This window comes from Pogoniulus pusillus, chromosome 8 (genome assembly GCF_015220805.1).
Source record: "Pogoniulus pusillus isolate bPogPus1 chromosome 8, bPogPus1.pri, whole genome shotgun sequence".
Lineage (NCBI taxonomy): Eukaryota > Metazoa > Chordata > Aves > Piciformes > Lybiidae > Pogoniulus > Pogoniulus pusillus.
The window spans coordinates 32,237,152-32,380,272 of NC_087271.1; the positions used below are offsets into that span (position 1 = coordinate 32,237,152).

A 143,121-nucleotide genomic window follows, 5' to 3' on the forward strand; every position below is an offset into this window, starting at 1 on the left:
CCCCCTTTAAATACTTCATTTGAAAATGCAACTGGCCAGTAGGCACTAGCACCGTTGTTCTGGCCAATGAATTCAAGCTTCATGCCTCATTTGACCACACAGGCATGTTGAGGGCAGCACAAGACACCTGACATGTGGTGCTAAGCTCCCTGGTCCTCAAACTTTTCCTGGGGCCAAACCCTTATTGTTTGCTCATCTGATTCCACTCCCAGACCCCACAAAACAGGAGGAGGAGAGCAATCCAGCCTAGCAGGATTTATGCCCTACTGGCACAGTAGGCTCCAAATGTAAGTTGGTTAAAAGTATGTTAGGTCCCTCTGCATCAGATCCCTCTGTTGGCACAGGATGCTTCCTCCCTCTTCATCTTTGGCTAGCAGGATTTATGCCCTACCAGCACAGTAGGCTCCAAATGTAGGTTGGTTAAAAGTATGTTAGGTCCCTCTGCCTCATATCCCTCAGTTGGCACAGGATGCTTCCTCCCTCTTCATCTTTGGCTAGAGGTGGAAGGTGAACAGTAACAAGAAACTGATGCTCTATCTCAAGTAGCCAGAAAGAGGTGAGAAGAGCCCTACCCAAATGACTTACAGCCAGGTACCACAGTCCCTGAGTGTTCATGGGTGCCTGATCATAGAATCATAGAATCAACCAGGTTGGAAGAGACCTCCAAGATCATCCAGTCCAACCTAGCACCCAGCCCTATCCAGTCAACTAGACCATGGCACTAAGTGCCTCAGACAGTCTTTTCTTCAACACTTCTAGGGATGGTGCCTCCACCACCTCCTTGGGCAGCCCATCATAGAGTCATAGAATCATAGTGGTTGATCCCAGTGGTTGGGTGTAGCTCTCTACACAGCAAAGGCAATTGCAGCCAGGATTTTGGTATGGACTGAGATGGTATCCAAACAAAAGTGAGCAATGTGCCCCCCAGTCAGTCATTAATAATGTGTGTGTGTGTGTATGTTTTCCTGTGATGACAGCAGAGACAAGCCTTGGCCTTATCTAAATCTCATTTACCCAGCTTTCCAAGAAAGTGTTTTTTATAATTGACTGGAAACTGTACTGAAATCCATCCATTTGAGCTGTGATTTCATCCAGCACTTGTTTAGAAGAAGTTATGCCCGAGAGATCTGCCTAATGCATGAGCATGTTTTCCTTACACATTGCCTGCCTTGACAGTTTTCCATTGGAGATCACTCAGCTGTTGAGGATCTGTGATAATGATTATTTAAAAACAAAGCCAGCAAGGAATTCAGACAGAGTACAAACAAATGGCCCAAAGCTGCCTCCACCCCAAGCATATTTAGCTGCCTCCACCCCCAGCATATTTCCATTTTTCACACCCTTTTCCCTCTGCAGCTCAGAAAGCTCATAACCCTCCATAAGCACACGTTGACAGCTGTTTCAGGCCTCCAAGGGCATCCAGTATTAAACCATCTCTCATTATAGATGAGATGTTTCCAGTTTTAGGAGCCTTCAAAGTGAATTCTTTTAATGTGGCACTTCTACTAGTCCTGCAGCTCTCTCACTGGGTTTGGATCCCATCCTTACTTGTGCCTTGAATGTTTTGGTTGCCTTCCAAGACAGCGAGACTGGTTCCATTTTTTAATAACCTGGTGTCCCTGAGCACTGTGTTTTCACAGTATCACAGTATCACCAAGGTTGGAAGAGACCTCACAGATCATCAAGTCCAACCCTTTACCACAGAGCTCAAGGCTAGACCATGGCACCAAGTGCCACGTCCAACCTTGCCTTGAACTGCCTCAGGGACGGCGACTCCACCACCTCCCCGGGCAGCCCATTCCAGTGTCCAATGACTCTCTCAGTGAAGAACTTTCTCCTCACCTCCAGCCTAAATTTCCCCTGGCGTAGCTTGAGGCTGTGTCCTCTTGTTCTGGTGCTGGCCACCTGAGAGAAGAGAGCAACCTCCTCCTGGCCACAACCACCCCTCAGGTAGTCGTAGACAGCAATAAGGTCTCCCCTGAGCCTCCTCTTCTCCAGGCTTCAGGTGTTTAATGTATTATTTGCCATAGGTGCAGAGATAATGCAATAGAAGGCAGATTTATTGCTCCTTCTGGAGATTCCCTGATTTTTTTAACTCGTTGCAGTCTACACAAAGTAGTTTGTTTATTCTGCAGAACTTCTAAGCCTTCACATTTAAATATTTTGCTTTCCCATTTATGGCTCTGGGAAAGAGAGGTGAGACCTCAGAGTCTTTCAGAGTCACCAATGAGCAGTAGATATTATGGAGATAGGGGAGAAACTGAGGACACACCAAGCAACATCTTAAGGATACAGGGCAGGGGCTGAGGGGCTGAGATGAGGAGCATGCTGAGCAGTGCTGCTGTGGAGACAGCAGGAGCCAAGAGACCTCAGCCCTCGTGCAGTTCTGGTTTGTGTGGCAGAGGATGGATGATAGTCCCTTTCTGGACTGTGGCCATTTCTGGGGTGAAAAAAGCAGAATTCAGTAAAGATGATGCTGGGGGTTGGCTAAGTAACTCACAGGGCACACACTGAACACGATTCCAGCTGTTGCCCCAGGAGGAGGCTTGTGTTTAACCATATGTGGGACACCTGTGCCAGCAGGGATGCCTGTGCCAGCAGGGATGCCTGTGCCAGCCTCTGCTAGGGCTCAAGCTACACACTAAAGTCAGAAATTGATACCCAGCATCTCACTCACTGCATCTTAGAAGACTTGCCAGGAAATCTCTCTCACAACTCCATGTGCAGTACTGCAGAGGTGTATGCAGCCAACAGTGTTCTTAAGGGATTCTGTCCAGTTCTGGGCCCCTCAATTCAAGAGAGATGTTGAGACACTGGAACATGTTTAGAGAAGGGCAACAAAGCTGGTGAGGGGCCTGGAACACAGCCCTGTGAGGAGAGGCTGAGGGAGCTGGGGGTGTGCAGCCTGGAGAAGAGGAGGCTCAGGGGTGACCTCCTTGCTGTCTACAACTACCTGAAGGGAGGTTGTAGCCAGGTGGGGGTTGGTCTCTTCTCCCAGGCAACCAGCAACAGAACAAGGGGACACAGTCTCAAGTTGTGCTGGAGGGGGTCTAGGCTGAATGTTAGGAGGAAGTTGTTGCCAGAGAGAGTAATTGGCATTGGAATGGGCTGCCCAGGGAGGTGGTGGAGTCGCTGTCCCTGGAGGTGTTGAAGAAAAGCCTGGCTGAGGCACTTAGTGCCATGGTCTAGTTGATTGGCTAGGGCTGGGTGCTAGGTTGGCCTAGATGATCTTGGAGGTCTCTTCCAACCTGGTTGATTCTGTGATTCTTCCACTTTCCATGTGTAATGAATGCTGATTTGGTCCAGGTGACAGCTCCATATACACCAGACAGTAAGCAATCTGGTGAGTCGAGGCAGGAAATGTAGTTCTATCTGTGGTGTAAAGATAATCTCTGATCCTTCTCTACTTCTTTACACATTACTTCCAGCACACACCCCTAGATGTGTCGGCACTGCGGTAGCTCATCGCACTCATGTACAATAGGCTGTCTCAGCTCTCCTGGCTGAGCAGGGGCTGGGTTCACCCACTAAGTCCCTCCAGGGGATCTGCAGCTGGGTGAAGTCCCAGAGCAGCCAGGCTCTGAAAGGAGCTTGCAGAGGCTGAGTAAAGCTGGGAGGTGGCACAGCACCACAGGAGCCCTTTGCAGCATAGACGCACCCTGTGTCAGCAACATACCAGTTTGGTTTGCTCAGTTTTGGGCTCACCTCTTCTTCCCTCAGCTTCTGCTGTTCAAAACCTGGCTGTGCTCATGCCTCAGCTCACTCTGCCCACCTCTGCACTGCCCCGCGGAGCTGTGAGGCTGTGACCAGAGCTCACGGAGTGGAAGGGCAGCAGACAGTGGGGTCACAGAAAGCAGAGCAGGGCTGTGCGGTTTTCTGGGGCAGACAGCCAGGCTCCCACCCCTTAAGTTGTCCCTGGCTGACTATGGGGAAAAGAGCAACTCCAGCCCAGGGGTGTGTGCCAGAGAGGGCTGCAGAGATCCATCTGCACATGTCAGCGCTGAAAGCCGGATTAGGAGAGTAGGGAAGTTTTCACGTTCTCGGTTTCTGTTCTTCCTTCATAATTCAAATCTGATAGATATCTAGGAGTAGTTCTTATCCTTTATATAGTTCCTCTTAAACATTTCTCTCTTTCTCCTCCCACTGTGACAAAAGAGGAGGTTTTTTATTTCCTTGTCTGTTTCCCAAAGCTTCTCCTGCTTCCCTGTTTCTGAGTGGGGAAAAAGGTCCCTAAACCAAAACCAGCCAGGAGGAATTAAATAACTAACCCTGACTTACAGGAAAAGCTCAGTTATTTTTGAACTTCCTCTCCCTAACTTTAATTCTGGCTCCTTCATTGCCCATGGTGTCTGCTGCCACCCACCTCTGGGCTTGGGTGTGTTCACAGGCAAAGGTGAAAAGGTGCAGAGTGGGGTCCTGCTGGGACCCCCCTGTGGTGCAGTGACCTTGCTACATCCTTGACTGGACAAGATCCTTCCCCCAGGGAGCAGGGAAGGGACATCTTTGCAGCTGTTAAAAAGCAAAGCAAGTAGCTTCACTAGCCAGGATACTCTCATATGAGCAGGGTACATAAGTAGAACTCCAAATGCTCAACACAGCAGAGTACCCAAAAAGCAGCCCTATATCACAGCACCTTAGTGAGTGTGCTGGATTCATGGGCTGGTGACTTAAAAGAGAGCAATTATCAGGTCAGACGAGGGAATACTGTATTTTTCTCTTTCTTAGTGCTGGCCTACATGGTTCTTTCCCCTACTTTTAGCTTCTTTTTCCTGCTAAACCATTTTTCAGACAGAACTCTCATGGCTGTGTTGGTGAGTGCCTCCCCACGGTCTGCTTTCTGCAGCTCTTTCACATTGAGATCCTCTGTTAATAAACAGTCACTTCCTTTCACCTCCCTGTGGGACTGTGAGGGAGCCTGCGGGCAAAGGGTTTTGAAGGCATCATCTTTCCTTTGCTGTTGAGCTGGAAATCCCATGGGATACAGTGCCTGTAGGAAACTTGGCTCAGATAAGGCCGGGCATAGCACAGGGACCAGGGGCATAGGTGGTTGCCAGGGGAGGAGTGCACTGTGAGGACGACTTCTCCTCCCAGAGATGCTGGAAACCTCTCACGGATAACTCCTGCTTCGTGCACAGAGAGGAAGAAACCTCTACCAGCTGCCAGAAGTGACTCATGTAGAAGGAAGAAGGTGGATCTAAAAAGCAAACTATGCATCAAGGCTGAAGAATTGCACTTTCCTCATCTTCTACTACGCAGGAAGAACACCAGAATTAAAAGGCAGCTTATTTTTCATTAAACAAATTGCAAATAACTGGAGGGCCTCAAGTGTCTGACTGATGGATAATAAACCAGTGAAAGGCTTTGCTTGTTTTTCTAACACTTAATAAAATCTCTGGCAAACAGAAGTGATAAACCCACTTGTGTTAAAAATGTTATGTTTTCACTTCTTCAGTAAGTTTTTAGCTGTGGGCTCTGCTCACCCTGGGAGTTCATCAAGGGAGCCTGGAAATCTGGAGAGTTGAAAAATAAAGAGACAAACAAAAACTCTGAACAAATATTTCATGCCTTATCCCTTGTTATTAAAAGGCAACATCCCCAGTTCTCCCGAGATAATTTCACATGACTTTAACAAGGACTTAAAGAAAGGGATAGGTCTCTAAGAACTGCCAATCCTCTTCCACTTCAGTCAGCTGAGCTGCTGCCAGTGGACTTTCTATGAAGAAGCCTTGAAACAAGATGAAACTCTGCTTGGGGAAGGAAAAAGTATCTAATGAACTTCTATATTCACAGAAGCCTGTAAACCATTTCAGAGCATATTTCATAGAATAAGCTGAGTTGCAATCATAGAATCAACCAGGTTGGAAGAGACCTCCAAGATCATCCAGGCCAACCTAGCATCCAGCCCTATCCAGTCAACCAGACCATGGCACTAAGTGCCTCATCCAGGCTTTTCTTGAAGACCCCCAGGGATGGTGCCTCCACCACCTCCCTGGGCAGCCCATTCCAATGCAAATCACTCTCTCTGTGAAGAACTTCTTCCTAACATCCAGCCTATACCTACCCTGGCACAACTTGAGACTGTGTCCCCTTGTTCTATTGCTGGTTGCCTGGGAGAAGAGGCCACCCCCCACCTGGCTACAATGCCCCTTCAGGTAGTTGTAGACAGTAATAAGATCACCCCTGAGCCTCCTCTTCTCCAGGCTAAACAGGCCCAGCTCCCTCAACCTCTCCTCATAGGATTTGTGCTCCAGGCCCCTCACCAGCTTCATTGCCCTTCTCTGGACACGTTCCAGCACCTCAACATCTCTCTTGAAGCAAGGAGCTCAGAACTGGACACAGGACTCAAGGTGTGGCCTGACCAGTGCTGAGTACAGGGGCAGAATAACCTCCCTTGTCCTACTGGCCACACTGTTCCTGATGCAGGCCAGGATGCCATTGGCTCTCTTGGCCACCTGGGCACACTGCTGGCTCATTTGAACAAGGCTAGGAAGAGGAAGGTGCAGAGAATGGTGTAGGCAGCACATTCCTCTTGATATTTATTCTCCAAGGCCTTCTGTAGTACAGTGAAAACAAAGCTGAGGGTATGTGAGAGGTCCAAAAAGGCTGGTGGCATGGATGTGCAAGATCCAAAAGGCAGAGCCTTGGTTTGCAGGCAGTTGGCAAGCAGCGGGGCAGCTGCCACCGCTTGATTTTCTTTTGTCAGCCTTGGGTCCTGCTCTAGGCAGCAGGAGGGTAAGGAGCTGGGTTTGCTACAGCAGATAGCTCAGACAAAATGGGACCTGGGAGAAAAAAGGCATACATTTATTTATTTGCATATTTACATGTATTTGAAATGTAGGCAGAACATCAGGGCTCAGAAACAAGAAAATGAATGAGAAGGGGGTTGAAAAGCCCTGTTTTTACCACACACATGAGTTGTGCACGTGTTTTTCTTCTCACATACTCCACAAGGCTCATAAAGAATGAAGGACTCTGCTTCGAAGGTGCTGAAGGCAGTGCTGTTGCTCTCTGCTCTGGAAGGAGATGCAAGGCCAGCTGTATTGATGCAGGTTAAATCAGAAAGCCAAAGTGGCAGGTGCAGGGCTTTGGCCTAGGATCAGTGCTGTGCTTAAATGGCTTCACTGCAGCTGGGTACCAAGCAATCTGGGCTGCGTGGTATGGTGCAGTCTATGCAGATGGGATCCTCTGTGCTGGTGAGTATTTGCTGTGGAGGAGGTAGATTTGCACTCAGGATGAGTTCTGGATCTCTGTCTTGCTCTGGAGAAGGGTGTACCACACCCCTGCTGTTGGACACCTCTGTCTGTGAATGCCATCTCCTGCCCACAGGCTCCTTCCCACAGCCTTGCATTGCTCCCTGCAGCTCCTGAGTCCCTGTCACCACATGCCTTGAATTGAAGGGCTTGGACGCTCATTTGATTTTCCATAGGAAGCCAGAGAAGAAAATGGAGCTTGTGGTGCTGTTGATGGGGAGAATTAACATTTCCTGGGCTCTGAGTGCTTTGTGTGTGTGTATGTGCTGCAGTGCTGCAGTGCTGCAGGCGCTAATGAATGAAGGTTGGTGTAACTGAGAGTGAATAGGCTGGAGGACAGACAGAGTATCTTACTGAGAAGGTGAAAGGGAATGATAGTGTGTGGGGGAGTGTTTTTTGTCGCTGCTGCTCACCTGATGCTTAGGATGGTCTTTGCTGCTGCTCTTCCTTCGGTCACTGGTTCCACACTATTCAACATTCTTCTAATGCAAACGAGCTCCTTTTCAATGTCTTGCTTTAACTGCACAACACTTGGGAAGCTCTGAGAAATGGTCATGCCCTAAGGGCAGGGAATTTTCCAAGCCCCCCGAGGAAGGAGCTAATGATCAAATCCTGGCAAGCTGTTTGTCTGTGTCCTGGTTTCTCTCATTCACCTGACATTTACCCACACTCTCTCTTGGTATTGTAGTGGCTGGAAGTGGCATCTGGTCTGTGTCAGCTTTTATCTGCCTTTTTTGTTCCTATTGTGCCTCATTATGTGTGCTCGGTAATTCAATTCAGAGTTGAGAGGAAATATATGAGAAATTAACTGGCAAGGCATCAGCAGCCCCAGGAACTTGATGAGAGAACAAATCCATGAAGTAATGGAGTTAGTGGTAATGCAAAACCTAAACATAACTGTGAATTACTTCAGCAGATGCAAGTCTGAAAACAGGGAGAGGATTCAAGAAGCTGGAAAGGACTCAGGAGAAAAATATCTGACTGTCAAGTGGCATTTCTCTTGCTCCTCTCAGGTAGACTCAGAGCAGAGTAAGGCAACTTGCAGAGCAGACAGTGGCAGGAAGACAACAGCAGTTGCAATACTCAGTAATTCAGTGGCAAAGGACATTGAGACTCATTCTCAGTATGGTATGGAAACTGTCACAAGAACCAAGGGTATGGTGCCAGCCATGTCCCTGATCCCTGAGAGTGTCCAGGGCTGAGTTTCAAGTGTCTGCACTCTCCAGAACCACTTGTGCCTGGGCTGTAGAGCAGTGATGTGGCTGTGAGGAGCTTGCCATGGCCATCCTCAGCCTGGCCTCGGTGGAACAGAGGGGTCCAAGTAATTGCACACTTTAGGCAGCCTTACTATAGATATTGAGACAGCTCCAAAAGAGCATTTTGCCTAATTACAGATTTGGGTGGTTGATGTCAGGATTAAAACCACAGCTGCTTCCCCTGGTAGATCCATGAGGTGTCTGTGATGCCTACCATAGTTTGTAAGAGTACTCAGCACCAGGGGGTTGGTTCCCATTACTTCTCTTCTGGTTGGCTTGTGGGTTGTTGGTTTGTTTGTTTGTTGCTTTTTGGGGGGGGAGAGGAGACACACAACGACAAGTGACATAAATGTTCCTTAGCACTGGAGAGCCACAGAGCTATGCCTGTTTAAGACCAGACATTTCTTACCTAAGCACTTAGGGCAGCTTCCTAACAGCTATTGGGCAGAGGCCAATGGGATGAGATTTAACAAGGCCAAGTGCAGGGTCCCTCACTTTGGCCACAACAACCCCAAGCAGCACTACAGGTTGGGGACAGAGTGGCTGGAGAGCTGGAATGTGTCCAGAGAAGGGCAACAAAGCTGGTGAGGGGCCTGGAACACAGCCCTGTGAGGAGAGGCTGAGGGAGCTGGGGGTGTGCAGCCTGGAGAAGAGGAGGCTCAGGGGTGACCTCATTGTTCTCTACAACTACCTGAAGGGAGGCTGTAGCCAGGTGGGGGTTGGTCTCTTCTGCCAGGCAACCAGGAACAGAACAAGGGGACACAGTCTCAGGTTGTGCTGGGGGAGGTCTAGGCTGAATATTAGGAGGAAGGTCTTCACACAGTGATTGGCATTGGAATGGGCTGCCCAGGGAGGTAGTGGGGTCACTGTCCCTGGAGGTGTTGAAGAAAAGCCTGGATGGGGCACTTAGTGCCATGGTCTAGTTGATTGGCTAGGGCTGGGTGCTAGGTTGGACTGGATGACCTTGGAGGTCTCTTCCAACCTGGTTGCTTCTATGATTCTATGCTTACACAGACTTGTTGCTACCAACTAGGACTCCTAGGCTTCTCTCAAGCCACAGGACAGACTGGGGACATCCCACAGAGAGCTGCCAGGGAGAGGGATATCAGGCACAGCCTGCGTGACAGCAGCCAGCACACAGAAAGCCCATAGCTTTATTGAACTGCTCAGAGTCACAGTCCCTGTGCTGCAGTTCTGTACAACATGTCACCAGCCAGGAGAATGCTGCTTTCTTTACCTGAGGTTTGGCTAACATGGAAACCCCAGGTGCCTGCAGGCCAGTAGGGTATGGTTACACTGCCCAGAACCACTGTACAAAGCACTGGCAGCACGAGATAAAGAGGCTTTTAAAATAGTCTGTCTGAAAAGTAGCTCTAGATCAGCAATTCCTACAGTATCCCTGCACTGTAATGCCATTGGGAACTGTCATCATGCCAACTATAAAAGTGACAGCAAAGGTTTCCTTGCTGCGTTCTTGTTGCGGGGAGGGGAAATCAATTGATGCGAGATGATATTTTCCAACATCAGTATTGTTTGTTAATTTTGCTGTTCAGAACTCTTGCCACCTCTCACCACTCATCTTAATAATATTTCAGTTCTTCCACGGTCATGGATACTTTCCATGGATAACATCTAGATCTAGGAATAACCAGCAAAATACATAAACATGAATTGAACTGGAAGAGAAGCTTCTGCGGTCAAATGCCGCTTGCAGTCAGTATGCTGCTTGCCCAGTCAGTATGCCACTTGCCCAGTAGCTGGGCTCAAGCTCTTTCTGCTCTATGGCAGAAGACAGTAGAGAATTACAAAGAGACATTTAAGCATTTACTCATAAATTATTGTTACCCACTCGTGGGGGCTAGCCCCAGTCCAGACAGTGCCCAAATGCTTTCAGGGGACTCTGTCTTGTTGGACGTTGAGGCTTGAACCTTCCTGGCTTCTGGGGAAAGGATGCAGACAATCTCTGACCTTGTCTCCTGGCTTCTTCTGGATGATCTGTGTATATGTCCAGGAATTCTAAGCAGGACTTCAGGTGCAGCAGGCAGATGTTGTGCAGTCTCAACATGATGTCACACTGGCCACACAGGCTGATCACATGCAGGTATCCAGGGTCCGCTCCTGGTAACTCATGGCAGTGGAGTTTACCAGGCAAGCAATAAGGCAGTGTGCAATAGCAGCATGGCTGGGCACAGCAGAGAGACCATGGCAAAGAGCAGGGAAGCCAAAGCAGGTTGTTCACCTGCCTATCTCCTTTTATCAATATGGGCTGAGATTAATTGCCCTTTGGACACAGAACAGCCAATCAGGATGGCAGTTAGCCAAACCTTACCAGATTAGGCAAAGCCATAGGCTCGCTGTTCCCTAATTTGGGCAAAGCAGCATGGGCCTTGCACTGGGCAGGCACAAGCTAAGTGTGTGTACCTTACACCACAGGACCCTGGGCAGGCCAGACTCAGTGGCTCCAGGTTCTTTTGTGTCCGTTTCTCTCGCTTGCCTCTCTGGTGGAGCAGAAAAACATGCCTAGGCAAGGCAGGACATGTATAAGCCTATTTTGAGCCTATCAGTCCTACCACAACATTTATGTTTGCTTTTTTTCTTTGAAGAAAAATAGATGGACCAGTGCTCTGCAGGCTCTTGGGAGATAAGTAGATCTCCTTGGCCACAAAATGCAGTCTCTTCTGTCTTCTTTCTGGTCTCTTTTCCTGAGGCACTTGCCCAACTCATCTGGCAAAGCTGAGTACTATATGCCATGCTCACTGGGAGGTAGTCAGGATTAAGCATGAGGAAACTCTTTTTCTCCTGAGCAAGTCTTTAACATACTTGAATGGGAGTCTGACATGGAAGCTGTCATGGCATGAGAACTACAGCCCCTGGAAACTGGCTGTCCTCTTGAGCTGCAGTATAAAGCCACCAGCTGCAGAGTCTGCAGGCTGTAGTCATGGTCCAAGTGCCATCCAGGACAGCTCTACAGTTCCTCTCCCTGCAGACAGAGACTGTTTTATTGATCCAAGTGTCATGGGTAATCCCAGACAATATCAGCTGCTGTCTCAAGAATAAAGGAAGCTGCATATATATATACATATATATATAATAAATAATATATTCAATTATTATATTTAAATAAAACATTTAAATATCTTTATATGTGTGTATATATATAAATATTTTTTAAAGCTACAGTGCCATCCTCACTCTTCCTTTCCCCCTGTACACTGGATTTGCTCATGGTACAACAAAGGGTGCCCAAGAACCAGGTGCTGTAGCACCAGTGTTGACTTAGGGCTGCTAAAGGACATCAATAGGCTGGCCCCAGGCTCTGGGAAGGAGCCTTCAGATTGAGAAAATGTCATGGGCTTTGGGCACTCGGTAGGGAAACAGGAGTGACATGGCTTGAGGGGCTGAACTCCTGCAGGCAAGAGTAAACCAGGTTTGGTGACAGGAGCCAGAGCAAGATATTCAGTAAGTTGCTCCATTTACAGGTTTGTTTTGCTTTATGAATGTCAAATGTGGGTTTGTTGTTTGGATTTGTTCCTTTTCTGTGTTGCTGTTGGACATTGCCTCTGAGAATTACTTTGTTCAGGCCTGTCAAGTTGCCTAGGTGTAAGGACAGACATCTCCATATAATGAAATTTTCCAGCACACTAAAGGATTTTTTCTCCCTTGTAGAAAATGGCCAAGCAGAATCATATTCTTACGTAAGAGGAAAAAAAAAGAGGGTATTAGGAACTGAATGTAAGTGCTAGGAAATAAGGTCTAATGGAGAGTGTTGTTTTCTCAGGTGCACTACTGCAAATCTTTAGTACCAAAAGCAGAGGGAAAAGGGGATGCCAGCAGTGTGCAGTTATTTGCATCTATAAAAAAAGGTCTCAGATGCTTTTAATGGGACCAAAGAACAGAGGTCAGTCCTGTATTGCAGTGACTTTGGACTATCCAGAGGGGAAAAGGTTTGGACTGCAGACATCAATAAAGGATTATAGATAACACAGCAGAAGCAAAGAAGAGATGTCCAGGAGTCTTTAAATAATAGAAACAGGAATTTAAAAGAGAGTCCTTGGAATGCAATTTGAAAAACAGGCAAGTGGAGGAGGGGGGAAGGAAAGAGAAATGCAAATATTTCCAGTTCAGGTATGTGATGAGTAGCTACTTCCTCTGAAAAGCAGCAAAATATTAAATCAAAGGAAAAGCAGAATGTATGTACATATGCATGCACTTTGAAAGCCTCCTGCTGAATTATGAATACCTTTGAATCACAAAATCTAGAGCCTGTCAGGGGCTTCTATTGAAGCTGCACCATGCAATTTCACTTGTTCACAGCACAGCCTCTGTGTGCTATCACGTTAAAACCACAGGGATGTAAGAAAGACACAGAAACACCTGTAGGTAAGGAACTCCCCACCTCGCCCCCCCCCCCCCCCCCAACCCAACTGACAGACTGAGTAATTATTCATGGGAATCTCAGCGTAGATAGGTCTGTGGAGCAGACTCCTCTAGGAACTGGCTTTTATCAGCAGTCAATAGATGAATTACAAGAGGTAAGGCTTTTCTTTCCAATGGAAATGTAGGGAGGTGGAAAATGTGGAGACAGATCTATACAAGCCAGCAGCTGTCCTGTTGCAGCACAGATGCTGTGGTGGAACACTGCTACTATTCTGGCAGAAACAGTGGTTTGCATGACAAAGAGAAGTGATGGAAATAGAATCACAGAATCATAGAATCAACCAGGTTGGAAGAGACCTCCAAGATCATCCAGTCCAACCTAGCACCCAGCCCTAACCAATCAACTAGACCATGGCACTAAGTGCCTCATCCAGGCTTTTCTTGAAGACCCCCAGGGACGGTGCCTCCACCACCTCCCTGGGCAGCCCATTCCAATGGGAAATCACTCTCTCTGTGAGAGCTTATACTTGAAGCTATAATGGGATTGGGTGCATCTGACCCTGAACAATGATGTGCTGGAGACTGGCAAAACACATGAAATCAAATCTTGATGTCTGGGAGCAGGCAGCCCCTCCAGTACTTCCTGCATACTACTGGGCTGCTGTCTGTAGCTGGGGGAAGGATGCACCAGCATGGACTCTTACAGCTGTGGCGTTGGGGAGGTCAATGGAGTTGAAGGGTGTGGGCCTTGTGAGCAGCTGGGAGCTACAGGTAGGAAAGCAAGTGGGGCCATGTGGGCCATGATGCCAGGAGGGTACAGCCAGGCTGGCGATGTCGTGGCTCCCAGGGCTGGTGGCAGCAGTAGACTCTGCCCGTCCTGGCCAGTCAGTCCTCCATCTAGGCCAGTGAGCTAGGACTGGCTTGGGACACACCTAGATCCAGCCTCAACTACAATGGGATCATGCCAAGCCTGGGAGCTTCCCAAAATGGAACTGCTGGGCCATGGGCAGGGATGCAAGTCTTGAGGATTCCAGTGTCAGTCAGGTCTCTGGGTGCACCACAAACCTTAACACAAGCATGAGGAAAGAGGACACAAAGTCCTGGTCTGTTGTGTGGAGCGCATGTGAACGAATGAGACGCATTGGATGGTTTTTCACATCCATGCACAAAGCTTGTCAGCAGCTGCTGTTACTTTAGGGACCCTTGAAGAGTGTTGAGTCTCAAAAACTCCAGGCATCAAAGCAATATTTCTGGCAGGAATTGTGCAATTGATTGTTGCCACTAATTCAAGGAGGAAAGCCATAAGTGGAGCTGGAGACGTTGTGTACAGAGGAGGAGGGAGGTACCCCATCTGCAGGCACAGCCTGAGGAGCATAGAGGTCTGCCCAGGAAGGAAGAAGATCTGTAAGCAGCTCAGCAAAGGTGGAGGAGGAAGCAGCTCTGACGGAAATGGTGACCTGGATTCTTGGATCACTGAATTGCAGGAAGCCTTGGAGTCTAACTGAGCAGATGGGGGCGGGGTGGGGGGGAAATAAAGGCCAACACAGTAAAATGCCAAATTAGAGCCTGATAAGAACCTGGAAGTCCTTCACCCAGCAGCACAGCTTCCTGGAAGGAGAAAAAGGATGGCACTTTCTGTCAAAACAGCTTTGAGGCCGAGACAGAAAATAGCAGAGGCTTTCCAAAGCACTGGGAAAGGAATCTAGCTGAATCATAGAATTGTAGAAACAACCAGGTTGGAAGAGACCTCCAAGATCATCTGGTCCAACCTATCCCCCAGCCCTAGCCAATCAACTAGACCATGGCACTAAGTGTCTCATCCAGGCTCTTCTTCAACGCCTCCAGGGACGGTGACTCCACCACCTGCCTGGGCAGCCCATTCCAATGAACTAACAGAAGGTTTCTCAGGTTTATGGAAGTAAACCTCAATGCATGGCCAAGGCAGGCAGAGAGTTGCACTGCCCTGAAAATGCAAGGGACAAAGCAATTGTGCTCTAACTCTGTGGACAGTCGTACATTACTGAGGCTGTGAAGCCTTGATAAGTGGAAACTGGGTCGGTCAGTGACCATGTATCATGATTGTGTGTAATTATATCATATGGGCATCTTTTATTGATTTGCATTGCTGCTAAAAAGGAAGTAGTGTGAGGTGAAGCCATTAACACAGGGAGATGTATGGAGCAGCCACACATGGAGATCTGAAAAACCTTCCTGCTCTGGAGAGTGAAAATATACATCCATGATGCAGAAATGTCTCGAGACAAGGTGTCTGAATGAATGGGAAGTCCACAGGGGAGGCTCATGATGCAGCACATCTTCAAATCCCTATAATTTACTGGTACAAATAACCCTCATGTGGATTAATTTGCATTGACTGGAGAGTCTTCCACTTTCTTAATCTGTCTTCAGGAGGGTAAAGAGTAAGTTAAACCCAGTTAACGGTGTCTGAATTCAACACACACCAGAGTGTGATGTTTTAAAGAAGTACCCTGAGGCCAGAATTCTTGCCTCTTCTGCCAGCAGGATGTGCTGCTCAGAGCAAAGGTCTTTGAATAGCTGTGCTGCCATTGGCCTCTTGGTGGTTAACCTGCAAGCTGCCTTCTTTGTACCACTCACATTTCTTGCAGAGAGGTAATTCCTGTTACCCCATCCAGTGTTCAGGACAGGCTGTGCTTGTACACTGCTGGAGCCTGCTTGGAACTTGCTGTGTGTGGTAGGTACCCTTCTGCCCTATCCCTGCACAGCATCATCCCTTCCACACCTGCCTATGCACAGCTGACAAGCTCATGTGAATTTGGTGTGATCTGGGGTTCATTTCCCCAGAGTGGAATACTGAGCCTAGAGCAACCCAAAGGAAGACATTCAGAGGTACTGGGTGATCCAGCAGCTTCCATCAAGAAACAAAGCTGAGATGGGTGACAGGCACAGGCAGACTGGGGGAGACCAGGCCAGCAACATAGAGTGCTGTTTAAAAATAATAGCAAAAAGTCAAAGATATGTAGCATTCTATCCTGTAATCTCTTGCTAGGTAGATGAGTGCTGTCTCCAATCTCTCATGCAGCACCTGAGGGGATAACACTGTCCTGTTCAGTCACAGCTAACCTGCCTTTGATAGCACAGAGTGGCACCCAGTTGTCACCTGTCACTTTGGAAGGCATCAGAATGGAGAGCTCCTAAAGAGAGAAAACAGATGATCTAGGACTTGTAGCTAACTCAGAGACAATCACTAGCACTTGCTCATGGTTTTCTTTTCCTCTCCTTTTTGCTGGCTCTCTGAATTAACCATCCCTTATGCTCCACTCCCACCTTTAGGACTGCAGATCTCAAGTACTTCCTTAGGTGCCTTCTCTGCTCTCCAGATGCTGCTTCTGCATGGACCAGTCTCCGGAGACTAGCAGCTCTGTGCAGAAACTTGTCTCAGAAACTTTGGTGTCTCAGAAGTAGCAGGTGGGCAAATCATGCTCTGTTTTTCTGCAGCTATACTACCAGCCTCTCCTCCATTTCCTGTGGGCCCTTCCTCTCCTCTGGTTTCCACGCAGGTTTCAGTGGCATATCGAGAAGCTGCACATGATCTTCAGGTGTTTCAGTAGAGTTGTGGCTGCTGGCAAAGTCCACATTATAGCTGTATTCACTGCAGCAGTGAAGCAAGTGTGGAGGGCTGGTGATTTTGGGTATCTGCCTTGCAGAGCTTACTGATGACACTGAATAAGAATCTCCTCCCTTTCCTTGAGAGGAAAGAGCTGGAAGAAAAATTATCAACCAGCAAATTGTGTTCATAGGAGAAAGAAAGTCATTTGTTTGTGGACTCAGCTGCTCAGCATAAGCCATATTCATTGTTGGCAGGTAAGGGCACTACATGACGTCTGTTTAGGTATGTGGTTTAGTGGTAGTGGCTTAGCAGCAGTGGTGGGGTTGCAAGCTCTAGGCAAGAGACTTGACCTTTGTGATGGTTTGGGTGTCCCCCACCCCCCCACACTTTAGAGATCACCCAGACTAGACTCAGCCGTCTCTGGGAATATAAATGAAGCTATTTATTTACAGCTGGCACAATATACAAGCAGATATTTACAGTATAGACAGTTATAGACAGAAATAGACAAGGTAAATGTAATACAGAAACACAACAGCCCTCCCAGAAACCTGAGTCCCCAGGAGGGGCTCTCAACCACCCCTGCACCTTCCCCCTGCCCCTCTCAACCTTAGCCCAGTCCCAAGGAAGAATAGAGGTTCAGCCAAGAGGTCAAGAAGCAAAGATGAGTGGAAGGTGAGGTTAGGGAGATGCAGCTCAGTCAGAAGCCCAGCCAGAAAGTGAGACAAAATGGCAAGAGTGTTATCTAATGTTTTCATTTCTTCTTCAGCAAGACTCTGAGGGGAGTAGACATCACCACTGTTTTCCTTTCACAGCCTATGATCTAGTTCTTCTCACCAAAACATTCTACCCTGCTTCAAACTAGCACAACCTTAGAGGTCTCTTCCAGCCTCAACAGTGCTATGGTTCTTCACTTCCCCCCATCATCTAGCCCTTCCAGGTTGTGATGGTTTGGGTGTTACCCACCCCTCCACACTTTGGAAAATCACCCAGGCTAGACTCAGTGGCTCTGGAAATTGAATGGAGCTTTATATTTACAGCTTAGCAGAATATACAAGCAAATATTTACAATATATACAGCTATAGACAGAAATATACAAGTTAAAAAGGTAATACAGAAATGCAACAGCCCTCCCAGAAACCTGACTCCCCAGGAGGGGCTCCCATCCACCCTTCCACCCTCTTCCTATCCCTCAACCTTACCCAAGATCTTGCCTTATGTTTCAGGTAGTAGAGAGGGTCAGCTGAAGTGGGGGGGGTGGGGGGTGGGGGGTGGTGTGGTTAGGAAGGAGATGGATTAGTCACACAGATGGCAGGTTAGGTTAGAGAGAGAGAGAATTTCAGCCCAAAGCCCAGACAGTGACTGTGTTATCTATGTTTGTGTTCTTGTTCTTATACATCTCAGCAAGCCTATGAGTGAAGTAGACATCACCATTGTTTCCCTTTCACAGCCTGTAATCTAGTTCTTCCCACCAAAACATTCTAGCTAGCTTCAGACTAGCACACAGGTGAGTGAGGGCAGAGGTGTAAATAGGACAGGTCCTGGAGAGGCTCTATCCACTTAAAATTCCATGAGCTGAGAAGTCTTTGTGACTTCCTCCATCCCTAGTGATAGAATAAATCCATTAACTGTATGTAGGCTGGGATTTTCCTGTGCCTGCCTTTCTCCCTTCTGACCCTGGTAGTATCTTTTAAATATTTAGGTGTGCAATGCTTTCCTGACCACGAAAGTTAATTGGAAAGAAAATAGGCGCTAAACACCTGATGCCAGTCTGAAGTTCATTCACAGTGTAGGTATACACCAGACACAGCTTTAACAAAGCACACTTTGTCCTGTGGCTGCCTTTCCTACTGGTCCCAGTATCACAGTATCATCAGGGTTGGAAGAGACCTCACAGATCACCAAGTCCAACTCTTTACCACAGAGCTCAAGGCTAGACCATGGCACCAAGTGCCACGTCCAACCTTGCCTTGAACAGCTCCAGGGACGGCGACTCCACCACCTCCCCGGGCAGCCCATTCCAGTGTCCAATGACTCTCTCAGTGAAGAACTTTCTCCTCACCTCCAGCCTAAATTTCCCCTGGCGCAGCTTGAGGCTGTGTCCTCTTGTTCTGGTGCTGGCCGCCTGAGAGAAGAGGCAACCTCCTCCTGGCCACAACCACCCCTCAGGTAGTTGTAGACAGCAATAAGGTCTCCCCTGAGCCTCCTCTTCTCCAGGCTAACCAATCCCAGCTCCCTCAGCCTCTCCTCGTAGGGCTGTGCTCAAGGCCTCTCCCCAGCCTCGTCACCCTTCTCTGGACACGCTCAAGCATCTCAATGTCCCTCCTAAACTGGGGGGCCCAGAACTGAAGACAGGACTCAAGGTGTGGTCTAACCAGTGCAGAGTACAGGGGCAGAATGACCTCCCTGCTCCTGCTGACCACACCATTCCTGATGGTCATGGCAACAGGAAACTGTTGCCCTGTCCCAGAGCGTTATCACGAACCCTTGGGTAGCAGTGATGCTCCCGGAGCGCAGCGCAGAGCGATCTGTAAAGGTCTAAAGCCCGCGATGAAAAGAGGCAGTGCTCTGAGTGGTGTCTGTGCCGACGGCAGGGTCTAACCTCAAGATCAAGCTTAAGCTTGAGCTTCCCTGAGCTGACCTGTCAGTATCAGCCCCTTGACGTCCTCTGCCATGGTTACCTGCACTAGAGCAAAGCCGGAATGGTCCGAGGGGCGCCAGCGGTGGGCTCAGCTCTGAACGCGGCAGGCTTTGCCGGTACCGAGCTGGGGGACTTTCGCCGCGCGGCAGCACCGGCCCCTTCCACTCGGCATCTTCACCTCGCACATGGCCCGGGCGCCTCCTACCGACCGACCGACCGACCGCTCGGCCTTCAGCCAGCGTTTCCGTGGGGCCACTGCCACGCCGGAGCTGGTGGCCGCGGTGTGCCAGCTCCCCGCCCCAGCGTACAGCACCCCGCGCAGGTGCCGCACGCCCATCCGCGACCCGCAGCGGCGCCACCCAGCAGCCCTGCTCTGACAGACCATTTGCCGGCGACCAGGGACAATTCATGTCGCTCGGCCCAGCAAACGCTGGTAGGGTTTAGGTTGGACTGAGAAGCTCATTCCTTCGTTTCAGTGGGAGTCTGGCTTGCCTGAGAATCTGAGCCATCATTTGAAGAGGCTGCAGAAATACCTTCCCACACAGGCTCCCTGGACGGCTTGCAGCAACCTCTTAGTATGATTTGCCCTGACCCAGATCAGAGAACAGTTGTAGCTGGAGAAGAGTTTACTTCCAAAGCCTAATCATCTTTTGAGTGTCTTTGTAGTAATAAAGTAAAAACTGCAAAGGTGAAATGTTTCTGCTGGTTGTGCTGCAAGAGTGGCCTCATGGAAACAAGAACTCTCCCAGAGCTAGAACAAAGCAGCTATTTTATAAGACTTATTGGGAGATATTAGTCAAAGACTGCAGTCATCTCCTGATCCATGATGGAGCACCACAGAAAAGCTGTTATCTGGAAGGACAAAGGGACCAGTGAGTTATTTACAGCTGGGGTTCCCACCACTCACTCTAGGTCCTGAACCATCTTAGGTTCCCTGCTCCCTCTGATGGTGGCCAGCCCCACCTGTTGTACTACAGCTGTGGTTGGGTTGTTCAATGATTTCTCTTCTGTTTTCCTTCACAGAGCTGTTGGAACCAGCAGATGGTGTCAGGTAAGTAGAACAAGACTGGGAATGCTAAATGTGACATGCTCAAAGCTAGATGTGCAAAGCATCAAGGCACTTGCTTACTCTTTCACCCTGAAAACAGCCCATCAACAGAATTGATAGATGGAGAGGAGGATATGCAGGGGCTAAAGCGTGCTGGGGAGCCTGAGAAAGGCTGAGTGCCTCTGGATGGATCAACTTACTGCCTTGCAGTGGTTGGCCTACCTCTGTCCTCATCTCCCACAAGGAAAGGCTGGATGCTGGGTAAGCATGCCAGGGAGAAGAAGAGCATCTTAATGGGCATCTTCCCAAGATAGATTCCATTTGCTTTCAAGATCTGTTCTCCCTTTTCTGTCAGGGCATGTGGAAATCAACTGCATTGTGTCCTGAAGCCATGCGGATGTTGATTTTTCTGATGTAACTAAGAATGTAACAGTCTGTAGCTGGCTATAATGTGGTCTGATAGGACAGCTTCAATTTACCACTGCAGACAAGGGGTTTTGATTGTTTGGAGGTTTTTTTTTGGTGTTGTTTTTGCTTGGTTATTTGTTTGTTTTTCAATTGCTTTGTGATTAGGGCAAGTGGAAACATATTCCAAACACAGTGATGGGCAGAAAGGGATGCCTACATGTCCCTTCAGCATTTCTTTTGTGATCTATCTGGATGTACTGGGTCTGGCTGAGATGGAGTTAATTTTTCTTATAATGGCTGTGCTTGGTATTGGTAGCTAGAAAGGTGACTGATTCTATGATTACCTAATTAGGAAGTGTGGGTACCTGTCAATCACTTTCTAACCAGGGAGTTTATTTTGCAGAGGAACACATACAGGGAAGGTTTGCATGGCTGGTTTTGAAGAGAAAAGAGAGAATCATAGAATCATAGAATCAACCAGGTTGGAAGAGACCTCCAAGATCATCCAGTCCAACCTATCACCCAGCCCTAACCAAACAACTAGACCATGGCACTAAGTGCCTCATCCAGGCTTTGCTTGAAGACTCCCAGGGACGGTGCCTCCACCACCTCCCCGGGCAGCCCATTCCAATGGGAAATCACTCTCTCTGTGAAGAACTTCTTCCTAATATCCAGCCTATAACTACTCTGGCACAACTTGAGACTGTGTCCCCTTGTTCTATTGCTGGTTGCCTGGCAGAAGAGGCCACCCCCCACCTGGCTACAATGCCCCTTCAGGTAGTTGTAGACAGTAATAAGATCACCCCTGAGCCTCCTCTTCTCCAGGCTAAACTGTTGAAGAGAGAACGACAAAGGCATCAACACTCTAGAAAGAGCATGCAAAAAGATTTTGATGTTAGGGGCTGGAAGGGACTTGAAAGTAGGTTCAGCAGCAGATTTTCAGATATGAAGAAGAAATTCTACAGTAAGCCCAGCTACAATGAGCTGTTCCATGTAGGAAAAAAAATCTAAGGGGAAAAAAAAAAGAGAGGATTGAGAGTAACAGTACACAAGGAAGAATTTTTCCAGAGATTTGAAACTAAAGGAGAGGAAACTCCATGGGGATATAGGGCTGTCAGTGTCCTCCAGGCCAGCATCACCATAAAATGCCATTTAGAAATGAAACAGATACCAGAAGCTTTCCCAAATACTGGAAATCAGGGAAGAGATGTTCACAAGGCTATTTTCAAATGTATCCAGGATGCTGCTGAAGCGCGCTATGAGGATGGAGATGGATAACTGGAGTGCAAATACATGAATCATAGGACAATGCAATGTACCAAAACCAAACCAAACCTAAAAGAACACTGGAAAAATGCTGAAAAAATACATGGCAATGTACTGATCTCAGGGTCCAGAGGTGTCACTACAAATAATGAAGTGCTGTCACACTTTTACTGACTTGAGAACGCACATGAAAATTACCCCAGGCTCTATTAGCAAGCACATGTGGACCTGAGACTACAACAAGGTTTAATATGTGCCAAGCCAGCAGCCAAATGGAGGCTCAAAAGTTTGATGGGGTACAGGATGATTCTGGGACACAATAAGCTATGGGACCTCCTTGTTCTATAAAGATGAGCAAAACTGGGAGGCACAAGAAAACTGCTAGCATTTTGTTGAGTTCTCAGATCTAAGCCTGGTAAATGAAATGTTTTTAGTAAAATAACAAGATTTTATGATAGTTTTCCAAGTAGTCATTTGACAGCTTTCCACAGATGGTCTGAAGTATGTAAGAAAATACAAGACAAGTAAAAAATTCCTATTCTAACCTCACAGCATCCTTAGGTGCTCTCTCTCAGATGTACATCTTCTGCATGTCCTGCAGCAACAGTCTAAATGTTATGACTTCGTGACCACTAGGAGTTTTGAGGTGGTGAGATGAGGCTGGAGAATTGAAAGCAGAAGAAACCTAGCAAGAAAGAGCAATGTTCCCAGTAGGAAAACAGACTGTGGAAATGCAAGGCCTTGCAAGGAAAAGAGAGGAGTAGTGCAGGTGATATTAGCAGCTCTCAAGTGTACCCAGGAGAAGGTAGAGGTTGTCTGAGATGCAAGATGGAGATACACCCATTAAGAGTTGGGGTCAGCACAATTGTAGGTGCTAGCTAAAGCCTCTAGGCAGATGAAGTGGTCTTCATAAGGCACCCCAGGGGACATCTGTGTCCTTTACATGGGAGGAAGGAGAGGGCAGGAGTTCCAGAGGCTCACAGACAGAGAAAGCAGGGCACAGGTGGTAGCAAAGAAGGATGAATAATGTGCCTCAGGTGGAGATGCAGGGAGGACACTGGGGCACCTGATCCAAAGGGGTGTGTGGAAACAGAGGAGGTCACAAGAGGAAAAGTGATTCTGAGAGTCAGGAGAGAATATGACTTCAGAGGAAATTTGCAGTCAGTGACACCAAAAGCCAGATGTATGGGGACAGAGGAGTGAGAAGGTGGGAAAGACGATGGTGCAAGCCCTGGAATAAAGGTACAGAATCAGGGCTGTTGAGCTGAGTGGAGTTGGCTGTGGCACTGGATGGAATTTCCCATTCAGAGAGCAAGGAAGAAGAAAGGTCATAGTGAGATTTGAGGCCAGTGTGAGATTATAACATGCTTTCCTTGGAGACACTAATGAAGAAGACTGGAGGAAAGTAAGGATTTTGAGAGGTAAAGGCTAGAGTAAGACTCGAAGTACAAGCTATCAGGAGGTGGGAAAAGTAGTTTCTGAGGTATCTGAAGAGACAAGAGCAGCAAATAAGAAATGTTGACCATGTAAGAGCCAGGGAGAGTACAGGAGTGGAGTAAGGCTGCCTCAGTTTTGGGAGAAGCTGAAAGTGTCCTGCACAGGGTTAGAATAAAGAGGAGGACTGTATGAAGGAGTAGCCTGAGGTGGTAGGCATGGTGTCTAAGAGAAGGGAAACTGGAGAAGGCCTGGAGAAGGGATGGAGGAGACATGCTAGGTAAGATCACAGAAGCTGTGAGAAATAGGGAGGTGAAGAGGAAGGAAACAGTACAGCAAGACTTCGTGTGCTTGAGGACTGCAAGAGAAAAGGGAATGGGAGTCAAAAAGCAGATCTAGTGTGAAGGTGGAAAGGGTGGAGGGATGGAAATATTCCAAGGTAGGAGGAAGGGGGGAAGATGAATAGACAAATTATAGCTAATACAGTAATTAGCTGCTACATCAGTTATCTGATTGTTGTCCAAAAAAAAGAGGATGAGGCAAGGAACTCATGAGCAGCACAAGGACCACATGATGAAGCCAGCAGAGCAGGCAGGCAGAGGAGCATTGGTGGGCCAAGCTCACCTTGGCTCAGAGGCAGCAGCAGATCCTGGGGCTCTGGTTCCTATGGTACCATATTCAGGCAAATGAAACAAGTGTGCAAATGCAGTAGTGTTAGCAGGGGACAGCTTGGTATGTTTTCCTGTCATGCTGCCCAGGGTGGGAGCAGACCCATGCACCACCCTTGGGTATCAGGGCTGCAGGACACTGCCTCTGTCAAAACCAGCACAAGTTACCAGCAAATTTTAAGGCTGAGCCTCCTCACTGCTGAGAAACAGATTTCTTGTTCTCTTTCTCCTCACCCTATGCATCCCAAAACCCAGCAGAACAAGAGCTGCTGAGCATCTTGTCAGCAGCAAGGTATGTGCATGCTACACAGAGAGGAGGCAGCTCTGCAGCACACTCTGGACTGAGCAATGGGAGAATGAGCATTCCTCCCTCCAGTCCCTCATGCCCATGCACCATGGGGCTGGGGTCTCAAATCTCCGGTGCCCTGACTCAGCCAGGTCTGCTTCAGCTGGTACATACCTCCAGACACCTGCAGTGTGTCAGTGCCTTCCAAAGAGGCTGTCACAGTGCAGGGCCAGTCTGCCTACAGCAGGCAGGAATAGCACACATTTTCCACAGGCTGGGCCCTTATTCTTCACTCAATAATTTTGGGCATAATTCTCCCTTCATCTCCTATTGCATCGCCTGTAACTAACTAGCACTTTGGGTGTGCAGCTACTCCACAGCATTCCTCTAATGCCCTACACTAAGCAGCTGGAGGCATAGCACAAAGGCCATTTTTCTTCTGTTCCAAGGAGCAGTGTTTCCTAATCTACTGACTCCCAGCAGGAATGATAGCCCTAATGGGTGCTTGGCAAGGATGCTGCATGGCAAGGATGCTGCTCGGCAAGGATGCTGCTCCGTTTGTCTTCGAGAGGCACCCTGGTGGCAGAGGAGAGATTTGGTGGGAGGAGGCCAACCCAGCCAGGCAATGTTATCCCGGCTACTCCCTCTCACCTCAGAGCAGCCTTGCTCCTGCATGAGTTGCATCAGCCCTGCAAAGCGCTCGGGGTTTCCGTGGGTTACACAGGTCACGCCGAAGTGCGGCGGCATCGGACAGCAGAGGGAGCTCGGGGAGAGGAAGAAAAGCAGGCGAAGCCTGGCAGCAGCTGCCCCAGGAGAGGAGCGAGGGGTTTCGCACTGCTATCTGCGGGGGCTCTGCTGCACCCAGGTAAGGGAGCTTTTAAACAACACAAAGGGATGTGAAAGAAAGGGGCCCGAGAGAGGGAGAAGCGGCTGAAAAGCACCCACCATGGAAACGCAATGCCAGAAGAGCTCTAGCTATAAAAAGATAGAGGAAGGCAAGCAAAAGAAGTGTCTGAGTGCTTTTTCTGTTGGAAGATTTAAGACTTAGGCTAACTTCAGGGTGTTCAGTGCTAAATAGCTCAAAGCGGGAGGAGGGTATCTTAGTTACTCAGGGAGTGCTTTCTCTGTATTTAAATGTTAAAAAGCTCTGGCTACAATTCCCCCCCGCCCCCCAGTGCTCTTGTGTATGGAGCACTGTTCTCAAGTCAAATTTCAGAACGTTTCAGAGACATTTTGAGACACTCTGGTGCCAGGAATTCACACCAGGATCAAAGCAAAGCAGTGAACATGCCTTTGTGGCTGTGTAAATGCATCTACTGGAAAATGATGGCCATTTCTGATGCACATGGGATAATAGCAATACCAACCAGCCACATAACGTCACTTGCAAAGCCAGAATGTGGACATGATTCTCTAGCCACAGAGACCTGAGCAGGAAAATAAATATCCTAGTCTTTCCATCCCTTGTTCCCCATAATCCTGGGGTACAGCAGAAGAGCAGACATGATTCATCTTACAGTCTTTGGGCATCTCAGGGGAAAACCACCCACTAATTTCAGTTTCTGATGTCAGGGTATATAATTAACCTGACAAAGCAAAATGTTATTTTGGGTTAAGGCGTGATCAGACCTTCTTTATCCCACGACCTTTTCCCAAGTGGTGATAAAGTAAGCTGGAGGTGCTTGGGGGCAGGGGAGATACATGTTTAGCTGTTTTATGGTGACTATACAATGTTGGCAGTGAATTCACTGCTGTGTAATACATAGTAGTATCTCCAGTGCTTTCTCCAACTTATTTCCTACATAGTAGTATCTCCAGTGCTTTCTCCAACTTATTTCCTACATAGTAGTATCTCCAGTGCTTTCTCCAACTAATTTCCTACATAGTAGTATCTCCAGTGCTTTCTCCAGTTGATTTCCTACATAGTAGTATCTCCAGTGCTTTCTCCAGTTGATTTCATACGTAGTAGTATCTCCAGTGCTTTCTCCAGTTGATTTCCTACATAGTAGTATCTCCAGTGCTTTCTCCAGTTGATTTCCTACATAGTAGTATCTCCAGTGCTTTCTCCAGTTGATTTCCTACATAGTAGTATCTCCAGTGCTTTCTCCAGTTAATTTCCTACACAGTAGTATCTCCAGTGCTTTCTCCAACTAATTTCCTACATAGTAGTATCACCAGTGCTTTCTCCAGTTAATTTCCTACATAGTAGTATCTCCAGTGCTTTCTCCAGTTAATTTCCTACACAGTAGTATCTCCAGTGCTTTCTCCAGTTGATTTCCTACATAGTAGTATCTCCAGTGCTTTCTCCAACTAATTTCCTACATAGTAGTATCTCCAGTGCTTTCTCCAGTTGATTTCCTACATAGTAGTATCTCCAGTGCTTTCTCCAGTTGATTTCCTACATAGTAGTATCTCCAGTGCTTTCTCCAGTTAATTTCCTACACAGTAGTATCTCCAGTGCTTTCTCCAACTAATTTCCATTCAAAGTAAACAGAGAGAAGGGAGAATGATTTGTAGATTACAGTAACCTGTTTCCCTGTCACTGCACATATGTGGAATACTCCTTCTTTATCTTTGAGCAGGAGATGAAGCAGGTTTTAAATGAGCATGCTGGTTGCCACAGCAGCTGTGGATAGGAGGCACAGGAATACTTGGAATCTTGAAGGTGTTTTGTATTGGAGTGATGCTGAATGGAGAGTGGCTAATTGCAGAACCACAGAATTGTTTGAGTTGGAAAAGACTTCTGAGGTCATCCTGGTTGATTCTATGATTCTATAATCACAGTTTCAGCAAATGGCATATTTGGGTTTGCTCTCATGGTACTTGAAAAAGCATTGGGAAGAGGATTAGAGAGGTAGAATTACATGTTGTTGATATGTCTTCCCTTGGATAGAGTCTCCAGAATGGAGCAATTGATTTTGTTTGATCTGTAACATGTACACACAGCCAGCAGAAACTGCCATGGCTGAAGTGAAAAGATGATCTTGGAGGTCTCTTCCAACCTGGTTGATTCTATGATTCTGATTCTATGATTCAGTGAGTGTAGCCATGTGCTGGAGTTTAAGACTAGTGTCTCAACTGTAAATTGCAAATAAAAGTTTCTGAGAGAATTTCAGAGCCATGTCCCAAAAGGGGCTGAACAGAAGAGATATATTTATCTCATTTCACTGGTTTATGATTTTCCTATATAATCTGAGGTTGAAAGTCTTCTTTCTCTTTTGCTTGCTTTTCCCACTGTCTCTTCCTCTGGCCTTACCTGCTCTGTGCTGATTGTTGTTTAGGCTATGGTAAGAAAAGAGAGATAATACTGTGTCAGTCTGGGCTTTGTCTGGGGAGGATAGCTGGGTTATTGTCTAGCTGTATATGTATTTGTATTTTTTTTTTTGTGGGGGTTTTTGATTGGTTGGTTTTAGGTGTCTTTATTTGTTTGGGGTAGGGGACGGGGTGTGTGTGTGTGTGTGTGTGTTGTTTAATATATTTAGCCTACTGTGATGGTTTGGGAGTTACCTGCCCCTCCACTCTTAGGAAATCACCCTGACTAGACTCAGCCAAGCTGAAAATTAGATTGAAGCTTTATATTTACAGCTTAGCACAATATACGAGCAGGTATTTACAATCTATACAGAAATATACAAGCTAAAAAGTAATACAGAAACACAACAGCCCTCCCAGAAACCAGAGTCCCCAGGAAGAGCTTCCAGCCACCCTACCACCTCCCTTCCACCTTTCTACCTTATCCCAGACTTTGCCTTACATTCAAGGTGAGTTTGGAGAATTGGCATGGGGGATTAGGAAGCAGAGGGATTAGTTACACAGACAGCAGGTTAGAGAGAGAAGGGAGGCAACCAGAGACAGAGAGCAACTGTGTAATCTGTATTTATGTTCTTGTTTTTAATCCATCTCAGCAAGCCTATGAGTGAAGTAGACATCACCACTGTTTCCTTTTCACTGCCCACAATCTAATTCCTCTTACCAAAATATTCCAGCTGGCTTCAAACTAGCACAGCTACTTCTGTAAATAATAACTTTGTTTTACTTCCAAATTCTGGGTAGTGTAATTTACCTTTTGGGGGGTAAATTCCAAACTCTAAGTGATGTAAACCCCTCACACCATTTCAAGCAAAATCAGCTTCTCCTAATGCTACGTTGGCAAGCCTGGGTTCTGCAGCCTCCCAGACACAAACACAGCAGCCCTGCTGCAGCTGGTGAAGTGGGAAAAGAGCTCCAAGTCCCTGCTTAAGGATTCCCATTGTTAAATAAGCTTCCTCCACTCTCCTACAGAATGATTGGTGGTTTCTTTGCTCCACGGGAGAATAGGAAGCTACAGAGAAGGTGAAGCATGTAAGAAATTAGTTCTATATTATTCCCTTACCATTTTTCCCCCTGTTCCTTTTGTCTGGTTTTCCTCAACTGTTCTAGTGTGAGGTTTGTGGGTTTTTTTGTTTGTTTGGTTGGTTGGTTTGGTTTTGTTTTCGTTTGTCTGTTTTTCTATTTGCTTTTCAATGGTCCGGCTGAGTGGATCCTTAATCTACAGCCATTTGAACGACTGGAGATCTGCCACTTGCAGGACCTAAGAGTCTTGGTGCCACTATGTTCTTTTTGCCTTCCTCCTGCTGCTCAGAAAGCTGTGCCCAGCTGTGCACCTCATTATACCCTTGTGGCTAAGCTATTTCAAGAAAACTTCTACTAAAGAAATAACAAAACCAGCAGGCGCTTAACTACTGTAACTGTAGGACTGGGGAAGCAAAGGTTAAGTGCTAGCAGAGGTACAGATCAGCACGGCCAAATGGCTGAGAAAGCCAATCAAGCTCTGAAGAAAAGGTTTTCAGCCATGATTTGAAGAAAGAAATAACAGACTAAAATGGCCTGGGCAGGTAAATTGTTCCAGCTGGGATGCACAAGCTGTGAAAGCTGAAAGTCTGGGGGTTTTTTTTCAGTCTTACCCTGCTAATTATGGTTATGATAGAATAATAGAATCATTTCAGCTGGAAAAAGACCTCTAAGATCATCAAGTCCAACTGTCAACCCAACACCACTATGCCCACTAAATCACATCCTGAAGTGCCATGTCTACATGTGATTTTTTTAACAGCACCAGAGATAGTGCCCTGAGCAGCCTGTTTCAATGCATGGTCATTCTTCTAGTAAATAAATTTTCCCTTATACCCAGTTTAAACCTCCTCTGGGGAAACCTGAGGCTACTTCCTCTTGTCCTATCCAATAACCATATCACTACAACCTCCTTTCAGGTAGAAGAATAAGGTCTCCCCTCAGCCTCCTCTTCTTCAGATTTAACTACCCCACTTTAATCCCAGGATTTTAATTTTCATTTCCTATTCAGACTCCATGCTTAGCACTTTGTATTTGTGGAAAATAGAGTAAGCTGAAGAGGTAAAGATTGTAGAAGTAGTTAAGTGCAAAATCAACAAAATAGGGAGAGCTGAGCAGATGAAATGGACCAATGTAGTCACAGACCAACCTCCTATCACTTTGAGGATGGAAGAGTACTGGAACAGGCTGCTCAAAGAGGTTGTGAAGTGTGTCTCTGGAGGTGTTCATCACCTGCCTGGATGTGTTCCTGGGTGATTTACTCTGAGTGATCCTGTTCTAGCAGCATGGTTGGACTAGATGGTCCTACCCCAACCATTCTGTGACTCAGTGGCTTTGTGTTATTGCAAATGAAATAGAAGAACTGGGAGCACAATGTGGAGTCCTGGATGCAATTAGAAGGGGGAAGAAAACTTTTTTTTATCTAAAACAGTTGTTCTGGTGTTGTAAGACAAAGACACTCTTCCTTTTTTCAGCAGAAAGACAAGGCAAGGAGAGAGTGCCATCTTCTAGCCAGGAAGTTCAGAAGCTGGGACAGAGTCATGGCTCTGGAAGCTCTGGCCTAGCAAGGTCTCCAAGTCACAGTGCTTTTGGCATAGAGGTTACTGTGCCAGGCGTTTGAAAACAAGCATAATGGTGAAGTGTCTTCAGAAAAGTGGTAATGTGAGTCTGGATGACTGTTTAAGAGGGAGTTATAGCAAAGAAAATTGGATAGCACAAATTTAGAAAAACAAAAAATGATGGAATTATAAATGAACATGATAGGGACAATGTTGTTTTGCAGTGCTTTTTGTTGTGGAAAACCAGGCTGCTTTGGTTCTCTTGGTGTCTTTGGGATTGTCAGTCAAGGTAGCTAATGGAGAATTGTCTGACATAATTAGACTTTCCAAAAGCTTTGTCATTGCATGCTCATGACGAGACACACTGAGCTGCAGCAGCCTTGCAGTACAGAAGTGCAGTACAGAAGTGCAGCCCTTGGGTGAGAGGGCTCCCTCTCCACGCTGGAAGAGCAGAGACTCCGAGTCCTTGGCTGGGCCTCCACACAGCAGCCTCTCCACTCCCAGCTGCAAGCACAAGCAAGGCAGACCTCTGCCAAAATCACCCGACCTTGGGGCAATAAAAAGGCTGCCAACACATTCTCTAGTTTTGCCTGGAAAATTAGCTGCACTGCTGCTGTGGGAGGGCACGGAGGTGGCATTAATGGCTGACTGGGGGGCAAGTGGCAGATCGGGGCTGAGAAGTGTAACTGCATCCCCAGCCCCATCTTCCTGCCTATGTTGTCTGGATGAGCACCGTGGGCTGAACAGTTCAGCACTCAGAAATCCTTTTTCTTGGCACAGATGACCAGTATGCAAGTAATGTGACTCACACACTTCCTCCTCCTTATTTAAACTGGAGTATTCCCCTTCAAGCTTTGTCCGTTCCATGAAGCTGAATTGCTGTGTTTCTGGAGAGAAGAAAACCAGTCCCCCACCTGTATCTTCCTTCTGTGTTGCCATCTGTACTTCTTCCCAAGTAACTACTTCCTTTACCTCTTAGTATTTCCCTTCATCTTAAATTTGCATGGCAGAAAAATGTGTCAGTCCACTCAAAGCTAGGACTGCATTATTTCTCAGTTTCCTCACTGTTCTTGGAGGAACTGCTGGCACACATTATTTTTGGCACCATTTCTTCCTTATGTTCACCTTCTGCTGGTGTCCCTCTTGCACTTGGCTCCCTTGGACTGAGCTTGGACACCCACTAGGCAATGTCAAGCATATCTGAGATGCACAGGATGGCTGTCTGAAAGAAGGAAAGGAAGGACTGGAAAACAGATCAAAATGAATTATTAGCTTTTCAACATCATCAAGGATGGTGGACCTATATACTCTAAAAAGTTTTAATGATACAAAAATGAGGATAATGCTAATGTGGAAATATCTGACTTTTTCTTTGGCTAGGAAAGGTTAAAGCATTTGAACAATTGAAATCAAAATGCAGTTTTAAAAACAAACAGGGTAAATTTATCCTGTGAGGCATCTGGCTGTGTCATTATTGCTTGTTAACACAATCATTAACTCAGTCCTCTGAGCCACAGATGAAAATAACAATATGATTTTAATAGTAAAAGGGCTAACATCAAAACTGTGCAAGTGGAAAGAAGTCATTTTCCCTCCACTGTCTCTGTTTTTCTGGCACCTCTCTTAACACATGATGAAAAGGGGAGCTGATATGTACTTCTGCTGAAATAGCTCTATAGCAAGATAACAGAACAGCTGGGACACATATTTGCCCCAAACAGAGCTCTTCCATCATTTTAACTCTCCTCCTCTCTCTTCTATCCCACCCCAGCATATTCCAGACAGCCAGACCCAGGAAAACCATCTGGAAAGAGCTGCCCAAAAGCATTGAGGCTTGAGCCTCATATTGAGGAAAAAAACCACCCCAAAACCAAGCAACCCAGCACATGTTCTTAGGAGGTAAGTCTTTCACCCTTGTAACTGCCCCATCAGAAAGGAACCCTAATTTGATCTGAATCTACCTAGTTCCAGGTGTCTTCCGCCTCAGGTCCCTAGAGCTATTTGCTTGATTTGCTGGTGTGCCTTAGCCTAGCACAGTGCCTTGATTGCCAAGTGAATGCGGATTCAGCTAGCTCTGACCAGCTCTGCCGTTTGAAAAAAAGCCTTTTTCTTCCGCTTGAATCTCTCTGCCAGCTGCCTGCGACTCAGGATTTCCCAGCCAACAGCTCTCCTTAGTATCCCTTTTCACTTGCCTTGATGTTTACCAGATTGGACGACTTCTGTCTGTGTTAACCCTACATCACTGTGGATCTACGCTACACGCAGCTTGGGCACCATGTCAGAGCAAAAAAACCCAAACAAATAAACAGGTAATAAATTCACCTTAAGGAGGAAGCAGCAAGATCTAACATGCTAGCCAAAAATAATGCAAGCCTTGATGATCTCACAGAAGAGAGTAACTAAGGGCCAAGCGAAGGTATTAAAAAAATCAAAGCTTAAAATAATTGACAGCTAAATATGAACTCCACTAAAGTTCTCCACCAGATGAAAATGCTGCTATGAAAATAGTGATGAACAGCTGAGAGCAGGACAAGCTGGCCTGGTTTTCTCTGCTCTCAGAAGCTGAATTGTTGCTAAGAAGTGCTTTCATTTGCAACCCTAGGTAACTTTTACAGTCAGTTAGATCAGAAGGTCTGATTAAAAATGCTTCTAAAGGGGAGATTCTCAACCTTTAGAACGCCATAAAACTTTGGATGAGCACCTAATGGCCATTTTCCATCTCCAAAGTGAAGGAAACGTTGGAAGAATATTAGTATTGTTTTAATAATTCAGTTTGTGATCAAATTCAATATAGGTTCAAGAGCGATAGGTTACATCCAGTTACAATCCTCGCCGGGTCTGGTTACTTGTCAAGTCAATGTTCAGCAACGACTTCAGGATATTTTGCCATTTCACTTAAATGAAGGATAAGTTTCTAATGATTTTGGGGTGCCAGTTTGACTCCTTCTGCAGTGTGCTGGGTTCAGTCTCCGGGGCTGCAGTGGAGGAATTGGTCCCTGCGACCCAAACAGCTGTTGGCTCTCTCCTCCTCCCCCCAGACTAAAGCTGCCTTGGACTTTCTGCTTCCCTACGGCTCGAAACAGATTCAAGAAAAGAATTCCTCTCCTCGGTAACATTTTATTAATTAAAAACTGAGTTTAACTTGTCACTGGTTTAGTTACCTCGCGTAGCACACTCCATTTACCGGCACAAGGAGAATAATGCGATTCTAGAAGCCATCGGTTTTGCCACAGACGCCTTGCTTGTCACTGCTACCGCTCCAAGACGTGCCTCGCAGACAGTGCTCGGCATCCCGGCGCAAAGCTCCGCATAGGGACTTGCTCGGGCCGCGCTTAACACGCCCCCAGCTCCCCCGCGCCCATGCGCCTGCAACCCCGAGCCCCCGTGGGCACCTGAGCTGGGCAGCTGCGCGGGGGGCGAGCGGGCGGGCTCGCCTGGGCTCTCACATGCGCGACGCCGCGGGAGCCATTGGCCGCCGCTGGGCCGCGGGCGGCGCTCTCGGGTGCGGGGCCGGCCCCCGCTGCCGGTGCTGTCCGTGCGCCGGCCCATGCTGGTGTGTGTTGCATGCGGAGAGCGCGCTGCGGAGCGCTGCTAGGAGCCGAGCCGAGCCGACGCTGCTGCGCCCGTCTCCGCGGCTCGCATGGCAGCTCCGCGGGAGTGAGCGCCCCGGAAAAGGTCTGTGTCCCTACGGCGCGAACCACGCGGCACGGCCGGCCGGCTCTCCGGGTGCCCCAGCCCGTGGGGCCGTCCCTGAGGTGAGACGCGTGTGGGGCTGGCGGGAGGCGGTAGGGCAGGCATCAGAGAGGCTGCTGAGAAGAAAGAAGAGAGGGTGGCATCGGCACTGGCACCGTACCTGCCGCTGCTTCCTCCACGCGCTTTCCGTCGTACTTGCCTTCCTCTTTTTATCTGCGTTCCAAACGGCCTGGAAGGGTGTGCTGGTGTTGTTGCCAGCGCCGGTGTGTCTCGGGGGCTTCTCGGCCCTTTACAGCAGCCACCAGTGGGACCCCGAGGAGCGCTGTGGCGCGGCGCAGTGTCTCGCCATGGGTGCGCATCCACGCTGGACGTGCCCGCATGTGCGGGGGGCCAGCGGGGCCCGAGCTCTGGCGTGCCGGGCGGCGGCGGTAGTGCGCTCAGCCCCCCCTCCGCGTCCACAAAATGCCGCTGGAAAAAAGCGAGCCCCCTTTTGAGACCCGTGGCGTTTACTCCATGCGGGGACCACCAGCTGTGGGTCTTTTGTATGGTGTCAACTGTTCTCCGTGCCGCACCACACGCAGATTAAAGAGGCCTAAGCCAGTCAGTAAAACATATCTCGAGGACAAAACCAGCCCTTGTCAACATCAGCCGTGTTTTTTTCGAGGCATGCCTCCTCCCTTCCCCCAGCTGCCCGGTACGTGGCAATATCGACTCTTGCTCCGTGAGGATCCCTGAGCCTAGCACAGCAGCTCCTCTGTCTTGCAACCTCCATTTCCCCCCCGTCCTCGTTATCAGTGCTGCCACTGCTGTTACACACGAATTCGAGCACACAAAGCTTGTGGCTTGCCCAGCATCCTTTAGGGAAGCTGGTCTGCGGTCGGTGGGGGGGGATGCGGGCTGTGCATTTGCAGCCCGTGCCAGTTTCTCTTCTGGACGTTCCCAGTGTGTAAAAACCATGAGGTAGGTTGCTCAGACTTGAAAATGGAGGACGGTAGTGGTAACCAGCCTGTTGTTTGGTGGAGTAAGTCTCAGCAGTACTTCCTGTAATGGTGGTGCTGAAAGTGAGCTTTTACTTGGTTTAGTTGCTGGTGCTGGAATGAAACCTCTTCAGTGATAGCTTTGGGATACTAGCTACTCATAAGCAGTGTTGGAGCTTCGGGACTTAAAAAAAAAAAAAGGGAAAAAGAGAACCATTTTGTATTTTTTTTTATTAAATATTATGCCTGTCAGCTGTGCTAGGAAGGGATCCTATTTTCTGCCTCTTAAAACTGAAGGTAGGGAATGAGAGAGGATGTTAGGATGTGAGAAATTTGCAGGAACGGAACAGAGACTGATGAGCTCTCAAAAAACAGCACTCTCATCCCAGGCGGTATAACTAAATTCCTGTCTGTGTGTCTTTTAGAGTTCTTTTTTTTTAACCTCCCTCTGCCCTTTCCTCAAACTTTGGTTGAGGATTGGTAATATAGAAGGTTAGTGTGGTTTGCTCTTGGTTGCTGTCTTAAATTAATCCCCAACTCTTGGTGAGAGACCAGGTTCGTGTTCGTTCTTTGTGATTTAGAAATCCCCCCCAAACCATCCTGAACGATGAATATGCTCTTCAGGCTATCTATTCTGTACACCATTTTCCTGATGTTTCTGAGCAAGCACTGCCTATTAAGTAAATTTCATTTGGTGCTTTGCCTGTGTTTTGCTTAGTGTGAAAAACACTTGTGTGTTATGTCTGCTCTGTTTTCTTACACCTAATGAGCAATACAAAGTTTACAAAGGCTGTGGTAACGTGGGGAAGGGAGCAGCATTAAGCAGTAATTTATTTTCTGAGATTCAGATATGCACAATGCCAGTCTTGGCATCCTTGGTGGGGGGGACAGTAAATCTGTCCAGCGTGTTCAGATCTAAAACGGCAGCACTGACAGCAGAGAAAGTCTGTGTGTTGCTGTCACAGGAAGGTGGTAATTATTAATAGAACCAACCTCTGTAGTAACAATGCAAAGAGTGAAAGCGCTTAGGTGCTTACTGAGGAAGGATTAACTAGTGTGTGTTGCAGTGATACAGCCAAACATGAAACACAGTTCTTGTATTCCAGCTTCCTTGGTCTTGTGTTCGTGTTGCCTCAGATAAGCCTCTCTCTTCTGTAGCAGAAGGTAGGTGGTGGGGTGGAGGTACCACAACTGCACGTTTTGTGTGTGGACACAAAGCTTTCTTGACTTTCTTGCATGCTAAGAGACAATAAGAAAAAAGCCGATGCTGCTGGTGATGCACTTGCAGTAGGTCCTGCCAGTGACAGGAGGGTAAGGGTGAACGCTAGTGGAAAAAATGATACATACATCCCTGTGGTCAAAAGTGTTTGTAGCCATGTGTGTGGTGGCTTGCTGCAATTTTTATGAGAAGTGATTGTACTGAAATTTCCCACTCTGACATTCTTTCAATTTCTCCTGGTCCTCTTGTTCCTTCTGTGTGTTGAGGTCCCAATTCAAAGTCTGTTGAAGCAGCAGGACTAAGTGGATTTTGAATCTGGTCCTCCATCACTAGGCTGAACATCTTTCCTCCGCCTTGTGCTCTCTGAAGGCACTGGCTGCTTTGCTAGTTCCTCTTGCTGCACACCAGTGGGCTGGCTTGGGATGTCTGGCTGGCAGAGTGCTGACTCAGCACTTCAGCCAAGAGTCACCCTTTGCTTTCTTCTGCACCACTGAGAGCCAGAAAGAAGTGGTATAGGTACACAGGCACTATCACCACTGTAGGATGAATTAGTGTTCTGATGCTTAAAGTGTTTAATCAGTGTGGGGCTGGTAAGGGCTGTTGTGCTGAGATGTAGCTTGAGTCACAATTGATGTCATGGGGAAGCCCAGTAAGCCAGTTTCTCAATGGGATGCAAGAAGTAGAGAGTTTTAGAGTTAGCTTTTTGCCAAATAATGAATTCTGAAGGTTTTAAATTTATTAAAAGAAAATAAAAATTGTAAAATTGCTATAGAACTGTGAACCTCACTTAGTAGTATTCGTGTTGTGCTCAAATGTCTATAAAGTAGAAAGAGCAAAACATGCTATTTCATTTTCTCTTTCTTGCTATCATTGAAACCAGATTACATAGCTCTTCTTTTTCTTCTTGTTCTAGTCTTGTTTTCCTTACATTTTGCCTCTTGGGGGTGGGAAGTTTATATCCTATTTAAAATAATGTTGCCAATGTATTGAGGAAAATCATAGAATCAATCAGGTTGGAAGAGACCTCCAAGATCATCCACTCCAACCTCTCACCCAGCCCTAGACAGTCAACTAGACCATGACACTAAGTGCCTCATCTAGTCTTTTTTGAACACCTCAAGGGATGGCAACTCCACCACCTCCCTGAGCAGCCCATTCCAATGGCAATCACTCTCTCTGGCAACAACTTCCTCCTAACATCCAGCCTAGACCTCCCCCGGCAAAACGTGAGACTGTGTCCCCTTGTTCTGTTGCTGGTTGCCTGGCAGAAGAGACCAACCCCCACCTGGCTACAGCCTCCCTTCAGGTAGTTGTAGACAGCAATGAGGTCACCCCTGAGCCCCTCCTCTTCTCCAGGCTAAACACCCCCAACTCCCTCAGCCTCTCCTCACAAGGCCCCTCAGAAACTTTACATTTAGATCAAGGCTTGTCTGTGCTTTAGCATAACCATCATTTTAACATGGTGAGTTTTCTGGGGGTGGACTGCTTTTATATACCAAGCAGTGAAGAGTCTGGAGACTTCACTCTAGAAAGACTTGTGCATGTGATTAACTTTCCACACACATACAGTCTCATGAGCATGCATGCATGCATAAGGCTCTTCTGGTGTCTTGGTAAAGGTGCTTGATCTCTTGAAAGTGTTTGTTACTGGCTGGGATGTTGAAATGCAGAGAATAATGTTTGTGAAATACAGCTTTCTAGCAGGTACCAGCATTGTATTTGTAAAGGTGATTCTAATTACTGTTTCAAAACTGTTTTGAACCTCTTACCTTGAGAGTACTTTCAGACACGTTTTACCAAAGTTTAACTTGCTTGTGCTGGGGATGGGTTTGGCTCAACATCTTTTGGCCTAATCAAATAGAGTGCAATTTTTTTTTTCAACCATATAACAAAGAATAGGTACTGATTGCTTGCCAAACAATTTTTCCCATCAGAGGTTCCAAACAAATTTAGGGAAGAGCAAAGCCAGTATTTCTAGTGTTTAACTTCTTGAGAATCATCTTGGGTTTTGGCATGATAAAGTTGGTGCGTCACAAGTCAAATTGGCACTTTCTCATATAATCAGTGATACTCTTTCTGTATCATTAGTTTCAACTGACACTGTTTCAGTATTTGTTTCACCACAGATTTCGTTCATTAAAAGAATTGAAGCTCTTCTTGCTTATTTCTGTATTCTCTTCAGCTGTATTCTTCCAGTCTTGAAAGAGCAGGTTCCTGTCCCCCTTTAGGATAAGGAAAGGAAGAGAAGCTTAAAGACCTTCATGTAGCAGTTGCCAGAACGTCCAGGGAGATATCCTTGGAAGGAGTGAGATATATCCTTGGAAGGAGGAAGCTTGTTTTCCTGGAATCAAACCAGCATAAAGCCACTTTAGCCCAACACTTGGAGGTGAGCAGTAGTATGGGAAGAGAGTATGGTTGCACCAGGGACCTGTTTGTTGGCACTGTTTGGAAAAAGACTTTCTTTTTGATTCTTCCTCTTCAGGTATAAACCAGGGTATGAAAACATATTCCTGTAGTCTCAAATCTGTTGCTACCTGTAATTTTCCTTGTTTCTGCTTGATCTCTTTCCTCAGGAAAAAAAAAATCACTTTTGAGATTGAAGTAGTTGTGATATTCAAGACTTCAGGAACAATCATAGTGTAAAATGGAGCCTTCCCTTAAGGAAGGAGGAAAGTTATTGCTCAGTTTGTGTTTTTTTTCACAGATCCCTTTTTTTGGTGAGGGTAGCTCTGATGGAGCAGCAGGTAAAATAAGCAAGCTGAATGCATGTGGCAGCCAACAGATAAGGCTAGCAATCACCTCTATTCACCACGGTCCTACATTTTGTATTGTGTGATCAACAGAAGGAATGGTTTAGTTCTTGTCACCTGTCTTGATCCTCATTAGTGTTAAAAAAAGAACTATCTTTATATGGTCTTTTTGTTAAGAGTTAGGCATCTTAGGTGTTCTCTCTTATCACAGAATTAGCCAGGTTGGAAAAAAACCTCTAAGATCAAGTCCAACATATCACCTAACCCTTCTAATTAACTAAACCCATGGCACTAAGTGCCTCAGTCAGCCTCCTCTCAAACACCTCCAGGGATGGTGACTCCACCACCTCCCTGGGCAGCCCATTCTCATGGCCAGTTGCTCTGTGAAGAACCTCTTCTTAACACCCAGCCTAAACCTGCCCTGGCATAGCTTGGGGCTGTGTCCTCTTGTTCTGTCTCTGGGTGCCTGGTAGAAGAGACCAACCCCTGCCTGGCTACAGCCTCCTTTCAGGTAGTTGTAGAGAGCAACAAGGTCTCCCCTGAGCCTCCTCTCTTCCAGGCTGAACAAGCCCAACTCCCTCAGCTGCTCCTTGTAGGGCTTGTGCTCCAGCCCCCTCACCAGCCTTGTTGCCCTCCTCTGAACACATTCAGGCACCTTAACATCTTTCTTAAATTGAGAACTGGACACAGTACCCAAGGTGTGGCCTAACCAGCACTGAGTACAGGGGCAGAATGACCTCCCTGATCTTGCTGGTCACACTGTTCCTGATACAGGCCAGGATGCCATTGGCCTTCTTGGTCACCTGGGCACACTGCTGGCTCGTGTTCAGAAGGTCCTCTTTGAGGGAAAATGCAGGAAAAGGCAATGAAAGAATTCTCAGACCTAAGGGGTGGGCTTAACAGGTAGTTAAATGTTTTCACTACCTATTCCTGTCAAACATCTCTTCAAACCATTTGCTGTGCATTTAAATTAGAAAAAGAAATGACACATTTTCCAAACTGGGGTTTTAAAATCCCTCTAATATTCACTTGCTCTCAGGACTTTTTTTCTCCAGGCCATGTCTCCTGATCATTTCCTTTGTATGTTGAGATCAGGGATGGGGACATCTAAATAGAGATGTCTCATCTATGACATTCAACATCGAGCTGAGAAATGCAGTGAGACTCACAGCAGGTGTACTGGAGCATCTGCTTCATGGACCCTTTCCCTGAATTAATGATGTAAAAATACAGACAGACAGGAATAAAGTGAACATGAAGGCTTGTTGTAGCCCAGCAATGAAGCAGCAGTGCAGGCTTCTACCTACCCCCGTGGAACTTAATGGCTACTATGCCACAGCCAAGATGCAGGATTTTGGTGTTGTGTTGTTTTTTCTTGTGGCGTTTTGTTCTCTCATTTGGACTTCATTCTTTATAAGTTAAAAATGAGAAACTTATCTATAAAAGGTGTTGATGAGTGCTGTTGGGTTCTACAGAAGCCATAGCTGATGCACCTCCTGTGTTTTCACGCCTGATCAATGCTGCAGGTACCACCATGCCCACTAAAAGCAGCCCTGCTTTGTTGGGTGGACTTTCTTTAAAGCGCTTTATTCCTGCTGTAGTGATTATAGCATGAGATTAGAGCTCTAACAGTTCTATAGGAGAAAACAAGTTCATAGTAAGTATGTATGAATATGATGTCTAAGTATCTCTGTTCATCAGCCATCCAAGGATGGGAAGAAAAGCAAACACACACTTCCAACTGATATGAGAACTTGTATGAAGAACACCTGAAATAAGTCTAGTGCAGACTTGAAGAGACTGATTTGCTAGAGATTGATGCAGTTCTATAATCTTGCAGTACTTTAAAGGCAAAAGAGAAGTTGGAAAAAATCTCCCTGGAGTTACCTGTACCTTGATGTGTGCCCATGCAAAGTTGATTTTGTCAAAATATAGTTCATTGTCTGTCTCAAATGTACTGCTTATACAAGACCCAGGCTTATACAACCATGATTTGCTAGTCATTGAAAATAACTTCTCCCAGGGGAAGTTTTTTTAACTGAATATTAATGTTTTATAGACAAGTATTATGTAATTGACATTTTGTCACCATTGCAGCCCAGCATGGAGGAACATGTTGAGCTGATGTCGTCTGGATTGTTCAGTAAGAATTTGTCCACTAAACCAAGGAATGATTAAAAAGAGTCCATCTTGGTTATTTGTACATAGTCCTTTCTGTACAGATCATGGAAGGAGAGGAAAAGAGTTACTCTATTCTGGCAGTCTCTGCAGTAAAACTTAGAAGTGTGAAAGGCAGTGCACTGGCTTGCTTTGTTTTCAAGTGCCACTATGGTTACAAACACTTTCCACATGCATTAGCAATTGCCTTCATGAAGATGCACGGAGGAAACAGACTTCGTGCTTAATCTGGCTGCTGTTTAGAAGTACGAACCCAGTAAGTCTACATACAGGGTTCCTCTCAATGGCTGCCATCCAGAAACTTTCATGTACTCGCTTTCTGCCTAATTAAATTAAGAAATAAATCCCGAACTATCTAGCTTAGAAAAGGAACTGACAAAGGGGAAATGGAAGTTCTCATGCACAAGTACTTTAAAGTAACATTTGCTGTTTTCTAAGCTGTACTAAATCTCTTCACTTGGCATCGTTGGCAGACACAAAAGCAAAACTGGCTTCATAATTGTGCTCCTCTCCTGGTATCCCTCTGACAACAAATGCATTAGCTCTTGAAACCAGGAGATGGAGGAGAGTAGATACGCAAATGCTTGTTGGTGCTGCAGAGACTGTGAGTTTGGTCAGTGGTAGTGCCTTGATGGAAAGTGTGTCTAATGTGAATAATGGGAGAAGAGTAATTCTTGGAAAGAAAATAAAGGTGGACTGGAAATTTGACAGAGGTATACTAATAATAAATCAGGGAAGTGAAAAATACAGTGGTATGGACAAGACTGTACCTGCTGTGCTTAAAATTTGTGGTTGTGTTGTGTTTCATTTTTAGTGTAATTTGATATAGGATGTACCTACTTTGAAAGATGAATTTAAGAGCATCCTTATTAGCATTAATTAGTTTAACTGAGATTTTTTTTTTAAACAATGAAGCTGCTGGGGCCAGTGTTACAGGAGCACAAAAATAGTAAAGCACGTAGTAAAGCCAGAAAATGAGGCGTGTGAATGTGCAAAACAAAATAGTGGCAGTGTGACAAAGGAAAAGAGATAGCAAAATTGTTAAGTGTGAGTAAATATAAGGTTTTAAAGGATGAAATTGTATGTACTGCTTGGCACTCGACAAGTGTATGGAACCTGTTTGTTTGAGGGAGTCTTGCCTCTGGAATCAGGGCTTCCATGCTTGCAGCTGAATGGCCAGGCTCTGCCAGCTTGCACACATCTTGGGGGCTTGTTGCCAAGTCATGCAGAGCCCTGTGCGGACACACGTATTAATGATGGTATATTTATTGGGTGGCTGTAATCTTACAGGTTGAATTGGTACAAGCCTAGTTTCAGCTGAATAGTTTTGCACCTGCCTAGTTTGTGTTGTGAAATTGCAGTCGATGCAGAGAGGTCCGGAGCAGCCTGATCGTGACTAGTATGCAGCTGGTGAGTGCAAGGAGCACAGAGTGCTGCTCCTCTGCTGTTTTGTTTCGTGAATCAAGAGAGGGTGGTGGCTCTTTGTGCTCTGAGAGCTTCTGCTTTCTGTCAGCCCAGCCATGTTAAGGCTTTTTCAGTATCTAATTATTTATCTGCTTGCTGTCTGAAGTTGTAAGATCATAGACCTGGTTTGCCATCTGCTAAAGAATGTCGTACTAGAGCTACCAGCAGCAGCCCCCTCTCTTGCTGCCTGTGCTTCAAACAGGTTAGTACATAGCACTAGGAAATTTTGCCTGCTTTGCCCAGCAAGGTTTGATCTGTTAATGTTGTGATTATATTCCTGACTTCTGCAATAAGAGAGGAAACAAGGAGATGTTTGCACAAAGTGCTGGTGCGTGGACAGAGGAAGACAGAGTAGCTGCAAAGAGAAGGCAAAAGTATAGACAGCTGCCAATATAAAGAAGGTATTGGGTGATATGTGTAAAAGCTAAAGTGAGGCTCTAGTACAGACAGTGAACTCAGCAGTGGGATCCTGCACAGGCTCGCATGGATTAGGAGCAATGCATAAGGTGCTCTCCTAAGGCAGTGTGGCTTCAAGACCAGCTGGAGCAAATTTGAGTTCATACTGTTTCTGAAAGGAAAGATCTGCCTTCTTATCTACCCTCCGCTGCCTGGTTGGGGCAGGATGCTTCTCTCAGGCATACAGCATGGGAGAGAGTTGGAGTGTTCAGCAGCAGGATGGCCACAAATCATCTTAAGTTGATTGCAAAACCTCAATCAGATAGTGGCAAAATGTGATATATCATAGAATCAGTCAGGGTTGGAAGGGACCACAAGGATCATCTAGTTCCAAGTCCCCTGCCATGGGCAGGGACACCCTACCCTAGATCAGGCTGCCCACAGCCTCAGCCAGCCTGGCCTTAAACACCTCTAGGGATGGGGCCTCAGCCACCTCCCTGGGCAGCCCATTCCAGGGTCTCACCACTCTCATGCTGAACAACTTCCTCCTCATGTCCAGTCTGAACCTACCTGTCTCCAGCTTCACTCCATTCCCCCTAGTCCTGTCACTCCCTGGTAGCCTAAAAAGTCCCTTCCCAGCTTTTTTGTAGGCCCCCTTCAGATACTGGAAGGCCACAAGAAGGTCACCTTGGAGCCTCCTCTTCTGCAGACTGAACAGCCCCAACTCTTTCAGTCTGTCCTGATAGGAGAGCTGCTCCACCCCTCTGATCATCCTCGTGGCCCTTCTCTGGACACGCTCCAGCATCTCCACATCCTTCTTGTAATGGGGGCTCCAGAACTGGATGCAGATATTTGTCTGTTTAGGTTACATGCTGCTTTTGACAATACTTCTGCAGTAGGTTTCTGTGCTTGTTTGGGGTTTTTCTCTTCTGTTTGTGGCATCTTTCCTATGTGGTGGCTTGTTGTTGTTCTTATGCAGCAACAAGGAAGGAAGATGACATTTTAACTGAAGTGATTGTCAAATGTCTGCTGTTGGCTGGATACTTGCGGATACATATAGAACTGAGAATTGTTCAGTTGTGCCAAAATTAAGCCTTTAATGACTGGAAATTGAGTCATTGAGTCAGTCATCAGCAAGTTTGCAGATGACACCAAGCTGGGGGCAGATGTGGCTGGGTTGGAGGGCAGAAGGGCTCTGCAGCGGGACCTTGACCGCCTGGACAGATGGGCAGAGTCCAATGGGATGGGGTTCAATAGCTCCAAGTGCAGGGTGCTGCACTTTGGCCACAACAACCCCATGCAGAGATACAGGCTGGGGTTGGAGTGTCTGGAGAGCAGCCAGACAGAGAGGGATCTGGGGGTGCTGATTGATACCCGCCTGAACATGAGCCAGCAGTGTGCCCAGGTGGCCAAGAGAGCCAATGGCATCCTGGCCTGCATCAGGAATGGTGTGGTCAGCAGGAGCAGGGAGGTCATTCTGCCCCTGTACTCTGCACTGGTTAGACCACACCTTGAGTCCTGTGTTCAGTTCTGGGGCCCCCCAGTTTAGGAGGGACGTTGAGATGCTTGAGCGTGTCCAGAGAAGGGCGACGAGGCTGGGGGGAGGCCTTGAGCACAGCCCTATGAGGAGAGGCTGAGGGAGCTGGGATTGGTTAGCCTGGAGAAGAGGAGGCTCAGGGGAGACCTTATTGCTGTCTACAGCTACCTGAGGGGTGGTTGTGGCCAGGAGGAGGTTGCTCTCTTCTCTCAGGCGGCCAGCACCAGAACGAGAGGACACAGCCTCAGGCTGTGCCAGGGGAAATTTAGGCTGGAGGTGAGGAGAAAGTTCTTCACTGAGAGAGTCATTGGACACTGGAATGGGCTGCCTGGGGAGGTGGTGGAGTCGCCGTCCCTGGAGCTGTTCAAGGCAGGATTGGACGTGGCACTTGGTGCCATGGTGTAGCCTTGAGCTCTGTGGTAAAGGGTTGGACTTGATGATCTGTGAGGTCTCTTCCAACCTTGGTGATACTGTGAAATGTTTCACTTATTAGTGGAGGTTTTTTCCTTCCCAAATACTGTGATTTCCCCTTTTCCTCTTTCTTTACAAAATTTGGAACAATTTATTCAAAACCATCTGATTTTTTTAATTTTTTTTTTTTTTTACTGTTAGCAAAAACTGAAAAAAAATTCTTTCCTGTTAAGTGCAACAGAAGTAATGTTTTCCTTAGTGGAAAAGATGCTTAAGTGACTGTATGAAGGTAGTCACATGTACATAGGATGTAGCATTTGCAGGTTTCACGTGTTCTACCTGAAACGCCAAATGTCATTGAGATTAAATTGGCCCTGGGTGATGCCAGCACGCCTATGTAAGCGGAGTCTAAGTCTTTCTTTGTGCTGAAGAGGTCTGAAAGAAAAGAGAAGTATTAAATAAGGAGCACATGTGCCACTTCTCTCATAACCCAGTCTCCCCTTTCTTTCCTTCCCTTTAATCTTCTCCATACCCGCTGTCCCCCATACTGACTCTCTAGCAGTGGATGTGTATTCTTCTGTCAGAGCAGATGTTTAAGTGAGGCATTGCTTTGTTTTCAATAAATTGTGATTGTCACTTCAAAAATGGGAGGGGGAGCTGAAAAAAGCATAGAATTCTTCAAGTAGGATTGGGGACAAAATTGACAAGGATTTCTGTGCCAAAAACTGCAGGAAAGGTTCCTGTATTGGTCTTGTCTCTGCCCAAGTGTCTGCTTTTGCACTGGTATAATTTTCATGAGAATGTCTACTTTAGGTTGCATTTTGGTGTGGGTTTGGGTTTTTTTCTTTCTTTCTTTGGTTTGAATTTTATGTCTGAGAAGCTTATGACTGTGTTTTGTTATTTGTTTTTTTCCGCTTCTCCTCCAGGTATGATCCAGCTCATGTGCTCAGGCTCTTCAGGGAAGGGGAGGGTGGTGGTGGTGAACCTCAGCAGTCTTGCATATTGTGATGCAGCTCTTGAAGACAAGCTGTCCTGTCCTTCCATGCCTTACCAAGCGTGGTGCTGCTGCTGTTTGGCCTCTCCTGACATCTTTCCTTTAAATGCTGATGCATTTTCAGAAAGTGCAGCTTTCCTCCTTTGGAGGTGGGAACTGCCTTTGCCTTCTCTTTTCAGAAACTGGTTTTTGCCTTTGAGGTGGCTGCTGAGGAGGGGTTGGAGAGCATGGCGAGCTCTGCTTAGGCCCTTCTTATGTGGGTCTCTGACCTTGTCAAAGTTTCAGAAACAGCTGAGGTGATTTGCCCTGTGGCTATGAGAGCAGTTTCTCTTAGAGCTGAAGTACAATATAAAGGTCTCTTCTGCAACCTGCTTGCTATGGACCTTTGTAAAGTATCTAATTTGAGCTTCTTTACTTCTGTGTATTTAAGCAAACTACAAGTCTCTGAAAACTCCATTTCCAGTGACGTGTGCTGTTAAAAGAGATTTAGTCCTCTAGAGATCATTTGACCACTCCAACCCCTTTGAAGGAGGAAGTTCTTCAGGATAAGTATTTTGTGCATTTGGCAGTATCTTCCCTGTCTCCTTATCCTGCATCCCTACTGCTAAGAAGAAACATGGAACAGCAGGTTCCTATTGACCTTTAAAATGCTCTCAGTGGAAAGCATGACACAGGGCTTGTTTCTGTGGGCTTCTGAGTGCCAGCAGGTGCCAACTCTGAAAAGGCCTTGAAAAATAAATTGAGAGAAGTGTGTATTGGTTTGGGGTTTTTCTTTGGCTGCAGTGGCCAGGGAGCAGCTCGGGTGAGTGAGTGCGCTGTTCTTGGCACTGGGCATAGGCAGAGTTGCTTTCCACTACAGCTACCACCAGCATGGCAGGGACAGGGCATGTAGCCAGTTGTCCCTTCCTCTGAGCCCTGTTCTTCATTTTGGGGGGGACTACACCCATTTGTGGCAAGGTGCTGCTGCAAGCTGGAGCTTACCAGCCTTGCAGCAAGCGCCTTTCTGTGCTGGCATTTGCATCCTGGTAGCAGCATGTAGTGGTTGACAGTGCTAGGGAAGGATTCGCACACAGCAGTGCAACTTAGCACAGCCAGGTCAGGAGAGGCATGGGGAGGGCAGAGATGCAGGGGTGGTAGCCAGCCTGTTGTGCATTGAGAGGCTTGTAGGGTTGTGCCTGTTGCTAGGGGACTTGTTTCAGTTATGGAGCAGCATCGGTCTGTGTAGCAGCTTTCTCAGTGTTTGTTGATTGGAGGCAATTACTGTAAAATACTTGATTTATAACGAGGCATACTTAATAAGCAGCAAAGTAAAATAAATACTCATGAATTACCTGCTGGAGGGTGGCTGTTCATTTTGCTGTGTTGTTGCTTTCCATCTGTGAACTCCGTTCAGCCCTGGAGCCTCTGAGTAACTGGTGGTAACGTGGCTGTGCTGGCGTCTTGGCTGGTGGAAATGCTGGCTAAAAGAGGAAGGGAGGGAATCTGTTTCTTCTCCATGTTGTTCATCCCAGGAATAGAGGTGTTTTCTGGGCAATTACTGATGGGATGGGATACTTGGCCTGGCATACTTGCATAATGCAGCAGTTCCAGTGTGATCGGAGTGGTTGTGTGGAGCACATGCAGTATGCGACTACCCCATAGCTGGAGTCTAGTCTAGCTTTTGTGGTGGTGTGTGGAAGTGGTGGCATAGAAATAGCAATGCTCTTGGTCTAGTTTGTGTGAGCCAATGTATTTAAGAAAATAAGGGAAATGGCAAATGTTAGTTTGAGTGATCTTTGCTTTTCAAGAACATGGCAGCTCTTTAAGTATTTCTGAAATGATTAAAATAAGACTCTGCTCACTCTTCCCCTGACATCAGGCACTGGTGGCAAAAGTTTGACTAACATCCTGCTTCTGTGTGACAGAGTTTTGGCATGTCTCTGAGGCTCCACTAATGTCAACACTCTATTTGGCCACTTTGATTCACAGCAGTTTGTTTTTGTGCAGGAGGAGTTCTGTGGCTCTTGTCAAAATGAGAAAGTGATCGTCAGCAGTTGGCTTGGTGTTCCTGTCAACAGAGCCTCCTGGAGCCAGTGCTTAGCTCAGCTGAAGCCAGAGGAGGAAGGAGGAGAAGCACAGCCTAATCAGGTACTGAGCCAGGAACGGGAACAGTTGTCTGATGCTGGTTCGAAGGTTGAAGTGAAGCTGTGGATGTTTGTTAATTATAAAGATGGACTTCTGTTTCTTAAAAAGTCCTTGTTAACATGTGTGGTACCATGGTGTCTCAGGAATGATGTCCACATCATTTGTGGGCCTGGCATGGGTGCCTGTTACGTGCTTCATTTCTCTAGCAGATCTGAAATGAGCTATGACAGTCTTACTTTTTCAAGGGCATTTGACTTTCATATCTTGTGTGCAGTGCATGTCAGTATGTGTTTGCAAGTAGCTGTATCCAGACTCCATGTGAGTTAGAAAGAATAGATCAGGAATACTTTTAACAAATGTTTGAATGTTGATAACATTTTGATGTCCTGAGGAAAGAGTTTTTCCTTAGCTTTATTCTCTGTTCAAATAGGGAGATAAATGCTAACTTTTGAGGACAATGTTAAGTGACAAGTATAGAGCACAGAAAGGCAGCAGAATGAGTTTTAAGATAAAATCAACTGACAGGCTTGTTAGCTGTGTTTTTATTTGCTGAGATTCCAATGACCTGTTCCTATAAACTGTTAATTATCCTTGCATTCACATCTCTCAGATTGTCATACTCAAAAAATACTTAATTAGGTTCACTTGGTTATACAAAGACAGAAGTTGAGTGGTTTGGATTATTGTATCTGATAATACTTTCCAGTTTATGTGAAACTCTTCAGAACATAGGCCTTAGAGCAAAAGACATTGCATTTTTTTTATGCACCTATACAGGTACCATAAGAACAGGGCTGCTACTTGTGTGGTCATTTAATGCTTGGCATAGAAGTAACTTGCAATTCACTTCTAGAGGGAAACATTATTTGAAGAGGCATGGGTTTTTTTCACCTTGAGTGATGCTTTCTCCCCAGAACCACCACCATCTGTCCCTTAGATTCTCTGAATTGATGTGTGGTTTGGTTTGCTTTTTATTTTGTTTTGTTTTAAATTGAAACATGTATAAGCTAGGGGTTTGCTTAGATGATCTATTGAGAAAATGGTTCCTAATATTCTAGGGATAATTTCCGTCTCTGCCTGATTATATTTTCCTTGTGTGGTTAAAAGGAAGTCTTTTTCTAGCATGCGTTGGGAATCCTTCATGGTTTTTGTTTTGGGAAATAAGAATGAGCATTTATTTGATTCAACAACCAGCTTCCTGCTTCCCAAGGAAGAGATAGTGGTTCATTTGCCTGCAAACATCCCTCCTGTGGAGAGGCTTTGTTGGGAAGTTAGAGGAAAGCTAGCAGCTACTGGTAAAATAGCTGCATAGCAGGATGAAGAGGGATTATTGAAGCATTACTAGGAAATTCATGGCTATGTGCAAGACCTTACATACTCCACAGACAAGCTGACCTAAATTCTGCAGCCAGACCTTACTGGTTTCTGTGGTGATGCGATATGGCAGGCTGGATAACCTGCAGCAGATCTGGGTTTTTGAGAAAACAAGATGACAGAAGATATTTCTATTTGAGTAGAAGCACAGACAAGTCAGCCTTTGTAACTACCACATCCCTTCTAACCTTTGTTTTCTAACCCATGCCCTTTTTTTTGGTAATATTGGCTGCTTTTCTTACAGTCAGGATGGGTTTGTATTATAAGGACACTGATTAGGAAGAGTGGAGAGGTTTAATCCTGGAGAGGTGGTTTTATGCATAATAGATTTTTACAGATGTCTGGAAGTTGCAAGGTAGGCTGTAGTAAAGGTGATATCACAGAGAGATGGGGTTTAGAAGGGACCTCTGGAGGTCTTGTTCAACTCTCCTGCTAAAGCAGGTTCACCTAGAGCAGGTTGCCAGTGGGTTTTGAATATCTCTAGAGAAGAGACTGCAGTGTCTCTGGGCAGCCTGTGCCAGTGCTCTGCCTCCTCCAGAATATTTTCTTAAGTTCAGATGGGACTTCCTGTGTTCCAGTTTGGCCTCGTTCCTCCTTGTCCTGTTGCTGGGCACCACTGAACAGTCTGGCCCTATCCTCCTGACATTTGCCCTTAGATATTTATAAGTATTGATTAAAATCTCTTCTCAGTCTTTTCCAAGCTAAACAGGCCCAGGTCTTTCAGCCTTTCCTTAACCATGATGCATCTCTTGAGAGATAATGTATAAGATGTGTATGTTCTCAGTAGGGAAATTGCCCCAGCTGACACTTAATCATCTCTTGAGGAGGGGAATAAGATTAGTATCTACTTGACATAAATGGAAGATCTTGCATTTACATACTTAGGTAGTCTGTTTCTCAAGATTATACATTACACACAAAACATGACACAAAAATCCAAAGGTAGGATGAAGCAAACTGTCTGTTGAAGTAAAGTTAGGTCAGTACAACCTGTGTGCAGAATTTTACTGCTGTTACTTCTGGTGGTAGGGTTGTGACTTCGCAGTTCTGGTTTTGCTGGCACAAATCTGATGTGAAGGCAGTTAACAACTTTCACCCTTCTTATATTGACTGATGCAATGCTTTCCTTTGCCTTCACCCCTGCTGTGTGCATGCTTTCCTTACCCAGTGTTGCCACTTCCTACTGAGGTGCCTCTATGGCTACTAGAGGATTTTTCTGCTGGTGGCTGGTGCCACTTAAAATGTGTCCTATGACAGGAAGAATTTATGCAGGCCAATTTCACAGACACTAGAAAGGCTTCTGCAGTAAAGTTTTTGCTGGCATGGTTAAGAAGCAAGTTAAAAACATTTTGCCTGATACAGCTGAATCAGCAAGATGTTAAAATGCGGCTAGGGGCTTTCTAGTGCAAGTGTTCTGATCCAGTTTCTGCTCTGGAGTATGTGTGTATATATCAAATATATTTGTTTGGAAACCCCTTCTGTGGAGCTGAAGTCAAAATCACATCTATATCTATACCTAAGGAGGAATTTACTTCCACCTCGAGGCAGCCTTGTCAGTAACATTATTGCAAGCAGAAACCAGTTTATCATTTTGAGGGGAATTTGAGGCAATTTAATTCATCAATTCATAAACTTCTGATTACTGCTTCCAGTATTGAAACACTGAGAGGAACAGTCTTTCCAGTCCCTTTGCTGTGGGTAGGTTCAGACTGGATGTGAGGAGGAAGTTGTTGAGCATGAGAGTGGTGAGAGCCTGGAATGGGTTGCCCAGGGAGATGGTTGAGGCCCCGTCCCTGGGGGTGTTCAAGGCCAGGCTGGATGAGGCTGTGGCCAGCCTGACCTAGGGTAGGGTGTCCTTGCCCACGGCAGGGGGGTTGGAACTAGATGATCCTTGTGGTCCCTTCCAACCCTGACTGATTCTATGATTCTGCCAGGTACTGGCAGGGAGACAACAAGGCTGGCATGTGGTGCTTCCTTTGCTGTTCACAGAATGAAGGAACCCAGGGAAGAGTGGGTTTGCTTTGGTTATTTTTCATTTCCTTTGTCCCTCCTTACTGGCATTCCAGCATGTAGCTCCTTCACGTGGTCTAAGACAGTGTTTGTTCTCCAGAGGCAGGCAAATCTGATGGATTTACTTGCTCCACAGCAGCGCTTTCCTAGAGTTAATTGTAAAAAACTTACTGATGTCAAACTTAATGCTAGGAGGTAACCTGTCAGCTTGCTCTCATCTGCTCGTGGGGTGAGTGCCAGGCGGTCCTTATTGTTCCATGTGTTGCAGGCATGTGAGCTGGGGGCAGAAGTGGAGGTTGAAACTGGAACTAGCTGCATTGTGAAAGTTAAAATCAATTTCTGACAATGGCTACCAGAGGGCAAACAAAAGATGGATGTCCTGAGGAGCTATGTGTTTTGAAGCATTCCCCAGCCTCTGGGGGAGGGTGTGCAGTTCCAGGAGTGCTGCAAATGCCAGACTTCCCTGGATATTTATGCCTGTAAATCAGTTTCAAACTTAATACTGAGGTATGTTTCTGCTGTGCTGTAGGGGCTCCCTGCGTGTTTGTCTCTTCGCTTATCAAGTTCTATCAATGGCTGGCATGGCACTGGCAGCCTGGGCTGAGGGAGGAGAGCAGGGCTGCCTTGTGCCCGTTGTTTGCCAGTTCCAGCCAGGACCAATACCGGAGTTCTGCTGTGTGCTGAAGGGAGCTCAAAGACCATGCAGGGTGTGTGACAAAAGATGTGCAGGGATATGAATGAGTGTTTGGGAAGGCAGAGGTGGGTAATGGTGGAGTAGGGAAGTACTGGAAGGGAGCATTGTGGAGCAAAAACCTTGGTGAAGTTATGGGAATGTATTGGTCTATTCCTTCTCTGGATTGTGCTGTCCTGGTATGTGTATTTAGACTGAGGCAGTCTAGGCTAAGTGACTATCAGCTTGGTAAAATAATCATGTTGCCAAGAACTCCATCTTTTTAAGCATCATTTCAAATTCATGGCATATTTGTCAGTCCTTTAATGCAGTCGTTTAAGATATGCAAATGTAGTTTTTAGCACTCTGTGCTGTAATTTTTCTCCCTACACCTCATGTAAAACTTTGTGGTTTTGCACCCTTGATTACCTCACCCAGGGTTCAGACTGAGGGCAACAACTGAGAAACTTTCACCTCTAGGTTGTATGGGAATGGGAAAGTGAGAACTGGAGCTCTCATCCCTAAACATTTACTGAAGCTTATTACTGTCTACAACTACCTGAAGGGGCATTGTAGCCAGGTGGGGGGTGGCCTCTTCTCCCAGGCAACCAGCAATAGAACAAGGGGACACAGTCTCAAGTTGTGCCAGGGTAGGTATAGGCTGGATATTAGGAAGAAGTTCTTCACAGAGAGAGTGATTTCCCATTGGAATGGGCTGCCCAGGGAGGTGGTGGAGGCACCGTCCCTGGGGGTCTTCAAGAAAAGCCTGGCTGAGGCACTTAGTGCCATGGTCTAGTTGATTGGATAGGGCTGGGTGCTAGGTTGGCCTGGATGATCTTGGAGGTCTCTTCCAACCTGGTTGATTCTATGATTCTATGATTCAGCAGCCACTTCTGTCTTTGTTATACCAACTGGAATTATACCAACCTAAAAAGCCACAAACATGCTTTACTTTGATATTTAGCTAGATCCTTGTATGTAGTATGAGGGCTAGATTTCTGTTGTCCTTATATTTTGGATAGCACATATGTCATCGGTAGGAGTCAGATGTGTTTTTTGTGGTGTGGATTTTTTTGTTGTGGTTTTGTTAGGTTTTTTGGGGGGGAGTTTGTTTTGTTTTTTCACCCAGTGTCATTGAGTTTCTTTTGGTTGTGTGGATTGCTCACGTAATTGTGCCAGTGGCAAGACAAACGCTTGAAACAAAGAACTAGGATGAGGCAAGGGATGGCAAATATTATGCATATATTCTGTACCTTGTATGCTGAGGCCCTGACCTATTTGAGCCCTCTAGGTACTTCTGCAATATATCTGTTTAGCAATGCTAAATGGCACTGTCTGGCACAGCTACTCAATGTGCTGGAACAACACCTGAAAAAGCAACCTTTAATCTTTTCTCTGGAATGAGCCAGTTTCAAGGTTTCTGTTCTTTTGGGAGGGGCTGGAGAAGGTGCTTCCACTCAGTGTATACTGACGTGATACTCACCAAAGTAATACTGATAGAGCTGACTTAGTTGCCTTTTCTTTTTCTTTCCTTTTTTGCCCCTGCATATGTGCTGCAGTAAGTCTTTTAGTATATGTTTTTTTATTTGGGGGTTTCATTGGGTTTTTTTTGTGTGCTTGGTTTTTGTTTTGTTCTGTTTGGTTGGTTGGTTTGTACCAGGCAAAGCCCTGGTCACTGTTAACACCTGAAAGTAACCAAAAAGAGCAGGAGACCAGGAAGCCCCCACATAGACCCTAGACAACAACAAAATGAACTATACAGTGGTCAAGAAGATTGCTGCTTGCAGCCGAGGTTACTTGCTAAGGCAGATATGGATTGTGAAAACCTGACAGCTGTCTTTAATTTTTGAAAGAGGGCAGATATAATTATGTCTTTCAAAAGCTCTGAGTAGCCACATTACCTAGTGTTTGCTGTAATATTAAGTGACTGAGCTTCACAGCTTGTCACAAAAGGCCTTGGAGCTTATTCTTTGCTTTCTGGATAGTCAAAGATGATGAAACTAGGCAGGTTAAGGGTCATGGCATTTTAAAAAGAGATTCTCTTAAAAATAACTGAATGACCTTTTAGGGTTGGAGGGATCCCCAAGATAAGCTGTTTCTGATTGATCTGAGGCCAGGGTTATGAGTGTTTCTTGCTGACTGAATACATCAAACATTGATAGGTGTGCACAGGATTAAAAGGTGGTATGGATCAGCAGCACTGGCTGAAACTGTTTTCTGAAGTTTGAATGGGTTAAACAACGTTACACCTATTTCTTGACACCTTTTCTGGGATATCTTCCACCATATTAAAAGTGTATTTATGGGATGGACTTGTTTTCATTCTGTACAACCAGAGGGCACATAAGGAATGCGCATCTTGTTTTCAGAGCAGTCATAAACCAGTACTCAGGCGCTGAGTCACTGCTATTTTGTAAGCAGAGTTTGTCTTCCTTTAATGTGGTTCTGCATTTTTCCATTCCCTAGCCCATAGTAATGGACATCTTAAGTGTTCTGGTGTCAGAAAGCCTATTTCATGGAGTAGTGTCTTAGCCCAATGTGTATGCAGGCTGATTTGATGCTCACAAATGTGATTCTTTTCTTGGCTATTTAATTTCTTTCTAGTTGGGTCTTCATTGAGTAATTGTATAAAGACACTTTCCCTGCATCTAACACAATCATTAATAAAACTATTATTAATCATTTGTGGGAGTATCATATTTAGTCTGTTGTTGTTATGCTGCCTCAGTGGTGTGGGCTCGTTTGTCATGTTTCCTACACAAGATTTGAGACCTTCCTGAGTTTGTCTAATTGGCTTGTTCTACTTGCATTTTAGCTGAGCTTTGCTAATGGGATGCCATGGTATGGTGGGCCAGGGAAAAATGTGCTGCTATAAAGAGGGAAGGCTTGTCTTGTGCAGCTTAAACATTTGAGTTAGAGTTTCTAGTGTGCAGCACACCTTGAATTATAGCACTGTATACCACTGTTGACTTTCAAAATCACTTAAATTTACTTTTACCTTAGCAACACTTTATTCATGGCAGGTGAGATATTTTCCAGTGATTGATAGTAACTTTTTAATACTAATTTTATTTGGATCAATTCTTTTATTTCTTTCTGGGCAGCTTAGGGGAAGGTAAGGACCCAGAAATCTTCAGCACTGTTGTCATTTTTGTTTTTTAATGAAAAGCTTTTCTGAGATTAACTGTGCAGCAATGTGTAAATCAAACTCTTTCAAGAGGTCTGCTACCTGTGCTGTTTTTTTTGTAACAGCTTTGCTAAGTTAATGTTGGAAGGTCTGATTGTTTTAATTGATGTTTTTGCAAGACTTGTGTGGTTGGAAAACTGACAAGAGTCATGTGAATTTCATGTTACTTCTGCATGATTAAAATCAAGGGCAGCCATGTGGACTGCCACTAGAAACAGTCCCAGTAATACCATACAGTAGAGACTAGGGGAGAGAGAACTCAGCAGATGCTTCTTTATCCTGTTCCTTCTATTCCAACGTAGCTCCAAGGCTGAACATAGTAAAAAGGAAAAGTTAAAACTATTTTCATGGAAAAAAGGGTTGAGAGATAAGAGCTTGGATAGATAGTAGCCAGGAGGCTGTGGAGGAGGGAGAAACAATAGGAAGCTTTTTGTTTCCTGGGTGGAGTTTCACATTTGAGGCTGATAAGTGGGAGCCTGATCCAAAGACTCTGAGCTGGTAGAAAGGCAACACCTCTGGGAGCCGCTGGACTTCAGCCTGGGTGCTGCTGCAGGAAACTCCACCCTCTTATTCTGTCTGTGTCTGGTATGTTTTCTAAGCCTAGATGTCATCCTCTTGTTACTGCTGGCAAAAACTTGCATATGTGGAAGATATGCAAATACGTTTTAATGTCCTGCTATAATTTTAGCACAGGAAGAAAGCAAGCTCTGTGCATAGCTTGCTCTCAGCTCAGCTGTGTATCAGCTGAGCTCCAGCCCCGCAGCTTAGTTTAATAGGACTGTTAACTCTGAAAGAGGTTTACGTGAATGTGGGATATAGGATCAAGTCCTTAATTTTGTATGCTTGAAAAGCAATTCCTGTCAAGCCACATCTCCATAAAACTCAGTTCCTTTACAGACAGTAGGAAGTGTCTGTGTGCATGTTAAATAATTGGGATGAGGGTTTGTGATGATGTGAATTCTGTCATTGCTTGCAGTGCGCAATGGTACTGCAAGAGCAGTGACTTATTTCTGCGAGTAACTGAGTTGGGTTTTTGTCTCCTGTTTCTTTCAGTGTAAAAGTTCTAGTTACTATTTTGCTTTATAGAAATATTTGTGATTTTTCTTGTCAGGTTTAATGATTTTATTTTTTTTTTTGTGGAAAAGAGGAATGAACCTTTTAAAATCCTTTTCTCTCATGTAGGGTTAAGTATTGTACAGGAGGGTAGCGTACCAGTAGAACTGTAGTCTTCTCGTAACCGTTTAGACTTTGGTAAAGAAAGTGGATGAGTCATTATAGGGTTTGATGGCCCAAAAGATGAATTAATAATTAATTGAAAACAAGAAACCCTTTCCTCTGTGTCCCAGCTTTCAGCTGTTCAGAAGATCCATCAGATTCCCACGTCCAGTTTAGCATTTGGCACATTTGCTATCTACGGATGTGTTTGTTTCGCTGTCCTGCCCCGAACTGCCAGGGTTGCTTTTCCTTTGCTTTGGCTTATATGTTATTTATATAAGAGATACAAATGTCAAATTTTGTTCAAGCCTCTTGATGAGGTTACAGTGCTTTGAAAGTGGTGAAATGTTCTCTTTTTGCTGGCAGTGTTAGGATTAATTCTACTTGCTTCACAGCCTTTCTGACTTGCGCTGGCGTTCTAGGTGCTTCATGGATAAAGGCATTCTGGTACTTCAGTGGTGGCATGCTCTTGCATACAGGTTCATCAGCTTCTCCTCACCTGGCATTTGTCAGTCAAGGCCTTCTATTTATACAGGATTATTTGAGCTGTGTCTCATGGAATGCCCTAGGTATATGGTGCCTTTTAGCCTCTATGCTTTTGTGGCAAAAGTGGAGGATGCTGCAAATGGCAGTGTGACTTTGAAAGGATGACTCTGGCCCTTTGAATTCAGTTAAATTAAGATAAATAATCTTTACTTGAGGAGCATTTCAGCTACAGTAGGCCAAAGAAGGGGTCAATAAAAAAACAATTCATGAAAGGCATGGAAGCTTCAGCAACTTTTTAAAGTCCTTTAAGATGTAAATTGATTTGCCTCTGAGTTCACCCGTCTGGGGGAGATCTTTGATACAAGGTAGGCTTCTGATCCTAGAAAAGGTAATAAAATGGTGTGCTAGTTTGAAGTTAGCTAGGATATTTTGGTGAGAGAAATTAGATTATAGGCTGTGAAAAGGAAAGTGGTGATGTCTACTTATAGGCCTGCTGAGATAGATGAAAACAAGAACACAAACATAGATGACAGAGTTGCTCTCTGGCTCTGCCTGTATTCACTTCTTTCCCTAACCTGCTGTCTAACTAATCCTTCTGCTTCCTAGCCCCCCTGGCTGATTCTCTAAACTCACCTTGAACACAAGGCAAAGTCTGGGATAAGGTAGAGGGAAAAGGAAAGGAGGAGGAAGGGTGGTTGGGAGCCCCTTCTGAGGACTGTTTTCCGGGAGGGCTGTTGTGTTTCTGTATTACTTTGTAACTTGTCTATTTTGGTATATATTATAATTACCTGCTTGTATATTGTGCTAAGCTGTAAATATAAAGCTTCATTCTAATTTCCAGTTTGACTGAGTCTAGTCCAGGTGATTTTTTTAAGTGTGGGGAGGGGGCAGGTAACACCCAAACCATCACAAATTGTTCTTTTTTCCCCCTTTTTCTTGCTTTTTTAATTAAAACCACGCTACATGCAGTTCCTGGGCATTTTTGGTACTGAATTCTGAATGTTGAAGGCATGGCAAATACACATCCAAGGCGTTTGTTAGGTGACAGCATCCAAAAAGCTGCTCTCCAACCTCCATTTCATTTTTGTTTTGTAAGAGTGAAAGGCGAATGAAAATGTGTGATGATTTTAACTTGAGCTGTCACTATCATTCATAATTTGAACTTGAAAAGCTTCAGGTTTTCAGTTCACTGGTCCCCTTAGCCATGAAAGCCTGATTTATGGCTCAACTGTACTTGTCTGATCAGTATCCTCTAAAAAGGAGATGACTGTCAGGTGTTTGGCACTGAGATATAGCTACAATCTCTTGGTGCTAGTGTTTGTGACATGATATTTTATCAGACACATTGGGTGCAGCAACTGAACCTTGCACTTTTCAAGGCCTGAATCTGTCAAGAGTTGTCTCAATTTTCCATCTTTCAGATAGCCATGCACTTTGGCCTGCATTAACCATGAGCTTTCATTTGCCTGGGTGAGGAGTTAAGATTTGGTTGCACTGCTGTGTAATTCTTTATAAAATCAATCATAGAATCAGTCAGGGTTGGAAGGGACCACAAGGATCATCTAGTTCCAAATCCCCTGACATGCCCAGGGACACCCTACCCTACATCAGGTTGCCCACAGCCTCAGCCAGCCTGGCCTTAAACACCTCCAGCCATGGGGCCCCAACCACCTCCCTGGGCAACCCATTCCAGCCTCTCACCACTCTCATGCTCAACAACTTCCTCCTCATGTCCAGTCTGAATCTCCCCACCTCCAGCTTTGCTCCATTCCCCCTAGTCCTGTCACCCCCTGAGAGCCTAAAAAGTCCCTCCCCAGCTTTTTTGTAGGCTCCCTTCAGATACTGGAAGGCCACAAGAAGGTCACCTTGGAGCCTCCTCTTCTCCAGACTGAACAGCCCCAACTCATTCACTCTATTCTCGTAGCCTCTGATCATCCTTATGGCCCTTCTGCAGACATGCTCCAGAACTGGATGCAGTACTCCAGGTGGGATCTCAGCAGAGTGGAATAGAGGGGGAGAATCACCTCCCTCGACCTGCTGGCCACACTTCTGATGCAGCCTAGGATCTGGTTGGCTCTCTGGGCTGCAAGTGCACACTGCTGGCTCATGTTGAGCTTCTCGTCCCACAGCACCCCCAAGTCTCTCTCTTCAGGGCTGCTCTCCAGCCAGTCACTGCCCAGCCTGTACTTGTGCTTGGGTTTGCCTGGATGCAGATGCAGGACCTTACATTTGGTCTTGTTCAAACTCATGAGGTTGGCTTGTGCCCACCTCTCCAGCCTGTCCACATCCCTCTGGATGGCATCTCTGCCCTCCAGTGTGTCTGCTGCATCACACAGCTTAGTGTCATCAGCAAACTTGCTGAGGGTGCACTCAGTGCCACTGTCCATATCACTGACAAAGATGTTGGACAGGACTGGTCCCAGGACTCTGTAAAGCAGCATTACCACAAGTAGGACTTTTAGAATGGCAAAAAAATACACAGGACTGCTTTGCAAGGAGAGCATCAAAGTTAGACTACAGTTTGTTAGAATCATAGAGTGATTTAGGTTGGAAGGGACCTCAAGAATCATCCAGTTCCAACCCCCTACCATAGGCAGGGATACCTCCTACTAGAACAGGTTGTTTGAGGCCTCATCAACCTGGCCTTGAACACCTCCAGGGCACAACCTCCCTGGGCAACCTGTTCCAGTTTTCTAAGAGGAGGCTGTGAGGCTGCTTGACCTCTCTAATAAATCAGTTGTGGAAGGAGAAGGGATTTTTCTCTCTAATTTTTGTTAAAAGGGTTGAAGATAGGGAGTTGTGGAGATGCTGAAGAAATTTTAGCTGTAGATAAGGATACATAATTTTATTTATAAAACTATACCTCCTTGAATGCTTGTTTTATTCTAGTGAAACTTGCTTGGACAAAAGGCATGTGCAAGGCTGGGTTGGGTATTCACCTGCTGAGTTGTAGAGAGGAGTGGGACAGAAAAGCAGGTTGCTCTTGAGAGGTGCTGGGCACAAGTGCATGTTCTCATAGCTTCACTTAACTAAAACTTGCTCTGGTGGCATTAGAAGCAGTGGTATTTGACAAGAAGTGAGAGGAGAGAAGGGTATGTGTGACTAGGGCAATGCTTTTGTGGCCAGCAGGACAAGGGAGGTTCTTCTTCCCCTGTACTCAGCACTGGTCAGGCCACACCTTGAGTAATGTGTCCAGTTCTGGGCCCCTCAATTCAAGAAGGATGTTGAGGTGCTGGAACGTGTCCAGAGAAGGGCAACAAAGCTGGTGAGGGACCTGGAACACAAACCCTATGAGGAGAGGCTGAGGGAGCTGGGGGTGTTTAGCCTGGAGAAGAGGAGGCTCAGGGGTGACCTCATTGCTGTCTACAACTACCTGAAGGGACATTGTAGCCAGGTGGGGGTTGGTCTCCTGCCAGGCAACCAGCAACAGAACAAGGGGACACAGTCTCAAGTTGTGCCAGGGAAGTCTAGGCTGGATGTTAGGAGGAAGTTGTTGGCAGAGAGAGTGATTGATATTGGAATGGGCTGCCCAGGGAGGTGGTGGAGGCACCGTCCCTGGAGGCGTTCAAGAAAAGCCTGGATGAGGCACTGAGTGCCATGGTCTAGTTGACTGGATAGGGCTGGGTGCTAGGTTGGACTGGATGATCTTGGAGGTCTCTTCCAACCTGGATGATTCTGTGAAGCAGGGTCTGGAATTTCTAGTTGGAGGTTTTGAATGCGTAAAGTAAGCCGAAGGAAGCTAGCGGGTGTTGGGACGTGACTGATTTCCTCCCAGTTTGTAGATTAAGTGTGGGCAGAAGGACAGACAGAAATCACTGGGCTCTGTTCTAACCTGAAAGGCAAAAGTCTGCACAGCTATGCAGGTCAGAAGGACATGTCCCGAGGCACCCTCGCCTGCTCTAGCTTCTAATACGTGAGCTTGGCAGTGCAGTGGTATTCAGTTCAGAACTCCAGAGCTACATCATTCTGGATTCCAACTTTTGGAAACCTAATGCAGAGAAGGAACCAAACAGAAGGAGTTGTATTCACATTTGTTTTTCCTGTGGGATCACTGCAAAACTCCTGGACGGATGAGATAGAGGTCAGAGATGACCTGTGTTTCCTCCAGGCTAGTTTTTCGCAGGCTTGCATGTGGAGGGAGATTTATGGGTTGAGTAGTGGTGCTGTAAGGGCATTCTATAGCAGAGTAGGTTCAGCTGGATGTTGTAACTTGCCTGAAGGAGCAGAGCTTACCAGAGCAGCTCACCTTGTCCAAAGCCTGTAAGGCAAGAGTTAACATGCACAAATGGTGTGGCTAGGCAGTGCTTTTGCATTAAACTTCTGTGTCTTTTCTCACAGTGTCTCTCCTGCTAATCACTTCACTGCTCAGTAGGTGAGAATTCAGAAAAAAAAAAAACAACAAAACAAATCCAAACAATCTTTATTTTTGGTTTAACCTGAGCTGGAAATAGTCCCTATAGATTTTCAGGTTTGGCCACCAGAACATTACTTGTCATTGTGGTGTTAGGTCAACTGGGAAATCCTTAGACAGTAAACCTGCTTGGGTTTTCTGACACTTGCCTTTCTCCTAGTCTTCTATCTTCCATTGTTCAGACTGACTTCTCTTGTATGTTTGGATGATGTGGGTGCAGGGTGGGCATAACAAAGCCTGTTGCTACCTGTGAAAAATAGTACTGTCATGTCTTGCAGCTTTTCTAATAGGCTCATTTTTCACATACATATTTGCATGAATAGCAGTTGCCTTCTAGTTAATAAATGCAGTGCTCTGTGAAAATAATGGCTTGTTAGGGTTGCATGGTTTCCTATAGTGCCCTTAGTGCCACAGCTTTCACCAGCTAGCTGTGCTTTTGCTTCTGTGCACAGCAGAGTTGTTTACATGTTAGGAATATGCTGGAGGCAAGGAGAAAGGAACAGCTCTAATGTGATGCAACTTAGATGCTCTGTGGGGGAGGCCTTGGAATTGTTCATAACAGGACCAAATGTCAATCAGTATTTCAGGAAGAATAAAGTTACTGCTTATGGAAAAATTGAATAACAGTATATTATGTGTTTTCTAGCTATCATCTGTTTGTGATCCTATCTAGGAAAATGTCCCTCTTCTGTGGTTCTTTTGAGCCCAGTAGAGTTTCAGTGGTGCCTAACAGAAGCATGCATCTGGACCACTTCTGTTTGGCTCTGGCTGCTTCTGATAAGAAAGAGAAAAAAGCCATCTTATTTCAGCTCTTCCATGAAAATCCTGGTGATCATGTTGTTGAGGGTGCTTCTGGAACATTGTGGCTACTATTAAACTTGTTTTAAAGGCACATCTGGAAATGTACTGGCCCCTTAGAGTAAGCAGATAGTTACTCTGACATCAAACCATGAGTATGCGAAAGTGGCTTTTCCCTTATTGCAAGGTGTAAAAGCTGGAAGGACAGGACAAAGAGGAAAGAGCTAGAGAGGACTGGAGAAGAAAACAGCTGAAAACCTCCTCCTCTGCCTCCAGAGCTATTTTTTGTCAGTGACAGAGAACTGTGGGATGAGCAAAGCTGATCTGTATCTGCAGCAGGCCGTGCCTCTGATCTGAAAATGTATCTCCGGGAAAAACACCCAACGTGAGCCCAGCTGCGGGGGAGGGAGCATCCGAATGCAAGGCGCTGCTCTCTGTGTCTGAAAACGCAGTTCCCTTTCCCGGCTGCAGAGAGTTGGATTCAGGTGATGCTTAAAATCTTAAAACAAGGGGCTGTTGTGTTTTAATGTTAGATTGTGCCTCATGTGTTGTCAGCTGTCAGAGCTCCAGGCTGGGGTTGGGAGAGAGCAGCTGAGGGATGCAGCTTCAGGAGAAAGGGTAGAGACAGTGAGGGAGGGAATGGAGAGGAGCCTTGGAAAACTGTATCAGACTAAGAGACTTCTCAAACTAAGGCTAGGTGGAAAATGCTTCACTAAAACAAACCTGGCAAACAGTCACACATTTATTTACTAGAACTCAAGCTTTTCTGGTTGTGTGTTTCCTGCGGTCTTCTATAAAATGGTTTGGTGTTGAACCAGCATTCTGATGTGTTGTGTTGTCAGAGTCTGTCTTCTGAGGAAGATATTTCAAACAGTTACTCCTGAGTGAATCCTCTGTGTGCTTCTCGAGATGAGGACTTGTCTTCACAAGCCATTGAGAAATTGAGTCACCTGAAGGTGTAAATCTGAAGTGCTTCAACTGCCCTACATATCAAGCAGAAAAACTCAGTTATTCTGATTCTGGATAAGAGCATCTGAAGAGTCTCAAGCAATTTAATCAATCAGTTATTTAATTTGTATGTTTTTTGTCTCTTAAGAAGTATTCCAAGGTGCTTTATTCAGACAAAGCCTCAAAGTGGATTATAGTATATAGGGAGGCTATTCTTAAGGATTTGGGAGGGTTTATGTGAACGGATACGTGTTACCAGTCAGGAATAGCACTTGTATTTTAAAGTCACTCTCTGCTGTCACCTGAATTTTATATTCAAGCAACTCCTTCAGAAGTTAGTTGCCTGCTAACCTCAATCAGAAATTATGAGAGGAATGTGAACTGATTTTAGTCATTGCGATAGACCTTTGAAACACTGTTATGGTTCTTAAAGCTGTCATTAACTGTGACTGTGAGTTTAAGCAGAAACTTCTACTTGATATATTGAATCTTTTATAGTGAATAAATTAGGCAGCTTAGGTGGGTAAAACTACTGATTTGTTGTGAGATTTTTCTAGGCTGATGGGGAGGAGGATGATAACAGAGGTTAAGGAGTACAAGCCCTCGCAGCACATCTTGAATTTCCAGCCCAACTGAGATTCTTCCCATCCCATACAAAGCCTTGTTTTAGATAAGTGTATGACGCAGGGAACTTTGTCAAAATCTGAATAGAAGAAAAAGGCTGAATGTCTTGGTGTCTGAGGTTTTGGGCACCCTGCACAGTTATATTTACCTTTGGCCTGAAAGGAGGGGACAGAGGAATCCGACACAGGGAGTGTGCACTTCAGACTGAACTGTCTGTGCAGACTGGTGGTTTGAATATTTGCTGCCTAATTGAGGGGGAATTTGTTGTGGAAGGTATGGGTGAGGCTCTAAATTTTGCTTTTTAGTGTAGTGCTGCAGTCTTATCCTCCCCCCCCCCCCCCCATCATTTTCCTTCCCATTTTGCTGTTTTAATGAGAAGGGAAATGACTGAACTACTGTACATATTTTTCCTTAGTCATTATTGGTAGTGCAAAATGTTGCAGTGGCCCATCTACAGCAAGAACCCAGGTTATTTCCTTTTCAGCTATTTGCTAAACATCACAGGGAATTTCTAATCTAACTAAACTCATGCAAGTGTGTGTTTCTGGAGCCACATGGGACTTGTGGTTCTGTGGAAAATCCATCATGTGTGGTAAACTGCAGAATCAAATCTGTAGACTGCTGCTGCCACCATGCTTAAGATACTTAAGAGATGTGAACATGTGAATAGTTAGCATTTATTTAAATGAAGTTGTAAATCTGGAAGATTCTGAATGCTTTTCCTACTGTTGTGGCTGTCACACAACCAAATGTTGTGGCTTTCTCGCTTGAGTATATGACGTTTTATTGCCCTGTGAAAGACCTGATCCTAGAGGTTAAAGACTGGTTCTGTATTAAAGTAAATTGACTGCATGTGCAAATCCAAGTAGGACATAGGTGCTTCCACCTTGGGCAGGTACAGTATGTTGTGCCTGCACTCAGTGCGTGCTTTGCACTGCCTTTCTTTGCGTGGACTGCTGAGGAGCACTGTGGTTTCTGTGTCCTACTGGGGTAGAACTGAGGTCAGTTCGTTTTCCCTTGTTCAGTAAACAAGCACCAGATGGCTGGTAGTATGCAGAAGGTATTAACCTGGGTGAGGGTCAAGCTGAGGAGGAGGAGCCTGATTGTGTATGTAGTCCACTCTGATTGACTAACTACATTGGTGAGTAATTGCTTTACCTTTACAGTCAGGCAATAGGAGGAAATAACACAGATTTTCTTTAATGAATTTTGGAGATAACCAAATTGACTATAATCAGTAAACATACAGGTTTGTTTATCTTTGTGCACTCCATCTTGTTTTGTTGCTTCTGAGCTGCTGAGCATCCTGTTGGCAATGTGGAAACGTGTTCAGTGCCTTGGAAACTTGGACGATTGCAGGTCAGCTCTTCTTCCAGAACTTCAGATGAGAGCTACTGTGGAAATTGGTATCACACAACTGGAAAACAATAGTTTCCATGAGACTCAATTATGTACAGGATGGACAAACAGAGAGCAGCCCCAAAGAAATTATATGCTCTTTCAAAGGAAGCAGTATTTGTCATTACAGAGAATCTGATGTTATTGTAGGAAAAAAACAATGTGACTGGAAACAGAGATGTCTATAAGAAGATACTAAATAGCCCTAAAGATGAAATTCTGATTTAAAGAAAAAAAGAGAACACCACCACTAACAGTGCTCTGGGTATGGAACACATCCAGACTTTTCAAAGCCAAGTACATTAAGGGGAAAATGGATACATGAGAATTAGTGCACATTAGACATCAGGAAGTAAGCTAGAGAATTAAATCTGCGTATTTTCTACAGCAGAAGTATGTTAGGAAGAAAGAAAAAGAATAATGCAGGAAAAGTAGAAATATTTGTTAATACTGTTCTGTATTTAGGAAGGTGCAGAATGTAATACTGTGAATGCCATTCCAACAGATTTGTTCAGATTTATTGCCTTCTACAAATAGGTGTCTGTAAATCAGTAACACTATGACTTGATTGTTTTAACTTGCTGTATTGAGAGTCTAAAGTTAACTGGGCCAGACCAGGGCAGGGTGGATAACCAACTTAACCATGTTCCAACTAGCTTGACATTAATGCCCCTCTAAAGATTGAAGAAGTTAATGCAGAATTCAACTGATAAAACATTAGCCAGAATATGAAGTCTGTGTCACCTTGGGAAATGTGTCTTAGCGAATGTGGTGATTTGCTGGAAGCTCAAGTTTAGCTTGAGAGAGACCTGTGTGGGATGTTGGTAAAGCCATGTCTTCAAAAGGCAGCTGATGTAGGGGCAGGGGGACAGTCCAACCCTTGCAATCCCTTGCTACTCCTTAGCTCCTTCCAACTGGCATCTCTGTAGGGCTCTCAACAACAGCAGAGGTAGTCAGCACTTGGACATACCTCTGTGGGACTCTTGTCTTGACATGTTAGCACTACATAGCATTGCAAAAGTAAATGAATTAAGAACTAACTGATGTTCAAAAGTTAGTCACTGGTGGTGAATCATTATCAAATGGGAATGCTTCTAGAAATCTGGTTTAAGGACTGACTGCTAGAAATGGCAGGCCATATTATGCTAGGCAGCATAGTAAGAAGCAAAGACAAGGATTTTTGTGCAGAGTAATCTGGGCATCCTGGTGAACTGTATGAATCACAAAAGCATTTTGATATAGTTTACATCATGGAGCTTTCAGGTGTTGTACTTCCATGTAGTGACATAATAGGCTGTGGAGGAGAAGACTACTTGGGGGTACAGTAAGTAACCAACTGGAAATTATTCCCCCTTTTCAGGGCAGCAAATGTGTATCAGTTTGGGTGTACAAGTAGGAGAGACAACAGGTGGAAGAAGGTGAATTGAGTACTATTTTGGGATCATAGAATCAAACAGGTTGGAAGAGACCTCCAAGATCATCCAGTCCAACCTATCACCCAGACCTATCCAGTCAACTAGACCATGGCACTAAGTGCCTCATCCAGTCTTTCCTTGAAGATCGTGAGCACCCTGTTGAAAAGTGAGCTTGGAAAAGTCAGGAGGTACTTGAAGGCTGGGTGATGTTCAGGTACCACAAGGAGAGCCTGAAAAGTTCATTTTGTGCCTGAGTGAAAAAAATGCCTAATTAACTGCCATTTTAATACTAAATTGACACCCTTCAGTATGATAATGGACCAAACTGAGTAGATGCTAAACATATGACTATAATACTCAACTCCTCACCCAAATCATGCTTAATGTCACCTAGGAGGTAGAGATATCTGGGGTTAGATTAACAAGGACCTCTTCTTGTTACGAGCTGCACATTTACTGTATTGCTTAATGTTTGCTACACTTCTATTTAATAAATTAAACATTTTTATTAACTTTATGAACCTGCATAAGTCCAAATCTTTTTTTTTGGGCACTGGAAAAGGAGAGGCAAATGTTAAATCTGTCAGATAGCTCCAGTAATTGTCCTGGACTGTGAAATCTTAACTGTAATGCAATGCAAGGATGTGTGCAGCACATACATCTTTTTTTTTAATAAGACAACTGCATCTGGTAAATCCTAATGGGTAGAAATTGTTGACAGAGAGATCTAGGTACAGGCATAATGTCTGATGGTTGTTTCACTGCTTCTTCCCTTTCATGGTCTCCAAGCACTGGGAGTAAGCTGTTCATACTTGCGGTATTGTCTACTTCAGTATGCTCCTGAAATGTCACTTGAAGAGCAGGGAGCTCTTCCATGTGTGTCCACTCAGAAACACGTGTATGTGCTCAGAGAAAACCAGTCAACTTCTGGATGTCTTGTGATCCACATCTTCACACTCTCCAAGTGTCTTGGTGGAAAGAAAGCTGTGGAATTGCAAGGAGCAGGAAGGAAGTCTTAAAACAAGACCAGAAAAATGTTAATGTAATCAAAGTTTTAAAACTTGAGGAAATAGAAAAAGTGAAGCATGTTAGCATCTCTGGTTTTGTAGGTGGGGATGGTCATCCCCATTCATGCTTCAGAGATGGGAACAGTAAGTGGACTTTTATCCTTGCACAGAGCTTTAAAGAAACAGCTCAGTCCTACCTCCCTGGGCTGTCTATCTAATCTGGCAAAGCATCAAGTAAGGATACTGGACCTTTGAACAGAGGGAAATGCAACATCAAAGTCATATTTGCTATGAATTAAGTCCTAAGAGCTACATCAGGAAGCATGGGTGATAAGTGTGACATTTTGTAGCTCCTGTATGAATTCCATTTTTCCCTGCATGCAGTCATTCCAACAAAACTTAAATTTTGGAATGCTGAATCTGAAATAGGTGGTACAGAGAGACAAGAGACTCCCATGGGATTTTTTATTGAATAGATTTTGTTAGATGAGTTTTCAGTAGTTCTTCAGTACAAGCTATCATACTGCCTGTGTGATGTCTTAGTGTCACTGGCCTGATGCAGATTGTGATAACTGCATATGACTGCATCATTTGGTAACTGTGGAAAGATGGCTTGATCCTTAAGACACGATTATATTACGTGCCTTTTGTAATGTGGTTGTAAATCCTGAATTAAAAGTGCTCAGTTAATGCCCAATACGTATTCATAGGTCTTGGTGGTGGTGTCTGCCTGCAGGAGTTCCAAGAATCAGACAGGATTACAGGGGAAACTGAAGCTGCATTTGTAGTTTGAGGAGGGCAAAGTAGTGAAATAAGTTTTTAGTCTAAGATGTCTTGAAAATGGAGACTTTTTCAAGTGGTCCTTGAGCTTCTACCAAGGAATGCGCTGCTGACATTTTGGGTTTTGCATAGAGAAACAACCACTTTGTTGCTATGTTTGGGACATTCTGAGTTTTGGCACAGTTGTGGTAATTTATAGTTTTATACCCTGTGGGTTTTCAGTAACTTAAATTGGAATAAGGAATAGTCCTGGGGTGGTTGGTGAGATGGTGTTAAAGCTGTCAGGGAGACGTTGTTAAAGAGTAGGAGAATCAGACCTGTAGTCTGTTGAGAGCTGTCTCAATGGGAAGGGCTAGAGTAGCTGGCTGTGATGACATAACCTGATAGGTTATTCCCTGCTGACCTCTTCCTTGGACTGTGTACGTGTTGAGCTCCTAATTAAAAAGCTTAAACACAAGTCTAGCCTATGAAGCTTGAATATTTTCTATCAATGTGCATGTGCTGTTGTTCACTACTAATACATGTTCTAATTTTGAGTGCATGTAAGGGTCTTCATTCAGATCCTTGATCACATTGCAGCTATTAAAAACCAGCAGCTCAGAAATAACAAATCATTTCATGTAACTGTATAATTTCAAGCATGCTGTTGTCACACAACTTACTCACTTTTTTGCTAATTGAAAGCAGTAGCGATTCCCTAATGAGTCACAACAGTATAATTTCTCTTATATAGATATGTGATGGTTTGGGTGTTGCCTGCCCCCCCTTCCCCCCCCCCCCACTTAAGAAATCACCCAGACTAGACTCAGAAGAGCTGGAAATTAGAATGAAGCTTTATACTTAGAGCTTAGCACAATATACAAGCAGGTATTTACAATCTATACAGCTGCAGGCAGAAATACACAAGTTAAAAAGTTATTGCAGAAACACAACAGCCCTCCCAGGAACCAGAGTCCCCAGGAGGGGCTCTCAACCACCCTTCCACCTCCTTTCCACCCCTCTGCCTTACCCCAGACTTTGCCTTACGTTCAAAGTGAGTTTGGAGAATCGGATTAGTTAGACAGCAGGTTAGAGAGAGAAGGGAGGGAGCCAGAGAGTAACTCTGTTATCTATGTTTATGTTCTTGTTTTTGTACATCTCAGCAAGCCTATGAGTGAAGTAGACATCACCACTGTTTACTTTCCACAGGCTGTAATCTAATTACTCTCACTAAAATATCCCAGCTCAGCTCAAACTAGCACAAATAGCTTGAGGTCTTGTAGGCTAACAAGCCTTTACCTCCATGAGTGCTCTAGTTTTTTTAACGGGAGATTGTTTTTATTTTAAAGCTGCTTCATGATTACTTATTTTGGTTATTTCATATACAAATACAGTGAAATGTATCTTCTCCCTTCAGAGGCAGAAGTAAAGAGGCTGAGGGATCTGGGGTTGTTTAGCCTGGACAAGAGGAGGCTCTCTGAGGTGACCTCATTGCTGTCTACAACTACCTGAAGGCAGGCTGTAGCCAGGTGGGGGTTGGTCTCTTCTGCCAGGCAACCAGCAAGAGAACAAGGGGACACAGTCTCAAGTTGTGCTGGGGGAGGTCTAGGCTGGATGTTAAGAGGAAGTTGTTGGCAGAGAGAGTGATTGGCATTGGAATGGGCTGCCCAGGGAGGTGGTGGAGTCATCGTCCCTGGAGGTGTTGAAGAAAAGCCTGGATGAGGCACTTAGTGCCATGATCTGGTTGATTGGACAGGGCTGGGTGATAGATTGGACTGGATGATCTTAGAGTTCTCTTCCAACCTGGCTGATTCTGTGTGATTCTGTAAAGCTTTATACAATTTGCTTTCTCTTAATTTAACAAAGCAAGTATCTATGAGTATGGCCAGCTTCAGCAAGTAAGTCTATGCAGAGCACTGAGAAGTGTTATTCTCAGATTAACTGTGAAAACCTCATTTTCAGTCCCCAAGGAAGAGTTCTAATAACTGGGGAGAAATAGTTTTATTTGTGACTTGTACACCCACATGGAAATAGCAAAATTTCCTATTAACTTCTGTCTTTCAATGGTATCTTTGTTAAATCAATTTTCAGAATAGAGTCACACATTAAGGAATAATTCCAACACACTGTTAATACATGCAAAGCTCTTTTAGAGTGCCTTTACTTGGTGATTTTTCCTGTGTTCAATGTGTTGCTACTGTAAAAGATAAAAGGATGTTTATTCCTGTTTCTAGCCCACAGCATAAACTTTAAGGTTCTTCCTCCTATGACTAATCACACTCAAAACTTTGCCTGCTTCAGACACTCTGCTATGTTATACAGTATGAAATCTGATGCAATTCAACGGAATTTCTGGGCTGTAATCTTTGAGACAGGATTACACAATGCATAATGCAGTAAGGCTTTGATATGGAGTAGGAAATTGAACCTTTCACACAATGTAAATACCAAGTGTTAGCAGAGTCTAGTTCTTAGTCCAAAAATCACTTTTTTCTTTGAATACAAAGGGACTCTAACGAGGGATGTGTGTGCTACACAAGGAGCATAGAGCACACAATGCAAGTGTTGTGAAAGGTAATGGTATCCGATGCATGGCATGATGAGGCAGAGAGAGGACACCCCTAATGAGTCATTAGTAGTATTGCTATAATGATCTGTCTTATAAAGACTGTTTTAACCCAAGAGTAACTCTGCCACTCATAACAGAGCAAGCAATACAATAAGCCATTAGCTGCATTTTGTGGCAATATCAAGCCTAAAGAACAGTGTCTGTCTGACAGCCAGTTGTTGCACTGGATTTTCCTGTTCTTGGCTTAAACCCCAAAATAACAGCAATCTCTGCATATGAGTGGTGAGCAAGGAATCCAACTTCAATATTTCTGCAAAAGTCTTGTGATCAAGGGTTGCTTCACTATGAATGTGGTCATATCCATGTGTGAGAGCTTACAACTTAAGTAGCACATCACCTACCTTAAAGTCACCTCTCCAGGCCTGTCCTGCACTGTGGTGTGCAGAATTGCAGAATCATTGAGGCTGGAAAAGACCTCTCAGATCATCGAGTCCATCCTATAACCCAACACTGTGATATCAGCTAAACCGTGCCACATCCAATCTCTTCTTAAAGACCTCCAGAGATGATGACTCCACCACCTCCCTGGGCAGTCTATTCTGGTGCCTAATAACCCTTTCCATGAGGAAGTGTTTCCTAACAGCCAACCTAAATGTATGCATGTCCCAAGCTTTGTGATGGGGTAGACAGGGATCTTTCTTTTTTGGCTTCCTCAAGCAAGTCAGTCCTTGGGAAACTGAAACAAGTGAAGGTTTAAAGCAGTTATATAATTGTTTTGTTAATCCAAAGTCACTTGATGGTTTTATATCTAAGAGAAAGGGATTTTACTGTTAGCCTTTGAGGAACTTGGAAATTAAAACTGCTGTCTAGCCAAAATGGAACAAGATCTATCATAGAGTTTTTCTTATTAAAACCAAACATACTTGAAGTGTAATTTGGCAGTCAAATTCTTCATCAAAAAGAGGCTACTACAAAGCTTGGTGATAAATTAAATGGACAGTTTTGTTCATGTTTTGGTCTGGCCATGACAATTCCTGAACTCTTAACTGGTGGTTTATGGGAATGTAGTCATAGGTATATTATTGCTGTACACCCACATGCACAGGCAGTAATCCAAGTGTGCAGTTGAGATAACAGGAGCACATCAGTGAAGTGGTTGGGTAGTTGTCCTAATGTTCTTGAGCAGATCCTCATTAACTTAGTGCCAGCCAGACTTAAGAATAGAACTGATGTGTTGAGGGTCGCCGTGTGGGCAATTTGTGGCCATTTTGGGTTAATCCAACAATTTGAAATGCAAACCAAGAGCTCAGGTAATCCCTGCTGTCTCTTGATGGTTGCAGGTTGCCTCCAGGCCAGCCTGTTCCAAGAGAGGGGTCTTTGCAGGCTCATAGGTCTGTGCCAGCTGATCGTTCAGGACTGTGAGGAGGCCTCTGCCTGCCTATGGGAGAGAGGAACTGTAGTTGTCCTCCACTGCCACCACTGCACTGGAACTGATGCTTTCTGCTGCTGTTATAAGAGGAAATAAGATTTGCTCCAAATGTCCCTACTTCACCTATGTGAGTAGGTATCCATCACACATGCTTACAGAAATTATGTAAAAGCCAGTTTGCTTTGGGACAAGTTCTGAGTCTCCCCTGTGTTTCACACAGGACTGTGAGGCAGCAAGAGGGCTGGACTGCAACTCTTTCAGAAGAACTTGCATTATGCTTGGTACAAGGTACAGCAGAAGCTAGGGCACTGAAATCTGTGGTGATGTACTTGCACAAGCTCAGACTTTCAGTTTCTTTTGTTTTAACTTTGGATGTGCTGGTGGAAGCGTTACCAGGTGAATTAAAAGGAGCAGACCCTTCTCCCAGGTCAGTATGATACCCAGTGCTGTGTCTTCAACTTGCCTTGCTGTGCAAGCATGGGTAACCAGCAGCTCCTGGGAACCTGACTAGGACATGCAGGAGGACGTGAAAATAACTAGTTTGGGTGTGTTTTGAATCAAGGGTGACAACAAAACCTGTTTTGTTTTCCTCCAGTTAGAGGGCAGTTCTCCTGTAACAGCTGGAAAGGGGCTATTGTGCTGCTCTAAAGTGATCAGTAACTTGCCAAAACTAGTTCAGATGCTGAGCAGCTGGGGTGAGGGGAAGCTGCCTGCAGAACAAGAAAAGCTGCTTCTGAACCGATTTCCACATTTGACCATCCCAGCAGATAGCAAGTTGGCTCTGAAAGTCAGACAGTGACATGGTGCACGAATGACTGTATGTCTGTGAAGGTGGCTGCCAAAAACATTATTGACAATGCTTAGTGAAAGCTGTAGTCCTTTAGACAAGGTGGTAGGTGCTGGAGCAGGAGTGGCATCTGTCCATAACTGGGATTTGAATAAAATATCTTCTTTCTGTATTTCTATTTAGTTTGAGTTGAAGAATGTACTTGGAAAGCTTCATTATGTCCTTTAAACCAGATTTGACTGCAATGAAAACTTCATTGTCTGTTTCACTGGAAAGGTAGCTTTCAAGAGCTGGTCTGTTTAGTGCCTTAGTTCTGAAATAGCCATACTCCTTCCCACTAGCTTCAGGATGACGCTAAGTATATAGGAATGCTTTAACTGTAAATAGGTTTATTTGGACATGATAAGCTTCTCCCAAGATAGTGACGCGTTTAAAACCCTTAGTATACTTCTAATCATGCTGCTCTCCCTCATTTTCTTTGTTTCTGGAAGCCTGATGGGTTTTGGTTTTTTGCTTTGAGTGTTACAACCACAAACATGCTCGTCATTGCCTAACAAATAATCACTGTTAGATTATAAGCCTGCAGGGGCAAGGGTTGTCTGCCCGCTCCCTGCTGGAGAGGCCTCAGTGCAGAGGTTACAATTCCAGCTGGAGCATCTAGATCAGATCATAATAGGAATTTAGCAACAGTAAATACTTAAATTGGGGGCTGTATGGATCTGTTTGCGGTGGTGAATGGCAGCAAACAACACAACTGAACCTTTTTGGCAGAGCTGGAAACTTGTTTAATTGCTGCAATCTCAGGGAAGATAGCAAGTCTTTTAGAACTTTGTGTTCTTAAGGCAACGTTTTGAATGCATAAAAAGCAAGGAGGTGATATGAACCCCTCAGCAAAATTTCAAAATGACAGCCTCTAAAATGTGTTGTAGCATAACTCCTTCTTATGCTTAAGTACTGAGATTGAAGTACACACCCTGAACAAAACAATTATGGGCCTAGATGGACTATGTAAATAGCTTACCTCTTACAGAAAGCAGCTTAAATTTAGAAGAAGAAAAAGAAATATAGTAAACTTAAATCTCTTTGAGAGTAAATGCTTCAGCTGCAGGCATTTTTTCCTGGCATGAAACCACCGGAGATTCAGCTATTTGGAGCTTAGCAGGAATGCAGCAACATTAATAAGTCATCCTTCATCTGTTAATCAGAGTTTTGTGAGAACTCATCGTTGTTATCCATCTGGCAGGATGTCCAACATATAGAAGACCTCTTCGCTTGAAAAAGAGCAGGTAGGGTTGTGAGCAAGCTGTTCACTGCGTGAAGACTACCCAGGGTGGGGGGAAACAGGGAGAGGTGGTGCTGGAGACAGCGTAGCAGTTGACTTAGAGTAGTTTCTGTGACATGGCTTTACAGCTAGACCTCGGCTTGAGTGAGGAAATCTCCCCACCTCCCTAGGGAGAAAATAAGCTGTATGACATTTAAGTAGGAGCAGAGTTTGACTAGTGTCCATTCAAGAGTTGAAGAGACTGTGTATTTCAGAACTAAGGGTGCAACCTATTTATTGAGTTGTAACCCTGCCCCCCCTCATTTTTTTTCCCAAGTCATTATGTTGGCAAAGTGGGTAAATCAGAGGGGAATTGAAGTCTCCTTATTTATATCCCGATTCTCTGTTGCATTTGTGCTATCCTACTGGTTTTGCCACAGAAAAGGTATTAGCAGAAAGAGAGGAGCTCTGATATGCGAGTAGGAGGCTATTGTTTACTTGTAGCTTCTTGTGTTGCTGGGTGCTTTTTGGTGAGGTGGGGTGGGATGTGTGTGTTTAAATTGCTTTTGTTGTTTTACTTTACAAAATTTCAGTGTGACCTTTCCTAGATCACTTTTAGCTAATGGTTGTTATGAACGTGTCCCCTGCAGCTACTTGAAAAATAGTCGCTTATATGTGTGTAAATTTCATATATGAAACTTCTGTTTAATATGTAACCCAGTGAGAGTCACTGTGTTTGCTCTTCTGTTTGAAGAGATGAACCAACTCGGACAGGGAACAACTGAGCTTGTTCTTTAGTTAAAGGAACTTTTTTTTCTGCTTCTGTCTGTGGATCTCTATGAGGATGCTGTAAATGCTTCAGTGTAAGATTGCTGGCATGTCCATTAAAAATAAAAAGAAGGAAAAGTGTTCATTGAGAATACAGTTACTCAGTAAGCCTGCTTCCATTCTGGTGGCAGTATAGTTTAGAAATGAAGTAAAGTAGACTTTAGTACCATGACTTAGGGTGGAAAGGTCATTTCACTCTTAAGAGGGGCTATTAAAGCCTACAGCAATGTCAACTTCAGCAACACATTCCTTTCTTCGGTAGACTCTCCTTCCTATTGTTTAAGTATGCTTAGGAGGTATAGTTAAAGGTACTAATACATTCTGTAATAAGATTTGTGTCTTTATATTCTGTGGCTTAAAATCATCAAACTAGCAGCTCAGTTCAATTTCTTACTGCTTTTGAAGTTGCTCCAGTTCCAAGTGAATCCAGAACAAGACGAGACAGACTGTGCCTGCGGATGAGAAATGAGTAGTTTTCAGAGTAATTGCATGAGTTACTCAATGCCATCTCTACCTGAGATCAAACTGTTTCATGTAACAAACTTTATAGCCAGTGGACTTATTTATGTAACTGCAAATTTAAATAATAGCTCCAGTGTTCTGTTTTCAGATTTCTGAACAAAAAAGGAAATAGAATTTTGTTACAATTTTCTTCTTTTTCCTCTTCCAATTCTTTTAATGACCTTTTAAAAAGTACTTTCTAAAAAGATCATATATCTGGTTTGGTTTTTTTTTTTTAAGAGATTAAAAACAGCCTCTGGGGACTAGAGTTAACAGATGGTGCAGCTTGCTTCTGCATTCCCAAAGTGCTTTGGTCAGGGGAAGCGCCAGATGTTTACTATGTGTTCCTCCACTTCTGATAGCAGATGTGAAAACAGTGCAGAAACATCACTGGCTAAAAGACAGGGGAACAGCAGCTTTTTAAATTGCAAAAGGATGAAATCTTTAGCACTCAAGTGCAAGAAGCTGTTAGGGTTTTCCTGGATGGTGTAACTTTTAATTGCAGTGTAGGTTTGTCCATGTTAGCACAGGTCAGATCAACTGCATTAACTTCCAGCTGTGTTTATACTTGAGTATAAGCCCTTGGTGTTAAACTGAGGGGTTTGCACGCACAAGTTAGGCTACTTAATTATGACATGTTTAGGAATTTGTGAAATGAGATACAAAATGTTGGCTCAGTGTGTTTGCTTCTGTCTGGCTAGGTGAAACAGAAAATGCTGTTGGAAATCTGGTTGTTCTGCCTTAGTGATCAGAGGTGATGTGCTCCCTCGGATAAAATAAGGGTGAAACAGTATTGTGTATATAATGACAGTTGTTACAAAGCAAGGTTTGGTGTGCTCCCTCTGACTTACACCAAGCTATGTCTTTGCCTTTATCTGCAAAGTCCTTGTTTCTCTGCATCAGGATTTAGGCAGTTGCACTGTCTGAGATTCATGTTCTTCCCAAGAGAAACTGCCTGTCAAATGCCAGTGCAATCATGGACTGTTATAGATAGGAAAGCTTATGTTCAGTATTTACCCTTGCTGGCATCTAGCCTCATCAATCATCTCTCAATTTCTTGCATGTTGCCTTCCTAGGTAGCTTGTAAGTGTAAAATAATATGTGGTTAACTGACTTGAACTGTAACACAGGTAATTACAATACTGAGCTCTATCTGCTGCAGAGACCCATGCAGAGGGATGCTCAAGGGCCACTCTCCTCTTCACTCTTTCCTCCTCCCATCTCTCCTGCCCTTTATGGTCTCTGATGCCACTAACTTGTGCAAAATAAGGATAGGGCAATTTTGCTGAACGTTCAGCTTAGGATCTCTCCAAGCTGTTCAAGGTCTCAAACTGAAGAGTCATATTCTGAAAGATACTGACCATCCTGCACTGGAATCCGAGGCCTGGGGATTAATGCGAATAAAACCTGAAGGTTATACTTTTGGTCAAAGCAGCCCTCTTGTGAGCATGAGTACTGCAGCAGACAAAAAATGGGAAGTTGCTGATTTTCTGAGTTCTCAACACAGACCTCACATGTGGTCAGTGCAGAGTTAACTGTGTTAATCTTAGAATGCTATGGAGACCTACTAAGAAGTATAACATTTGGCTCCTGTTTGGAAAGTCATCCTAAACCAGACCTCCCCAGTCATTTACAGTAAGGCAAGAATGAAGTATGAGTCAAGAGTTTATTGTTAGAGAAATTAATGCCACTAATACTGCTTTTTAAATATCACATTGATTTACAAAACCATCTGTGTAGGAGTGGTGTATAGCTCTAGACCTTCAAAGAGCTGGTAAACAAGGAAAATTCAGTGTAAACACTTAAATAGCTGCATGTAAAAGTAGGTTACAGTGTTATACAGCCTGAAAAAGCTCAGTTTTGAAGGGCAGAATGAAGATTTTAGAAAACAAGGAGTTTGTAGATGTAATTTTTGTAAACAAGTACTAATTTTACATGATAATATAATTATTTTTGTTGCTAGCTTACCAAAGCCTAATATTTCTGCATGCAGAAGAGAGAAGTTGGATTTTGATGGTTTTTTGTTTATTGTCATTCAGGTTACTGTTGTTCATAATAATACCTTAGTAGGGTAACTTATTTACATTCTGTATCAGAAATTGTTTTCCCTCCAAGGGAAATTCCAAAATTACAGCTGTGCAATTTGGGCAGTGGGATGGGGGAGCTGGGAAGATTGGGCTAGTTATGGGGGGCTTTGGTTTTGTTTGTGTCTCAAGTTGCAAGTGTATGAGTGGTGCTAATTAATCCTCCTTTATCATGTGAGTATGCTATCAAATAACAGCATCGTGTTTTCTCATATATTGGTATAATGAGATTTAGTTATTAAAAGCTATTTTAGAACTCTTGTTCCTTAGAGTGTTTTTCTCTTTAGGGAATATTTCAGCCTTGTGTTTCTTGCTTTCTCCTTATTCAGTTACCATCCATTACACTCGCATCTTGTGGTACACCATCTCTAAAATGCTACCTTCAAGATGATATCTAAGTTGCTTTAAGAAAGTCAAACCATGCAGTTAAATATGCCATCCCACAGAATTTTGCTTTTAGCCGAGAACATCATACAGGCCAAAAAAATAACCATTTGTTTGGTCAAGGGGTAGCCAAACAAAAATGAATGAACCCAGGTCTTGCAGATTGATCTAAACAAGGTAGATTTCATAGGATCAACCAGCTTGGAAGAGACCTCCAAGGTCATGCAGTCCAACCTATCACCCAGACCTATCCAGACAACCAGACCATGGCACTAAGTGCCTCAGCCAGTCTTTTTTTGAACATCTCCAAGGATGGCGTCTCCACCACCTCCCTGAGCAGCCCATTCCAATGGCAAATCACTCTCTCTGTGAAGAACTTCCTCCTAATATCAAGCCTATACCTCCCCTGGCACAACTTGAGGCTGTGTCCCCTTGTTTTTTGTTTGTTTGCTATCATATGTTTAGAGAAGAAATGGCAAGTGGGAACTTATTCTAATTTGGTGGAGAAAGATAATAACAGAAATCTTTTTCCACGTAGGCTTTCTTAGGTTAAATCTGTTTCTAATCTTCCTGAAACAAAAGCGCTAATTGGAAAGTATTTGATAACCGTGAGCTCTGCTGTAGTTCTTGTGTTTTTGTGTTAATGTTCTGCTGAAGAAGCAGCAAAACACATTACAGAAACACTATGAAAATACCTATTTTAAAGTACCTGTGTGGCATTTTATTGTGGAACATTGCCTTGGCTTTTCAGGCAATAGAAACACTCAACATGCAAATCTCTGCAGGATGTTTGAGAGGAGAAGCTGTTGTCACAGTTGTACCTAAAACTGGTTTTGTAACTTGAGTTGGGTCAGAGCAAAGCACAATAATCCCCTGTGGAATGAAGCAGCAGAGAGTTAACTGTCTTTCACATGGGCTGCTGCTTTGTTCTGTGGGGAAGGAGAAGGGGAAAAAAAAAAGATGATCTTTGCAGATTGTCTGTGAAACAATTGATGTTCTCAGCTCCTGGCTAAGAGGAATCTCATAATCCATTTTTATCACATTAAGGTCTAATTGCCTGCCTTAATAGGATATTATGGCAGTAGAAAAACAAAGGAAGTAGAAATAGTTGGTGGAAAGAGAGAGTAAAATATACAGCGGAAATAAATTTAAACCTATGGTCCCTTGATCAAAAGCAAGCTAGCAAGGCCTTTTAGTTATGGGAAAACTTTTCCTCTCCCTGATTTCCTGTGGGAAGGGAGAAAACAATTTTCTTCATGGTAGCACTTTTTCTTTTCAACTAGAAATGGTTGTTTTTCTTCTTTAGGAAATTCTTGACCAGTTGCGGTACAAGGTTAATTCAAGAATCTTTTTGTTCCCTGAAACAAAGTAGGCTTGTTCAGAGTCTTGGGAACCTGAAAGTAAAATGAGAGGTTCATGTGTTACAATTCTATTTTTGTTCCAACTTTGGATTTGCTTTAAGTTTGAACATGCTTTTTAAAACAGAAGGGCAAGTGAATTATAGGGGGGCAGATGGATGAAGTTTTTATCACTAAGTACAGGAAGAAGTAGGATGTAAATAAACATTAGTGACATACCAATCTGCGTCTTCCTTTTCCTGTATTCAGGCTAGAACAGTATTCCTGTAACTGCTAGGACAGTTTCTTAGGGAAAAAAAGAAAATTAGTAAATCTGTTTTGTATTTCAGCACTTACAGTCTGAAGTATGTCAGAAAAAAAGTCATTAGGTTAATCACACTCTGAGCTTTTTCTGTTACATCTTTTGCTTCAGTGAAAGGATTATAATTGACTAGGAATTATGATTTATTAAATTAGTTGTTACCCTTGCTGATTTAATATGGGTCTGTAACCTAGAACAAATGTATTGTCCCTGACAGTTTTTTCTTTCTATATTCCATTTTCACTGCAAAATAAAGTGGTTTTAGTTCTAGGGTTCCATATCACATTAACAATGAAAAGGGAGGTAGTGCTATGCTGCTTTCAGAACTCTTTCTTGTCTAAACAACATCTTTAATAAGAGTTGTGCTTTAGGAAATTCTTCAACAAATGCAACTGTCCTCTTTTCCTGCAGGAGAAAGAATGCACCCAGTAGATAGCTGGATCTGGGAGAGGTTAATGTCATACTTAAGTGTCATCCAGGTTACATAACTGTAGACAACGGGTGTGGGAAGAAAAAGGATTCTATGTTAAAACTAAAGGTCTTCCTCATTTTATGTAGCTGTCTAGCCCTAAAGATCATACTGCAGTATTACAGAGTTTAAAATCTGTGCTCATTAAAACTAAGCTGAAACATGCTATTTTAAAGAGGAGACTGTGTTTTGAAATTCCATATTGGAAATCCTTTCTCTTCAAGAACCACACTTTTCTACATTCTGACTGTTCAACTGCATGGTACTTTGTTCTCCAGCTTCAGCTACCTGCTTAGACTATTTTTTGCATCTGAGTTGTGAACAGATCATGCATGGGTCTTGAGTGGAGAGTACCTATGGCAGGGAGTTGCAGGCTCTGCCTGCCAAGCACAGACTGGCATTTCCTTTTCTGTTTTCTGGCAGTCTCATCACTGTAGCTGATGAAGCTCCAGCCCAAATCTGGCATCTTTACAAGAAGGTGAAAATTAGTGGTGAAATGTCATCAATCTATTCCAAGGAGTGTACTGGATGGTAGGCTGTAAAATAGGTTTTACAAGCTTTAGATAGTTTAAATTTAACTGTGGAATAAAGACAACTCCCAAACATTGCAATACTGTAAGAGACTTGTTTTGAGTACCTCTTAGTAGTTTGATTTCCTAGGATCTGCAAAAATAAGTCAACTTCAGTATAATCAAACACCACTACATGTAATGGTGCACTTAAGAGAGAAAATATCAAATCTATTTGCAACCTGTCAGTCAGAACTTGTCTTATACTGTGTATGTAGGTTTATAGTTCTGTTTTTTTTTTTAAGGAAAGCATTTAAATAACTGCAATGACAGGTTTGCAGCTCCTGACATCGTTTTTTTTCCTACCTAGAAAAAGGTCTGCCTCCTTTTTGTCATGAGAGACAATGTTAGACAGCAATGCCACAGAGGGATTTTTTGTTTTATAACTGCTAATCTCTGTGAAAATAGAAGCTCTCTCTGGTATCAGTAACTTGAAAGAAAAGACATGTTCAGATCATTGGATGTGATGCTTCTCGTTGTGAAGCTACTGTTACACTGTGCTGCCTACAGCCTCAAAAGATGATTACACAGGCTCTGTTGTGTCTCCTAACCTTTTTGGAAGTCAGCTGATGTGTGGGCAAGACAGAGGTCTGGTAGAGGCGATTTTTAGCTTTGCCTTTTATTATTCTTTCTAAGTCTCTATCTGAACCACTTTGTGCTCTCATTTCTTTCCCATTATTCTAGTTGCTTAGCGCAGCCCCATCTGCCAGGCAGAGTTTCAGTGCATTACTCATGTGTTCTCACAGCACAAGGAAGGAAAAAAAAGTCACCTTCATTCTGTGCAAGACATTCTACGTTTTGTGCCCCAAACCGCAGCAAAGTAACTTCCCATGTAATTAGTGCAGAGTGGAGGAAAAGACTTGCCCCAGAGGCACAAGCAGTAGCAGCTCTCCATGTTCTTACAGCAGTCATCTCGTTCCTCCTCCTCATCGCGCTTGCTTGGCGCCTCCTTGCAGGCTGCCCAGCAGTATGTGCAGAGGCATGGCTTTAGTAATTCTGCGTGACTTGACCTTGATCGGTGTTTGTCTGCACTCTTCTGCTGAACAGTGGCACAGCCTCAAGCTACGCCAGGGGAAATTTAGGCTGGAGGTGAGGAGAAAGTTCTTCACTGAGAGAGTCATTGGACACTGGAATGGGCTGCCCGGGGAGGTGGTGGAGTCGCCGTCCCTGGAGCTGTTCAAGGCAGGATTGGACGTGGCACTTGGTGCCATGGTCTAGCCTTGAGCCCTGTGATAAAGGGTTGGACTTGATGATCTGTGAGGTCTCTTCCAACCCTGATGATACTGTGATACTACTAGCATTTGGGGTGAGAAGTTCTTGTGGCTGCCAAGGAGAGCAAGACCACAGTGAAAACTGGCTGGAGATCTGCAAGAGCATCCCTTCCAAACAGCCTCCAAGAAAGAAAAATCCATGCAGGAAAATAACGTGACACCTCTGTTGCTTTGTTGTGGTTCTCCTGTCCTGGGCAGGTGGCAGTTGTGCCTTAGGAGTGAGGAGGGTCCTTTTAAATCTATCTACTCGCATTAGTACAAATGACTAAGGCTATTATTTTGCACACAATTGTTATTTAAATGTCAAAGGTAGCAATTCTACAGCAAGTAGTCATGCTGTGACTCAGTCTAGGTAAGCACTGGGAGACTTTGAAGAAAAGGGGAGTTGGTAGCTAACTTCAAGTAATGCACTGTGAGGCTTTGATAGCTGTGGGGTGTGTTGCTGGTCTGTATCCTTCAGCATTTCCTCCTAGCAGCTACAGCCCCGGGGAGGTGCATGGGGTGAGGCTCAGGAACCATGTTGCTCTTGCGGCACTAGGACAACTAAGACTCCAACAAACTTTTTGTTACTAATAAAAGAGAAGTGTCTGACATTCATTTGCCCACTGGAAATAAAGAAAGAGCTGGGAAGTTTTCTGTCCATTCTTGGAGAAACTGAGTTGCAAATGTTGCATTTTGGCAGCTATGCCAAGAGCAGCGACTGAGATGAGTGCTGCAGTGAGATAAAACTCCTGTCTGGCTGCCTTCACCAAATGCTGGCTAGGTATGCAGAACCGGTGAAAGCTCCTGGGAAGCGGGTGTGGGGGAGGCCAGGGACTGTATTCCTCCTTGTGGTGGAGGAGACGCTGTCGGGAGCTCCATACCAACCGCTGTAACACTGACCACTGGCATTTCCCACAGACTGAGATCGTGTTTGTTACTTGGATTGGTGTGGGGAAGGAGAGGGGCTAATACATGCCTTTGACCATGCAGGGAGTGGCTGACATGTGAGTTCTGCTCAAATGTCTGTTTACATCAGAAAAAATGTAGGCTAGAAATAATTATCCTGTTATCTGTTTATTGTTCCTTAAGGTGCAGGTCTGTGCTAATTGTTACAAGTTAGTAAATATGCATCTTTATACCATCTGTTTTGATCTCTTTGTGCTCTGCTAAGCTGTTCTGCTCCAAACCAAGGGGAGACAGACTGTGATAATGTGCATCCTGCCTCCTTCCCTACTCTGTATGCACACAAACTGCATATTTTACTTCAGAAGTGGCAAATTTGGGTCACAAGTTCAGCAGTTAAAATGATGATTTTACCATGTCCTCCTTGCACAGGAAGCTTATTTTTAAAAGAGATGATAAGTTGAATCCTTGAGATTTTGTCAAAACAAAAAGCAAAGCGAGCTATTTAAAGCTGCAAAGAGGTTTGGAGTTTCACATCATCACTTAGCAGCTTTGTCTTACAGGGCATATGTTTGAATTAAAGTGAAAGGCTTTCAGCCTTCTACTGGCCCAGGAAGAAAAAAAACAGCTTCTTACACTCAAGACCTGTGGTTATAGTCATGAAAAAAGATAATTTTCCCCATTACGTTAAGAAAGAAGTATAGTTTTTTTTATTTAGTATCTGGGTTGGATTTTTCTGAGAGGGGATTATTTCTTAATTGAAAATATGAGAGGCTGATGGAGCTGGGGTTGTTTAGCCTAGAGAAGAGGAGGCTCAGCGGTGACCTCATTGCTGTCTACAACTACCTGAAGGGAGGCTGTAGCCAGGTGGGGGATGGCCTCTTCTCTCAGACAGCCACCAATAGAACAAGGGGACACAGCCTCAAGTTGTGCCGGGCAAGGTACAGGCTGGATGTTAGGAGGAAGTTCTTCACGGAGAGAGTGATTGGCATTGGAATGGGCTGCCCAGGGAGGTGGTGGAGGCACTGTCCCTGGAGGTGTTAAAGAAGAGACTGGCTGAGGCACTTAGTGCCATGGTCTAGTTGATTGGCTAGGACTGGGTGCTAGGTTGGCCTGGATGATCTTGGAGGTCTCTTCCAACCTGGTTGATTCTATGATTTGATCCAGCAGATAACTGTTTCTCACTGCAAAGCATCCAGGCACATTTAGAAATGGTGGCAGATATTGACATTGTAACTGCAAGACTTTAACTTGTGCAGTGGTACTTGAGGGCAAGGACACAATCCATCTGCTAAGCAATGCGAATGCTCAATAGCAAGGAGTGGGAGATATTGACCGTTGTTAGATGGAAACAAATGAGAGACCCTGCTCATAATGTAGTAAGAGACCTAAAATGTGCTGTACGAGTTATGAGCACAGTACAGAGCATGTGTAAAAACAACAAAAAACCCACAACTGTTTTGTTGAAACACAGAATAATGGATTTCACACCTTCAGACTCAAGCAGTCATTTTGACAGAATCGATTTTGTGTGATCAGTTGTTATTCCTGTTACTAATAGATACCAGCAGCAGCACTTTACCTTTTAGATATTTCAGCTGCACAGAGCAGGCCTTTAATGCTTGTATTGCTAAGTGGCAATAATTGTGAAGTACTATGTGGCCTGACATGAGAAGGCTTCCTATTTTCATGCTGAAGTAATGCATTATTTCAGTATATATCCTTTGAGCAAACAGTGTTGAATGGAATGATGGCCAGTGTGTGACAGGCAACAAAACGATGAAAGATGGAACCTTCTGAGGATCCGTGTGTTATGGTGCAGTTGTTATTTAAATAGGAGAATAACCTGCTTACTGATGAGCACTACTGATGTTTGTCTTTGTTCTCTTGCAGGAATGTTCACCCTTGCAGAAGTTGCATCGCTCAATGACATCCAGCCAACCTATCGTATCTTGAAACCATGGTGGGATGTATTTATGGATTATCTAGCTGTGGTTATGTTAATGGTTGCCATTTTTGCTGGAACCATGCAGCTGACCAAAGACCAGGTGGTCTGCTTGCCTGTTTTGCAGTCTACTGTAAATTCCAAAGCACAACCAGGCATGTCAGGGAAGGCTGACTTTACCACTGTTGAAACAACCACTGGTCAAGGAGAAGACATGTCAGTGAGAACGGTTTCCTTTGGAAGTGCATCTACTGTAACACCTGATGTACCTCTGAGCAGACCTGCTTCTTCTCAGTCTCAACCCACTGAATCGGGCCAGGAGCCGAAGAAGGAGCAGAAAGATTCTTTAGGCCGTAAAACAAATCTGGATTTTCAGCAATACGTGTTTATTAACCAGATGTGCTACCATTTGGCTCTTCCGTGGTATTCAAAGTATTTTCCCTATCTGGTTCTCATCCATACTATCATTTTAATAGTCAGTAGCAATTTTTGGTTCAAGTATCCCAAGACTTGTTCAAAAATTGAACATTTTGTGTCTATATTAGGGAAGTGCTTTGAGTCCCCATGGACTACAAAAGCATTGTCTGAAACGGCATGTGAAGACTCGGAGGAGAACAAACAGAGGTTAACTGGTGCCCAGTCCCTGCCCAAGTACGTTTCCACTAGCAGCGATGAAGGAAGCCCAAGTGCCAACACTCCCATGATAACAAAGTCTGGCTTCAAATTTTCAGCTGACAAGCCAATGATTGAGGTTCCCAGTGTCACTATTTTAGATAAGAAGGACGGAGAACAAGCCAAAGCGCTGTTTGAGAAAGTCCGCAAGTTCCGTGCTCACGTGGAGGACAGCGATCTGATTTACAAGCTCTACGTTGGCCAGACTATCATCAAGACTGTCAAGTTCATATTTATTCTCTGCTATACTGCAAACTTTGTCAACACTATTAGCTTCGAACACATCTGCAACCCAAAAGTGGAACACCTGATTGGCTACACGCAGTTTGAATGTACGCACAACATGGCTTACATGCTGAAGAAGCTGCTTATCAGCTATATTTCCCTCATTTGCGTCTATGGTTTTATCTGTCTCTACACTCTCTTCTGGCTCTTCCGAATACCTTTGAAAGAATATTCCTTCGAAAAGGTCAGAGAAGAGAGTAGCTTCAGTGATATTCCTGATGTCAAGAATGATTTTGCCTTTCTCTTGCATATGGTAGATCAGTACGACCAGCTGTATTCTAAGCGATTCGGCGTCTTCTTGTCCGAGGTAAGCGAGAACAAGCTCCGGGAAATCAGTTTAAACCACGAGTGGACTTTTGAGAAGCTGCGGCAGCACGTCTCCCGCAACGCCCAAGACAAGCAAGAGTTGCACCTCTTCATGCTGTCGGGGGTCCCTGATGCAGTGTTCGACTTGACGGATCTGGACGTTTTGAAACTCGAGCTGATTCCCGAAGCAAAGATCCCAGCGAAAATTTCTCAGATGACGAATCTTCAGGAGCTTCATCTGTGCCACTGCCCTGCGAAGGTCGAGCAGACTGCCTTCAGCTTCCTCCGGGACCACTTGAGATGCCTTCATGTGAAATTCACAGATGTTGCAGAAATTCCCGCCTGGGTGTATTTGCTCAAAAACCTCCGTGAATTGTACTTGATAGGCAACTTGAACTCTGAAAACAACAAAATGATAGGGCTCGAATCTCTAAGAGAGTTGAGACACCTTAAAATTCTCTATGTGAAGAGCAATTTGACCAAAATTCCCCCCAATATCACAGACGTGGCGCCACATCTGACGAAGCTAGTCATTCTGAACGATGGCACTAAGCTCGTGGTACTCAACAGCCTTAAGAAAATGACTAATGTTGCGGAGCTGGAGCTGCAGAACTGTGAACTGGAGAGAATCCCCCATGCCATCTTCAGCCTCTCTAACTTACAGGAACTGGATTTAAAGTCGAATAGCATACGCACAATTGAAGAAATCATTAGTTTCCAGCACTTAAAAAGATTGACTTGTTTAAAGCTGTGGCACAATAAAATAGTTAACATTCCTTCCTCCATTACTCACGTAAAGAATTTAGAGTCTCTCTATCTCTCCAATAACAAACTCGAATCCTTACCAGCTGCAGTGTTCAGTTTACAGAAACTTAGGTGTTTAGATGTAAGCTACAACTCAATCGCGTTGATCCCGGCGGAAATAGGTTTGCTTCAAAATCTGCAGCATTTCTACATTTCAGGAAACAAAGTCGACACTTTGCCAAAACAGTTGTTTAAATGTGTTAAATTGAGGACTTTGTGTCTGGGACAAAACTGCATTACCTCAATCCCAGATAAAGTTGGTCAACTGTTGCAGCTGACTCATCTGGAACTGAAGGGAAACTGCTTGGAGTACCTGCCAGCCACTCTGGGGCAGTGTCAGCTTCTCAGGAAAAGCGGGCTCGTGGTGGAAGATCACCTCTTTGACACTTTGCCCTCAAAAGTTAAAGAGATGTTGAATCAAGACACAAGCATTCCTTTTGCTAATGGGATTTAGGCCGAGGTGAAATGCTTGGTAGCTGACTTCCAAACGGCAGATGCTGAGAAGTATGGCAGTTGTTGAAACCATGCATTTTAGACAGCAGAGTTCCTTGGAAGGCAGGACTACCAGCAGGATTAGCAGAGGTGTAACTGAGTGTTCGATGTTTGCAGTGTTTTAAAAGATTCTTTCCAAAATTTTTTGAAAGGATAAAGAACCTTAATAATCTCAATTCTTTTTTTCCTTAAATTGTTTGTAACTTGGATGCTGCCGCTTTTGAATGTTTACAAATTTGCTTGCCTGCTTAAAGTAAATTATTAAATTGACCTTTTCTTACTATGCAAGTTATTCCTTAAGGTCTGGATTTACTTTAGTGCATTTCGGGGTGGGGGGGGAAAAAAAAGGACAAATGTTCTGTGTGGTATAGTTCTGACAGCACTTGAAACACATGTCCGTGTGTGTTGGTAGTGTTTAGCCATTCTCAGCAAATGAAACCAGTTTGGCTGTGCTTTTGAACTGCACCAGAACCACCATTTTCCTGCATTAAGGTATGTGGTTTGCATCAGGCCAAGTGTCTTTGCCTTCATTCCTCATTCTCTCAAGGCCTCATGTTGTTGGATGAGATTCCTTCTGTGGTTCAGTGTGCTATTCCTTCACACCTGCAAAGACTGGTCTCATTCCTGCAACTGGTCTCCCCCTCAGCTTCTGTAATGTCCCTCTGTCCCACGCAGCAGTGGGTGGTAAAAGGGAGAATACTGCCACTTGGCTTTCCAGTTGGGGATAGTTTTGATATTTGAACTGTTTTGCAAGGTGACTTTGAAAGCCATTAAACACCAAGTGACTTTACTACTCATGTGTTGCCCCTCTTCTGAGTTTCCATCTGGGAAATCTAAGGCATTTTATGAGTTGGTGATTGTTTTATTTCACAGCCCTTGATTAAGAACTGGTGCACCTGCTCCATTTACTGCAGTAATGACAGAGACGTAAGAGGTACGACTTAACCCAAGCAGGACTCAGTTTTATCACCTATTGTGGGGTGTCTTCTACACCTGGACTTTGACCATAGTACCACTCTTCTTCCCCCTCCCCAACCCAAGTAGTTTGAGGTTTCTGAATGCTTATGCACTATTAGAAAAGCCTGTGTGCCAGATAAAGCAAAAAGCAGACAGCATTAAGCGTGGGATTTTTTTTTCCCTTCTGGTAGTGTTTTGGGTTTTTTTCAAACTGAGTTTGCATTGCCAGAACTATTAAAGAAATATAATCCGTTAAATCTGCAGTATCATCAGTTGTAAATCTTGGCCATTTACATTCCATGTGTGCAGAAAAGAAGTACTATGCTGGGAGATGATTACATGATTACTCATGGTTTAAACACAATTCCCTATTGTAGTGTGGTCAGGACTGAACTAGTCTGTAGTTCAAGGGACTGTTGTTCTCACACAGAAATCCTCATGCACAGTGATTTCTGCTGTAACTTCACCAGAGCTGCCCTGACTTACACCACTATTAATGATGGGATAGTCTAAGCCTAGGGGCATCGAGCAGTCGGGAACATTTCAAATGCTGCTCTTCAAATCTCACACATTTCATTGTTAATCATTTACTCTTAGTCATGCTGGGAGGACTGTTCTCAGCTGTAGGTAGCAGTCTCTAAATACATACCTGCATTGTAAGTTTATGTATACCAGAAGACCAGTTTATCAGTAGTGGTTTTTCAACTTTAGATGAGGATGCAGTTTGTTTCCTCCTTGTCAGCAAGTAGGAAACTTGGGATGTTGACAGTTCTGCAACAGCAAGTCACAGGTTTGGGAGAATACTTGCAGTTACTGATGTGTCCTCTACTGGGAAACTTAGTGCTAACCCTCAGAATTTCTCTTTTTTTTTAAGTAGAAGTTGAAGCTGCAGTGGATTTTTTTGTTGTTGTTTGTTTGTTTTTAAGAAACTCTTCTGTTTTTTGCACATAGATCACTTTACAAATGCTGGACTATTGACTATTTAGAAGAACTGTGGAATATACTATTGATGTATGCTTTGTATTTGCTGTTGAGTGTCATTGCAACTTCCAGGAAGTTGTGCGTAGGAGGGAGGAAGAGTGGAAGATGACAAAGTAGTTAAAGTATCTAGAGAAATAGGTGGGTTTTTTTTTCCCATCTTTTTGGCTTATTTTAGTAGCAGAGTCACACAGAATGTGACTGTGGATAGATCAGTCTTTTAAAAGCTTTTTTTGGGTGTGTTTCTGCTACTGTCCCTACTGATGTTCAAAAATAAACCCACCTCCACTTCATATGAGTATGGTATAGAGAATTTAGACCACTATTTTGGCTATTTATTAGCCAGTTGTACTTCTTTAGACAACTTCTCCAAAATAAGTATGTGTTAATTTCAGGCTTGTGATGCTTGTTCAGCATAAAGTCGATTGTTTTTAGAAGAGCTTTCTTAACAGTGAGGTGGAACTACCCACCAGCCCCACGTCACCGCCCCCCCAGTCCTTCCTCTTCTTTGTGACCGTTCATAATGTTCCTATTTCCTGTGTCAACTGACACAGTCTTGCTTTAATTTCTTCAAAGTTCATCTCTTTTTCTGTGTAAGGCATGTGAAATATATTTTGCATTTCTATTTGATTTAATAAATAAGATGTTTATATCTTCCTCTAATCTTTTTCTTATTGTTTGGTTGGTTGGTTTTTTAATGGGTAAAAGTGTTTGCATAGTGATTTTGAGTAACTTAGGCTAAATTTGTTCTACCTATCATCTAAGGAAGAGGTATGAGTTGCTGCTCCTACTAAATCCTATAAATACAGTTTCTAACTAGGATTCAGTATCATAGAATCAACCAGGTTGGAAGAGACCTCCAAGATCAGCCAGTCCAACCTAGCACCCAGCCCTATCCAGTCAACTAGACCATGGCACTGAGTGCCTCATCCAGTCTTTTCTTGAAGACCTCAAGGGATGGTGTCTCCACCACCTCCCTGGGCAGCCCATTCCAGTACTTTAGGATACATTTTTTATTGTTATTATTAATACACATAATCTAAATGACTTATGACTGTTTTTTATTTGGCTGATGGAGTTTCACATACATGTATGGCCCTGAAAGAAAAATGACTATGTTCATTCAAATGAAAGGAAGTAGGAAATTGCCCTTGCTGCTCTAACACACAGAAGATCCTTTAGTTTCCTAATAAATTGTCCTTTTGAAGATGCTTTTTGTCATGCAAACAGCTGTGGGTGTCCAGAGCTGGAATCGGGCCTCTGGGTGTAAGGGAGGATGCTGACACTCATGAAATGCTCTCTGCTGCTAAATAAATGGCTTTGCAGTCCTGAGTTGCCCTCTCTGGTAGCAAACAGGGAAGCCTAGATACTCTTAACTCCTGGATCTTTCTTTTAAATAAAAGTAAACTGTTACAGAAATAGCTTTCATTACATTGCATTCATGGATGGGTACAGAAATAGTGGTGTACAGTTATGTGAAGGCCATGGGCTGGACTGTGATTCCTTTACGTAGTCAAGTTAAACAAATGAGGTGATCCTACAGCTGTAGTGTTGGCTGATTCTGATTTCTTGTGGGAGCAGATTTTAGCTTTCAGGCTTCATGGTTCTCAAGACAGGTTACTGTGCAGCAGCCTGACAGTCCTGAGTGTCACTCTTCTCTGCAACTTATTGCAAACATTATAAAAATGATGCTTCTGTCAGGTCTGTGGGATGTGAAGCTGTGAGGGTGCTGAAGATTAGAACAAAAGCCTTGAATATGCTCTGGCACCCCAGTGTTGATAGCAAAGCCATAGCACACAGTGGCAAGGGGCTGAGGGTAGCTTATCTGGGCTGCTCTTGTCCACTGTAATGGGATCATTGCCTGTGCCGTGAACATAACACCGAGCAGGGCACTACTGGACACTGGAATGGGCTGCCAGGGGAGGTGGTGGAGTCGCCGTCCCTGGGGCACTTCAAGGCAAGGTTGGACGTGGCACTTGGTGCCATGGTCTAGCCTTGAGCTCTGTGGTAAAGGGTTGGACTTGATGATCTGTGAGGTCTCTTCCAACCCTGATGATACTGTGATACTGTGATACTCTTCATGCCAAAGCTTGGAGGGAAGCTAAACCTGTAATTTGAAACTACTTTGGTTTTGGCACAGCTTTCTCACCTAGGAAGGAGGACATTAAAAAGATTTCCATTTCCTGTCAATAAGCCGGGGATTATTTGGTGGAGATAAAATGCATGAATGATTATGAGAAACAGAAATCCTGCAGGCATGAGGTCCATTCAGGAGGCATAGGCAGTCTCCTCATTTGCTGCATGGCAGAACCCTATCAATGCGTTTCTAATGAGTGATTCCAGAAGAAAAAATGTAGACAGCAAATTATAATACTGAACTATCACAGCCAGGACTAGAATATGTTTCAGGTCGTCCTTAAGTCTGCCACCCTGCCTCATGCACAAAGAAAGATTCTAATTCATTCCTGCCAGATGTTTGGCAAGATCATAGAATCAAGCAGGTTGGAAGAGAACTCTTAAGATCATGCAGTCCAATCTATCACCCAGCCCTGTCCAGTCAACTAGACCATAGCACTAAGTGCTTCAGCCAGGCTTTTCTTCAACATCTCCAGGGATGGTGAATCCACCACCTCCCTGGGCAGCCCATTCCAATGCCAATCACTCTCTCCGTGAAGAACTTCCTCCTAACATCCAGCCTAGACCTCCCCCAGCACAACCCGAGACTCTGTCCCCTTGTTCTGTTGCTGGTTGCCTGGCAGAAGAGACCAACCCCTACCTGACTACAGGCTTCTTTCAGGTAGCTGTAGACAGCAATGAGATCACCCCTGAGCCTCCTCCAGGCTTAACAACCCAAGATGTAGGAATAGGTTAGACAGTGATGGCGATTCCAGCCTCTTTAGGCAAGCTGTTTCCTTAATCATCTTCCTCACTGAAGAAACACAGCTAGAATCTTTGCCAGCCAGCAGCTGCTGATGTACCGTTTAGGCCAAGCCAAAGGATTAGAAATGTACGAACCCATTTGCTTGAAGAATTGCAGATTGGTTTCTGCGTGGAAGCATTGCATCCCAAGCAGTTTGGAGTGACTGAAGTTTGGGGTTCCCTTGACAAGAGCTCTGAGAAACAGCTAGCATCAGTTTGGTTACAGATACAGTGCAAAAAGTTGCATCCTCCAGTGACAGCAAATCTGCCCATAGCACAATGTGTTTATGGATGGGCCACCTCATCTTAGGCTCTTGGTTGACATCCTTGCCTTTGCAAAACCTGTGTGGGCTGTTTGCTCAGAAAGACCTTTTGTGAAGGTATTTAAACAATTTTTTGGAGCAAGTCGATGCTTAAAAGAACTGGGGTGAGTTCCATAGCATTCTTAAACTTGGCATCAACCCCTTGTTTCCCACTGAATTGATAAAATTGCTCTACCAACTACTGCTTAGCATGCAGAGCTTCCCTAAAGGATTGGCAATTCTAGCACTACAGAAGAGCTCCCAGTTCAGGCTGACCACTTGTGCTTGTACAGCGTGTTCAGCACTTAAACCAAAGGCATCAAACTTTGATGTTGCAAAACCCTGCAGGCGTGTGCTGTGACCAATTTCCCAGGGCAGCAAATCATTGCCCACGCTGCTAAAGGGAGGGAAAACTGTTATTGAGTGCAGTTGTTTCTGTAGCAAAGATGAGGCTTTAGAATTAAGGTCAGAAACAGTTCTTCCAAGCTGATTACAAACATGAACCCATTTCCATGATAAAAGTCATGAGAGTTGTCATTTCTGGCAGAGAGATGCTGAAAATAGTTCCTGTAGCTCAGCCAGGCCTGCATGCAGAAGTGGCAACTCTTTAATGCTCATCGACACAATACAGCTCAAGTAAGGATCTTTCGAACCACACGCACTGGAGTTTGGCCAGGCTGCATCTCTCTCCCCTCCCAGAAGAGAACAGCCCCTAAGCTCTTTTGCAGTTCCTACAGCCAGGACCTTTGTTCTGTCTTGCCTCCAACAGCATGTTGCCCCTTGGTGCTGGAGGTAATGTAGGGTTATTGGTTTAATAATGACTGTTTGGGAAGAATGCCATCTTCTAAATTAACACCACAGTTGCTTGCAGGAAGACTTCCAGCACAGAGCAGGTCTGTTCCCATAAAATGAACGTGTTGTGCCCATAAACAATAAAATCCTGAGTTGGGATTTGGTTGCATAGGCCGCTAGAAAGAAATTCATGAACACGCTGCTGTTCTGCTAACCAGTTCTGAGTAGTTCTGCTGCTTCGTGTGGTTTGCAAAAGTGGATTTTAAGACCTTTTCCATCACACAGTCCCGCAGTGTGCCTGGGGCCAATGCTGCCAGCCTGGAGCATGCTGGTTTGCCCCAGAGCGTGTTGCTGGAGCTGTCTTGGCAGGGTTAAGGTAAGAGATGGACTGGGTGTTGTGGCTCCTGCCAGCACCTTGTGGAGGCTGCTTTCTGGGGCAGCTGGATTTATCTCACTCTTCCTAAAGCATGGATGGAGTGGGTCCAGAGGAGAGCCATGAAAGTGATCAGGAGGTTGGGATGTACCTGCTATGAAGACAGGCTGAGGGAGCTGGGGTTGTTCAGCCTGGAGAAGAGAAGGCTCCTAATAATGGCCTTCCAGTACCTGAAAGGGGCCTACAAGGATGGAGACTGTTTCCAAAGGCTTGTAGTGATAAGCTGAGGGGCAATGGTTTCAAACCAGATAAGAGCAGATTTAGAGTGGATGTTAGGAAGAGGGTCTTTACCCTGAGGGCAGTGGAACACTGGAACAGGTTGCCCGGCAAGGCTGTTGAAGTCCCACCCCTGGAGATTCATAGAATACCAGGTTGGAAGGGAACTCAAGGATCACCTAGTCCAAGCTTTTAGGGTAAGAATATAGTTTAAATGAAATGGCCTAGCACCCTGTCAAGCTGGGTGTTGAAACACTCAAAGTGAGGCTCAACAAGGCTCTGGGATTTGATCTCGTTGAGGATGCTCCTGCTTACTTGCAGAGGGGTTGGACTACATGAGCCTTGGAAGTCCCTTCCAACCCAAACCATTCTATGATGCTATAATGCATCATCTGTGAGAGATGCCACATGAGATTATGTCCTTATCTACAAAGGGAATGCTATTGTGTGTGACCTAGGGCCAAACAATGTGCCTTAAGGATAGTGATCATGATAATAGGACAAAATGCAGAGTAAAGGCAAAAATTAAGGGAATAAATAATCCTGAGAGGAGGTAGAGCCACCAACTTCAGAAGTTTCAGACAGCCAGTGTAGAATCTGGGATGAAAATGACAGCTGCTCCTGCCTAGAGCCAGGCTCAAACCTTCAGGGCACCTGATGGCTCTCCCTTTCTCTTTTTTTTACCCTTTTCATTCTTTACTTCTGTTCCCTCTGTCTCTCAGACAAGGCCTTAGGATACCTGTGCAGCTGCTGCTTGTGCCATGTCCCTCCCCTCCTGCTCCCAAGCAATCATCTGAGATAAGCTGGTCCCTGCATAACTGTCAATGCTTATCCTAGTGCAGCCATGCTGGGGCTGCCCTGCCTGTCCTGGCTGCATGCTTGGAGCACTCTGTGGGGAAAGCTCTGGCACTATCATGGGCCACAATCTAATCTTGGGGCTACAGCTTCCCTTCACAAAGGTAATTCTCCCTTCTTCAGCTCCAGGTTTGCTGAACAGAAGTGCTGCAAAGCAGGTGATGGCTGGGGCTGGAGAGGTCCTGTCTACCACCAGTTACCACACACAGCCTGAGAGAACTGCAAGCTTCCTGCAGCCTTCCAAGGAGAGGATTTTCCTAACATCCTTAAGTCATTATTTCAATGCACATCCTCCTAGCTTCTGCTGTTGCATGTTCTAACAGCCTCTCCTGTCTTTGCTGGAAACGAGATTGTGTGTTTCTTACCCTGTTCCTAAATGATGCAGCAAACACCTGATGATTGTTGCAGCTGTCTGCTTCTTCGTTACCCCCTTGGGATTTGTTTTTTTCTCTGCCTCAGGTTAAACCCCCTCCATCAGCATTATGTGTGTGTTGCTTGGGTGTGTTTGTTTTATTAACTCCTGATGCTCTCTCCTTCATCCTCTCAGTTTATCAACTCCAGTAAAATTAATGGTGTCTGTAATGGGATGTATGCCCTGGGATGAGGTCAGTGTAAAGCAGCTGACCCTGGGGACAAGCAGCCAGAATGAGACTCCCCAGAGGCAACAGTGTTGTACTATGCATCTGCATTGCTCAACTCTCCTGCTTGACTTTCCTGAGCAACTGGCCCTGGAGAAAACCAGATCCAGCTAGCATGGTCAGACACATGAGAACGAGACATGTTTTTAGCCATCCTTGTACTAAAATCTAGATAAGTAAATTGGCTTTAAAACTGAGCACATTAGGTGTGAGGTGGCACTGTCCCTGCAAGCCAGCAGATGTGTGGATGAAGAATTCACAAACCTATCACTTGAAAAAATTCCTCAAACTTTCAAAGCTATTTATTTATGGCTGAGTGTGTGTCCTCCTCACTGCAAGTTTCAGTCCTCACACAGAGCATGGGTGTTTTGCCCAGCACCTTCTCTGCTACAGAGAGGTCAGCTCCAGGAGTCCCAATAGGCAGTGCATGAGAAGCCTTAGTGCATCCTTTCACAGACCGTTCTTTCAGCTTAGGACCAGTGAAGCTGATGGGCTGCAGTTTTGAACTAGAACTGTACAGAAGAGACCTTAATTAAATATTTTTTTCTGAAGTAATTAAAAGACTGCAAAATGATCATGCAGACAGCAGTGCTACACCACACTCTGAAATCTGCTTTTCTTCTCCTTGTCAGGAAGTCAAGCTAAGCTTCATCACCTCTTCCCCAGCAAAGCAGGGCAAAGTGCACTCCCAAGTGGGATGTCTCTGCAGGACTCACCCCCCTGAAAAATTACACCCACCCACAGTGGAAGGTAAGTGCATCTTAAAAGAAAGGCATTCCAGGTTACCAATCCATCTAGACAAGTTCCCTGTACCTGTGGGGCTTTGTTTAACTCTGTGCTTGCATTGATCAGCCTTAGCAACATGTTTAGCTCTGAATATATTTGTTTAATTAAATGCTTTAAACATTCATTGTGGGGCTACTAATTGCTGATTCCCTGGGAGGAGCTCAGCAGCAGACAGTGGAGTGTGAAACACTGGTGAACAGCCAGGGTGGGACTCAGAGGGTCCCAAAATAAGCATTTTAGCTTTACAATCTGCTGTTCTCTCCCCATTATACTAAGAAATGGTTGGCTTTGAGGAGACCTCAGTTCTGGCATTGCTGCAGTTTTGTTAGGCTGTAATCAGTGCTCCTTGAAAGCCTGAAGGGTTGCTGCTATTATTAGCAAAATGCTGACAGAGCAATTAACTCTGTGGAAGACTTAAGTTCAAAGGAGCTTAAAGGTTGAGCAGACAAGCACAGACTGGGCTTAGACAGTTACAGAACTATGGCAGTCCTCTGCATTGTGGGAAAAGGTGTGTAGATCCTGGTTCACTTGTAACCATGTGCTTAGCTGCTAGTGGACCTCTGTGTGAGCTCCTTGCTGTATGAGAGTGGAGCAGGCTGAGGCAACTGGAATGGATTCTCTGTGCTGGGATGTTCAGCAGAGCTGGGCAGGTTTACAAGGACCTTGGCCCAGGTGGCCAAGAGGGCCAGTGGCATCCTGGCCTGCATCAGGAATGGTGTGGTCAGCAGGAGCAGGGAGGTCATTCTGCCCCTGTACTCTGCACTGGTCAGACCACACCTCGAGTACTGCGTTCAGTTCTGGGCCCCCCAGTTTAGGAGGGACATCGAAATGCTTGAGCGTGTCCAGAGAAGGGCGACGAGGCTGGTGAGAGACCTCGAGCACAAGCCCTACGAGGAGAGGCTGAGGGAGCTGGGGTTGTTTAGCCTGGAGAAGAGGAGGCTCAGGGGTGACCTTATTGCTGTCTACAACTACCTGAAGGGTGGTTGTGGCCAGGAGGAGGTTGCTCTCTTCTCTCAGGTGGCCAGCTCCAGAACAAGGGGACACAGCCTCAGGCTGCGCCAGGGGAAATTTCGGCTCGAGGTGAGGAGAAAGTTCTTCACTGAGAGAGTCACTGGGCACTGGAATGGGCTGCCCGGGGAGGTGGTGGAGTCGTCGTCCCTGGGGCAGTTCAAGGCAAGGTTGGATGTGGCACTTGGTGCCATGGTCTAGCCTTGGGCACTGTGGTAAAGGGTTGGACTTGATGATCTGTGAGGTCTCTTCCAACCTTGGTGATACTGTGATACTGTGATACTGTGACCTGGCATAAAAATGCCCTGAACTCCAAGGCCATTGGCTCTCAGCAGCCCCACTGTCTGCAAGGCTGGCTCTGTTCCTCTTGGCAGCTGTGATTAAAGATCTTGGGAAAGAAAAGCAACCCCCAACACCCCTTTAGTACAAAAGTATTTTGGTGTGGTGCTGGTTTTGAGGTTTGCAGTTGAGAAATTCCTTGCTACAGGATATTAGGGATGCTCTGAGTTTTTGTAATTGCAAGAGAATACAAAGGAAGTTCATGAGAGAGAATTCCAGGGAGGATTAGTGAATACATGGAAACCACCTCTGCCATGGCATGGCCCTGGCTATTGCCCTAATTTTCCTATTATCTGCAACACCACTTTTGGCTCCTGTGAGAACGGCTGGCTCTCAGACATGGTGCTTTGGTGGAGAGCAAATGGCCACTGCACAAGCCACCTTCCTCCCCTTGAGATGCGCCTCACCCATGGCATATGCTCACTCCCCACAGCACAACAGCATGATTGTTAGTCGTGGGAATAGTTTTGATTCCTCCATCATCACAACTGTATTTGGGGCTGTTTGGGATAGCTTTCTGTGGTAGAAAACCTAATTTCTCTGTACTTTTCCAACTCGCTTTTGTCCATCCTCCGCAGCACATAGTCACTTGGCTTTTTCTAGACCAGCTTGTGGTGTTGTTTGGATATGGAGGGACTCTTCCTTGAAAGGAAGAGGTGTTATTCCTTGTTTAAAGCTACAGCCTTTGATAGATACTTCTCTGGTTGTGTCACAAACAGGCCCAGACTGCAGTATGTACCACATCTGCTCACCTTTGTCCTGTTCAGAGGGCTGGCAGCAGCCTCTCTTTTCTGCTGCATGCAAGATGCCCTATGATTTGCTAGTTCTTGAGCAGTCTCAGCTTGTAGCGCACTTCAGAGGCTGGCTCCAGACTGGGTTCCTGTACAGATGACAAGGAAGGAGTTCCAGGCACAGCTGACAGAGGATACTTAAGTCCCACACCTGCTTGCACAGGGCCTTGAGTGTCTGCCAGATCTCCTCTGTCCTCTCTGACTTCTGCCAAAGACACCCAGAGGAGGAGAGACAAACAGCTGGTGCTTGAGTTTTGCTGATTTTGTGTCTTCAGAGCACTGTGTGCAAAATGACTCAGGTAGAGCTCCTCCGTCTCATCTGCCTGCTGGGGTGCCTGCTACGTTTTGGAGCAGTGTGAGCTGAGCATTTTGGAGCTCTCTGAAGCTGACTTTCAAATGCAAAGGTATTTCCAGCCTGTGCAGAGCAGGGTAGCTCTCGTGGCCTCCTGAAGTAGTTGCCATGTTTCGAGATGCAGCTCTTGTTTACTTGTGGGAGCTCTCGCACAAAGGCAGCGGCTAAATGCCTGTCAAGGGCCAGGAGGGTAGAAATCTGTTTCTAATGTTGCAAAGTTGAAGTCAGGCATAGCTGGTGCAATTCTTGTGGTGGTTATAAGGAATCTGGAACGAAACACATCAGCAATAGCAAAGAAATCCTGCAGTTCAGTGTGCCGACTGCGTGCAGAGCTGTCCTACCTCTTAGCATCCAGAACTCCATTATATAAAGGGTAGGGTTAGATGAACTCCAGTGGAATCATCTTCCAAAAAACCTGGGATGCTTCTCAGAGCTTGATCACTAGCTGGGGTAAAGCTGCACTCTTTCTGCCCTGACCTCTCTTTAGTGGACTATATTTTCCTGTTCCTGGAACATTTATTCTTGATTCCTTTGGCATCAAAATGATTCAAAGCCTGTTTTTTTCCAGATGCCTCTTTTGAAAACTACACACTCAAGCTATTGTGCATGGCAGCTTTGATTTCAACCTGATAAAAGCTTGACAACAATCTCTGCAGTCTCTGTTTTCTCTTCCCTGTGACTGGAGTTTTACTTAGGTTTTGAGTGTCGAGGTTTCTCCATTGTTGTTTCTTTTTGGTTTGGTGGTTGGTTTGTATGTTTGGGGTTTTTTTTGAGGGGATTTTTTTTGTTTTGGCAGAAATTTCTTTGTCACAGTCAGGCTGACAGCGGTCTACAACATTATTGTTGCATTAAAAGACATATGGTATTTGGAGTGGTCTTTTGTATGTTTCTGAATCTCAATTATTTCCCTGTAAGGAACTACAGGCTGTCCTGGAGCTACTGAAGTGAATCATTTGGGTGAATGCTTTGTTTTTTCACAGTGTTTTGCTGCCAGTAAAAAAGTCTGGCTAAATCCTTCCTCCCCAATAAAGTTGGGTGCAAAACCTGCACTTGTTTGAAGGGACTGTTCTGCGGCAGCACTCTAGCAGTATGTGGGGATAGTTTCCTTCCTGGAATGATTTTATTGTACCTTTATGCTAACTCTAACAGAAAAAGGTCACCTCTACAATTTATAGAGCAGAGACCTCAGCCATTTTGGAGATGCTGCTGCCCTTCATTAACTAATTTGCTGGTTTATTGAAACCACATACTTATGGGGAACATTTCTGTGCCAGACCTTCTCAGTGGGCTGGTTGTGCAGGTAAGTGTTCAGTGCTGTAAGGGTTGCACAATCCAGTCCTTCAGCTTCTGTAAGAATGTCCTTTGACAAGCTCTAACATCAGAGAAGTACTTGCAATAGTCTGTCTTGGGTGCAGTTCTCTTAAGCAATGAAGGACTATGTGTATGGGATGTTTACTGGACAAATACCAGGGCTTCAGCTTCTGCAGGTGAAACTACCTTTATTGATTTTCACTGTTCAAGGCAGGCCAAGAGCAAATACAAATACAGTATATAATGTGGATCTTCAAATGCCAGTTGGGAATATGTGTTTACAGGGACATGAGTAACAGGCAAAGAAATGTGCTTGTGGCTGGAAAGTTCCCAAGCTTTATGTTGTCCCTGTCTTGGGTGGTGTGGTTCAGCCAGGCAAAAAGCAGTGAATTACTGGCCAGTCAGCCCTACTGTTGTGCCTGCATCCAGAACTAGTTAGGGAGCAGGTTTAAGGCTGAAATTCAGCTAGGTAATTCCTTCTATTTGCTCTGTGTTTTTCTGAAGCCTGAAGAGGAGGGTCAGCTGCTGATATTGGTTCTGGTGACATTGATAAGAGGACACCAGCCTGCTGGGAAAAGATCCAAGGCCATCAATTAATTTTCATTTTCTATGCATCAGTTATATGGTGAGAGTACTGATTTAATCTGAGACCTAGAATTGACAAAACCATATCACAGTATCACAGTATCACCAAAGTTGGAAGAGACCTCACAGATCATCAAGTCCAACCCTTTACCAGAGCTCAAGGCTAGACCATGGCACCAAGTGCCACGTCCAACCTTGCCTTGAACAGCTCCAGGGACGGCGACTCCACCACCTCCCCGGGCAGCCCATTCCAGTGTCCAATGACTCTCTCAGTGAAGAACTTTCTCCTCACCTCCAGCCTAAATCTCCCCTGTCGTAGCTTGAGGGAGCCTAAATCTCCCCTGGCGTAGCTCTGGACACGCTCAAGCATCTCAATGTCCCTCCTAAACTGGGGGGCCCAGAACTGAACACAGGACTCAAGGTGAGGTCTAACCAGTGCAGAGTACAGGGGCAGAATGACCTCCCTGCTCCTGCTGACCACACCATTCCTGATGCAGGCCAGGATGCCACTGGCTCTCTTGGCCACCTGGGCACACTGCTGGCCCACGTTCAGGTGGGTATCGATCCACTGTTGCTGATAGATAGCTCAGCTTTTCTTGTGACTTAAAGCATTTGGTAAGTGGCATTAAATGGACAACTTGTGTGTTTTCTTTGAGGAGAGAAATGGAGAAGGTCCATGGAGAAACATTTGCTCTGGCACAAACCTTGCTAGGCTGGATGGACCCTGGGCAGATGGGACATTACTTTGGTTATTGTGGTCAGTTTATACAGTTCTTTAACTTGCTGAAGGAATCAGGCCTGACAGGGCTATAGAACTTTATAAACAACAGTCATTTTGTACTCCACTGTCCGTATTCAGACCCTCAGGTGAACATAATCTGAGGAGATGTGAAGCTGTGATTCAAACTCCCACATTCTACAGCTGACATTTTAGGTGACCCTGTCCCACATTTAATAGCAATCTAGTTTCTGTGTTTTAAATAAACACATGGGAATCTCTGACCTTTTCACTCAAGGCCAACAAATATGCCAAGGGAGGATGTGATCATAGTGCAGGACCATGTTCTAGTGCTGCCTTTAATTCGGTTGTTCTGACTAACAGTGGCATGGATGTCAGCAATTGTACTTATGCTTAAATTGTACATCAAATGTATGCAGAAAATACATTTCCAAATGTTGCTGGGACCACCCTGACTGCTCATACAGGAGCCCCACCACCCCACCTTTGCCTGCTAGTAGGTGGCTTTGATTCCTTGCGCTTCTGGTGCCAAGGAATTCTGCAAATGTTTGGTGTAATGTGGACAGAAAGTAGTGTTCTGTGTTTGTTTGGGGTTTGTTGATTTGATTTTTTTGGGGTTTTTTTTTTTGGTTGGTTGGTTGGTTTTTTGTTTCACTTTTGTGGTGGATTTTTTTTTTCTGTGACTGCTGCTTTTGCTCTTCTTCCCCTGGTATCTACCTTGGAGACCTTCTACATCTTAACAAATTTATTCAAAGGGGAGGTGATGCCCAGAGGAAAGGAAAAAGTGAAAAATGATATAGTTTTGAGAAATAATGTGGAAACTCTTTTTATTTCCTGTACTACTGAAAGCCTGTTCTAGTTGACTAAACTAAAATTGCTTGCAGTCATGCACTAAATAAACAATCTATCAGTGCCTGCTAGCAACACCCACCTGCATGGGACACTCACCTGTACAAGCACTGGCACTGGCACAACTATTTCACTGCTGTAGCCAGAGGTTTTTCAAGGGACAGACACTGGGGTGGCCCCTTGCAAATGCCATCTGATGAATCACACTTTTCTGAGGTGGTTGCAATGTTGGCTCTGCATCAGAATTCCACTGAACAAACACAATGCAGGAAAACTTTCATGTACATAATACAAGGAGAAAGCTAAAGCTGGTCTAGCCTCCACCAGTCCCTGGGGCAGCCATCTCACGTGTGGTCTCTGAACCACATGGAGCTGGAGCTAGCCCCTGCACATGGGTGTGAGCAGAACAACCCGAGTGCTTGGGGATGGTTTCAGGCTTTATCCATGCTGTATCTCTTTCCAAACCCCAGTATTTTACATGCAGGAATGCAGCAGGAGGCAAGGCAGACCGATTGCTTTCTGGAGTGCTAATTCTGGTGCTCTGAAGCTGGCCCTGGGAATCTGAGCCTAATGTTAAAATAGACATGTATGTTTGCATTTGGGTTCTGACTCTGAAAAATACATAAGCACATACCACTCACACTGTAACTCTAGGCTAACTCACCTGTAGTTGCTGGAGCCATAGCTAGGAAAGGTGAGAGAAAAAGGAAGGGAGTCATACCTTAGCCAGAGGGAAGTTCTGGGTCAGAGCCCATAACAAAGCCAGTTCCAGTCTCTCTGGTTGGATGTGACTGGGATGGGTGGTAAATGTCAACAGGAAAGAAAAATGTATACATTTCTTTTTTGTTTGAGTCCTGATCTGACCTTTCTGTCTCAGAATGCTTAATATAAGCCACATAGAAGAGAAAAAAGACAAATATTCATTTACAACTACCTAAAGGGGCATTGTAGCCAGGTGGGGGGTGACCTCTTCTCCCAGGCAACCAGCAATAGAACAAGGGGACACAGTCTCAAGTTGTGCCAGGGTAGGTATAGGCTGGATGTTAGGAAGAAGTTCTTCACAGAGAGAGTGATTTCCCATTGGAATGGGCTGCCCAGGGAGGTGATGGAGGCACCGTCCCTGGGGGTCTTCAAGAAAAGACTGGATGAGGCACTTAGTGCCATGGTCTAGTTGATTGGTTAGGGCTGGGTGATAGGTTGGACTGGATGATCTTGGAGGTCTCTTCCAACCTGGTTGATTCTATGATTCTATGATTCCTTCCCACAGACACCTAAGATACTTCTGTGCTTTGTGAGGGGACTCTCAGTGGCGAAGGAAGTTAATTCATTAACCCAGCAGGAGTTGAGGTTACATATCCCTTGGCAGCAAAAACACGTCAGGAAAAATCACCTTTGAAGCCCCCATTATCCCCTAATGCTCTAAAGGTCCTTTCAGGAGAGCTGATGAACCATTTTGTGTGGCTGCACATAAACTGGATGAAAGGGTGAGACTTGAAAAAAGCCCTCAAAAGTAGGGTGGGGTTGTGCATCAGTGCAAAAAAATGTGTTACATATCTTTATTAAGATCTACAAGGAGGATTAGATTATCTGAACTTAAAGTGCTTCTGGACTGGGACCACAGGCAATGAGTCTGGCTGGAACCAAATGCGTAGGGTGTACATGGCACTAGAATGCAGAAAAGAGTGAAATCCATGTGTCCTTGGGATTTTCAAGAGGCAGCCAGCACTACTTTCAAAGTGCTTTCAGGTATTGTGGAGGAAATGTTGACAGACACTGCCATCCTCACACTGATTTGCCATTGGAATGGGCTGCCCAGGGAGGTGGTGGAGTTGCCATCCCTGGAGCTGTTCAAGAAAAGACTGAATGAAGCACTTAGTGCCATGGTCTAGTTGACTGGATAGGGCTGGGTGATAGGTTGGCCTGGATGATCTTGGAGGTCTTTTCCAACCTGGTTGATTCTGTGATTCTATGATGAATGTGCTCAGGCTGTGGAGAGCATCTCTAAATTCATACCAAGGCTTGATTCTATGATTCTATCCATGCATAAAACTGACCCAGTAACACGTGCAGCATATGCAGCTCTTATGAGCCTTAAGTGGCAAAGTGCTTGCTGAAATTTCTGTCATCCTCAAAACACACAAAAAGTATCATGCATGCAGTGTGAGAAAGAGGCTGTAACCTCCTTCTCTTGTACATTTTAAAGGGTTCTGCATATGGTCCTTGTTTTCATGAAACTATGCAGCAGTTTCTCTATAAATAATGTCAGCAACCCGGAGATAAACTGTTGTATGAAAGTTTGTGTGCCACAATGTTCATTCTATAACATAAATCTAGCAAAAGCAGATGTCAATTCCCCCTTCATGCCCTATGAGAAAACACCTTCTGTACATCAGCTCTTTTGGTAATACTCCCCAACCTAACAAATGTTAAGGAAAAAAAGAGAATGCTGAGAGCTCTCATGGCATATAGGGCCACATGGAAACTGTTCCCATGTGAACTACTTTGGAAGCATAAGAAAAAATACCTGAAATGTTATGCCAAACTGTATGTTGACATTCTAATGATTCCACCACAAAACTTACTTAGTGTTTGCTGTTGTGCTAGTTTGAAACCATCACAGCTGCACACCTCTGCAGTCTGACTCGAGAGAGCATGGAAGCCAAAGCTTTAAATAACAACAAAAACAGTAAATTAAAAATCAGGAAAAAATGTTGAGCAGAATCAGAGGAAAAAGTTCAAGAATAAAAGCCCACAAGTAAAGGCTCAGAAAGTGGCCTGCAAGTACATATAAATATACCCTCAACTTTTATTTTCCCCCTCTCTTATATTCCCCCCCCCTTTTTTTTTAAAAAAACTCTTTGCATATTCCTGGCAATTTTGAAGATGGAGGTGCAGGAACACAAGCAGCATCCTACCTCTGAACCGTTTCTGTAGGAAGCCCATATCCTAATCTTGCTTGCTGCAGCATGGAAGGGAAGGTGACATGCCCTTTTCTACCCATTTCCCTACAAAAGCACTAACAGGTATGCTACCATGTCCTACTAACTGCAGAGGGAGAAGGCCAGCTGTCAGAGTGCATGTGGCAGCCTGCTGTGCTATGGTAAGGATAAGTTTTCTGGTTTCAAAAAGCCCACTTCATGGGGGATTGCTTGGACTAGGAACCTTCTCATCTGGAGCTTTGCTCTTCAGGCTTCTCTCTTTCTATCTGTAGCAAGCTCATGGATTTGTCTATACTAACCACACTCACAAGGGCTAGAGACCATGTTAGCAATCCTCAGTCGTTTGAGTTACACATGAAAAATGCATCCAGTGTTTATTTTTTCCCCTAGAAGACTGAGTGCTTTTTCACATCTCTGTTGTTAAGCATTCTTGTCTGTAGTCACAGTGACACCATCCTAGTTAATGGTGACTTCTAGCTTTAAAGGATGTGCATATAAATATGTCTGTATACTTGAACTAAGTTGCCTGACTACTGCCATGTGCTGCAAATGTTACTTATCTTCGTGGGTTTTTTATCTTGGAACCTCCCAGTTTCAGCTTCTATCTAAACAGTGTTTCAAACATGTAAGCACGGGCCAAATTTCCTAGAAAAACAGTGTGAATAAGCCCTTGCTGTGAACGGCACATTGCTCCTTCAGCTGCTTGGTGTCTGGAAGAGGGCATATACATAAAGTCTACTTTCATGTGAAGTTTCTTGTGAGGGAACTTGGTTTGTGTCCCTTCTGACACATAAGTACCTCTGTGGAAGGGCTGGAAAATGCTGGCATTGTCAGTTGCATGCCTTGTGTGGATACCTTTTTTTTCCTTTTAAAGGATAGCGGAGGTTAGACAGAGAGTATGGCACAGGCATCTCTAACTGTAAGAAAGATGTTGAGGTCCTGGAGCAGGTCCAGAGAATGGTAACAAAGCTGGTGAGGTGTCTGGAGAACAGATCTGTGAGGAGTGGCTGATAGAACTGTGCTAGTTTGAGACTAGTTGGAATATTTTAGTGAGAGAAATCAGACTATAGGCTGTGAAAACGAAACAATGGTGATGTCCACTTCACTCATAGGCTCGCTGAGATGTATAAAAACAAGAACACAAACGTAGATAACACAGTTGCTGTGTGTCTCTCACTGCCTGCACTTTTCTCCCTTACCTGCTTTCTGTGTAACTAATCCTTCTGCTTTCTAACCCCCCTGGCCGATCCTCCAAACTCACCTTGTATGTAAGGCAAAGTCTGAGATAAAGTAGAGGGGTGGGAAGAAGGTGGAAGGGTGGTTGGGAGCCCCTCCTGGGGACTCAGGTTTCTGGGAGGAGTGTTGTGTTTCTGTATTACTTTTAACTTGTATATTTCTGTATATAGCTGTACCTATTGTAAATATCTGCTTGTATATTGTGCTAGCTGTAAATATAAAGCTTCATTCCTTAATTTCCAGCTGGATGAGTCTAGTCTGGGTGATTTTATAAGAGTAGGAGGGGGGGTGTGTAACACCCACACCATCACAGTTGTTTATTCTGGAGAAAAGGAGGCTGAGGAGAGACATTCTCACTCTCTGCAACTACCTGAAAGAAGGTAGGTGTTGTCAGTCTCTTTCCCAAGTAACAAATGACAGAACAAGAGGAAATGACCTCAGGTTGCCCCAGGAGAGATTTAAACTGGATATTAGATGGAACTTTGTCGGGGTCCGGAGGCTGGTGAGAGGTGAGATTGGGGTACTGAAGACTCGACTCAGCAGCTTACTATGCATCAGTACAATTTTATTAGGGTAGTGCAGTGTCTTATATAGTGCTCAGAGGAGGTGTATACCGTCAGCCTGGCACAAGTGGACAGTACAGATTGGCCCAAAGCCCCGTGCAGGGTGCAGATAGGTTACCCTGTGGTAAACAACCTGTGGTTCCCACCCCAGGGGGCTGGCAGGCTCAGCCCCCTGGAGCTGTGTGCGCCCCAGGGGCTGTCAGGTCCAGCCCTCTGCAGGTGTGCGTGGGTTGCTCACAGTCCACAGCCGAGCTTCCTTGAGCCTGCAAGGCTTCAAGGACATCTCCCATCACAAGGTCTCATGTCCCTCTGTGGAAGAATTTCTCCCACAGAACTTCTTTCCTGAAAGTGTTATTAAACACTGGAAGAGGCTCCCCAGAGAGGGTTGCATCCCCATCACGGGTGGTGTTTAAAAGAGGCACAGATGTGGTGCTAAGGGACGTGGTTTAGTACCAGATTTAGTAGAGTAACATAATGGTTTGACTCCGTGACTTTAATGATCTCTTCCAACCAGATCAATTCCATGATTCTAACACTGGGGACAAATAGACATACAATTGCAACTGAAAGAAGTGCTCCAAGACATCAGAGGGTTGACTAACAGTGAAAGGCCAATGAGCAATAACAAGTCCAGTTCTATCTTTGTTTAGGACACCTATGCAGCTTTGACTTGCTATAGGCTATGTGGCAGCGAAGTTGATACCATCTCTCTATTCCAAACAAACTAAGGATTGGAAATCATGCCAAACAACAAGCCAGAGACTGAAACAAATCCTATTGCTCTCGTTTCTGTGTTCCACTGTGTCCCAAAAGTTACAGCAATTGTTCTTTCCAGTGAGTGCTGACTGCTGTTTGTGGGATACTGACAAGGCTCTAGTGGGGTCTGTAGCAGAAGTTCTGTGCTATGGCACATTTGAAAGCTTCTAGTCTTTCTTGTAAAGGAGGTACATGAAGACGTTTGTTAAGTTTGATTGGTTTTTAATCTGTATTGCAAGTTGAGTTTATTCCTGTAGGAAAGGAAAATGTGACTGGTATGTTTCTGCAGTCAGATATTTCCATTCCCTTCTACTGAATTTTAGGGCATTTGTTATGCTTATGTTGTACAATACATACATACAGAGGCTATACTATTTCAGCTCTAGAAATACCATATTAAGGCTCTGATTTACGCTTGGAGGACAGACATAAAAGCCCACTGAAATCAGCATGGCCCTAGATGGTTACCATGGTTCTGTGAGGCTCTGATGGAAGGATTTGTGTTTATGTTAACATCTAACAATAAACAAAGGTAATTAGATTTAATGAATCAGTGCAGCTTTCATGTTCCAGCCCCACTCCCCATTCTCTTAAAATGTAAAGAAAGCCAACTCTTGAAAATGTAAAATGTGAGTAGAGGTATATGTTAAAAATTAAAATCATAGAATCAACCAGGTTGGAAGAGACCTCCAAGATCATCCAGTCCAACCTATCACCCAGCCCTGTCCAATCAACTAGATGATACCTTTGCATTGAGACCAATAATAGTATTAGAACAAACTCCTGAGAGAGCTTTGGGAGAGACAGAGCAAGAGGGCAGAAAGACACTGAGAAAGGTTAGACTTAGATTAGAGGAACACATTCTTTGCTGTGAAGGTATTGAAACACTGGAATGGGTTGCCTACAGAACTTGTCAATGTCTTCTCAGAGGTGTTCAAGGCCAGGCTGGATAAGGCACTGGGCAAACTAATCTAGTAGAGATAAATATGTATTCCACTGCTGTGCCTGGTGCTTTAACAGTACCAGAGAGATGCACTGTTGGAGAGATGCGCTGTAGATGTATACACGACATCAATCATATCTGGTCTAAACCGAGTTAAGAGGTGTAGAATTTTCATCAAAGGCCAGAAGAACCCCCATTCCTGCTACTGTTGATGAGCTTTAGATCATCTCCACTGCAATGAAATACAAAGGATTCGTCAGCGTTACAACTCCACAATTGCTAGTACCTGTTTGCTAACCACTGGTAGCATTAATTGATAGTAATTTCCCAGCATTTACTCCGTTTTTAGACAATGCTTTAAATGAAACAGAAGAAGAAAACAGCACTTGGAAAGAGGAGAGGGTGTGCGTCACTACAGCATTGAGCTACAGAAGATCTGTGTTTCAAAACAACCATGCTGCAGTGTGTGCTTGGAGAAATCACTGACTGCTCTCTTATCCCTGTGCTGCTTTGAAGAACTTACAAAAAAACCCCAAAAAACCAAACAACCCAAGAAAACATGCCTAAGGAAGTAGCAGAGCATGAATTCAAGAGAAGAATTAAATTGCACAGGGAGATTCTACACTTAACTGAAACATTCACATTTTGGATCACTGAGAATGAATGAAGTACAGTACTGGTCTGTTCCCTTTCTCTTCTTATGTCTCCATTTTGGTTTGCTTTGCTTAGCTTAGATTTTTTTTTCCTTTTTGGAGTCCTGCAGGGAGGAAAGAAGGAGCCTTTGTTTTAAAAAGCCTGAACCAACAGTGGCCCATTGATCATAATTAAGTCTAAAATAATACGCTTTTGCTGACCTGTTTGCATCGAGTCCAAAATAAATTGCATGTTATACCTGATGTAGCCTTGGTTTGTCCCCAGAACTCATTTCTTTTCCTTGAAGTTCTGGTTCTGAGACAGTAACTATAAAAGCCCAAACATATCTGTGTGTTTGCAGGGCTGCATGTCAAAGTCTCTCCTCTTCTGTCTAGTGCCTGAACGATGATACTTTACAATTTTGACTGTTGTTCCTCAGGCCACCTTAGAAAATCAGTTTATGACCACAACATTTATACTGAATTGTTACTGTGCTAGTTTGAGCCTAGCTGGGATATTTTGGTGAGAAGAATTAGATTATAGCCTGTGAGAAGAAAACAATGGTGATGCCTACTTCACTCATAGGCTTGCTGAGATGTATAAAAACAAGAACACAAATGTAGATAACACAGCTGCTGTGTGTCTCTCACTGCCTGCACTTTTCTCCCTAACCTGCTGTCTGTGTAACTAATTTGCCTGCTTTCTAATCCCCCTGGCCAATTCTTCAAACTCACCTTGAACATAAGGCAAAGTCCAGGAATAGGGGTGGAAAGGAGGTGAAAGGGTGGTTGGGAGCCCCTCCTGAGGACTCGGGTTTCTGGGAGGGCTGTTGTGTTTCGGTATTAAACTAGTGTATTTCTGTATATAGCTGTATATATTGTAAATACCTGCTTGTAGACTGTGCTAAGCTGTAAACATAAAGCTTCATTCTAATTTCCAACTTGGCCGAGTCTAGACTGGGTGATTTCATAAGAGTGGGGGGGCAGGTAACACTCAAACCATCACAGTTGCCTAGGACAGCCTTTGGACTCTGTGCAAGTGTATGCTAAGTGTTTAATTCTTTACATTTTTCAATTGGCATACAGCAAAATGCAAATTGAAAGCTGTGCTCATGCAATTGCTTGCACAGGATCAATCTTCCAAGTACGTTTTCTTCTTTCTTGAGAAGAAACATCTGTGCCAGGTTGTGGTGAAGTGGCAGGCAGGCCCTTGGCAGCCTTGCAGAGGCGGATGCCCACTGGCGGGTGCCTCCAGCAGGAACCTCTGACTGTACAGCTCCTGCACTGGTCTCCTCCCATCTGCAGGGCAGTGTGGTGCTGCTGCGCCTTGTGCCTGTTCACAAGCACAAGACTACAAATCAGGCTGAGCAGCGATGCATGCAGCAGTGCCAAAAAAGGCTGCAGAAAAGAGGCTGCTCTGTTGCAAACGTGAGGTATACTGACCTCAATGTACAGAAGAATGGCTGTTGCAAACAATCTCACGCTCTGTGATGGTTTGGGAGTTACCCCCCTCCCCCCCTCCCCTTTAAGAAAATCACCCAGACTAGACTCAGATGGCTGGAAATTAAGGAATGAAACTTTATATTTACAGCTTAGCACAATATACAGGCAGGTATTTACAATATATACAGTTATATACAGAAATATACAAGTTGAAAAGTAATACAGAAACACAACTCCCCTCCCAGAAACCTGAGTCCCCAGGAAAGGCTCTCAACCATCAATATTTACAGCTTAGCACAGTATACAGGCACATATACACAAATATACAGTTATATACAAATTAAAAGTAACACAGAAACACAATACCACTCCCAGAAACAATCAGAGTCCCCAGGAGGGCTCCTGACACAAATCCCCTTCCCCTTCCCTCTTTCCCTCCCTTCAGAAATAACCAGATCAACCCATGTATATTTCACGTGATAAACCTGGAGAGCTGAGGTGAGAAGTCAAAAAACAGATGGAAAGGAGGTTAGGGGGGAAGAGGGTTAGGTGGATTAGAGAATTAAAGGCAGAATCAGCCAGAGACCTGGCCACCAGGAAGAAGGCACAGCCTGAAGCGAGAGCTGAGCAGTGTGTGTGTGTGAAGTGCTCATCTTATCTATTTTTCGACTAGTTGTGTTTCTCAGCAGAAGAATGGTGAAATAGGGCACATGTTTTTCTTCTTTCTTTTTCACAGCTAAGGATTTAATTTCTCTGTCCTGGAGTCCTGTATACCCCTGAATTCCTCTCCCTCCGTGGTTTGCATGGGGGAGGAAAGGGCACGAACAGACCTGTTTCCCCCCCTGCCCTGCAGGCGTGAAGGAGGTGAGCAAGGGGCCCTTCCGGCAGGAGGCGTTCTCCGTGCAGTGCCCGCGCTGGAATCGGGCGTAACTGGCTGTGGTCTTCGCGCCTAGGCAGTGGCAACTCTGCTCTTTGTCTAGGGAGGGTATGAATATTGGGGGAATTCCCGCTTTTGGGGAGTTGGTTCCCGCCTTAGAGATCGTGCCTGCCTGAGCGTTTGTGCCTGCCTGAGACTTCTCCCCCACCTGGATAGATTCTGCAGCAGGAGCCCCTGGCGCTCTGTTCCAAAGGGCTGCTATACACCCATTAACACCTTCTGTGCAGACCTGAATACCTCTTAACGACTCTTCTACCAGAGCACAGGCCACTGGACCAAGTCAGCCTGACCGTGAGTTATTTTGGCTCAGCTTTCTCATTAAGTGGGAAACGCTTTTCATTTAATAGCTCAAGCCTCTTCCAACTTCTGACTTCCAAAATAGTCAGATTATCTATGGCATCCTGTAGATCTTCTCAAACGAGCTGAATCTGATAATTAAAACGAAATTAATGTCTGTATATAGGTGTGGGGGTGGGTTTTCGGTGTCATAAATACCAGGCACAAACTTGCGTTCATGCAAAATAAGGCTTTTAATAGAGTTGCAGGAATCACAGTATCATCAGGGTTGGAAGAGACCTCACAGATCATCAAGTCCAACCCTTTACCACAGAGCTCAAGGCTAGACCATGGCACCAAGCAATGTACAGGCCTGGGTGCGCGGGGAGGCTCCGCTCTACCCTAACGCACATGTTTTATCTTCATTTTTCTCTTTTTATAGCCTATTCTATTGCATATTCATTACTAATTCTAAGAAAAGGTTGGGTTTTCCTTATCAGTTTTAGGAATGGGAGGTGTCTCTTCCACGCATGTCTCTTTTTATCCGGTGGTCCCTCTGGTGGTCTTCAGTGATGAAGTAAGGGGTCTTCAGTGATGAAGGGGTCTTCCTCAAGTGTCCTTTCCATGAACTCCAAACTAGTAGTGTCCTTTGTATTCCTCTGTTTGCTCATGCACAAAGGCTGTCTCTTCCACATGCCTCCCTCCTCCACCAACCTTTCCAGTTTCTAGTTACTTATTGCTGTTATCTTAAGCCTATTGTATACCTTTTCGATGGTGGTGCAAGGAGGAGTGCAGCTCCATTCAAAATCCCCTTTCCTTCCTGTCTGTGACCTCTTGCCACAAATTGATGGGATCAAACATCTATTTCTCACATCGGGAAATAAAATAATTCTATTTTTCTATAAATTCCTGACTCGGCCACGTTAATTCCCTGCCTCCTCAACATTCTCTCAGTAAAATACTTCAGTTAGTCTCGAACCAGCACACGGTCAATGAAAGAAACTTTGCCAGTCGGCACAGAAGTGCATGTGTAGAGGGGTGGGTGCACCAACAAGTCTTTCTGAGGCCCATTTGGACCTTGAAATCACTGCTCTGCCCAAGCATAATCTATCAGTGGTGATGCGGAAGGAAAGATTCCTTTTGGTGGGGAATAATAATTTTCTCTGCACGTATTTCTTCGGTGATGCAGGGGAGAGAAGGGAGCTGAGCTACCAGAGAAACGCCTGCTGTGGTGCACTTCGTCGCTGTAACCGAAGCCTGTGGTTCAAGTACATTCGCATCTGCTGCCATCCAGAGCACGGGGAGGGAAACTGACTTCTCTGCCAGTCTTTTAGGAGTTCAGCTGAATACGAAACAGGGACTTTGGATCTGGGCGAGTTGAATTTGCCTTTCTTGTAATGGGGCTTGTGCTACTTTTCGGATAGGGACAAACTGGAAGGTTTTGATGCCATCCTCCAGCCACACAAGTCTGAAAGAAGCCTTATTTCACCCAAAGAATCAAAGGCTATGGGATAATGTTTTTTTGCCCACCCTTACGATCGGAGTTCACCCACAGCCTGTCCTCAGAGCCGCATTATGAAGCGTTCTGTACGAGATCTGCTGATCGCTTTCTCACATGCTTTTCTTCTTTCTTTCAGGGTTATAAAAAACATTAAGAAACTACAAGGAATCAAACTCTTGTCGGTATGAGACCTGCACAGAAGACTTCGAGATCTTTTTCAAATGACTATGTGTCTGGAGCAGTTTGTTTCCTCCTCTGGCTGCACAGAGGAGCACAGTGCTCTCCTACGCCTAACTGGAACCTGTGTTTACCGTTAGTCACTTTCAGTGTCTCAGTTCGGCTTGCTGAAATGCTTTTGTCTTTAAACTGACAGATAAACCAACATTACGATATTTGGTTCATACAAGGGTGGCATTACAGGAATGGCAGTGCTTAAATTAAGTATTTGATTTTGCGAAGTTTGGTTCGTATAACGCAGCAGCAGTCTCTGTTAGGAGCTGGCAGGGCGGTGGGACGCGGCTTCTCACGCTCCGGGCTGTGGAGCTGCAGGGAGCTCTCTTAAGGCTCTCTCCGACCAGGCAATGCCTGACTTCTAGCTCGGCATATGGACAGGTATGAGTAACTGTGAACAGTGTGGTGTGTTTTCTGCAGCGGTTGCTTCACCAGAGCCCAAGGATGTGTGCAGGAGAGGGTAAAGGTCCGTGCGTTTCGCTACTGCCAATCCTGGGAGAGTTTCAAGCACAGCCTGACGCCAGAACATAAAATGGCGGCTGCCAGAGCCTAACATGGCCGCTGCGCGGCCTGCCTCGTGACGCAGCCCACCGGGCCCTCGGCGCCATTGCGTCACTCGGCGCCGCCGCCGCTCTCAGGCGCGCGCTCCCTTCACGTCAGCCTGGTCACGTGGCACGGCAGCGGGACCAATCGCCGCGCACCGTGGCCGCGTTAGCGCTCGCGGGTCGCGCCTCGCCTCATTGTGGCGTAAGGCGCCGGCGGGAGAGGTCGAGCTTGTCGCTGTGCTTCGCTTCTGCGGCTGGTAGCCTTCGAGAGACGCAAAGTTTGCCCTCGCCATGGACTACGGGGAAGGTGAGAGCGCACCCCTAGAACAAGGGTAGGGCTCGGCCGCCGTTACTACTGCTGCCGCGGGGCCTGGCCGCGTCTCAAAATGGCAGCTGCCGCTTTGTTCCGCGCAGGACAGAGTCCCCCTCGTCCACATTTTCGTCTTCCTTCTCGCCGCCCCCCCCTAGGTCGGGCGGCTGGCGGCGGGAGGGCTGCGCGGGAGGAGGGCCCTCCCGGGGGGCGGTGCGGGATGGCGGGCGGCGCGGGCACGGGCGGCCCTCCGCGGGGCGAGGCGCCCTGGGGCGCGGGGCGAGCGGGGGGTGTGTGGGAGGCGGTGGGCGGGGGGTTGCGGGCAGAAACGGGGGGGAGCTCGGGGCGAGCTCCGTGAGGGGGTCGTGTCAGGAGACTGGAGATCCGACAGGAGAAAAAGCCGCCTCTTGTTGCGGCTCCCTGTCTCTCCCCTCCAGTTCTTGCTAAGCACTAAGTCATTCTCACTGACCCATCCTCTCCAGCTGAAGACAGAGATTGGAGATTCCCAGATACCCCCATGCATTGTGGTGTGAACATGCCCAGTGGGTCAGTCTCAGGTATGAGCTATAAATACGTCTAACCTGTAAAAAGCGTTGGGGCTGAACAGTCAGTGTTGGCAAAAACAAAAATAAAACAAGCAACAAACGGGTTATTAAAAGTACATAACGTGGTTTGACTGCACATGTTTTCTGGAGGAGTTAAAACTGGCTGGGAGTGAGACTTGATTTTCATCTTGGGCATGTCAACATGAACTCCTGCACGTTCCAAATCAAAATTGTGAGATCAAGGAATGAGGGTGGAGGGTGGGGAGTGTGGAATTAGAGACTTTTCTTATCATGATGGCTTTTGCATAAATCAGTATTTTATGTTCTTGTGGACCACTGCATTTGATTCTTACAACTTCTCTTGAAGAGAAGCAGCACATTTTCCCCTTTTATGTAGGCACATAAAAGAAAAACCTGGAACGGCTTTTAATTTTTTGTATAGTTCCCCCCCCCCCTTTTGAAAGTTTGGGAAGGAGTATAAAAAGCACATAAAATAAATGTGATACAGCAAAAGCCATCTGTTGTTTGTATGATGTGAAAAATGCCATGTAGAGACAACAAAAAGGAAATTTTTGAAGTTAATTAAGGTTATGAGTTTACTTATTCATGCCTTGCCAGCATGCAAGTGAGTACTAAAGCAATGTTAATACAAAAAGTTGATCATAAACTGCACTGAAGATTCATTTACAGATGCGATCGAAGAAGTGTTTGCTGTTGGATCTCTTCATACTCTTGCTGTTACACAAAAATAACATGTTGGTTTATAGGTGCACCTTTGATTGCAGTGCTGTATTTGATATGATTAATTCTTTGAGTCTTAGCTTTTTTGCCAGTGATACTATTTTGTATTTATCTTTCATGGTAGTAAAATAAGTTATGGCCCTGCTTAATCCTCTGCATTGATTCCAAATTAAATTTCCTTTTGATATATAGTAAAAAAGGCTCTTCCTAAGTAGCAGTTTGTGTATCTTATTGGAATATTCACTGCAGCCATTAAGCAGAATATGCTTTTCTGAGATCTGATGACACTAGTATTAAAGTGAATCCAGGCTTGTCCTGTGGCAAGTAACCAAATACATGTTGCACAGTTTGATGTTCCTTTCATGAACTTCTGTGGAAGTGTTTCATTATGATAGTTTAAGCCTTCTATTCATAATTACTAATGTGAATTATGATGTATGCGTTCTATGTACATTAAGAGACATACAAATCTTTGTCTTTTCTATGTTCTGTACAGTGGGCTAAAAACTGTTATGTAGGGGGCCAGTAGATGGCAATAGAAGAATGATGTTGAGAGTTTTAATCTTTGCCCAGTTTTCATTTGAGTTCTTGGCGAAGATTTTCCTGTTGGAAACTGTAGCCAGTGTGAAGCACTTTGGATGGCTGATGACTGCTGTAATTTCCTCATTGTCCCTTTGGTTTGAGGCAGAGATGACATTGCCTGTAAAATAAACTCTGTTAATATAATTAACAGTAATACTATTAACTGTTCACATTACTGTTTTGATTACTGTAACTATTGTGCTTTTGATATGGGAATGGAAATGCTTTTTCTTGGTATTCCTGAAAATTTGTTTCAGCTGTTGGATTAGTTCCTTGTTTTGTGTGAGACTCAATGATGTGTTAAAACTTCTGTGCCTAATGACAGGCTTGTCATCTTATAGCAGGCATGCTGTTCTGAAAAATGTAACGTACCTGGAAAAGTGGTATTTGATATTGCATAATGCATTCTTTAGTGTGTTGAAGTCATTGTGGATTATGAATTTAAAATAAAAAGGAATTTTAGCTTGGTTCAGGTTTTTGCTTCTTAAAAAAAGTCAGAAGATGTTAGGATTTTTTTTACTGAAGTAATCTTTTATTTACTGCAAAATCTCTATCCTTTCTCATCTTCCTAGCCTTTTCATGTACTCCACATGAAGAACACTAGCGAAAATTATTTTGTTTCTTTGTGCTGTGAATACGATTTCAAATTTCCTCTGATGTTAAGCTTTTTCTCTTAAATGGAGTCCTTTATACCAGTGGATTTTTGAGTCTTGCCTAATATGTGGAATCATAGAATGGTAGGGTTTGGAAGGGACCTCTGGAAATTGAGTCCAACCCTCCTTGCCAAAACAGCATTGCCTGTGGCAGGCCACACAGAAGCGTGTCCAGGCAGTTTTAGAAAGTCTGTAGAGAAGGAAACTCCACTTAATCACCCTCATAATAAAGAAGTTTTTTTTTTATCATGTTGAGGTCCTTTGTTCCAGTTTCTGTCCATTGCCTCTCATCCACATGTTCAACTTCCTTGTTATTATCTTCTTTGAGATTTATCTTAAAGGTCTTCTCTAACAAAAGAATTCTGTGAGTACTTTATTCTTTTTATTGGCCTGCAATTTTATGTAGGCAATCCTGAGGGTATTACACTGGTTTAGGTGGTAGATCACTTTGTCACACCAGAGGGAAATATTACATGATTCTATCAGAAGGCTGAGCTGCTTTCTTTAAGAGTAGGCTTTCGCAGTTTAAGTTAATGCACTGTGGTGCTACAGGATTAGTATTTTGAAAACTTTTGTTGTGCTTTGCTGCAGAATCGTTATTGTATGTTTGGAATGTAGAAAAGTGCAGTGTGACTTCCATGTTCAGAGTTTTTGTTTCAGAAGTAGCATCTTTAATTTTTTAGAAAGTTGGGGTGTCTACTAGGCATGCTTAAAGACATCTCTATTGAAGTGATGGAGTTAGCTTAATACTAACTGCAGAATTATTGTTAATAGATGTAAGAAAGTAGATTACAGTGGTTGGTGCTAACAGGTGGATACAAACAGGAAATAGTGTATGTGATTTTCATCACTACAGTTACTTTCTGTAAAGTGACGTGCACAGATAATTATCTTTCTATAAAGAGGAAAGTCAGTGGTTTACCCTTGGAGATTCTGAGGTGTATAAAACAATCTCTTGTCAGAGTAGACAACTCTTTGTGTGCTTTTGTTTTAATCCTCTTGTATTCACTGGATTTTCTTTCTTTGCATTACCTTTTTTGTGAGATTTGACTTGCCAGGCTTTCTTTGTATTGTCCAAAAGTTGTTTTTGCAGGCAGTTTTTGTCGCTAGGGTGCCAGTGAAGTGCAAGTTGTGTATGTTACGGCAAGACTAAAGTTGTGCTTGTGAAGCAGTGGTTATTTAATCGGAAAGAAGTTCCGCATCAGGCTTCTAATTGTGAGGAAGAAGTGGGTTCTTTTGCTAGACTGTATTACAAGATGATGTCATCAAGTGACATCAGCTAAGAAATGCTACCATCTTCATGCAGTTAGTGAACTGCAAGTCATTGCAGGTCTGAGTGGGTTTTTGTTAGTGTGATTGGAGAAAATTGTTTTGATTGCGACATACATACTGAGCCCATACTACAGCATGAGAGTTTGCAGCCTTGATACAGGTTTTTTTCCTGTGAGTGAAGGTTTCTTGTGGCATTGGATAGAGAAAGCAGATAGCTGTGAGCTGTGTGCATTATAAAAGGATGGGAAGTGGTCTTAATTCTCCCTTAAATTCTGGTGTGTTCTCTATTGGGCTTCTTCATTCTCTTAATTTAACTTTCATCCAAATTCTGGCTGATGGAACAACAATCCCAAGTTAACCCACTACTAAGGAAAACATGAACTTGATTTCAGTTAAGAGGTGCTCAGATGATGACAAAACCACATGGCTTCCCAAAGCAGTGTCGAAATTGATTTGCAACTGACAGTTTTGTATTTTGCTTGTAAGCACTGTGGCAAAGAGTAAATGTTTTACTTAAGAATTTAAGCTAGATCACTTAAGACTTCTTGTTTGCTTTCTTTATAAACATTTTTCTGCTCTCTTTTTAGACATGGACCGTGATTATGGGCACGGAGGCTATGGTGGCCCACGATCCATGGACTCTTACCTAAACCAGTCCTACGGGATGGAGAGTCATGGAGGTGGAGGCGGAGGTGGTGGTGGTGGTAACAGGTAAAATAATCCTTTAGTTGTCCCAAAAATTGATCAAATCCAATTTAAATTTACATCATTTTGTCTTTTAACTTAAGTGTTCCTGAGGCATGTTGTTATGATTTTATATGAACACTTTTGTTCTGAGTCTTCCTGTTTGATAAATATTAGCAAATGATAAACTGTAGGAGCTAGATCCTTGGAATACTCAGCATATTTGTGGAAAAGTTTCACAGAGAAACAATGCGTCTTGGAATGAAAATGAAAGAAGTTTTATGTTTTGGTAGTAGCTAGCAATTTGTAGCTGATTGGCCTGACATAGCATTTCTGACATAGCAGGCTAGACCTAACTGGTTTGGTGCCTTAGACTGAATCTATCAACATTCCGTTTTCAAGGAACATTTAGGGTATGTGTTCTTTGGTTTGAATGTGCAGTGCTCAAATGATCTTGATATTGAATCTGAAAGTCATGTCCAGATTATTTCATTGGCAGGTACTGTTTACCTTTAAAACTGTGTGGATGTTCTAGGCTGCTTTGCAAGATGGGTTCGTTTGAAAATAAAAATTCTAATGCAGTGGTCTTAAAGCTGTGTTTTTAATGCTAGGATACCATTACTGTTGCTCTTTCAGATAAAAACAGTAGGGAGCAGCTGATTTGATTTAGGTCATAATACTGTATTCAAAGAAGCATGCTTTTCAGAGTAGTAATTCTATCTTGGAGTAAATATGTGAAGAAAACTTAGATGGTTTTCTTATGTGCGCCCTTGAATTCTTGTCTGGCTGTAATTGCTGTGGTGCTACTGGGCAAGGACAGTACTAATTAGGGAGACTGGAGAAGTGTTGTGTTTTGCTGCACGGTTGTTAAACGTTTTAGTTAAGTATAATTTGTTTAATGGTCAACATTAAGCTGGACTTAAAAGTCTGAGCTGAGATTCAGGAATGAGCTGTACCTACCATATAGTAATCTGCATATGATTGAGGTTGAATGACTACTTGAATACTGAAATGTTTCTTGCCATGTAACGTTAATGTTGCGCATGGGCTCGTTCTGTAGATTGTGTCCTTTTCTGTCTATCTTTGAGTCTTTTGAGACCAACATATTTTCAGGTGAAGGTATAGAGTTTACTGTAGATGCAGTAATTTCAGTCTGTTCCAGTTGTTTTTCCCAAGCTGAACCAGCCTATTATAACCCTGCAGGGACACTAATGTGTTTCCCTTCCAAGTGGTTACAAGTATTGATGATTTCTATCCTGACCCACCCTTCCAGATAAAGCAAACACTTGGTAAATAACTAAAGGTTTCAGCTGTCTGATATTGCACTCTGAAGTGCCAAGGACTGTTTCCATGTTCAGTGTGCGTGCATTGGGTAGACTCTTTAAAATCCTGCGTTGCTAGACTTAATGATCTGTAAGATCATGAACTTTTGGATTAGGAGATTGATATTTATTTTTTACAAGGAAGAAAATGTTTGGAAAGTACAAATAGGAGTGGAAGAGCATGTTAAAATTAGAACTGTTGGGTGTGTATGACTCACAACTATACCACTTAAAAGAAAAGGGGGGGATACACACACTTCCCCCCCATTTCAGAACAAAGCTGCCTTTCAGCTGCTGTTTAACTGTTAGAATATGAGGGCATGTTTTTGAAGAAAGGAGAGTCTGACTAGCCTATGAATGTCTGCAGGTGATTATTTTTGTGAGACTAGGGCTGGGCTATAATAATGTTTTAGTAAATAAGTGTTGCTGAAAATTTTAAGTAAATAAAGTTCAGGCATACTGAACTTTAGAATCGTTTGTAGCAAACATGGCTCAGATAGCTTTCTATCTGGTCATAGTGTGGTTTGCCCAGCCCTAATCAAGTTTGAACAATAACACGACTGTACGGACCAGTATAGTAATAAATTGATTTTAGTTGATAAATGTCAACTGATAACTTGTCTTTTGAAATGTATAACATTAGTAAGCTTACTGTTTTTTCTCCTCACTGTGCAACTTTTCCAGGTTTGGACCTTACGAGTCTTACGACTCCGGGTCTTCTCTGGGTGGGCGAGATCTGTACAGATCTGGCTATGGTTATAATGAACCCGAACAAAGCCGCTTCGGAGGTAGTTATGGTGGTCGATTTGACAACTCCTACCGGAATAGCCTTGACTCTTTCGGAGGTAGAAGCCAGGGCGGGTCTAGCTGGGAAGCACCTTACTCCCGTTCAAAATTGAGGCCTGGGTTTATGGAGGACAGAGGAAGAGAGAGTTACTCTTCCTACAGCAGTTTTTCTTCACCCCATATGAAGCCTGCACCTGTAGGCTCTCGGGGGAGAGGAACGCCTGCTTATCCTGAAAGTGGATTTGGAAGCAGAAACTATGATGCTTTTGGAGGACCATCAACAGGCAGAGGCCGAGGCCGAGGAGTAAGTACAGAATCTTTTCAGATTCTTTTCACTAGACACTCTTTTAAACCCTTTCAAGACCACTGCTTTAAAATGAATGCACTGTTCAGTACAGTGTGGGTTTTTTTGTCCAAGTAAACTGATGGGTGACAATGATGAAAGTAATGAGTAATAGAAGACTAGCTGATAAGGTTTGTTAATTCTCTCCTTTTGTTCGAAAGGTGAAGATAAAAGTACTAGGTTTGGTCTAAAAGGGATTAAAAGGACTTGTATTTTTCCTTGTAAACACTAGCATCTTTGCTGGTGGGGAAACTCTTGAATACTGTCGAAGTTTAATTCAAAGTCTCTTGAAGCTTTGAGTAGGTTAAAGGTGCAATGTATAAGCAAAAATTAAAACCCAGGTTGTGAATGCTAGACTAGTGCTTTTTTTTTCCTGTAAAGGTGAAAGTTTAGCTGATTCTTCAGTGTGTTGAACACATGCTTTATCAATCATCAAGTTATCTTTTTAACTTAATTCTTATTCTGACTTGTGTGTTGGGAGGGTGATGAGGAGGAAATGGCAAAGGTGGGTGACTAGCAGTCAGTGATTCTTGTTCTAAATTAAAGCATGGTTAAAGGGTCATCATCAACTTGAAATCAGATTCTTTCACAGAATTAAGGTAAACTTTGAGATTGTGAGTCTAGTCCTGTTAATTGTTTTCTCACTTTGAGGATTTATGTTCTTTTTAGTGGATTCCTTTCCAGTGTGGGTTATAAAAACTCTGTCCAACAAACAGTAAGATTAACTATACATGTAATAACGTATCACAGTTTGGAATGAGCTAGGGGAAAAATACAATAGAAGAGAATAAAAAAAATCTGACAGATGTACTAATTTTAAGTTGATGGTGTCCCTTTATCTTGGCTTTATAATCCCAATTCTGGTTGTTTCTTAAAGCATGAAGAGTTCAGTGAACACTTCTGCCTCTGCCTCTAGGTGTCAATTCTTGAGCATGCCATATTTCTTTGGGAAGAAGTTTGTTAATATTAAACTGTAAAAGTTGTTAGCAGCTCAAAGTGTAGAGGAAGATTATTTTTACTGGGTCTTCTAAATGCCAAAATGTATGGTGGTTTTGTTCTAGGAAGTCTGCTTTGCAGCATCAAGTACTATAGTTGCCATATTCAAACTCTAGCTGAGATTTGCACATGGCTGCTAGCTAGCGTCTAATGTGGTATGAGAAACACTTTTGTTTCTCTGCTTGTGAAGCTGAAAGTGTTAGGTTCTTAGACATGGATGCCATTCTTTCAGAACTCATTTGGATCTGAAAGAAATCTGTGCAGATGTACAACCAAGTAGCCTTATTTCTTCTGTTTTGCTTTTGAAATTTATCTTCTTAGTCTTCCATGCATAAAGGAGAATGTAAAGGCTAAACTACTTACCATATGTAAAATGCATTGCACCTTTAATAGATAGACTGGGGAAAAAAGTACTTGAAATTATCTGAGTTCATACTTCATGTCAAATGTGTGTGTACAGTGTAAATATACATGCTAGGCAGTCTATAACAATCTCAACTAAATAAGTATTAGGAAAAGTGCCTGAGTTAGTGCACTCTGTTATTTAAAATTTGCTTTTAAGGAAACTCATTCTTTTCTTGAAGTATATTGAAGCTACTTTTATGTTCTTTGAACTTCAACAGTGTAATACTAATTCTCATGGCAGTACAAATATTTCTGCTTATCCAAGTCACTCATCCAGTCAGTGGGCTCTCTTCTGCCCTTTATTAATTGAGTTAATATTAAGAAGTATGTTAGCACTTCTGAAAATTCTTAAATTCTCCCTTTTCAGATTACTCATTTGTTCCATGCCTTCCAAGAGAACTTCCATAAATGATCACAAATAACTATACAGCATTTTAGAAATAGAAAGATTTAGTCTTTCAATTGAATTTGCACTCCTGATGTTGCCATGTTTTTGTATTGCTCCCACCAAGCCCAGCTTTTAAATTCTGTGTTTATGGAAAGATAAGTAAAAGAAAGAATGATCTTCTTCCAGTTGTTCACTGTTCCACACTGGATGTCATTCTTTAGTCAGATTCCAGTCATTTTAATCATTGGCAGAAAGAAGCTGCTGCTTTTTGGTTTTTGTCAGTATTAAAAAAGGGCTGCTGGTTAAAGTGTCAGAACCAAGGTTCATTAGCGCTCTTCCGAGATAGAGAAGTCATTCATGGTCTTGAGTCTAAAGAGAAGCCAAGTTGTTAGGCTGAGCTGTGAACTCGGATAGATATGTTTGGTATCTGGACAATGGTTCTGAATAAGCAGAAACACAGTTTATGTATTTTTCTGGATAAACACCACAAAGCCCTTGCACAGTACAACATTGTACTGGGAGCTTAAATTTCCCATGCATTTTACTCTGGAACACAGGTTTTACTTAGTTCATAGTTTTAGTGTACCAAGTAATTGCTTTATTTCTTTTGATTTCATGTGCTAATACCTTTCTCTTGGTTTCAAAAATTTTCAGCACATGGGAGACTTTGGTGGAATGCACAGACCTGGAATTGTTGTTGACTATCATAACAAACCCAGTCCTGCAGCAGTTGCTGCAAGAGGAATAAAAAGAAAAATGATACCACAGCCATATAACAAACCCGGTGGGACATTTATCAAGAAACCCAAAATGACAAAGCCTATTTTGAAGCTGAGCCAGAAAAAATCTCCTAGTAAGTAACAAGTGTCAAAATTCTGAAGTTACAATTGCTATTTTAATTTTACTTATTAAAATTCATTAGAAGTTTAGTTTGAATATGCTGTTTTAAGTCTTCTTTTTCTGCCTATTGAAGTACTTCACAACAGATTTTGCGAGTTGACTCTTGTAACTCTTCTACTGCAAAGATAGTTTGCTGGATAAAATAGAGCATTTTTTGATATGTGTTGCTGAAGACTACTTTATTCAGGCTTTGTAGTGATACTTCCTGGAGGCAAATTTTCACCACTGAAAATTATTTCAAATCTCAGGTTGCCTTAAGTGACAATGCCTGACAGATACTAAAATGTGTCATCGCATGAACCTGAGCCCTGCTATCCAGATACTTTGGATATAAAAATAGTGCATCAACTGCAGTGCAGCTAAAATAAAGACATACTTGTGTAGGCAAAGAGGGAAAGGGAGGCAGACCGAGAAAATGGTGAAATTTGTCGTGGAATAATTTATGAAAGGCGGAGAGATTGGTCCTTGTAAATGAAACACTATAATGAATAGAACTGGAAGTATGTGATAAACTGGAAATAAATTCTATTAAGGTGCTTGGTTTATTTAGCTTAATTAAAGATCTACAACTCTGAATAATTTTGCTGTTGGAGACAAAGCTGAAAAAAAAACCACTAATGAGGTTTGACTAAATTACTTGCATTGAATAAGAAATAATGTGAATAGCACATACAGCAGTCAAATTTTAGTTTTTTTTGTAATTTCCTCAGTAATTTGAAACTAAAGTGTTTTTATAGTTTGATTTCAAATTGCATTTGGAAAATTTAGCTCAAAGCTTGTAAGGTAAATGTATAGACTTGGCAGAAACATCCACATGAAAATTTGAGTTTTGATTTTCCAGCTCTAGTTCTACAGCACTTGAAGTTCAAGTAGTATGAATTGCAGACACTGCTTATATAGAACATACTTCTCTACTTTTTGTATATGAAAAGTTATTTCTGAATTTACCAGCTTTATTCTGAAGAAATGGGTTTGCAAAGTATGCATCCAGATATATCAAAGGGTTGCATTTCAAAGATCTCTGCCTTAGCTCTTCTTTAAGTACTTCTGTAGGTTCTCCTTTTATAAACTACCTTCAAGACAGAACACTCCTTGTTTATTACCTGTTCCTCTGGGTTGATTTACACTGTTGAAGGAGCAATGTATTACACAATGTTGAAGTTACTTTAAGAAGTGGACTAGGTAGTGCCTACTGAAATATAATGCACTTCTAATGAACCTCTCCTGTAGCTTTGAGACTGGAGGAAAGAAGCTGGTGGTTGGCTTAACATGATTTTCTAAAACTTGAGCTGGAAGGGGCTCTTAAGCAGTATCATGTCGTTGACAAAAATAGATGACAAGCAACACAAAATTTGGCAGTATATGTATGAAAATAATCTCAAAATTGTCCTTCAGTCTTGACTTTCTTGGTTTGTGGAGTTAGGGTTAAGTGATTGTAGAAGACTTCTTAGTTTATATTTCTAAGGATAAGTAAATTTACATTTACTACTAAAACATACATAACAAGCAGAACTTTCTCATAAATACCTTACTGTCTTAAAATGAATATACAGTGGCAACAATTTCATGTTATTTATTGTTTCCTTATTTTTATAGATGTGAAGACATCTTCCCAGGATTCTACTGTAGAGGTAAATCTTTCCAGAACTGGGGAATATTTGTGATTCTTTCAGAAGTTTGTACAGTATTTCTTAGGACAAATAGTTAATCTAGAGTTACAAAAATGAAGCACTTAAGCTTAGAAGAACTTGTATAGTTTACTGTTTAAATTCACTTTATCAAAAACTGTCTTATTCTGATGGCAGTCTGAAATCCTTACTTGTTACTAGTGAAAGATACAGATTGTGTAGATAGACCCTGCCTATTTTTGTAATGCACAGAGTTGTCATAGGAACACTTAGGTAGTCAGCTTGAATTCACATTTCTATGACTTATTTGGCTGGATTGAGACATCAATTACAAATTGACAGGGAGGTCTTTAAACAGCAGTGAGGAAGAATGGACAATGAGTAAATAGAGAACACCTGTTATCGCTGATTATTTTTAATAGTGTGAACTGGAAATCAGAGTATTTTAATGCAGAATACAGAATTTTGAAGCTAATTCCAAAAGACTTCAAGGCATTAAGGAGAAATGTGTGGCTCAAATTGTTTGTACGTTGAGTTTAGCTACATACTCAATTACTTGGCTTCCTTTTTGTCGTGATAAAACCAGCAAGTAACAGATTGTTATACATGTGTTGTAAATTTACGCTCTCCTTGTCTGGATTTTGGACAACATCATTAATTTTCTTAATTGAATCTATAATTTTTTAGGAAATTGAAGTGGACACAAGTGGTGCAGTTGTTATATATGAAGACTTTACAAGAGATGCTTATGATGTTGGATATCAGACTTTTGGAGGTAAGTTAGTTTGTTTTGTCAGGTAAAGTATTGTAGGTATGGTATTTGTGTGACTTGAAGCGAATAGATGTAGTAAGCCTTTGTGTATGACCTGTAGCTATTGAGTAGCATGACTGGGTTTGTTTTTTTTTTTTCTTCTTTAAAGTTTTTATAGATTTAGGCTGTAGAGAGGAAGATTGTCACATCCATTTGTAACTGTTTCTTGTCACTTGTGCTTACTGCCTCTGCTTTCTGACCATTTCTGTATGTTGTTAACTCAGCAGAGTGCTGCTGTCAAGAACATGGGATCTGTTTCATGTAGTCTTAAATGGGTTAATTATCAGTTTACGTAAAAGTTAAAAAGTGTATGTTAACCATAGTGATTTCAAACATACACCAGTGTTAAGGCTGAAACAGTTTTTAATCTTCTTTGCCATGTGTGCTGCCCTTATTGTGTATGATCTGATGCTAAGAAGTACTGGAAATTTGCAACAAACTGCTTGGAGTTTTTTTTCCTTTTAAAAGAGTAGTACCCTTTTTAATTTTTAATGTCTTTTGACTGTGTGGAGAGTTTTCTTTAATTGTGAAGTTTGTGAGTTCACTGAAGGAAAGTGGGAGACCCTCAGGGGAGTTGCAGTTTATATGTAGATTCAGGCTTCCATTCCCTGGTTTGTAACAGAATGAGTATTCGAATCCATGAGATTGAGGGACAAGATACAGGCCATTTCGCTCCACAGAATGTTATACGAGATTATCACAGTAGTAAAAAACGTGGTCCTTTACATATTGCCAGGGTTGGTGGTAAGGTGCTAGGTGAAATTTAAACCCTCAGATTAATTACTGGAATTGGTGGGTGGATGTTGTTTGGCTGATTTTTGTTGTTATATTCAACTTTTAAAAGTAATTTGGATAGGAGAGTTTCTTCTCTCTATATTCTTGGCTATGAAATCAAAAGCCTTCAGGTAGTCAAGAATGAAATGTAAGCCATTAGTCCAGGGAAATGTTTGCAGTACTTAGTGACACTTCTAGAGCCACAGAGATTTTTGCACATCTTTTTTCTTTTTATTATTAAACTGCTGTGCAATCCTTTCTGTTGGCTCTTTGAGTGGAGGCAGATTTCATGGAGGCAGACATCTCTCCTAATGTTGAAGCGTGAAATAAAACTAAGTGATCATCTTTTTCCTGCTCTAAAAGTACTCATTAAATAACATTCTAATTGTTTCCCTTTATCCATAGGCTTTTAAAGCAGACATAGGAAAGGTGAACATAAGTACACTTGCGCAGAGTCAGTGTCCTTAGAAGGCTTTAATGTTGCAAAACTAATTTCTAGTCATTTATTTGGAGTCTTAATTGCATGCCAGGTGATAATTTAATGAAGTTCTTTGAAGGTTCGGTTGGGGGTTTTTTGTGTGGTTGTTTTGTTCTTTTTCCCTTGCTGCCTACTCCCCTCCCACAGTTCTTACAGTTTTTTATTTATTCAGCTTAAAATCTTTGGAACATTTTTATGTGAAATCAGGCAAAGTCTAGTGGGGAGAAATAATGGAAGTTGAACTTCCAAGTTGGGTTCCATACCTTAATGAAGCCTTTAAGAACCTTTCCTTTTCACTTTGGAAACCTCTTTCTCAGCGGAAGAGAATGGGTTTAGATAGTTTGTTTTTTTTATGTGAGGTGATTGTAGCAGTGGCCACTTGTGGAAAGTTCCAAATATATCCTTGAACACCTAGTACTCTTTCCTGGTCACTTGCTTGAAGAGGCTTTTATTAATTAGGCACAAAAGGACAGAGTTTAGATTATTGAAAATAAGGAAATTCAGAGTTAAAGCAATCTGGGGTCTAACCCTATAACTACTAAGTTTGTATTTTTTGAAGCAGTTGTTTAAAATTACTGTCCGTAGAGGAGGAAAACAAAACTGAGGCATTTAAATAAGCCATTGAATCACTTTGGTATAGGATGGATTTTGAGGTGTTTGTGGAGGAGACAGGTCAGATGCTTTTGCTGAGGTTTGGGGGCTGTTTTTTTCTTTACTTTTTTGAATGTAACATTTTAAATCTCTCTTAAGATGGCAAAGGAGAAGGTAAAAGTGAGGAAGAAGAGAAACGACGAATTGAGGCCAGAAGAGAGAAGCAAAGGCGTAGAAGGGAAAAAAACAGTGAAAAATATGGTGATGGATACAGGTTTGTTACAACTTTGGTCTTATGTGTAATGTTTTTCTTTCCTTTTATCCTTCTATAAGCATATATTGTCTTTACTGACAGTGCCTTGGGACTGATGTTTAGGAAATAAAATGCAATGAAAAACAAGTGAAAGAACCACACACATTCTTGCTACTCACCAGACCCTCTCGCCCACCAAAAAACCAGCAATGACAAAAAAAAACCCTCACAAAGAAAAAAGTAAATCCAAACCCTAGCGCCCATGTCTTTAGAGTGAATGGTTCACTGGACCTCAGCTGTGTTAGAAAATACACAGCTTCTAATGCCATCTCCCCTAAGAATGCATCAGTGCACACCTGAGATGCAGCTTAGAATGGTACTGCTTTTGGGGTATATATTTCAGCTAAATATATACTCACACTGACTTAAGATGCTAGAAATCGAATTGGTTCTGGTTTTAAATATATGATGGGCTAACATGTAGGGGAAAAAAATTCTGTAACTTTAGTCTCACACAGCCAAGTGGACTAATGGCCAGCACTGCAAAACTGTTCTGTGTCAGTGCAGTATTGTGATCATATCCCTAATGCATTCTCTTTGTTGTGCTGACAAAGCTGTATTTCCTTAGATTGGATAGGTTTAGTAAAGAAAATGAGCTCTGAACAAATTCTTTCAACTATTTGTATGTAGAAATTATGGGCTATCTTGACTGAGTACTACAAGAGGTGCCACAAACTAGTGGTCTGTGGCAGATGAACTCACAGAATAGTGTGGCTTTTAAATGGCTAGCTTCTAATTTCTGCAGCTTTCATCTATATTGTTCCCTGTAGCAGTTGCCCTTCATAGTAGTAAAATAGCATTGTCAAGTCTTCAAAGAAACATTCTCTCTCTCTCTCCTTGTTCTATAAGTGAATGTACTTACTGAATGTATTTCTCTTGATAGGATGGCATTTACTTGTTCATTTTGCAAATTTCGAACATTTGAAGAAAAAGAGATTGAGGCACATCTGGAGAGTGCAGCTCACCAGGAAACATTGGATCACATTCAGAAGCAAACCAAATTTGACAAAGTAGTGATGGAATTTCTTCATGTAAGACAACTGTCTTTTAACCTCTATAATACTTAGATCTGTATAATATGTTAGAATATAGTTAAAATTTACTATTTATCTTCAAAATATGCTTAGTTTGCCATTGCTGTTTCTTTGACAGATTACTTTTGACACAGCACACGTTAGTAAAAGCAAATTCAGGGCCTGTAAAAATAGCGTTACTCCTAACAATGGTAAAGAAAAAACATCACCTTAAGAAATAACAGCAATTAACTGCTGGTTATTGCAAAACTATTCTGAGTAAAATTTTAAGTGTAGGTTTCTACTGGAATGTAAACAATTTTACCTCAAATGTGTCACAATTAGTTATATTCTTTTTTTCTGATTCTCTGTAGGAGTGTATGGTGAATAAGTTCAAGAAGACAGCTATGCGTAAGCAGCAGACAAGTAACCAAACAGAAAATTCTCAAGCTGCTGAAAAAGATATAATGGAAGGTGAGTAATACTACTTATGTCAAATTGTGTGCTGTTGAGCTGTTTGTGATTTTCTCCTTTTATTCTTCTTCAACTTAGATAATATGTTTGGATTAAAATGATTAGTTTTCAACACCTTTTCTGTGCTTAGTTGGTATTCTTTGCTTCATTTCTGGTATGATGTGGAATGTAAACACAGTGGGAGGTAGAAAACCTTATTTGTTTGCTGTCCAAGTAGTCTCGTCAGAGTAAGATAACATGGTGCAAGCCATTGGAGAAACAGAATGGTGTGCTTTGTCACAGTCTTAGTGTAACACATGAATGGCTGCAGGCTGATGCAGATAAACTGAAGGAGAGCCTATAATAAAGGAGTAAGATGATAATGGTCAGCTATGATGGCAAGGGTCTGGATAACACAAGTGTGATAGTTGCTGTGGTTTTGAGAAACACTAACAAAATAAAAGGTTTGAGCACTGGCTTGGCTACATGAATCTTGGCCTGGTTTTCTTTTTTTCCTGTATGGCTGCCCTACAGGTTTTCCTAGAGCATTTTGTTTCCCCACCTTGCTGTGCCATGTTGTTTCACTTTGTCCTTTGCATGAGGGATTTCAAAAGGTGCACTTGAGCCAGTGGGGGGGGACATATTTTGAATGTCTTTAGGCAATATCTGTATTTGAAAATAATCATAATACTAATTGAAAATGGATATTACCAACATCCAAATGGTCTCCCAAATGCTTTGTGTTCTTTCTGTAAGTACTGGAGAGCCTGTTTGCCTTGATGATTGGGTGGTTCTGTTGGCAAACTAATATTACAATTTGCAAGAGGAACTACATTGATGTATTTCATGCCTCCTCTTGTCACCAGGAAGGAAAATAAATTCATTGTTCTCTATTTGGGCAGGTAGGTGTTTATGTATCAACCTCAAAGAGCAAATGTAATTATCTGAGTCTTGTATCTATTCTGCGGAGACAAAAGTTTTTCACTTTTCCTCAAAGTGAAAAACCTCTTCCAGGATTGCTTTTGGAGAGCCTGATTTTGATGTCTGAATTTGGGTGAATGCTCAAAACAGCCAATCTCATTTTCCACTTCTGTAGAGTAATGCATTTTATTAATGATTTGTTGCATCTTCCTTGGCAGGGGTTACTGCTGATGACCACATGATGAAAGTTGAGACTGTTCACTGCAGTGCTTGCAGTGTGTATGTTCCTGCACTACACAGTTCTGTTCAGCAGCACTTAAAATCTGCTGATCACACAAAAGGAAAACAAGTAAGACATGACATGTTTGTTTGCCTTTTTGTTTGAAATCTAACAATAGATGAGAAATGTTATGGTGCTAGGTGCAAATAATTTCTTAAGTATTATTGCTGTTGTTCTTCAGAAAGGTAGAATGTCCTTGCTACATATGGTAGACGGAGTATCTCATGAAGCAGCCATCACATAAGCACCCCTGGTTAATGAGATGTTGGTGTGCTTAGTGGTGAATAGTAAGCCTTGAAGAAGTTAAGGAGGGTCTTTAAGCTGTCATTAAGTATTGGAAAGGTTTTGTCCTTCAAACTGTAAAACATGTTTCCAGCAAGGTAACAAACCTGGTGTCTTTTTTTGTGAGGTCATCTTTAATCAGAAGAGAAGTGGCAGCAGTTTGGAATTAGCAGTAGTATGATATTGGTCTCTGTTAAAGTTTACAACTTCTAAGGTTAATAGAAAGGTTGAAAGAGTAGCATGAGTGAAAGTCACAGCTGTCATAGTGAGCAAGATTGACAAAGTAATGTTTTATTTACATATGAGCTGTGATTGTCGAATATCATGGAATCACAGAATGGTTTTGATCAGAAGGGACCATGTAATTAGATTATTCAGTCCAGCCCCTCCACGATGAGCAGGGACAATCTGTTAGGCTGTGATGGAAGAGCATTTTTGTTACTTGTAGGTGACAACAGGTAACTGGTTGTAGACAGACTGTTATTTACATCTGGTTTTGATCAAGCTCAGGTAATAAATGATAAATGCTAGTGAACTTAATTGAGCTTTTCATGTGGTTTGAACTTAAATGCCAAGAATGAGAATTTCATGCTGCAGTATATTCATTGTTTCTTTGCAGAAACTGACTGAATTAAAATTGTCATGATTGTAATAAGTGTATGATGATAATTCACTGTAAATTTGGTTTCTTAGGCTTACAGAGAACAAATAAAGAGAGAGAGTGTTCTTACTGCCACCAGTATCTTGAATAATCCTATAGTCAAGGCACGATATGAGCTGTATGTGAAGGTAAGATGCAGGTGGAAAAAAGTCATCTGTAATGTTTGCTATACCAGTATTTTCTCCATGCTGATGAATTTTAACCTCAGTGCTCTGTCTTCTACTTCTGCCTACTAGGCAGTTCATAGATTGAATACACTTTTAATGTATTTTCACAAAATGGTAGGAATTGGAAGAGGCTTCTAGAGATCATGTAGTCCAGAGCTCTCCACCTGCCTCTGGCCCAAACCAAATTCACCCAGAGTGGGTTGCACAGAATTGCATTCAGGCTGGTGGATGTCCAGAGGAGACTGTATCTCTGGGCAACCTATTCCAGTGTTCTGATACTCTCAAAGGAGGCTTTTTTCCTTAATGTTCAGATGGAACTTCTTGTCCTGTGTTGCACTTTGTGCCTGTTGCCTCTTGTTGTGTCACTGGGCACCACTGAAAAAGAGACTGGCCCCATTCTCTTGAGTCTCACCATTTAGGTATTTATAACAATTGATCAGCATTCCCTTTTCCAGGCTACACATCCCCAGCTGTCTCAGTCTTTCCTGGTAAGAGAGGTACTCTAGTACTGTAATCACTGTCATAGTCCTCTGTACTTTTTCCAGTACTTTGTCTCTCTGGCTCTGAGGAGCCCAGAACTGGATGCTGTACTTGAGAGTGCGATTTTAAAATGCCAGATTAGTCATGTCATGCAAATTTATATATGGTTGGGGGTGTGCATCAGTTTAAGACAACTGTTCTGTATGTGTTAAGACATCAAATGATCAGATATCACACCCTGGAATATCTGCATGTGATTTCCAGCCATATCTCTTAGGGTGTTCCTTATGGCCTAGTATATGTGTGTGTGTGTTGTCTCGTACAGCCCTCTAGTGGGGGAATGGAAGTTGGTCGAGTATCAGCTGTAAAACTGAAGAACTGAAAATTTGCAGGATTGTCTTAACAGAGACCAGTGACATTTTTAGAATGCCTAGTGCTTCTGTTTCTTGGGGTGGATTGAACTTAATACACTTTCATCAGCACCTGCTCAGTGAGATGTATTTGGCTTCTCGTTATGCAAATCCCTTTTATTCAAATATATAATCAGCAGCAGAGTGAAGGAGTCCAGTGTTATACAGCATGTGAAGAGTAGAAGCATGCAATGCATGTCTGCAGTCTTCCAGTACAGTAGGAAGTACTTGTTAGCGCTTGCATTGAGATGAAGGGCAAACTGGTTTGAGGAAACATGTCTCCCCACCTTCCATCCAAAAACCCCTGCTATAGTATAGGGAAGATCTGTGAGCTGTTGCTTAATTTGTACCAAGTCACAAAGGCAGGTCATGCAAGATCTGTTCTTTTGAGTAAAATGCTGTTCTGTGACTTATCCGGTGCTTAATGCCTTTTGATCTAATCTTTTCTCTAACTAGAGACTACTTTGTGGGTGATTTGCTACGTCTGCGAAGAGAAAGAAAGCAAATAGATGAATCCACTTCAAATAAACTTACAGCTTCAAATGTGTTCTGCAAACACTTGAATTCCATTTTCCTTTAACTACGTACTTCTTGCTTGAACTGTGAAAGGGAAAGCAGAAAGAACAGATTGTATTTTTTTTCTGTAGATATGCTCAAGTATTTTAATCTTTACTACTAAGACTGACATTTTCTGTATCGTGTCTTTTGCAACAAAATGCTGCTTCTGTGCCCTGTGCTGCTGCAGCTTTGGAGCTGGTGTCAGCATTATTGGAAGTGTCTCTGTTAAATTTCCAGAAAGCTAGTGTACTGGGACTGAGAGTTCCAGTTGTCAAAACTTCCATGTGATCATTTGTGATCCTTATGGTGTTGGTGACCTTTATTTTTTTTCTTCCTCCCACCTTTAAAAGAAGCATTATGAAGGTCCATTTTTTTAATGTATTCCAGGACTCTTAGATGGTGTATATTAATGAAGGCAGTCTAAAGTTTAACAGGTGAGGTAGGCAGACTCTATCTTTTGGGATCAAGCTTCTCAAATAGAGTATGTGCTCTTTGGGGATGTTTGAATCCCAAAGCTTTGATTATAAATACCAGTTCATGGTCTTCAGTAAGCTTTCTCTGCGACTGAAGTATTCTATAGACAAGGAACCCAAAGAATGCATCTCTTGAGAACAAACTCCTTATCTGCTTGTGTTTTTATGCTCTGTCAGCATCACAGAGTCTTTCTGCAGACGTTCAATGGTGTGTCTGCATTCTTGTTTTCTGGGCTTTTTTGTTTTGTTTTTTAAAACCATCAGGGAAGATGGGACTGGTGTGGCTGTCAAAATCAACTAGCATCAGAATAGGCTCTGTGTGCTGTGCCGGATGCTTCCCATGCTACATCGTTGGATGTAGTGCAGTTTTCAGGATCTTCCTCTTGAGGGCAGTAACTTTTTCCTTAATCTAAAAACTTGAAAAGTGCATTTTTTTTTTCTCTGGGGGAAAAAAACCCCAGACAGTTGGGAAAGCAACTTAATTTCTACACACACAGCCACTATTGTATAGAAATCTGTTCATCTAGTAGTAGTGTGCTGAATCCAGTTCTGCTAGGTTAGTTGGAGGTGACTGTCTCTGAAGGACAATTTTCTGCAGCTTCTCTCCAAGAGTGAGGGACAGTCTGGAGTTGTCTGTGAGAGTGTGGAAGTAGTTCTTTTAGAAGTAGATGCTGTAGCTACAGTTCTTCGTTCTGCCAGGCCTAGACATGAGAGGCTGTGAGAGCCTTTTGGATATCCTTGTGAATCATTTTCAGAGGAAGGTCAGCTTTTTTATTTCCTCTTGCTGGAAACAATGTTCTCTAGTAGGCCATGTGAAAAGAGTTTGTAATGTAATGTACCTCTTTGTAAGAGTAATGTACCTGTCTTCCCTCCATGTCTAATGATGGGCATGTGTTTAACCAGGTGAAGTATTCCTAATCTAGTCATTAACTTATTTCTGTCTGCCTTTGGAAATCCTGTATCCAAATGTGATTGAAGATATTTGGCTGAACCTCAGGAACATGACACTAGAAGCTGTGCAGTCTGAGGTCTTTAACATTTGTGAACCAAAAGGAAAGTAGATGGGTACAATTTTGGAGAGTGCACTGATCTTTACTGAATGGCAGTTTGGATTCTCAGTCTCTTTATTTCACAGTGCTTTCCATTTGATGTTGGAATCAAATTGGTTTGGGTATTCAATTTTTTGGTATGGATCATCTCAGAATAGCATGACTTTTAACTCGTGAGATTTTCTTGTTTTCATAGAGCTAAGTTGTCATACCAGTGTCCCATTTTAGGGCCACAAGCCTACCCGGGACTGGAGGACAGAAATGTCTCTTACCCCTTTTCTAGGGGTAAAAATGAGGATACCGCACACTGGTTGGAAGTTTAAAGAGAAATTGTATTTATAAGAGCATATACACAAAAGGCAATCAGGTAAAATAAGTACAAAAACCATTAAGCCCAAACTGGCCTTCTAGAATCCTCCATTCCTTCCACCCTCAGTTGGCCTGAGGGCAGGCTGTAACCACCCTCCCCAGCTGGGGCCTAGATGGTTCTCCATGAACTATTAGATAAGTGTGGGATCACAGGCCATTAATGTAACAATGGTCAATCATGGATCAGTGTCAACACAAGCCTTGGGCAAACTATCTGAGTCAGAGTGGACCTGAACATTGTGCAAGAGAAGAAGAATGAGAATTTGCAGATCAGAAGAAGCAAGGAGACAGGACCTTGCTATTTGATGAATATGCTGACTGTCCTCCTTATCTGATGAATATGCTAAGACCGTTGCTCCCCAGGAAGCAGATGAGGCCAACAGAACTTAGATTAGACGATTCTGCATGTGGTGAAATGACTAATCAATGGGTAAAAGCCTTAAGCCTTCTGACAGTATATATATCCCTGTATGTTGCCTAATAAAATCGGAACTTAGCTTGCATCAAGCTGTCTCCCCGACCCTTCGTCGCAGCAGATGAGAGGTTATGAGACCCTATGAACTATGGCAGAAGAACACATTCTGTTCCTGGAGAGAGTGAAGGGAGGGAAGAGAAGGAGAACAGTCAGGCACTGTGTTTTAATCTATGATATCAGAAGACAGAATAGAATAACAATATTAGAGTATCCTGGGATGGGCCTCTGTCCCTGTGGTTTTGTCAAGGGAGACACAGGTTCCCTCAGACTACCACAACCAGCCTTCTATGTACCTGACCCTTACCTATGAGACTCTGCTTCCAGAAGAGCCAAGCATACTATCTTAAAGTTTAAATACTACTTTACTCACAGGTTTTATATGTTGCAGATAGGTCATCTTAAAACACTTTATGGGAATCTCAATTTCCAGTGTGCATAAAAAATGGTGTTGCTAATTTTAAATCTGTTTTGATTTTCTTGGAAAAAACCCAAAACTTAGAAAGCTATATAAAATACCATAGCATTTCTTAGTGGCTGTCAGTTTCATTTACTGAAATTGAGTATTCATTTATGTATGAAATATCAAAGTGTTTATTTTCAATCTTCTGCTTCAGGGTGAAAATCCTTTTGAAGCTAACGATCAGACTCAGGAGCAGCAGGTGGAAGAGGAGGAGAAAGCCGAAGAGCCGGCTGAAGGCGAGGAAGAAGAGGAAGAGGAAACTGAAGAACAAACTGACTTCACTTTAGACCACACTGAAGATAACTAAGTGCAAGAAAGCAAAGATGAGGAAGGGCAGAACAGCTTTTTATTTCTGTTCTAAAGGGGCTAAGACCTTTTAATAGTCTCAGATGAAACTGAAGATTCCCCACCATATGCATGCATTCCATTCCATGGAGAACTTGTTCGTATAATTCCTCTGTGCTTCTGATTTCATTTAAAATTAAATTAAGACTATTTTAGTTGAGTTTTTTTGTGAAGAATTGCCTTTAATTAGAGTAAGACATTGTGTTGTGTATTTTTTTTTTTAAGCATCCTATTTTTTGGTGCATGTACTTAAAGTTAGGTATAATCATTTTTGGTCTAGTCAATTGAAAGGCAGGTCTGTTCAGAATCAGAATTTAGCAGGTTGGAAAAGATTGAGTCCAACCCATTACCTAACACCTTCTAATTAACTAAACTGTGGCATTAAGTGCCTTGTCCAGCCTCTTTTTAAAACACCTCCAGGGATGGTGACTCCATTCCAATGCCAATTACTCCTTTGTAACATCCAGCCTAAACCTGTTGTGGTGCAGCTTGAGGCTGTGTTCTCTATGAGGGGCCCAGAACTGGGCACAGTACTCAAGGTATGGCCTAACCAATGCTCCGTACAGGGGCAGAGTACTTTCCCTGGTCCTGCTGGCTACACTATTACTAATACAGGCCAGGATGTCATTGCCCTTCTTGGCCACTTGGGCACACTGTTGGCTCATGCTCAGTTGACTGGCTGCTCTACTGCTACTCTGCCCCCAGCACGTAGCACTGCATGGGCTTATTGTGGCCAAAGTGCAGTACCTTGCACTTGGGCTGTTTAAAACTCCTGCGCCTATCTATCCAGCCTGTACAGGTCCATCTGCAGAGCCCTCCTATCCTCTAACAGATTGACACATGCTCCCAACCTGGTGTTATCTGGAAATTTACTGATAGAGGACTCAACCTCCTCATCAAGATCATCAGTAAAGATACTAAACAGGACTGGGCCCAGTCACCACCACTCTCTGGGCCAGTTCTTAACCCAGCACAGAGTGCCTCTGGGCTGCCAGCTTTGGTAGAAGTCTGCTGTGGCAGACAGTGTCAGAGATCCTTGTGAAGGATCCAAGAGATTCAACAGGTCCCTAACTGTTTCCTTCTGGATTACAGGGGGGCTCTTTTGCTCCCTAATCCCATGTACTAGCTCAGGAGGCCAACTGTCCTGAAGACAACCTGTCTTTACTGTGGAAAGTTGAGGCAAAGAAGGTGTTAAGTACCTCTGCCTTTTCTTCATCTCTTGTTACTACATTCCCCTCATCCAATAGAGAGTGGAGGTTATCCTTGTGCCTCTTTAGCCATTCATATATTTATAGAAACATTGTAGTTCACAACAGTGGCCAGTCTAAGCTCTAACTGGGCTTTTGCCTCTCATTTTCTTTGTACATGACTTGGCGACATCCTTAATTTTTTTCATGAGTTACTGCACCTTCAAGATTTCTTTCGTGAAGTAGGTCCAACCTTCCCGGACCCATTTGTTTTTAAGGACCATTTCACAAGGTATTCTCCCAGTTAGTTCCTCGGACAAGCCAAAGTCTGCCTTCTGGAAATCCAGTGTGGATGTTCTTTTGATGCCCCTTCCTAGCTTCACTGCATTGAAAACTTTATTAATAACTTTGTGGTCACTACACCCCAGACAGCCTCTGACCACCACATCTCCTACCAGCCCTTCTCTATTTGTAAACATCAGGTCAAGCAGTCTCACCCCTGGTAGACTTGCACACCAGCTGTGTCTGGAAGCTATTTTCTGTACTCTAAAAAACTAGACTGCCTCTTTGCTGTGTTAAGTTCCCAGCAGATACTTGGCAGGTTAAAATCTACAAGAACAAGGGCTGGCAATCTTGAAACCTCATGCAGTTTATAGAATAATACATCCACCTCCTCTTCCTGGTTGGGTGGCCTATAACAGACTCCAACCAGTATGTTGCTCTTACCGGTCTGCCCCGATTTTTGCCCATAGGCACTCTATCTGCACATCTTTGGTCTCAAGCTCCATGGTGTCAACAGCTTCCCTTATATACAGGGCCACCCTTTCTCCCTCTCCTGTCTTTGAAAAGCTTGTATCCATCCATTGCAGTGCTCCAGTCATGTGAATCATCCCACCATGTTTCTGTGATGGCGACTGTGTTGTAGCCTTCCAGCTCATTGTGCTTGTTGCCCATACTGCGTGCATTTATGTACATGCATTTCAGCTGGGCTCCTGGTTTCCCCCCTGACCCTGGCTTACCATCCTCAGCTTCCTCTCTGGAGAGCCTAGTTGCATCCCCTTCCCCCCTCAAACATACTTAAAAGCCAACTCATGGGCTAGAATCATTTTGCCCTTATGTGACAGATGAACTACATCTGCTGCCACTAGACCTGAGAAAACTTTGCCGTGGTCAAAAAAACCAAAGTTCAGTTGTCAGCATCAACCTCTTAAGCCATGTTTATCACATGGGTTTTTTTCCCTTCAGTATCTCTTCCTGTCTAGAGGGATCAAGGAGAATGCTACTTATGCCCCTGAGCCCTCAAGTAACCTACCCAAAGCCCTGGATTCTTTGAAAATTATTTTTGTACTCCTATCCTCTGCCTTGTCACTCCCACTCTGTATAAGCAGTAGTAGGTAATAGTCTTATGGCTGTGCCAGGCTAGGAAGTCTCTCACAAATATCTCTAACCTGTGCCCTAGGCAAGCAGCAGACCTCCCTGTGGGATGGATCTGGCCTGCAGATTGGGCCCTCAGTTCCCCTTAGAAGGGAATTCCCTACTATTGCCACTTCTCTTTTTTTCCTGCTTACAGTAGTCCTAAATTGTGGGACCAGTTGATGAGTCTGGGGAGCTGTGTATGGGTATTTGTCCATAACCTCATACATCTGTCCCTCTGTTTCAAGGGCCTCATACTTGTGTGTGGGTGACTGGGAGGGTTGTGAGTGCTGGGAAGGGACTCGCCTTCTCTTCTGCCTCCCTGGAGAGGGACCTGTTGCCATTCCTCCCCTACTCGTATATCCCTTTGTCTTTCTGGGTGACAAGAAGGCATGTAATCACCTGCTTCTTGTGCCACCTACACCTGCTGCCCCTTGCTCATAGTTGGGTGTCCCTGTTTCTTCATCAGGACAGGCACAGCCTGGCTCCACCACTGGATCTCCTTTCCAGCTTCCCTGATATTCCTAAATCTTTCACCTTCATCTTTTAATTTCTCAACCTCTGCTTGCAGCTGTGCCACCCGGCTGAGCAGAAAATTTACCTGCTCACGCCTTGCACAGTCCCATGCTACAAGGGAGAGGCAGACACACTCCCTGCAGTTTATAGTTTGTGTCACCGTTTGTTTTTGTGGGCACCCTGTCTGGGTTCCCATCTCCATTCTGGTTGGCTTCGGAAGTATACTGTTCTTCTGTCGTGTGGAGACCATCATCTTTTGACATCTCTCGCACACTTTTTTTTCGTTACTGTTTCCCGCCCCAGCGCGCTGCTGGCTGGGTGCAGCAGAGAGAGCTGCTCTCTTCCCGAAACTGGGTCTTACGCCGACGCTTCTCCCCGTTTAAATCACCCGCGCCTCCGGCACCGCTCCTGCTGCGTGTCTCTCTTCAGCGTGCACGTACGCCACGTATCTTGCCGCTTCCCTGCCCCCTTCTGGGATTCTCCGCTCGGGAGAGCCTCCAAGTAGAAAAAAAGCTTCGAAAAGAAGCGCCGTTCCAGCGGAGCTAGCCTCGGTACTGCTCTCTTCCCGGAGCTGACCTTCGCGCCGCTGCTTCTCGTTTCAATCACGTTATTAGATGCTGTATGGCAGAAGCTTATACCATTTACTTCTTAGTACAGAATGAGTAACATCAAAAACCGTGCTGTTCAATGTGGCTGTTTTGGGGATTGCGTTGCACTCTGTATGGTAGAGTAAGTGTTGTATGCCTTGTAGCTTTTTGTGATAAGATGTACCAGTTTGTAGCAATAAAACAGTTAAGAAATGTTGCTGTTTAAAGTGTCTGTAGTTAAGTATTTCATAGATTCATAGAATGATTTAGGTCAGAAGGGACCTTAAAAATCATCTAGGTCCACTGCTTCTGCCATGAGCAGGGACACCTTCTGCTAAATCAGATCCCTCAGGATCTCATCCAGCCTGGTCTTGAACACCTTGAGAAAGGAAGCATTCTTTTCTGGGTAACCTGTTTCAGTGTCTCACTACTCTCACTGTAAAGGATATGTTTATAGTAGTCTAAATCTCCCCTCCTCAGGCTTAAATCCATTCCCTCCTATCCTATCACTACAAGTCTTTGTAAAAAGTATCTTTGTGGCTTTTTTTGTAGTACCCTTCATGTGCTACAAGGCTGCTTATAAAGTTTTCCAGGAGTCATCTTTCTTCCAGGCTGAACAGTCCCAACTGTTTGCAGCCTGTCCCATAGAGGAGGTTCTCCAACCCTCTGTTCATCTTCGTGGCCCTCCTTTGGACCTGCTCCAGCATCTTAGCATCCCTTTTATGCTCCAGGTGGACTCTCACAAGAGCAGCATAAAGGAAGAGAATAACTTTCCTCATCCTGGTGGTCACACTTCTTTTGATACAGTGGCTCAAGTATTTCTCAATGCTGGCTACCAAATTGGTTTCAAGACAAATCTTGATTGATACAATGGAAATTATTTAAAATTCGTAGCTGCCTTTTAGCAATTAATGTCTCTTATTGCTGAGTTCTGATGTATTCAGGCTGCACCCACCAGGACATTAGCCTTCACAGCATGCCTAGGACAGACATCCTTTCAGAATATTTACATGCTGTGCACTGTTGTCATAGAAATTATATGTAAGTACACTTGTATTTTTTCCCCCCACAGTTCCTTTTAATCTAGCTTTTGACTAATGAGAACTGGAAGTATCTGATAAAAGTGTTTCTATGTAATGTTAAGCAACTGCATATTTTCCCCCTAAATGCGGTAATTTGACATAAACTATAAATTCTTGTGGCATTGTTTTCAAAACCTCATCTACGTAATCTGTGTACCTCTCTATTGGAACTGTTCTATTACACAGAATCACAGAATTCTGTGGGCTGACAAGGACCTCAAAAGATCATCTAGTTCAGCCTCCCTGCCAGAGCAGGATCATCTAGAGTAGGTCACGCATGAGCATATCCGTGTGTGTTTTGAATATCTCCAGAGAAGGAGACTCCACAAATTCTCTGACCAGCCTTATTGAAAAAGCTTTTTCTTATGTTCATGTGGAACTCTTATGTGCCAGCTTGCATCTGTTGCCCCTTGTCTTATCATTGAACATCACTGAGAAGAGTCTGGCTCTGTCCTCTCAACACTTGCCTTTCACATATTTATAAATGTTAATGAGGTCATCTGTCAGTCTTCTCTGAGCTAACAAGATCCAGCTCCCTCAGCCTTTCCTCGTGAGATGTTCCACTCCCTTAATTGTCTCTGTGCTGGACTCTTTCAAGCAGTTGCTTGGCTTTGAACTCAAGGGCCCAGAACTGGGCACACTGTTCCAGATGTGCCCTCACCAGGGAAGGACAGAGGGGCAGAAGAGTATCTCTCAGTCTAGTAGCCATCGTACATCATTTGCTGTCCATTCTCACCCAAAATGTGATCACTTTTGAGGCACTCAGACTTGTCATTGTAGATGCTCTGCCCTGTTCCAGTAGAGTCTTGAGCAGTCTGTGACCAGTCCAAATGTGTTTCCACCCCTCTGGCAGTCTGTTCCAGTGGCTCCTTCCACCCCTCCAAGTGAAAGCAAACTGCGGTCTGTATTCTGGTGCTCAGATTCCAACACTTCTGGGATCTTCCTGTCACATCAGAAATATAGATGGGTTCCACCCCTCGTAGTTTGATGGCATCAGAGTGCAGTGTGCACTTGTATCTACTAAAGCTTTAACCTTCTCTGGGTTCAACTTGCCAAGCCATCAGATCCATACAGTCCAACAAAGCCAGTTGTCCCTCTCATCCATCTGTTTGGAGACAAAGTGACTCTAATTCTGACTTATTTTGTGAAGATGCTTTGGGAGTCCCTTCAGGAGGATCAGAAGCAGTACCAGTTCTGCTCTTTTTGGGT

At 43.9% G+C, this 143,121-nt stretch overlaps 2 protein-coding genes and 2 long non-coding RNA genes across 6 annotated transcripts; all 4 read left to right on the forward strand.

The window, feature by feature from the left end:
- The first annotated feature begins 7,095 nt into the window (after positions 1-7,095).
- On the forward strand, positions 7,096-21,028 carry LOC135177902 (uncharacterized). Of its 2 annotated transcripts, none has more exons than XR_010303231.1 (3): positions 7,096-7,193; positions 20,138-20,165; positions 20,974-21,027. It is a non-coding gene; the product is annotated as an uncharacterized LOC135177902 (long non-coding RNA). The 2 variants fall into 2 exon arrangements; XR_010303230.1 differs by lacking the exon at positions 7,096-7,193 and adding an exon at positions 16,284-16,330 and having other exon boundaries at positions 20,974-21,028.
- Positions 21,029-24,748: 3,720 nt separating this feature from the next.
- Positions 24,749-30,484, forward strand: LOC135177655 (uncharacterized). Its single transcript, XR_010303123.1, has 3 exons — positions 24,749-25,089; positions 28,506-28,565; positions 30,029-30,484. It is a non-coding gene; the product is annotated as an uncharacterized LOC135177655 (long non-coding RNA).
- Positions 30,485-47,756: 17,272 nt separating this feature from the next.
- On the forward strand, positions 47,757-89,955 carry LRRC8D (leucine rich repeat containing 8 VRAC subunit D). The gene is made up of 2 exons (XM_064147971.1): positions 47,757-47,858; positions 84,747-89,955. Exon 2 carries the CDS (start codon positions 84,749-84,751, stop codon positions 87,317-87,319), a length of 2,571 nt encoding a protein of 856 aa, XP_064004041.1. The 5' UTR covers positions 47,757-47,858; positions 84,747-84,748; the 3' UTR covers positions 87,320-89,955.
- A 24,395-nt stretch (positions 89,956-114,350) lies between these two features.
- ZNF326 (zinc finger protein 326) lies at positions 114,351-137,287 on the forward strand. 2 transcript variants are annotated; one of them, XM_064147973.1, is made up of 13 exons: positions 114,351-114,516; positions 115,002-115,076; positions 118,900-119,023; positions 121,003-121,408; positions 123,891-124,089; positions 125,733-125,767; positions 126,452-126,539; positions 128,578-128,692; positions 129,615-129,762; positions 130,119-130,218; positions 131,337-131,467; positions 132,374-132,469; positions 136,937-137,287. In XM_064147973.1, exons 1-13 carry the CDS (start codon positions 114,501-114,503, stop codon positions 137,087-137,089), a joined length of 1,686 nt encoding a protein of 561 aa, XP_064004043.1. In that variant the 5' UTR covers positions 114,351-114,500; the 3' UTR covers positions 137,090-137,287. The 2 variants fall into 2 exon arrangements, with proteins under 2 accessions (XP_064004043.1, XP_064004044.1); XM_064147974.1 differs by lacking the exon at positions 115,002-115,076 and having other exon boundaries at positions 114,352-114,516.
- Positions 137,288-143,121: the final 5,834 nt, after the last annotated feature.

What these genes read in the sequence shown, in the direction of transcription:
- LRRC8D (XM_064147971.1), top strand. Translation starts at nt 84,749, where the DNA reads ATGTTCACCCTTGCAGAAGTTGCATCGCTCAATGACATCCAGCCAACC.
- ZNF326 (XM_064147973.1), top strand. An exon ending in TGAAAAAGATATAATGGAAG is followed by an intron (nt 130,219 to 131,336) that starts GTGAGTAATACT and finishes CTTCCTTGGCAG; the next exon opens with GGGTTACTGCTGATGACCAC. An exon ending in GATATGAGCTGTATGTGAAG is followed by an intron (nt 132,470 to 136,936) that starts GTAAGATGCAGG and finishes CTTCTGCTTCAG; the next exon opens with GGTGAAAATCCTTTTGAAGC.